Below are 144,179 nucleotides of genomic sequence, written 5' to 3' on the forward strand. Positions count from 1 at the left end.
CTGTTAGGAAGGGAGTTCCAGGATTTTGACCCAGCGACGATGAAGGAACAGCGATATATTTCCAAGTCAGGATGGTGTGTGACGTGGAGGGGAACGTGCAGGTGGTGTTGTTCCCATGTACCTGCTGCCCTTGTCCTTCTAGGTGGTAGAGGTCGCGGGTTTGGGAGGTGCTGTCGAAGAAGCCTTGGCGAGTTGCTGCAGTGCGTCCTGCAGACGGTACACACTGCAGTCACTGTGCGCCAGTAGTGAAGGGAGTGAACGTTTAGGGTGGTGGATGGGGTGCCAATGAAGCGGGCTGCTTTGTCCTGGATGGTGTTGAGCTACTTGAGTGTTGTTGAGGCTGCACTCAACCAGGCAAGTGGAGAGTGTTCCATCACACTCCTGACTTGTGCCTTGTGGATGGTGGAAAGGCTTTGGGGAGTCAGGAGGTGAGTCACTCGCCGCAGAAAACCCAACCTCTAACCTGTTCTTGTAGCCACAGTATTTACGTGGCTGGTCCAGTTAAGTTTGTAGTCAATGTTGATGGTGAGGGATTCGGTGATGTTAGTGCCGTTGAATGTCAAGGGGAGGTGGTTAGACTTTCTCTTGTTGGAGATGGTCATTGCCTGGCACTTGTTTGGCACGAATGTCACTTGCCAGTTATCAGAGGGGTTGTGAGTCGAACTGAACACTGTGCAATCATCAGCGAACATCCCCATTTCTGACCTTATGATGGAGGGAAGGTCATTGATGAAGCAGCTGAAGATGGTTGGGCCTAGGACACTGCCCTGAGGAACTCCTGCAGCAATGTCCTGGGGCTGAGATGGTTGGCCTCCAAAAACCACTACCATCTTCCAGCCACTGGAGAGTTTTGGCCCTGATTCCCATTGACTTCAATTTTACTCGGGCTCCTTGGTGCCACACTCGGTCAAATGCTGCCTTGATGTCAAGGGCAGTCACTCTCACCTCACCTCTGGAATTCAGCTCTTTTGTCCATGTTTGGACCAAGGCTGTAATGAGGTCTGGAGCCGAATGGTCCTGGCCGAACCCAAACTGAGCATCGGTGAGCATGTTATTGGTGAGTAAGTGCCATTTGATAGCACTGTCGACGACAACTTCCATCACTAGCATTAAAAGAAAAAATAAATCTCAGGGGAACCTGGGATACAAGTTACTGATTGATCAATCATTTCCTGGTCTTTGGTGGATTTATATTACATTTGAATCTTTGAATGACAGAAACCCTCTTTTATCTAAGTTTTCAGGTGTATCTCATTCCTGATAACATGTGCAGCTATATACAGCACCTCTGGAATCAGTGCCTTGATAAGGTTTTTAGTCTCACTGTGCCAAAGGTACAATATTAAGCTACTAGTATAAAAAAAGAGATTAAGTTGGAAATAGCCAACAGGCCCATCAGCACCTTTGAAGCGAAGACACAGGTTAATGTTTCAGGTGGAGATCCTTCATCAGATTGTTTCTGACCAAGAGCCTCCAACTGAAGCAATAACCTGTCTTTACATTAATTTCAGATTTCCAACATTTGCAGTTTTTTTTTAAATCCAAAAACTTGCATACACCTATAGCACCTTTCATGTTCTCAGAAAATCCAACATGCTTCGTGGTCAAGAAGTGTAGTCACAGTTGTTATAAAAGGGAAACGCAGCAGCCAATTTGTACAAAGTAAGATCCCACAAACAACAATCTGATAAATGACAAGTTAATCTGTCCTTTTAGTGATGTCGGTCGAGGGATAAATATTGGCCAGGACACCTGGGGAATCTCCCCTGCTCCTCTTTGAAATAATGCCGTGGGATCTTTTCCATCCATTTGACCTGGCAGTTTTAACGTCTCATCCAAAAGACGGCACCTCCAACACTGCAGCACTCCCTCACTACTGCACTGGATGTAGCAGGCTGCTTTATGAGCGAACTTTTCAACTTGGGCAGGGGTGTGAATCAGGCGATACTAGATCAGTCACCCATTATATACCCCAGCCACCTGATTCTTTTCTCAATAGACTTCAAAGTATAGGAAATTTGGGTGGGGGTATATAACAGCCAGCCAAACAGTTACTGCCCATTTTTTAAAAAAAATTCTCGGGATGTGGGAGTCGCTGGTAAGGCCAACATTTATTGCCCAGCCCCAGTTACCCTGGAGAAGGTGGTGTTGGGCCGCCGCCTTCTTGAACAACAGAAGTCCGTGTTAATCCCCCACCAGCGTTGAAAGCTCTGCTCTAGGAGCCCAAACCCTTCAGTGAGGCTTCAACCCACAATCCTCTGACCCAGAGGTAAGAGAGCTACCGCCAGAGCCGAGCGGGCATCGAAGGGTCCACCGCTAGTTGGTAACGGTGAGCCCACCTCAAGGAGAAACTACTTAACTTGGACTATAGTTAAACTGTAAGGCTCATTCAGACAACCTGTTCCACTTCTACCATAGGAAAGACAAGAGGACTGAACGCTAACCGATGCTGTTGTGCATTTTTTGACCAGATATACAGACATTAGCCAGTCTTGCTCCCAAACAATTGGGGGGGGGGGGGGGGGGGTGGTGGGAGGAGGGGGGCAGGCGGTCAGTCTCTCGCTGTGTACAAATTCTGTCGTTGCTGCATCAATTGTCATGAAGTAACAACATTCAGATTCCACTCACGCAGCTTTTGGCTGCTCTGAAATCAAGCCAATGACAAACAGTTGGCCTCTGCTGCCCTCTTGCGGTGCTCAGAGGCAATGGGAAGAGACCAAAACAACTGGAGATGCATGAGTAATGATGGAGAAAAGCAATTATTGGAATTGAAGAATGAAGTATGTGCTGATGAAACCAATTTTCCCCATTACAGTGATTCAAGTAATGGTGCGTGTGAGACCACCTCTCAGGAGGCGATGCTGAGTTCCGACTATAGTTAAACTGTAAGATCCATTTGAAAGAAAACACTGACTAAAACAAAACAAGTGCACCTCCCCCTGCTCCTCCTAAACCTCCAGCACCAAGCTAACTTTTGCAATGCACTGCAATTCCCACGGTCCATTAACATGTCACATCGAAGAGCTATGTTGGCTTATAGCCATAGGTCGTCTGTTGATAAAAACGGTCAATTCCTATTGATTTATGTAGAATTTACAGCACAGAAACAGGCCAACTGGTCTATGCCGGTGTTTATGCGCCATATGAGCCTCCTCCCACTTTATTTCATCTAACCCTATCATCCTATCCTTCTATTCCTTTCTACCTCATGTATTTATCTAGCTTCCCCTTAAATGGATCTATGCTAGTTGCCTCAACTACTCCACGGAGGGAGCAAGTTCCACATTCTCACCACTCTCTGAAATCCATTTTCAATCGGTATTTACAGGGGAATCGCAACCAGATGTAAATAAAGCAGAAAAACGTGTAAGCAGCAAAAGCTGCCAATATCTAGAAGTTTGCCGTCCATCCGTTTACTCATCAGCATCACTCTAAGACGAATGGAAAAGCAATGGGTAATTTCAAAGTACAGGCTTCTGCTAACCTCCCTCACATAGCAACAAAGACAAATGGTACTGGATAGATCTCATATAATCACCGAGCACAGAAGGAGGCCAATCAGCCCATCGTGCCTGTGCCAGCTCTTTGCCCGTAGCCCTGCAAATTTTTCCCCTTCAAGTATTTATCCAATTCTCTTTTGAAAGTTATTATTGAATCTGCTTCCACCATTCTTTCAGGCAGAGCATTCCAGATCATAACAACTTGCTGCTTTAAAAAAACTCATCTCCCCCCTGGATTTTTTGCCAATTATCTTAAAACTGTGACCTCTGGTTACTGATCCACCTACAGTGCAAACAGTTCCACCCTACCTACTCTCTCAAAAGCCCCCATAATTCTGATGATTAGCAATATTATTGATATATAAACTCCCCACCCCCATAATTTTAACCCCTACTCCCCACACAACCCTCACACAAGCAAGCCAAAGTGACGGGCATCAGACTGTTGGACTACGACACTGGGGAGGGGTGGATATCACAGCCAAATCCACGCATATGCACTTTCCAGCAGGTAAGAACAGTCATTGATTGATTCATCCACCCCCCACAAAGCACACAGGGGCTGCAGCCAAATGTAACACGCAACCCGAGATCATCTAACTCGGCAGGGAATCAAAACCAGGGCTTTCAGGCCTGTACAGTTCAGTACCACATCGGGCAGTGCCTCTACTCATTCGGCCACCGGGGGAGCTGTCACTGACAAACTCTTGAGCAAGTCTCAGGCGGGGTGGGGGACTGAATTGGGCCACGTTTGGGTTAACTTGAAGAAGCAGATCTCCATTCTGTAAATTAGCGGCGAGAGATTACATAGTTACCAGCTGCAGCCACGATGCTAATGAAATACAATTAATCAAAGCACAGAAAAGATGCCAGGCGACAAATACAATAATTCTGCACAAATAACTATTTAATGACATAAACAATTAAACCATTTCTTTGCATCAGATCTTTCCTACCCTTGCTGATAGACATTTATATAAAAGTATAGATTAGCAACATTTTTTTTTCTTTTATTCTGCTTGAATTTTCAAAATATCCCTCAGGCCATCTCAAACAAGCTAGGGATTTTAAAGCGTTTACCTCAGAAGGCTGCATTCTGTCCTGGCAGTAGGATGTTACTGATAGTTATTCCCTATATAGGCATTAGTATAAATGATTGAATGCTAGCTTGTTACCTCTGGGATCCTTGTTCAAATCTAAAATGATGGAATGAAAGCTTCTTTTGACTGTGGGAAGGGCCCTGAATGATTCGGAGCAGTTTCAGTCCATTTCACTGCCAGAAGGAGGAAGGTAATGTTTTCAAGCTCCATGCTTCATTGGAGTACACTCCAGGGCACTGGGACATTTTTGCATAAACTTAGTGGGAGGGTTTGAAACAAAATCATAAACACGATACTTCCAGTAAGTTAAATGAGAAACGTATTTCATCAATTGCCTCACTATCCAATCAATGCATAGATATGCCTTTTATTTAGTAGAATTATAGGTAGATCAATAAGATAAAAAGAAAAGAACTTGCTTTTATATGGCACCTTTCACCTCAGGATGTCCCAAAGTGCTTTATAGCCAATTAAGTACTTTTGAAGTGTAGTCACTGGTGTAATGTAGGAAAAGCGCACAATGTCCCACAAACTATAATGTGATAAATGACCAGATAATCTGTTTTAGGTGCCGGTTGAGAGATAACTGTTGGCCAGGACCGAGGAAAACTCCCCTGCTCTCCGAATGGTGCCATGGGATATTTTACTTCCATCTGAGAGAGCAGACAGAGCCTCTCATCGGAAAGGTGGCACCTCCGACAGCGCAGCACTCCCTCAGTATTGCATTGGAGTGTCAGCTTAGATTTTTGAGCTCCAGTCTCTGGAGTGGAGACTATGAACCCACAACCTTCTGCCTCAGAGGCAAGATTACTACCCACTGAGCCACAGTTAACACCTTTACAGGTTCCCTTCAACTACACAATGCATTTTCCAGAATAGGTCCAGATATTTAGTTCTATTTAATTTCTATGCTGAAAAGGGAAGGGAGGATCTTCAGCCGAGCTCAAATCTAGGGAGCTCCAGAGACCAGCAGCATGGTGAAATATGGCTAACTATTACCAACCTGGTTCATCAGTCATCACTCAATCGCATGAACTTGTGAGAGGGGAGAAAACAGTTAAAGATATTAAATTGATGCCCACAAAAAATCCTTTCAAGTATTCTATATCTTTAATTTCTGTTCCAGCCTCCCCTGGGTGGTGGTGGGTGTAACCATTATTTGCTCTAATTAGGTACAGAAGCATGACCATTATTTGAGCCAACTGGGTGCAACCCTGACCTCCATCACCTAGAAGGACAAGGGCAGCAGGTGCAGGGGAACACCACCCCTGCACGTTCCCCTCCAAGTCACACACCATCCCGACTTGGAAATATATCGCCATTCCTTCATCGTCGCTGGGTCAAAATCCTGGAACACCCTTCCTAACAGCACTGTGGGAGAACCTTCACCACACGGACTGCAGCGGTTCAAGAAGGCGGCTCACCACCACCTTCTCAAGGGCAATTAGGGATGGGCAATAAATGCTGGCCCTGCCAGCAACGCCCACATCCCATGAATGAATGTTAAAGAAGCTCCAATTCAGTGCATAGGTGTAATTATTATTTGACATAATTGGGTGCATAAGTGTAACCATTATTTGCCCCATTTTAAATAACAAAATAGAGTTGGAGGTAAAAATAGAGAATGCATAGCGGAGAGTGGAGTGTATGAAATCTAAACCACATAAATCTGCTCATCACTTATTGCATTGAAAGTGATCAATTTTCAGTCATCACTTGCTCTCATGGTGTAAATAAGATTTCCCTCCCCCCCCCCTCCTTCACTAATCTATTCCCATCCTGATGGTGTTATACAAGCAGCAGAACCTTCCAGCACCTCATTAAAGCAGCCTTTGTTCAATTATGAGCTATGACAGTGAGTGTCAGCAGGCCATGTGACTCTTATATTACAGTTGAATCTGATCAAACCCTCACCAGCTATCTACACACCCGCAAGAGCCTGGACAACTTTCTCCCTCCATAACCCAATTGCAGTAAGTCTCCCTTCCTCAGCAGCACAGAGCAGGATCGATCCATTTCACAGCCTTTGAAGTAGATGTGTTACCATCTTCACACCCACTCAACATTCTGGCAACAGATTGATGCACACCAGGAGACCACAAGATGCATTGCTGCAAGTTTTTTTTTACACGTCAATGTTGAACTCGTCAAGTAGGAAAACAAACACGTCCTGATCTCCCTGTCACTCAACACTAGTCAGTCAAGGGAGCTTAATACAGAGGAGTGTAAGGTTTCCCATTTATTTACAATGGCCCTATTTTTACATAGACCACTGGACTGATGGGGTTCAGAGAATCTAACCCCAGCACAGAGCAATCAAGCCCCTTATAAGAGATGCCAACACTAACATTTCAGAGGGGAATTCACCCACCAAAACATGACCTAAAACAAAATTAAAATCAAAGGAGTCAAATTGGCTGAAATCAAAACAAAGTCCATCCAGTTCTGACAAAGGGTCTTCAATGTGAAATGTTAACTCTGTTTCTTTCTCCACTTGTTGAGCTTTTCTAGCATTTTCTGTTTTTATTTCAGATTTCCAGCATCCGCAGTATTTTGCTTCTGAATTCCATGCAGTGCCTGCTGCTCATGGAAGGCATCCAGTGAGACAGCAGGCAGCATGTGATGGTAACCAAGGGTCAGACAGAGGCAAAGCTGCCCTGAGAGTTGACACAAATTGGATGTAGAAAATGAGTGATTTGGGTGTGATTATCAATCATTCACAATTCACAAAGCATCCCATGAGTTTCAGACCATTATTTAAACTGGTAAAGCATCTCTGGGATTACAAACCAAAACAGGTTATTTTAATTGTAACTTTGTTGAAGCCACATTTGGAGTAACAGAGTTTTGGTCAACTTATCTTCAAAAAGACATGGATGCATTAGAAAGAGTGAAGAATGACACGGATGATTCTGGGACATAAAACTCTAAATTATAATAGACTGACTCCACCTAATTTATTTTCAATCAAACAAATTGAGGCAATGTTAGTCATGTTTTTAAAATGATAGGAAGTGAGGAAAAAGATGCAAAGTCTTTTTTTTAAAAATTAACTTGTTATCAGAACAGAAGACTCAAGTTCAAGATAATGCAATCTCATTTAAAGCTAGAGGCCTCTGTGATTGATGTATGGCATGGACTTCCATCAGTTAGTCAGTGAACTCCTTTGTTAAAAAAAAAGTTGGACAATTTCCTGGCAGGAATTTGGATTGAAGGATGGATTTATGCCGAGGTGATTAAATAGCTGTTGAAGACTGTGTGGTGTGTCACTCAGTATAGAGCAAGGATACATGGAGGAAGCTTAGCATTTCGGGCCAATTTGGGGTGAAGGGGTTTGGGACAAAACAGAAGGAAAAACAAATGCCAGAAGGAAAGAACCCAACTATTAACCTACTGCCAGCAATACTCCATGTGCCAGTCAGCACTATCTGCATGATTTGGGGCATATACGATTTGGCCTGGACTTGGCCCAGTATTTCTTAATCCCAGCCACAATGCACTGCATCAAAGTGGCAATAGCATTCATCACACCAGCGATCCTCATAGCCTCTCTCCAAGAGCTCTGGACTGTGGGCCACTTGATGCTGTTGATTCACCCAAACCACATCTCACTCAACAGGCCTCGAGAGGACACTTTCATCCCCATCAGTCGGTGCTGAATTCTAAAAACAAGGTCTCAGAAGTGAAACAGTAATGTAGCAAACAATTTTTTTTTAAAAACTCAAATCCTGCTTTCTTTCAGGGCAAATAAATCCTAAAAAAGACATTTACAGCATTTTTGAGTTCTCACTTTATTGACACCTTTGAGTAACAAAATGCTTTCAGAAACAATCTCAGCACTTCTCATTAATATAATTTACAGTAAAAGACAAAAAACCCCACTTTGAGAAAGTATTGCAGTAAGGGTGCAATTCCATTTGTACCATGATTACACTTACGCACCCAGGTTATAAATGTACAAACCCAAAGATTCATCATTTTTCTCCTAATGCACCATACAAGTGTTGTGCATTCGTCTATGTGCGATTCTATCCTTCATTTGGCACGGTAGTTACAAGCACAGTACAGCAACATACTGCTAGCGAAGCTAAACACAAGCATACGTGGGGAGCATAATTGACTGCAGAGTTAGTGCTGAATCAGAAACAACTTCCCACGTTGGTATTTTAAAAGCATTTATCTATCAATTTTCATTTCATAGCTATACAATGTGAAAGTTGCAGCAAATTGCAACATTATTTTTACAATGTAGCCCATTAAAAGATAGGTCCAGGAGAAACCCATTTAGGAGAAAGAATATGCACATAGGAAAATAGGAACAGGAGTATAGGCCATTCAGCCCTTTGCGTCTGTTCCGCCATTCAATTAGATCATGACTATCTTAACTCCATCTGCCCACCTTGGTTATGTAACACTTAATACCCTTGCTTAACAAAAATTTAGCAATCTCAATTTTGAAATTTTCAATTGACCCCCAGCCTCAGCAGCATTTTATTTTTTTTTGGGGGGGGGGGGGTGGGGGGCGGTTATCCAAAATATAAATAAAAAATACCCCCCTCCCCATCAATGTCACTGCAGTTTGAACCATATGGTACAATAGCACTTCAGTTCAATTCAGAGTATAATGGATGGAGCCAACCATTTGGCACCTGCCATAATGCCCATTGGTGACAAAAGGAAAATCCCCTCACACGTCTCATTATGGAAACCGAGTGCCTTTCAAACACAGCAACGATACTGATCAACTGCTCAAGCCTCACCTTGATTTTTAAATGATGCCATCTACATCCCTTAATGTTACTCCCTTATAAACATGTGACGTGTTGGAGTTTATCTGGTGCAGTACTTTGGTCTCATGGTGGTATATGTATTGCAAAGGAAAGGAATGTGTGTGAATTCTGCCAGCAACACAAATCAGATTGAGAATTCAAGTTACTAGTCAATGATGTACCAAAAGTTTATATTCAGTCTAGATGGTTGAATGATTTAGGCAGAATCCAAACAAATTCCAGCGATAATAATTAACTCAAGCCAGTCAAACAACTCAATCAGAAGTCAATACATAGATGTGTACAAGACTTGGATAACATCAGAGAATTGAAAACACCTGTCTACAACCACAACAGCAGCACATTGGCGATGATACAATGCTCTGAATACAGACACAGGCCTCCCAATCTAATGTATATCAACAGCAAAACCCAGCCTTGACTAGGATTTGAATTCCTCTCTCTTATTGGGCATGTTCCATTGACTCTGGTGAAGATACTAGTTATGGACAAGGACTAGGTTAGACCAGTTGAACTAATTTTGGCAAAGCCAACTGGAAGTGTAGGAATTTGACAATTGGGACATTACATATGCTACTATGTGAGAAGCTTAAATTGGCAGGGCTATTTCTTTATTTCTTGTCCATTGCCGGGGGCGGGGCGGGGAGGAGAAGAGGGAGGGAGGGAGGGAGGAGAAAGGAAAAGAAAACAAACACCTCCCATCAACAACAACTTGTATTTACACAGCGCCTTTAACTACATAAAACACCCCAAGGGGCTTCACAGGAGCGTTATCAAACAAAATTGGACACCGAGTCACAAAGAGATATTAGGACAGGTGACCAAAATTTTGGTCAACAAGGTAGGTTTTAAGGACTGTCTTAAAATGAGAAGTGGAGGCGGAGGGGTTTCGGGAGGGAATTCCAGAGTTTAGGGCCTAGTCATCTGAAGGCACGTACGCCAATGGTAGAGCGATGAAAATTGAGGATGCACAAGAGGCCAGAATTGGAGGAGCGTAGAGATCTCAGAGGGTTGTAGGGCTGGAGGAGGGTACAGAGATAGGGAGGGGTGAGGCCATGGAGGGATTTGAAAACAAGGATCAGATCACAGAGCAATACTGGTCATGGTTGTGAGAAAGCCTGGGTTTCCTGGCTGAAGGAGGGAGCAGCTTAGCGGCAGGTAGCAATGAGGGAGAACTAAGAGCAGGAGGAGATACAAAAATCAAAGTAGCACTGTCAGAAGTATAAAAAGTAACCATCAGATCACTAAAAACTGCAAATCCACCATGACTGCTGTGAAAATATATTATTGATTATATGTCTGCATAAACGTGTTTCTATAACATTGAAGCCATTCTGCCATTTTGGTGTTGGTTGCGTAAAATTTTTGTGGGTGAAATGTGTCTTGGGCAGTAATGCAAAACAGACGACAACGAATCGGCCGCCCCTTTTACACTCCGCCCGATTTCCTTTACCATTAAAGTCAATGGAAAAGAATTTGGATGGGGTGTAAAACTAGCGGTCGATTCGCTACCATCTGTTTTGCTGCACCGCCCGAGACAAATTTCACCCCCTTTATATCAACTGCTAGCAAAGATTAGAACTGCTATTTGAACAGCTTTGGCATTGACATAGTGATGACATTTTCATCACACATCGACTTACATAGTTGCAATTAGCAAAATCACAGGAGAAGCCCCTCTTCAAAAGTCAGCTATATGTGCATTGAAGGGTAGGTGATGATGATTTTGGCTGCTAACAACATGGAAGTCAGAAAAACTAAGAGTACAACTCCCCTACAATGTGTGAACAACTATAATTCACACCTGCACTGCTGGACTTCAAATTTTGCCAGCTGTCAACCAGTTGGCTAACTTACAAATATTGGTGCTGGAAGTTATGTCTGTTAGAGAAAAAGAATGAACTTCACATTTATATAACATCTTTCACATCCTCAGAATATCCCAATGCGTTTCAGTCAATGAAATAATTTTGAAGTGTAAACATCGTTATATAGACTAATACAGCAGCCAATTTTATACACAACAGGTTCCTGTGAACAACGAGATAAATGACCAGTTAATCTGTTTTAGGGATGTTGGTGGAGGGATGATTGTTGCTGAGGACACCAGAGAGAACTCCGCTGCTCTTGAAAAAAAATGCCACAAGATCTTTTATGTCCACCTGAACAGGTAGGTGGGACCTCAGTTTTATGCGTCTTCTGAAAGACGGCACCTCTGACAGTGCCACATTCCCTCAGCACTGCACTGAAGTGTCAGCCTGGATTATGGGCGCAAGTTTCCAGAGTGGGACTTGAACCTACAACCTTTTGACTCAGCTGAGTGTTATCAACTGATGAGAGAGAATATACTTACATCAGAAAATGAGTATAGCCAGCAACAATAAGTGAATGAGAACCGATCATCTGAAACGGTCATTAAAATTGGACTACCAAATAGCTAGAGCCCCAATTTCAATTACATTTGGATAGATCAGTTATGAATCTGAAGGTCGACAATCTCGGATCAACATCCAAGATGGCCGGCCTTTTGCTGAGCAAACATAGGGGTAAGTTGCAGTCTGTTGGTTCTGATGTAGAATAACCAAATTCAAAACCTAATGTTTTAAAGAGAAAAAAAGTCAAAAATGTGGTCTGAATTTCAAAATGTTTGGTTGGTCCATATTTTTAACAATAGTATGTATAAATGGATAAATGCTCTCCAGTGATGATTGCTCTACAAAACCAGACTACATACAGAAACAAGTAGCTTGGTACATACCTGAGGTTATTTAATATTCCTGAGGAATCACACTCACAATCACCTGCAGTTTTATTAGATTAAAAGATCTGCTGTTTCCTTTTAAATTTTATTTTAAAATATATTTTTACTCCCAACAAGAGCTAGTAAAACTTTGGACACGATACAGTATTAATCAGCAAGTATAAAACATGTGGAAGACATATTAAGCAGTACTGGGTGATACATCAATGTACAGTTCACATTACCAAACTGGAGACAATTTCAGAAATGGATCATATACAACACTTGATTGGCTGCTTCATGGAGATAGGAGTAAAAGAGACAAAGCATAGTGTACCCCTGTAGAATTGAAGCCAATAGTCAACATCCCCTCCCTCCCTAATAAATCGTCATCTAATATTCAGCCCGTCAGACCTCGTTATTTACAGCATTAACCAACACATTGAACTTCACAGAAGCACCATGGTGCATTCTAATAGACACACAAGATTAATCCATTGTTCAACAAAGGGAGAGAAGGAAGCAAACGAAAACAGGCGCAAAAATACTAAAAAGAAAAACCCGGTAAGAAAAACACATGACATACGAAAGGATCAGGCTTACCAAGAAAGTGTCACATTAACAAATCATTTCACATATAATGTCCATCATTTTACATTGAAAAGAAAGAGTCAGCCTGAAACAATATGTTGTTTCTACACAAAAAAAAAACCTTGAAATGATTTGTTTTGTTACGTATAACAAACACTGAAAAAGGCTTGAAATCCAGTTGTACATTATACAGGACTGAACTGTGTGTGAATAATTATATGGATAGATTGAGTTATTCCCCACACAATGGATACAGGACCTCAACTGTGCTGCAGCAGGTAGGAGAGGGAGGCAGCCATTACCTCAGGGAACTCCTACACACCTCCTGGTGGCTGGTTATAGTGTAGCTCTGGCTGAGGCCAGGGGCCAACCCTGTCAATTGGAGATGGTGCATGTCATAAGACATCAAATAAAGGGGAGAGTCATTTCACAATTGGAATCCCAATGTCACTAACTGAGAGAACAGAATTGCTTAGTTGCTTAGGTTGCAGATCTGCTGCACTGTGATGCTTAAATTAACCCTTCATGGACCAAGAATCAAATTTACATTTGTGTCTAAAGAAAATGGATACATAAAAAACACAAAAAGCATCACTTGCCTTTTGGTAGAATGTTAATCTACAACTATGCAGCTTACATCGTTCACTGAATACCTGTGGTGACTCGGAGGGGTGAAGGAGGTTAAGAGAGGCAGGGAGAAATTTGCACCTCGATGGCATTCCCTGACCTCAGCTCAGCATGCCTCTTTTTGACTGGCGCTCAAACCAATGGTCGTGATGTATTGCGTTAATTGGGAAGAAGGTTGGCAGCTTTCGCTTCCCAAGTTCCTGGTTTGCCCAATTTAAAATACTTGGTGCACTGATCAAAGCCACATTAGGAGTAAATAATGTTGAATAAGTTGCCCCTCAATGCTGGAAATTTGGGTGGGGTGGAGTGAAGGGAGAGTTGTGTCCTTAGGAGTGTCGGCCAGTGGTAATCGAGGAAAGTTTTAACACAATCTTCAAAAGACAAACAATTGGTTGGATGTCAGATTCTCCCATCTGTTGAGGGGGGAAAAACTAATCTCTGCCACAACTGCTTTCCACTTCTGGTATTTGGAACTCACCAATATTTAAAAGTAGTCAGATGAGAATATATAGGCTCCTTTCACCAAAACTGGAGGAATAAACAGGGAGGCGATAATTGAGTATTTTCAGTAGTCAACAAGATCTATAGCACAGCCACCAGAATATTCCCTCCTGCACTGCAAAGGACAAGCTTAAATGCCAGTCCTGAATAGACAAAGTATTTGAAATCCATATTGCATTTAAAGGCTCCCTCTTAACCTATAACCTACATTGCACCATTTTGACTTTTTTTGCAGCTTGAGGCAATAAACCTCAGTTTCTTGGAAAAAAAAAATCTCAAAACATGTCTGCTAAAGCCTTATAATAAAACCATACATCTTCCACCAATGTGCCACCTCCTATTCTCACACACTGTGACACCAGCAATGTTAATATTCACTCGAACCCCTCAGCTCAGTGAGTCAGGTTTTCAAATAATTGCCCAAACGACATTGCCTGCACTTCCATTGCGATTGTCTAATCTTTGACCTCCAATTTCCTGGAGACCCACTGGTCGGTTAACTTTCACACCTCATAAGTTTTACAGCACCTCAACACTGATGACTATTGCATATGTATTTCTCTTTCTTTTATTAAAAACACAGCTCTAAAGCCAAGCATGAAAACCTGAACTGTAACAAAATGCTACAACACAAAACATCTAAAAATAAATTGGATAATAAAGAAAAACCATCTGTAAATAAACTACTGATTTCCCAATAAATTTTAAAATAGGAACTTTTCTGCATTTCCATGGTTGTAGTAAGATTTTTTTTCCCTCTGTACATGTGTTCTATAGAAAACCATGGATATTAATTCTATACCCTCTAAAACTCTAATGGAGCTGCTCCAATTTTCTCCTCTACAATCCAAGATTGACATACCATTGTGGAGCGCATTTCTGCGTCTCTACAGGAAATGCATATTCCGGAGTTGTATTGCACAACCAGAAGATGCTCATTTGACTAATTAAAAGATCCTGTGTTATTGCTGGTGTAGTGGAGGACTATTGTGCTTAAAACTGTGTTTCTTCTTGTTCCAAGGAATGAGGAGGAATGTGATAAGAGACTGGGAGAGACCCAAGTTTCTGGAGAACTGGATAACGCAAAGGCTTGGGCCGGTGAAAAGATCGCCGATTCTGCACCCGCTTGGCTACCGCAGAGTGCATCTTAGTGTCCTTGCTGATCAATGGCTTCTGCTCCTGCACCTCAGGGTCCTTCGGACTGTTGTCTTCCAGCTCTTCATTCAGCGTCTCAGCGTATTGTATTTTCAAGTCAGGTTTTTCACTGTCATGCTGAGTAGGATGATCTTCTTCATTAAGACCTGCTTCACCGAGAGTGTCAACAGTTGCTTCCAAAACAATTTCAGTAGAGCTCTCTTCTTGTGCAGCCACATGTTCCGAAACAGTGGGCACTTGAGAGTCTACGTTTTCCAGTGAAGAATAGCTCTGCGCCCAGGTCTTCTGGAGATAAGATGGGAAGATCCTCGAGGGTCTCTCGGAACTAGGATCATCTTGGCTTGGTTGGTCATCTTTCCAGGAAAGGTGTTTCTCATCCAAGGTGGAAGGACAAGGCAATGGAGGGGGACTTGGGATTGACTTAGAGTTACCTGCACGACAAAAAAAGCGAATCAGTGTAGAAAAACAAGACGCAACATTTACTCGTTCAAAACCTGAAAATCATACCATTCTGTTCACAAAATTGTCACCTCAATCCCAGACACGAATGGCAAGGCACTCATCAGGAAGTAAGTCAGCAAGAGCAGAAAATGGTCATGTTTGAGAGACTTTCTAGAGTCTAGCCCTTCAAGAATATCTGATAGGACAATGTCGCATTGCTCTATTGGGTCCAGAGCCAACAGTTATTAATGCCTGACTATATTCCATTCATCTTGAGCATTGACAAAGGTTAAATTGACTCAGTACGGGTTTGAATATTCAGAGTGCTCAGGCTATAGTCTGAGGCAAGAGTTTTCAGCCACAGGCTCATAATCCTGAAGTCACTGAAAAACACGTAGGACATTCTCAAGATGGCACTGTGTTTAATGTGGGCGACAGCATCCTGGAATAGAAACTTAGCTCACACTTGGTAAAAATACTGCCATTTTTTCTTCAAATTACATTAAATCGATAGAGACGCCCTGAAGTATTTGGAGTAATATTCTAGTGTGTCCTGGTTAATCAGACAGTAAAGAAATAACTTGACTCTGAGCTCCCAGTTATACATTCACTTTGATCACAAGGGCTTGCAATAGATGCTCATTGACATCAGTCTAAGAAAATCAGAGAGCTGTAAATATCAGCAATTAACCTGAAATCTTACAACTTAAAATATCAAAAATCATATACATCAGTAACAAAACTTTTATAATATGGAACTAAAAGCAGTCCCATAATGTATGATCAATAAGGTTTTAAAAAAATATTCAAGCATCTGTTTATTTTGTTTTCTGAGACCTTTCATTGCATTGCTGCCTTGTGACTGTCTTACCCAAGGTCGGTATTATTCTCCAGCAATGTGCAGGTCAATCCAGGGATAAATAGTAGGAAAGACTCAACAAATAGGAGAGGAAAAAATTGTTCTGTTAAATAGTAAGAACCAAATGATAATAAAAGTGTTAGAGAGAAAACAAAATCAGTTAATAAGAATTTCTGTGATTGAAAACAGGAGTTAACAAACAGGCAATTCAATCTGCGAAGTTCAACAAACAGCATAGAGACGAGAGATAGCGGAGTTAGTGATGTGAGAAAGAAGGGAGATGCAGTTCCCACAAGCCGAAGAATGTGGTTGGATCTCAAAGTCATTTGTAAATAGGTTAAGCTTCCGTACGTCAGTAGTCTGAGTGCTCAAGATAAAATTCAAAGGGGCAAAATAGCTTCCTCGTTCAATTGAACCCTGTGAAGTCCTGGCTTTCCTTCCATCTTGAACCGCTTAAACATGGAGTGTGCATGTGTAATATGAAGAATCAGTGCAAGACAAAGGATCACTTTTCAAGTCAACTTCAATACCCAGTATCAGCATTAGGCACTCCCAGGTCAGGCAATGCAGTCACTAGATGCAGAGTAAAGCTCCCTCCGCTCTGCAATCACCAATCACTCAGGTATCCATTGCCACACCAGTGCATCATTTCCATCCCCTACAGCCACCTCTCTTGCCTCTATAACAGATCAGCAATTGGTTTCAAAATACGAGTATATGCTGCAAATCTGCACGCACTAGGAACTCAGCTGAGTCTACCCAACCTAGCTCCCAAAAAAGGGACTGAAGTGAGTTAGAGAGAACAACCCTTCGCCCATTCAGTCTGAGCTGAATGGGCGAAGGGTTGTTCTCTCTAACTCTGACTCTCTGCACCACATGAAGCAATATCTAGTGATGTGTTAGTCACTTCTCTTTCCCACCCCCTTTCCAAACAAACACACAATTACAGAACTGTGCAAGAATCTGCAAGATGTCCCATGTATTCTGTCAATATCTGATTTATCACTGCCCACGTTCATTTTAAAAATATACTCAAACACAACCAGAACCAGAAACTGTTGACAGAAGATCTGAAGAGAGAGAAAAATCAGAAAATTAGGAGGGAAAAATAGCACACCAACTTAAACAGGATGGAAAATGGAAATGTGGCTGCATTTGAGAACCTGTTCAACAGATTTAGGAGAGATCTTAATAGACCAAATTATGGGACAATTACTAAAAATAATTACTTTAAGATTTGAGTACAATTCGCATACCTATATCAATCTTGGATTAAAATTGCTTCTAAACTGATGTTTTTCTAACCCTGCTACACACTCTTGCTCTCTGAATTAAATCTCTTATCTTAATTCATTTTATATCTATGTCCCTTTATTCTAGACTAGCAATCACTGCAAACAGTCTGTTTCTATCTACTCTGTCCCATCCCTTCATAATTTTAAACAACTGTCAAATCAGCCCCCATATTCTCTGCTCTTATGAAAACAACCCCACTTTTTAAACTGCTTCTTCATATTTGTATTTCCTCATACCAAGCAGCATCTTAGTGAATTTTGTTGTACCCTCTATTGCCTCAACATCCTTCCTATAGTGTGGAGCCCAAAACTGCATAGTACTCTAACTGTGGGCTTAGAGTTATTATATAGATTCCCCATTACATCTCAACTTTTATATTCTATACCTCTTGCCGTAAAACACGGTATTCCATTAGCTGGTTCACACAAGGTGCTGCTTTTAATGTCTTGTGAACCCAAACCCCCAAATCCCTCCACTCTTAAACACTCAGCTTTCCCCCATTCAAAGTATAGTTAATACTTTTAATTTTCTTACCAAAATGTTCCACCTCATAGTTACTGACATTAAATCCCATCTGACACTTTTTTTGCCCATTCCACCATCTTATTAATATCCTCTTGCAGCTTCCTTTGGTCTCCAGATTATTCACTAAGCTTTGTATCTCAGTATCATCTGCAAAGTTGAGTCCTGTTCCCTCTAGTCCAAATCATTGATGTACACAATGAACAGAAGCCGCCTCAGAACAGAAGCCTGAGACTCCACTGCCTACTTCCCATTACTGGAAAGCTGTCCTTAACGCCTTCTCTATTTCCACCTTCTAACCAGATTTTAAATCCAATTTTCTACCTTTCTCTTAATTCCACACCCGCTAATCTTCACCCATGTGGTACCCTTGTCAAGGTTTCCAGAAAGTCCACATACACGATAGCTACTGCATTTCCCCATCCACCATATCTGTCCCCTCCTCAAAGAGGACAATCAAACACAATGTTCCTTTCTGAAATCAGTGTTGGCTGATTCTAATTATCTTCTCTTCACCTAGATATTCAGTAATTTCATCTTGAATGCCATCAAGACAAAACCATTACTCAAACCTGAACATAAGTAAGTTTGAAAATTACATGGTTGACAGGAAACAATTTTTAGGCAGCTTTGAGATCAACAGGCGTTTTTTTTTTGTGAAGCAAAGGGGTAAGGTGGCTAATGTAATTACATTGATGATTCAGGTAGGAAAGACAATGGATGCTCCTCCGAGATGTCTGCTAGCAAAAATGAATCAATCGATCGGCTGCTGAGCTGCAAGGGTGTGAGGCGCCTGAAGTTGTTGGGACTCCTTGGAATCTGTAAACGGGCCCTCTGGGATGGCACTACGGTTTCTTCATTGGATATCCACGGTGGAAGCATTTGGAAAACCGGCTGATCCTCCTCAGTGGAAAAACTCGGGTTATCGATTCCTGCAGGAATTATTTAGTATTGCAAAATAAGAATTAGTTAAAAGAATCTCTCAAGGATTCACAAGCAGACAAGTGCAGCAGAAGGTCCAATCTAATCATTATGGTCAATGACAGATTAAACACTGTAATGGTAGAATCTGTGCAAAGACATAATACGGCTGTAATAAAAGAAGAAGTTAGAGTGCGCCATCTATACACGAACCATCACTAGGAAGTTGGGCTATAGGAAGTAATGGTCGAAATTTAGCATTTTTTTTTAGTTTGCAAGCATGCAATAGGATCTTCAAAATGGCACCTGTTGAAACCCATACTGACTGCACAGTTGTGGAAACGCAATGTGTAGTTGCCCCAAGGTTCAATTTTTGGAAGGCACCAAGGTGGCCCAAGAGTATCAGTATATGACATCGAACAGGTCATGGGAGGCTTTGAAAAAGGAACAGCTTGCACTTTTCACCAGAAAGGACACTGACTTTATTTTCCCTCTTTCCAGAGATGCTGCCTGACCGGCTGAGTGTTTCCAGGATTTTCTGCTTTTTGTTCTATTAGCCAACAGTAAGTGTTGGCAGGCTATTTGGTAATAGGAAGCATCACAGCCAAGCCCAGTCCCGTCCTAAACCAACATCCACCCTTTGGTGAGGGAATCACTCGATAGCAATGAGGACTGGGAACCCAGTTGCTTTCTCCTCCCTTACCAAATGGTGCTGAGGCTAACTGGAGTGCCACTACACTGGCCCCAAGATCAGATAGCTTAGTATAGACTGAAGATTGAATCCAGGACCCTCTTCAGCTCTGTGGGACGCCTTTCATAGATCATTTATAATCCAATATTTTAGTAGCAGCTACCAGGATATTGTAAATTTATGGCACATTGTTGTGTTGATGCAAAGTGGGTGTGCACCAATGGAAAAGTAACTCAAATTTATCAAATGCACTAAAGCCCTAAGGTATAAGACTCTCTCCAGGTGGCTGTTCACACCAGCTGGAGTTCCCAAATCCAACTTTAGAGTCCAAATACAATAAGCAGAGGGAACACCCCAAGAAGCATTCACCACTGAACAGTTCGATAGACGAGTATATTACCAGTTCTTGTATCATCCGATTCTTCAGTTGCAGCAGAAATGAGGAAACTAATTCCTCCATCCGATGTATCATAATGGTCTTCTACATCAGAATCTGGAATAAATGGGTAGGAGACAGCTCTTAAATACAGCAGGCAGTACAGCAACAAATCATATAATCCAGGCAGTATTACTGTCACTCTTTGGCAGATGCCGTGGATTTGAATCCAGATTTACAGGATTAAAAGGGTTCTTCTGATTTCTAAATAAGGTCTTAAGTGAAATAGGGGTTTGTGCAGACTCAACCCAGCTCCTAGAGTCAGTCTGAAAGGCTGAGCAAGAGCAGGAAATGCCAAAGCTCTGATGGAACCTCCCTTTGGAGGTTGGGGGAAGAGGTGTTGAAACATGTTAGAGACTTTCACATCACATGCTGAATACTTGCAAAATGGGTACTCGTAGGATGATTTACTGGAGGACAGAAACTCATCTATTTTGTATTTAAAACAACAATTGTGCAACTTTATTTTGCCTTCAGACAGCTGGAACCTTAGCCGACTCTCCACCTCCTGACCCAGAGGTCTGGTGTCCAATGTAGTGCCCCACTAGCAGCAATATGATAATGACCAGATAATCTGTTTTAGTGATGTTGGATGAGGGATGAATATTGGCCAATACATCGGGGAGAACTCCCCTGCTCTTCGAAATTGTGCTATGGAATCTTTTACATCCACCTGAGGGGGCAGATAGGATCTCTGTTTAATGTCTCACCTGAAAGTCGACATCTCCAAAAGTGCACCACTCCCTCAGTGCTGCACTGGGAGTGTCAGCCTAAATTCTGTGCTCAAATCTCTGGAGTGGGACTTGAATCCATGACCTTCTGACTCAGAGGCCACAGTGCTACCACTGAGCCAAAGCTAACACCTAGGGTGGCCAAGAAATGCATTATAATTGGCTTCTTGGAGGGAAAGGGGAGGGATTAAAAGGAAAAAGAAGGGAAGCCAGTTATCCCTGGGCTATACATGTTCACCTTCTGGAGCCACTGCAGAGCTCTGGGAACAAGCTATCTGTGCTCAGCAAAGGCAGGTGGGGTATTTCATGATGAGAAGGAGGAGAAAAATACCGTTGGAAGAGATGGAATCGCACCCTAATATTATACTGCAGGATCTCCTGGTAAGTTCGGTCAGAGATAAAACTCAACAGCTCTAAATAGTTTTTGGATCAAAAATGTAGCAAAGGACTCCAAGAGTTTAAATAGTGAACATCCAAACCATATTAACCAGGCATATCCCAGATTTGATGCCTCAGTTGGGCCAGCAGTACGGATATTATAATTGGTCTTCTCACCCCCCCCAGCCCTGGGCGGAAGGTGGGGGGGTGAGAAGAGAAGGGAGGGATGGTCAGGTTTCCTTCTCCTGATCACTATTAGCAGTCCCCTGGTGGGATGTTAGGTGAATTCGGAGTGTCTGTCGGCTGAAACCGCTATTCTCAAGGTCAAATGGCCTCCAGCGCTCAATGTATCCAAGCTCACTCATAAGTAGCCACTTGGTCAAGGTTTCAGAGGTGACCAGGCACCTGTGGAACTGTAATCTAAGGAGTCAGCATCAGAGAAGTTGGGAAGGAGGGCAGGGAGAGAAGTGAAAATTAGCAAAGGGAGAAAATGCATTGGAAGAATTACCTTTATCGACATGGAATGCAACACTTTGTGTTGGCAGCCTTCCATTTGGCACCGCATCATTGTGTTTCTGTAACAAAACCAGGAGAGCTAAAACAGGAGTTAAAGGGGCACTAGCTTCGCGATGGAAGTTTTACTCATTTGTTATTGTTCATTTGAAAATGCAACCACAGCAAATCCAACTCAAATCATAACCAAACTCATCATTTGCATGCAAAAAATGATAGATTGCTTTTATCCCCTCCTTAAATAAAACTGTACACACACTTTCATGCAGCACTGTGGAGGGAAGTGTCTTCTTTGGAAAGCTATCTCTATATCAGCGATACACCTGCCACCCCACCAAATATCAGCATTTCTGATCTCCTTTCTCAGCTGGGAGCCATCCCAGTAACACCAGAGATGAGGACAACTTCACTAAGTACCAGGCAATTAACTGGATGGTCATCTGTAAAGTCAGGTGGTCAGTCAAACTCTATACCAGATGAGAGGGAATCAAAGTGGATTTTTCCTGTATTTTCCTCCATGTAAAAGGGATTGCTTTGTAACTTTTCAACTTTAACTAGTTAGGCTGCACTTCAAGTAGAATTCCCTCACCTTTATTACCTTGTGCTTTAAAGTGAGCTTCACCCGACATAAGCAAACATTCTCTAAAGGTTCCTGCACCAAGTATGGCAGAGTGATATTTCACATTACAGTGTTGCTTTGCTGAGGTCAGGTTGTTTGGAACCCTTGGGCAGGATATTCATTCAACTACTCTAAAGCAATTAAGCGAGCACCAAACTCAAGAATTTCCACTTGACAAATCTTTGTTCTCAAATATCACAATTATGCGCATGCAATTGATCGAACCATACATCACAGAAAGAGGCTATTCGGCCCATCGTGCTCATGCCGGCTCTTTGAAAGAGCTATCCAATTAATCCCACTCCCCTGCTCTTCCCCCATAGCCCTGCAAGTTTTTCCTTTTCAAGTATTTATCCAATTCCCTTTTGAAAGTTACTACTGAATCTGCTTCCACTACCCTCTCAGGCAGTGCATTCCAGATCATAACAACCCCCAATCACAAAAATGACCTCCAGTCCCCAAATCAAAGTTTGCCCAATACATTTGCAGGATGATGGTCCCACTTTGAAGGATAATTTACAAACAGTAAAACAGCCATATAAAACAATGATCTATTCTCAATGAAAAATAATGCCGTTTTCAGTTCACCTTTTTAGCTGCTCTCTCTTTCTTCAGGTTTCTGAATTTGGAGTTGTAATTTGCTCCGAGTTTGGTGGATTTGAAAGTTTCCAGTCTCTTTTTCATGGTGCGTTGGAAAATCTCTTTATCTTGTTTCTCGTCTTCGTTGTGCGTCAGTTTATGGCGGCTATAATTAAGCTTGTACTTTAAAAAGAATACATTGGGTCAGTGAATATAGAGCGCAGTAAAAAGATTACACCCCCCCGAGCAGCTCACTCGCCTCCTCTCTTACCTTATGTAAGGGTATCATTGTTGGGCAAGGGTATCAAGGGAAATGGAGCAAAGGCGGGTAAAATGGAGTTGAGATACAGATCAGCCATGATCTAATTAAATGGCAGACCAGGCTTGAGGGGCCGAACATTCCTTTGAATGAATGAAAATGTCCAGAGGGAACAAGTAGACATGGTACATTAAAGAACAAAAGGTAAATTAAATTAGTAAACAGATCGGCTTGCGTCCTACAGTATTATACAGAAAAGGGGGATCCCAGGTTCAAACCCTTGTCTGTACCAAACCAGGCAATATCGGTTGGGGCAACACTACCACTGGTGGACAAAGGAGAATGAATCTTGACTGGGACGCATCTCCTCCATCTCCCCCCACATTCATTCAATCCTCACAGTCCAGGCACCACACCTATCGATGCAGTGCTGGAAATTTGCTGGTGCCAACTTTCCCTCAGCAAGAGTCGACATCTGCAAGGGGGATGGGAAGAAAACTAGGGGACTAGAACAAGGAGCAGACAGTCCAATTTCTGTTCTGCCACCAACAAACCATTTCAAAAACACAGAATGATGGAAATCACATCACAAAACAAGGCCATGCTGCCAAGTTGAGCCGATAGCAACGCAACTTCCTTACTTGGAGCTATTTACTCTAATCCAAGGTCCCTGCCCTTTCCCTAGATCCTCATATTCTTCCTTTATCCAATTCCCAGATTTGGACTTAATAATTTTCCAGCATTACGGTCATATGGAGTTTAGGACGGAGTCTATTTACATAGTTTGAGAGTCCACAGCACAGAAACAGGCCAATCGGCCTAACTGGTCTATGCCAGTGTTATGCTCCACACGAGCCTCTTCCTATCCCTCGTCATCTAACCCTATCAGCATAACCTTTCTCCCTCGTGCTTTTCCAGCTTCACCTTAAATCCATCCATGCTATTTGCCTAAACTAGTCCTTGTTGTTGCGCGTTCCACATTCTTACCAATCTTTGTGTAAAGGAGTTTCTCCTAAATTCATTATTGGATTTAATACCTATTGTGTTATATTTATGACCACTAATTTTGGACTCCCCACAAGTGGAAATATCTTCTCTACGTCCACCTTATCAAACCCTTTCATAATCTTAAAGACCTCTATCAGGTCACCCCTCAGTTTTCTCTTTTCTAGAAAAAAAGAGTCCCAGCCTGTTCAGCCTTTCCTGATAGACATACCCTCTCAGTTCTGTTATCATCCTTGTGATACTCTCTTGCATTTTCTCCAGTGCCTCTATATCCTTTTTATAATAGAGGCCAGAACCATGCAAAGAACTCCAAGTGTGGTCTAACCAAGGTTCTATACAGGTTTAACAAAACTTCTCTGCTTTTCAATTCTATCCCTCTAGAAATGAACCCCAGTGCATGGTTTGCCTTTTTTATGGCCTTATTAACCTGCTTCGCTACTTTTAGTGATTAGTGTATCTGTACTCCGAGATCCCTTTGCTCCTCTACCCCATTTAGACTCTTTTTCCAAGCAGTTTGTGGCCTCATTCTTCCTACCAAAATGCACCACCTCACAGTTATCTACATTGAAATTCATTTACCAATTATATGCCCATTCTGCAAGTTTATTAATGTCTTGTTGCATTTCGATGCATTCAGCCTTTGTATTAACTACATCCCCCCAATTTCATGTCATCCACAAATTTTGAAATTGTACTTCTGATTCCTGAGTCCAAATCGTTAATGCAAGTTGTGAACAACAGTGGTCCCAACACCGATCCCTGGGGAACACCACTTCCCACCTTCTGCCAGTCTGAGTAGCTACCCTTAATCCTACTGTGTTTGTATTTTTTATTCCATCTCTGAACCACCATCATCCCCTGCAGCAAGCTGGCATATATAGACAAATAATACTAATTAAATAATAATTAAAACTGATAGTCCAAAAATTGCTTTTAAATAACCTCAGTGGCAGGGAAGCTTTTAGAAATGATAATCCGGGACAAAATTAGCAGCCACTTGGACAAGTGTGAATTAATAAAGGAAAGCCAGCACGGATTTGTTAAAGGCAAATCGTGTTTAATTAACTTGATTTGAGTTTTTTGATGAGGTAACAGAGAGGGTTGATGAGGGCAATACGGTTGATGTTTTGTATATGGACTTTCAAAAGGCATTTGATAAAGTGCCACATAATAGGCTTGTCAGCAAAATTGAAGCCCATGGAATAAAAGGAGCAGCATAGACACGAAATTGGCTAAGTAACAGGACACAGAGAGTAGTGATGAACGGTTGTTATTCGGACTGGACGAAGGTATACAGTGGTTTCCCCCAGGGGTCAGTACTAGGACCACTGCTTTCTTTGATTATATATTCATGACTTGGACTTGGGTGTACAGGGCACAATTTCAAAATTTGCAGATGACACAAAACCTGGAAGGGTAGTAAACAGTGAGGAGGATAGTGATAGACTTCAAGAGGACATAGACAGGCTGGAGGAATGGGCGGACACATGGCAGATGAAATTTGACGCAGAGAAGTGTGAAGTGATACATTTTGGCAGGAAGAACGTAGAGAGGCAATATAAACTAAATGGTACAATTCTAAAGGGGGTGCAGGAAAAGAGAGACCTAGGGGTATTTGTGCACAAATCTTTGAAGGTGGCAGGACAGGTTGAGAAAGTGGTTTAAAAAAAAACACAAGGTCCTGGGCTTTATAAATAGAGGCAGAGAGAACAAAGGCAAGGAAGTTATGTTGAACCATTATAAAATACAGGTTCGGCCAAAACTGGAGTATTGTGTCCAATTCTGGGCACCGCACTTTAGGAAGGATGTGAAGGCCTTCAAGAGGGTGCAGAAAAGATTTACTAGGATGAGGGACTTCATCCTCATCCTAGTGTCAGGGATGAGGGACTTCAGTTTCATGGATAGACTGGAGAAGCTGGGGTTGTTCTCCTTCGAGCAGAGAAGGTTAAGAGGCGATTTGATAGAAGTGTTCAACATCATGAAGGGTTTCGATAAAGGAAGAGAAACTGTTCCCATTTACGGAAAGGTCGAGAACCAGAGGACACAGATTTAAAGCGATTAGCAAAAGAACCAAAGGAGGCATGAGGAAAAACGGTTTTAGCAGCGAGTAGTTGTGAGCTGGAATGCGGGAATGGGACTAACTGGGTTGCTCTTAAAAGAGCTGGCATGGGCTCGATGGGCCAAATGGTTACAGCATAGAAGAGGTCAATCTAAAATTAATTCTAAAATTACATATCTTGCCTATTTGTACCAAGAAGTAAGCTTTATCTCTCTGGGTTCGTGAAGCCATTTCCTGACCATTGGTTCTGTGGAATACTCCATATCACTGGCTCAAATGCAAATATATGTAAATAGACTGATTAATATTTATTCAGTAGTATGACACAGTACTTTGCCAACCTTTTACTTAGCAGCATATTGAGCAAAGTGTAAGCACCAAACCAACTCGGCATCAGATGCTGACAGCTATCGCTCATGCATTCATCAGACCTTTGCAAATGTTTTAAACCAAATTAGAAAGAAGAAGCACAACTTGGAAATCTGAACCCCAGATGCAATGGGGTAGATATGCAAACAGCCTGAGTGGGCTGCATGACTTTCCTTACCCGTTGCCTGGGTTTGTACAGATGTTGCTGCAACATGTGGTGAGTGACGGTTTCTTCTCGATCCTTTACACTCTTCACTCGGTTCTCAACCGCTTGCATGTCCAGGCACACCTCGCTGGTACTCTCACGCCTGGGAAAGCAAACATACGTTGTCACAACGTGTCAGCCTTGGCTCAGTGGGTAGCACTCTCGCCTCTGAGTCAGAAGGTTGTGGGTTCAAGCCCCACTCCAGAGAATCGAGCACATAATCTAGGCTGACACTTCATTGCAGTACTGAGGGAGTGCTGCACTGTCGGAGGTGCTGTCTTTTGGATGAGACCCCCGTCTGCCCTCTCGGGTGGACACAAAGCATACCAAAAATAGTAGGGCACCAAGGGGCAAATGAGAGAGAAGAACTTAAAACAATTAACATCACTAGAGGAAAAAGTACTGGACAACCTAATGGGGCTAAAAGCCGACAAACCCCCTGGACCTGATGGCCTATATCCGACGGTTCTAAAAGAGGTGGCTGCAGAGATAGTGGTTGCATTGGTTATGATCTTCCAAAATTCTCTAGATTCTGGAACAGTCCCAGAGGATTGGAAGGTAGCAAATGTTACCCTGCTATTCAAGGAGGGAGAGAGAAACCAGGGAACTACAGGCCAGTTAGCCTGACATCGATCGTCAGGATAATGCTGGAATCCATTATTAAGGAAGTGGTAACAGGGCACTTAGAAAATCATAATATGATTAGGCAGAGTCAGCATGGTTTTGTGAAAGGGAAATCGTGTTTAACAAACCTATTAGAGTTTTTTGAGGATGTAACTAACAGGGTAGATAAAGGAGAATCATTGGATGTAGTATATTTGGATTTTCAAAAAGGCATTCGATAAGGTGCCACATAAAAAGGTTACACAAGATAAGGGCTCATGGGGTTGGAGGTAATATATTAGCATGGATTGAGGATTGGTTAAAGGGCAGAAAACAGAGTAGGGATAAATGGGTCATTCTCAGGATGGCAGGCTGTAACTAGTGGGGTGCCGCAAGGATCGGTGCTTGGGCCTCAGCTATTTACAATCTGTATTAATGACATGGATGAAGGAACCAAGTGTAATGTATCCAAGTTTGCTGATAATACAAAGCTAAGTGGGAAAGTAAGCTGCGAGGAGGACACAGAGCCTGCAAAGGGATATAGACAGGTTAAGAGAGAGTGGGGAAGTTGGTGGCAGATGGAGTATAATGTGGGGAAATGTGAGGTTATTCACTTTGGTAGGAAGAATAGAAAAACAGAATATTTTTTAAACGGTGAGAAACTATTAAATGTTGGTGCCCAGAGAGACTTGAGTGCCCTTGTACAAGAAACACAAGTTAGTATGCAGGTACAGCAAGCAATTACAAAGGCAAATGGCATGTTGGCCTTTATTGCAAGGGAGTTGGAGTACAAAGAAAGGAAGTCTTACTACAATTATACAGGGCATTGATGAGACCTCACCTGGAGTACTGCATACAGTTTTGGTCTCCTTATCTTAAGGATTCATATACTTGCCTTAGAGGCGGTGCAACAAAGGTTCACTAAATTAATTCTTGGGATGAGAGGCTTGTCCTATGGAGAGGTTGAGTAGGATGGGCCTATACTCTCTGGGAATTAGATGAGAGGTGATCTCATTGAAGCTTATAAGATTATGAGGGATCTTGACAGGTTAGATGCTGAGAAATTGTTTCCCCTGGCTAGAGAGTCCAGAACTAGGGGACATAGTCTCAGGATAGAGGGTCAGCCATTCAAGTCTGAGATGAGGAGGAATTTCTTCTTGCAGAGGGTTGTGACTCTTTGGAATTCTCTACCCCAGAGGGCTGTGGATGATGAGTCAATGAATATACCCAAGGCTGAGATGGATAGACGTTTGGACTCTAGGGGAATCAAGGGATATAGGGATCGGGCAGGAAAATGGAATTGATGTCGAAGATCAGCCATGATCCGCCTGCTGCGCCATTCAAGGGGCCATATGGCCGACTCCTGCTCCTATTTCTTATGTTCTTATGTTCTTAAATAAGATCCCATAGCACTATTTCCAAGAAGAGCAGGGGATTTCTCCCAGTGGCTTGACCAATATTTATCCATTAACCACCACTAAAATGGGTTATCTAGTATTTATCACATTGCTGTTTGTGGGATCTTGCTATCTTGCTGTGTGCAAATTTACCTGCTGTATTTCCTACATTACACCAGTGACTACACTTCAAAAGTATTTCATTGGCTGTAAAGCTCTTTGGGACATCCTGAGGTCATGAAAGAGGCTTTATAAATTCAAGTCTTTCTTAAATCAATTTGAAAACGGCATTAGAATTTTTCCACCCAAATCAGTTCTCAATCCTAGTATGTTTCGGGTGGTGCAGAGAAATGTGCACTTACAAAGAACAGTTCTCCCTGTGTGACTGATACTCAAACATGTTTGGTCTTTAGGCCGAGGTTCTAGCATGGCTGATACTTACAGCACTGCAGAGACAGATGAATCTATGATAGAGTGACGAGGCCCAGTGAAGTCAACATTAACATCACTGCTCGAGCGAATAAAAGCCAAGGACCCTCGCCGTTCTCCCTACAAAAATGAAAAGCCACAAGAGTCACACAGACTGTCAGAGGAACAGGAATTGTTCAATTAACTTCAACTATAAATGCCTAGAGGGGTGAACTATATATGCACCAGATACCCAATAAAGGTAAAGCAGATGACAAACAAATATTACATTGAGGATATCCTACCTTTGTGCAGCATTAGTTGAAATACCTGCATGTTCTACATCAGCAGTAGCTCAGAGGTAGCATACTTGTCTGAGTCAGAAGGTCGTGGGTTCAAGCCTCACGAGATTTGAGCACCGGCCACGATGGGCCGAATGGCCTCCTTCTGTGCTCTATGATTCTATTATTGATCATTAATGTGACCAGGGCAGACTTTTAGAATGATCATGGTTCTATCACGTGCTTTACTATTGTAAGAACCCCAGACTCACCCACCAGACTGCCTGTTGCAAACATTATACTTAATTGCTCCTGTGTTCTAGGACACAATTATTTGTGTGTTTTTTTTTAGAAACAGCAATAAATTTGCTGGTCACACCCTGTACTTTATCCTGTTCAGTTAAACCCCAATTTATAAATTTATTGTTCAAATAGACCCAACCTCCAGAGAAAAGACTCACTATCTGAGAGGAAAATCAAAACAATTACACAAAGAAAGGTCAAAAGGTATATTCAACTGAACTGGATGACTGGAATTTTCCAATACTTCATTTTATTAGTGTTTTACAAAGGGAGAGATTGGGGGGTGGAGAACTTCATTTCAACAGCACTATCTCGCTGTGCAGGAATATGGTATTGTGCGATTAGGCACTCCAGATTATCAGGAGCGCAGAAGGGGAAAACAGAATAAATTCCATCTGGAAAGAGGGCTCACCAAACCTAAGGTGGGATAAGAAGTTTCAACCTGCATCAGGAAAAGGCAAAAAGTCATAACTGCCATATAAAATTAGCACAAGCGCTGAATCAAAGTCAACAGGAGCAAAATGAAGGGGCATTATTGCCCTGGAAATATGACCAGACTTTCTTTTGTTTTACATGCTCCTTGCATAACTAAAAGACATCAGTGCTTGTGCAGGACATAATTGAGAGTCATACTTATTCACCCTCACCCAGCAAAGTGGCAGGTTTGCCCCTTTTCTTGAGCAGAAAATGGGTAGTGACAATTGCAGTGAACATGAAGGGACATGATATGAGACAGATTGCAAGTTCAGAGACCCTCGCTGTTCAATGCCTTAATATATAGTCTGTTCTGCACACATGCATAGGACAATAACCCATAAACAGTCCAGCTTCATGATAGCAAGTGATAGAATCATAGAACCATCCTGCCTGTGCCGGCTCTTTGAAAGAACTATACAATTAATCTCACTCCCCTGCTCTTTCCCCATAGCCCTGCACATTTTTCCTTTTCAAGTATATATCTCCAATTCCCCTTTGAAAGTTACTATTGAATCTGTTTCCATCACCCTTTCAGACAGTGCATTCCAGATCATAACAACTCACTGCATAAAAAACTCTCATCTCCCCTCTGGTTCTTTTGCAAATTATCTTCAATCTGTGTCCTCTGGTATTTGCCCTCCTGCCAGTGGAAACAGTTTCTCCCTATCTACTCCTTCAAAACCTTTCATAATTTTGAACATCTCTAGTAAATTTCCCCTGAACCTTCTCCACTCGACAAAGAACAATCCCAGCTTCTCCAGTCTCCCTGCATAACTGAAGTCCTGCATCCCTGGTAACATTCCAGTAAATCTCCTCTGCCCCCTCTTCCTTCCTAAAGGGTGGTGCCCAGAATTGGACGCAATACTCCAGCTGGGACCTATCCAGTGATTTCTGAAGATTCAGCATTTTCTAATGATCATGGATCATTTTCTTACACTAACACATTGTCACACATACCAACTGTCAGATACAAGGACCTTCTTCTATTGCATCTAAATAACTAACTGAACCACTGGAGAGATTACCTCAGATACGTAGCTGATGGCATCCTTCAGATTCAGCTCACGGAAAACACTGAGAATCTTATCCCGGCTAATTTGTGCCGATTTCCTCATCATTACTTTACTCAGGTACTTTCTATCAAAGTTAGTCCACCTGAAATAGAACAAACCATGGTGAGCGGGCCGCGATTTATGTAGACTAGCCAAATTGTGAAGACAGGGAAGAATTGCAAAAACATTCAAATCTAAAATGACATCATTGGGTATGGAATTAGAACCTGTGCTATTACAAAAGTGAAGTACGACTGTCGGAGTATTGGATCATGCAGCCATTGTTATTTCAATACTAGCACAGATCTGGCATACAGCCAGTAGAAACAAAACCTGATAGGACATGCAGCACCCCTCCCTAAAACTATAAAAACTGGTAAGTTACACAATAAGGGGAGCACTAATGAATTGTGCTGAACATTTACAGAACACAAAAGAAAGCTGTCGCTAAGTTTACGTACTTGTCTCGAAGATAGTTGTGTCCAATTTGCCCCGAGATGTCCTCTATTGCAGACAGAATGTGATCAAACGCCTTTAAAAAGACAGACACAATTCTTTAAATGCTCTCCATTTGTGAGGAAGTGAAAGTGATCCCACTTGCGACACTTTGGTACAAAATCATTTCTTTTAAGTAGACTACTGCAAGATAAATCTCCACTCAAAGATCTGTGAATCAAGATCCAACACTGATTTTTTTATTTATTACAGACTTCAGTTTCATCAGAACTCCCTAAAAATTAATTATAAATCAACATTGACATCTTTTTATTGATCCATCCATTCCGGTTTGCTTTTGAATATTTGTTTTGTTTGAACAGCAATTGTTATTGGGTCACAAAGTCCACCAACTGAGGGAGCTGCAATAATATAATTGATAGACTTGCCCTCCGGTTTCTAGGAACACAAGTACAGGAGCAGGCCATTCAGCCCCTCGAGCTTGTTCCACCTTTCAATTGGATCATGGCTGATCCATATCTTAACTCCATCTACCCGCCTTGGTTCCATATCCCATAATACCCGTGCCTAACAAAAATCTATCAATCTCAGTTTTGAAATTTTCAATTGACCCCCAGCTTCAATAGCTTTTTGGGGAAAGAGTGTTCCAGATTTATTCAAGGGAATACAAGCCTAGTCTATGCAATTGGTTCTCATAATGTAATCCTTTTAGCCCCAGTATCATTCTGGTGAATCTGCGCTGCACCCCCTCCAAGGCCAATATATCCCTCCTGAGGCGCAGTGCCCAGAACTGAATCCAGTACTCTAAATGTGGTCTCACCAGAGCTCTGTACATCTGTAACATAACTTCCACCCCTTTGATTTCCAGCTCTCTTGAGATAAAGGCCAACATTCCATTAGCCTTTTTAATTATTTTTTATATCTGTCCACTAGCTTTTAGTGATTTCTGTACTTGGACCCCTAAATCTCTCTGCACATCCAGTTCCTAGCTTCTCACCATTTAGAAAATACTCTGATCTATCTTTTAGATCCAAGGTGGATGACCTCTCACTTCCCCACATTAAACTCCATCTGCCACAGTTGTGCCCACTCACTTAATCTATCAATATCCCGTTGCAACTTTCTGCTCCTATCGACACTATTTACTGTGCCACCTAACGTAGTGTCATCAGCAAACTTAGATATACAGCTCTCTATTCCTTCATCCAAGTCATTTATAAATATCATGAAAAGCTGCGGCCCCAGTACCGCACGTCACATTCTGCCAATTTGAGTAACCCTACTCTGTCTCCTACCTCCTAACCAATTCCTTATCCAAGCCAATAAGTTGCCTCCAATTTCATGCGCTTTCATTTTTGTTATCAGTCTGTTACATGGAACCTTGTCGAATGCCTTCTGGAAGTCCATATAAATAACACCCAGAGACACTCCCTTATTTACCACTTTAGTTCCCTTGTACTATTGGCTCGGAAACCGTTTTGAACCACAACCCTGTTCCCTCCTTTTATATTCCCCAAACCTATCTGATGATGTCATTTACATTCTCTAAGAACAATATTAAAAAAGGTCCATATCCTGTCCAAACAGCTCAACATTATTTTGATTCAAAAGAAGTTATTCTTTCTGTGATGTTATGCATAAGCAACCCAATAATGTCACTTGCATAATCACATTGTGCTTGCAAACAAAAAAGGGAAGATGTTTGCCACTTTGACAAGAAATGAATGCCCTTTCAAAGAGAGTTTGCCAGATATGAAGACTATGTTCAATTTAAAATCGGGAGATTTATTTTTTAAATTGGTCTTGATGGAAACACTGAAATTTTTGGGGGTGGGGTTTGCGGGGGGAGGCATTTTAAAATATATTTGGCATGCTGCACGCACTAATTACTCAGGTATGGTAGTGTAGTGGTTATGTTACTGGACTAATAATCCAGAGAATGTTTGTTCGAATCCCACCAGGGGAGTTTGATCATTTGAATTCAGTTTTGAAAATCTGGATATTCAAAAGCTACTCTCAGTAAAACAGTGACCATGAAGATGTCAGATTGCCGTAAACACCAAACTGGATCACTTATGTCTTTTAGGGAAGGAAACCTGTCGTCCTTACCTGGTCTGGCCTATATGTGGCTCCACACGGACACTTAATTGCCCTCTGACATGGTCTAGCAAGCCATTCAATTGCATCACCACCTTCTAGGGATGGCCAATAATGTCAGCCTTGCCAATGATGCCCACATCCCAAGAATAAATGTAAAAGATGATCAAATCTAGGAATCCAACAAGTCAGCACAAGCTGGAGGTGATGTAATGATCCTCATCAACCTTCAACATTAGCAACATGGACAGTGTTTTAAGTCAACCAAAAGTCTGAACTCAAAACATGGCCATCTTAGGCTGCAATTTGTTACTAACATAACTGTCGTCACAGCAGTAGTGACACTGAAGTTATGCCAGTGCTATGCTTCCAAATGGACACAAGTGCACCACTGGAGTACTTCAACACATTTATTGGGTACTGAGAGTCTGGACTTACTCTTCCGTGGAGTTTCTCATTGAGTAAAGGCTCCCTCTGCTCACTCCTCTTTACTTTCAGCCAATTAACCAAAGGTTTGATTGTCAGACCCTGTAAAATAGCACAATCATCTCAGCTTCATCATTGAGCAGAATCCATAACATTTGATATGATTTTAAGAAACTCCACAGATCAGACTCAAACAAGATCAGAAGCCGTTCCTCTCAAAGTTGAATTCCGCACTCGCTGGAGCCAGTTTACATTCAACAGTGTCTATTTTCCATTCACTCACAATATCAGAATTCTCAATGTACCAAATTTTGGCTCTCCATATTGTACAAGGGAGAGTCCTCATCCCTCTCCATACCGTACAGACCCAGGGGATAGTCCTCATCCCTCTCCATACCGTACAGACCCAGAGGAGAGTCTTCATCCCCCTCCATACCGTACAGACCCAGGGGATAGTCTTCATCCCCCTCCATACCGTACAGACCCAGGGGATAGTCTTCATCCCCCTCCATACCGTACAGACCCAGGGGATAGTCTTCATCCCCCTTCATACCGTACAGACCCAGGGGATAACCTTCCATGTGTTATGTTCAATTCTTCTGCGTATGACTGTGCTCTTCCATACAAGCATAGCGAATACAGGGCTTTGGTGGATTGCTCACCTGTGCTGCGGTTACCCATTTTAACAACATTTTTCTTTCTTTATTCTTTTCCAGTGCACAAGACTGCCTAAAGGGAAACTACGTTGGTTGGAGTTTTTGTTTTGAACCTCTTCCTGGTGTTATATCAGATACCAACTAGGACTTGTAGTCAAAATGAAGTACCAAGTGATATGAGCCACACAATTCATGAGCAACACTTGCTATTACAATACCTTGTTAAATGTGTTATGTAAACATTGACCAAAAATAGACTTGCCCATTGAATTTAAAAACCAATAGACCTAACTTGGACAGCATTAACAAAGGGTCAACAAATTAATTATGCAGATTAAACTTGGTTTCAGACCCACTGAAACTCTTGCAATTCAATTGGAGTCTACTTCATTGGAGTGCACTTCATCAAGTACTTTTTGAAGTTATGTGTTTCCTACATTACAACAGTGACAACAGCCAATTTGGGCATAGCCAGAACTCACAAACAATGTGATAACGACCAGCTAATCTGTTTTAACAATGTTAATTGAGAGATAAATATTGGCCAGGACACCAGGAGAACTCCCCTGCTCTTCAAAAGAGAGCCATGGAATCTTTTGCATCCACCTGAGGGCAGAAGTCTCATCCAAAATACAAAATAGCTTTACATCTCCATTTATAGAGAGTTACTGCTGAGGGTTTGTACAGCACACAGTCAATGGTTACCTGGAAGATGACTGTGAAATACACCACAATGATGGTTGTACTGACAAACAGCGGCCTCTCGTGTACGATTTCCGACTCCAGCAACACCACCAGAGCAAAGGCCACAGCTCCACGTAGGCCCCCGTACGACATCACCACCTGATCGATGATTTCCAACTGCACCACACGGTAGTGGTTGAGAATCCAGGTCTGAATTACAACACCTAAAAAAGTTCAAAAAAAGAGTGGGAGTATTTTAGTTCAAGCTCGAATCTACCCTCATTTAAAAATTTAAGTCAACGACAGGGCATAACTGTACAAACCAATGAATTCCATGTACCATGTTACATCTGGCAGGATTGTTTTACAGGTGTTAAAGGGTTAATTAAAGGATCAATGTTTTGAAAGCAATGCAACTTTGTTTTTTTTTGCTTTATGTTAATTTTTTTCATCTCCTTACTAAGGCAGCAGGGTTTTCTGAAATCCGATTCCATAGGTCCCAAGAGCTGTGATAACACACTCAACTTCTCCATGAGAGTCTAGACTGAGACCTTCTGGGTTATTCAGTCTCCAAGAGAGGCTCTTTAGCCTGGCTTGTAGCCAGCCTAGAAGGTACCAGTAGTGGCCAATCAGCAACAGGGATCCAGAGCTATTTTGCTCTTCCTGGCCCGACTGCTTTCTTGTGTCAGACTGCGATCCAGCATCTAGCCAAAGTTCCTCACAAAGAAATCTTGAGCAAAATCATTTCAGAAATATGCCGTGGTCTGAATATTCCGTGTTAAATAAACACATTATTGAACTCCTAACAAATGTAATACAAGTGTACGTGGCCGTGACTAGCACGTCATTAAAACTGATTTTAAGTCACATGTAAGGAAACCAGAATTTATCCAATGTGTTTCAAATAACAAAGTTTGTTGCACCAGGAAAAATATCAAAAAGTTCACTAACTAAAGCAACTCCCTTGACTTAACCACTGTTGAACACATTAAGCCAACAAGCACAATAATGAGACACTCTGCTGAGCCACACAACTTACACAATCCACAGCAAACTTAGAGCCACCACAAATAAAACAATAAAAACATTGTCCCAGTGGTATCATGGGCACCACATCTCAGGAAGGATATATTGGCCTTGGAGGGGGTGCAGTGCAGATTCACCAGAATCATACCAGGGGCTAAAAGGATTAAATTATGAGGACAGGTTGCATAGACTAGGCTTGCATTCCCTTGAATATAGATTAAGCGGTGTCTAATTGAGGTGTTTAAGATGATTAATGGAGATGATCGTTTCTCTCCATCTATGAGGGGCACAGATAGGATGGATACTAAGGAGCTTTTTCCCTTCGTTGAGGGTTCTATAACAAGGGGGCATAGATTCAAGGTAAAAGGCGGGAGGTTTAGAGGGGATTTGAGAAAGAACGTTTTCACCCAGAGGGTGGTTGGAGTCTGGAACTCACTGCCTGAAAGGGTTGTGGAGGCAGGAACCCTCACAACATTCAAGAAGCATTTGGATGAGCACTTGAAATGCCATAGCATACAAGGCTACGGACCAAATGCTGGAACATGGGATTAGATTAGACAGGGCTTGATGGCCGGCGCGGACACGATGGGCCGAAGGGCCTCTATCCGTGCTGTATAACTCTATAACTCTATACCCTATTTCCTCTGATGAGTGTCCAGAACAAAGAGGGGAGGGGGGGGGAAACATAACCTTAAAATTAGAGCTAGTCCGTTCAGGGGTGATGTCAGGGAAGCACTTCTTCACACAAAGGATAGTGGAAATCTGGAACTCTGCCCCAGAAAGTTATGGATGCTGGGGGTCAATTGAAAATTTCAAAACGGATGGCTAGATTTTGTAAGGTATGGGTTATGGAACCAAGGCAGGTAAATGGAGTTAAGATCAGCCATGGTCTAATTGAATGGCAGAACAGGCTCGAGGGGCCTATTCCTGTTGCTAGGTATCTATCATTGAATTGTATTGCATGAGCGGCAGTGAACCATACAGGCTCAGTATTGGCCGATTTAATCTTTAGCCACTGCAAAAAGTTAGCTCATCTTAGTTAAGACGGTGTTATTGGCCTTGGTACTCCTGGATGGAAGTAAGCCTTTGGCTTAGTGGTAGCATTGCTGACTCCGAGTCGGAAGGGGAAGAGATCGAGCCCCACTCTCGACGGCTCCGGCAAGTGGAGACTGGAATATAGTTGTTAAATACTGGGTTGACATCCAGTGGGGTACCCATGTCCGGGCGCAGTGACCACAGGCTCAAGGGTAGTATTCCCGCCTCAGAATCAGAAGGGTTGGGTTCAGGCCCCACTCCAGACAGCCCCAGCGAGCGGAGACCGGAGCAGCAGCTCTGAATACTGGGTTGATGTCCAGCGGGAAGGGGACTGATGTCCAACGGATATGGATGCAGGTGACTCCACCAAACGTAAAGGGTAGGTCAGGCTCTTTAGCCTTAGTTGCAGCCCACCTAGGAGAGCGTACTCCAAATGTAAAAACCGTGAGGAAGGCAACGGGAAACCACCTCAGCTACTCTTCCCCAGTAAGTGGCTCAAGAAGCTCATGTGTGAGACTTGAGTTAGGACCTGCCCTGGGAATGAATGGACTCCTGGAATAGGATGGGTTTTTAAAAAAAGAAAATAGGGTTTCTGCTCACTATCCACTGACTCCTGCTGGAAACTAAACATATATTGATGTTGGGTAAAGACAGGATCGAGCTCACTGTGATCTCCCCTATGTCTCTACTATTCACCCTTAGCCTGTTTTATCTCCACCAATTTAACAACTCAATCCATACCTACCCCTATAATCTTCAATCTCCTTCCTAACTAGTCAATAATGTACAGAATCAGCTCCTTCAAAAAGAACAAAAGCAAAATACTACAGCTGATGGAAATCTGAAATAAAAAACAGAAAATGCTAGAAACACGCAGATCAGGCAGCATCTGTAGAGAAAGAAAGAGTTAATATTTCAGGTCGATGACCCTTCATCAGAACTGGAAGATGTTAACGATTTAACAGTTTTTAAGCCAAGTAAAAGAACAAAAGGGAGAGGTTCACCTTAACAGAGATGAAAGGTCATCGACCTGAAATGTTAGCAGGTTAAGGCAGCATTTGTGGAGGAAGAAACAGTTGAGTGTTTCCTTCAGAAAATGAGCTGGGTAAACATTTCCTTTGGTAGGATTCTACTCCACAAGCAAGAGGAAAAGTTGGGACCATTTCTTTGGGATGCTTAAATTTTAAGAAAAAGTAGGGGCTATCTTATTTAAATCGAAACTGCTTTCTTCATATCTTTAACCAATTTCTACCGATGCTTGGGTGACATTTGATGAAGCATCAGCCTCTTGACCGTCAAGTACCTACCAATGACTCTGAAGACGGAGATAAAGACCAGCGTGAGAAGGATGAAGGCTGTGTTCCATTTCCATATCTTCGGGTTTACTGCAGAGATTCCCAAAAACATGAAGATAATGGTCTCCGCTCCACTTGCCAGCATTTTCATTGCGTACCTGACCGTGATGATAGACTGCTCACAGAGGTTGGCCTTCACATACTTCTGACAGCAAATGCCACAAAATGTGATACTGGTAGAAAAGAACCAAGAATGTTTAAGGATAGGCGACTTGAGGCAAAAAAAAAACTCAACAACATTGCCCTCAATGAATCGCGTAAGAATATTGGTCACTTCGCCCCCCCCCCCCCCCACTTTGCTTCCCTATCTGGCCTTCCTGAGCAACACTTCCCTTGCTGTTGCGACCCAAGAGGGTAATCTTGAATTTCCACTAGCAGAGCAGCTGAGCCAGTCCAAGTAGTCTGCTCGCAGGCCTTCTGCCATTGCTGGGGGTTTGCCAGTCCCTGCAAGCCTTGGAAGGAGGATAGGTTCCCACCTGCAGGGAGGAACTTGGCTCCTTGCCCAGCTACTCCCAATAGTAATAGTGCGAGACTGAACTGACTTGCCGAAACAAACTTGCTTCCTACCACTCCGCGGTACTGAACATTGGTGCTCCAACGTGCCACACCTGCTGACGAAAGAACAGAGACCTGTGGCTAATTCAGGCATCCTCATTGAGCATTCCTCTCCAGTACCGCAAAAGAAGATTGAGCATGGCCCAGGAGCCCTCAATTTTTCAGCACAAAACGGAAGAATGCCCTATTTTTCTCCAGAATTAATCCACTAGCAGCCATATTCTCAGAAATCACACACACATTTCAAGTCTGCATATTCCCATAATTTTGTTAGCGTGTTCTTGAATTAGAGCAGGGGTGGGATGGGGTGGGGGGAGAAAGGGTGTTAATTGACCGATCTTCACAGGTGAATGTACTTTGGCAGGGGGCAACAGAGCCAAACCCGATCCTGTCTCACCCATCATCCACACCACTTACATTTCCAGCAAGGATCACTGGCTAGCAATCAATCAGTCACTGCAAACTCTCTCAGTAGCTCTGGGGCACCCGGGCCAATTCTAGCAACCTTACTGCAACCCTGGTTGAGATCGGCGAGCTCAGCATAAAGTACGAATTGAACTTGGCAAAAATTCTACCCTCAGCTTCACTGACTTAGCCATCAGGAGAGCCCCTCTTTCCCCTTTCTGTTGAGTCTCCCCAAGCCATGCATCATCCACAGCTGAGGAAGTAGAAGGACGCCCCTCTGCTGCCAACTACAGGTAGTCATGATGTGGAGATGCCGGTGATGGACTGGGGTTGACAATTGTAAACAATTTTACAACACCAAGTTATAGTCCAGCAATTTTATTTTAAATTCACAAGCTTTCGAAGGAGGAAGCCTCCGAAAGCTTGTGAATTTAAAATAAAATTGCTGGACTATAACTTGGTGTTGTAAAATTGTTTACAACTACAGGTAGGTGAGAGAATAGCAGTCAACATTGAACAGCACAAAAACTTACGCTAAAATAGCAGAAAGGGAAAGCATCTCTGCAGTGAGGTAGGACAGGTATGAAATGACAAAGACAAATCCAGGTTCGATTACTCGGACATGCTTGGTGAATCTGGTTACCAGGGACAGCACGAATGCAAAGGCGATGCCAACGGCAGTTCCACCCAGACTTACAACAAAGAAAGACACTAGAAAAAAAGAAACAGACGATCCCATTTAAAACTTCAGTCTGGTGTCAAAGATGTCAAGCTGCAGTACAGGTGAATAAGGACATTGATCTATCGAGATATTAAAAGTATTGCTATCCAGTATTGTAAGAGTGTCAGCCATGGCTCAGTGATAACACTATGGTCTCCGAGTCAGAAGGTTGTGGGTTCAAGCCCCACTCCAGAGACTTGAACACATAATCCAGGCTGACACCCCCAGTGTAGTACTGAGGGAGTGCTGCACCAGAGTTGCCAACATTTATTGCCCATCCTCAGTTTAACACAACGGAGTGGCTTGCTAGACCACTTCACAGGGCAGTTAAGAGTCCACATTAGTGTGGGACAGGAGTTACATGTAGACCGGACCAGGTAAGGACAACAGCTTTCCTTTCCTAAAAGGACATTAACAGAACCGGTTGGGTAGTACTGCAGTAGTTACCCTTGTGCTGGGTAGTGCTTTCATACCTATGCCTTTGAAATAGTCCAGGCCATTAATGTTCTCTGCTCCAACTTGAACAAATGAGGCAAAGACATTGTACAGCACCTAAAAAAGGAGAAAAAACGCATCAACATACTTTAAAGAACTTTCCTTTTCCGATATGAAAAGGTCCCTGGATTCCATTAGAGCTTTTCATGACATCTTAAATACTGAACGAGAAAGACTCTTTCCTGCATGCAGGTACCATGCATACATCGAATGCAAAAAATACATCCTTCATGGGCCATCTTTTAAGGTACAATTAGCACCAGCTGACACTTTGGACTGATCGCAATAGAAAGTCTCTTAGTTTGGTGGGGGAAAGAGAGAGGAAAAAGGGGCAACAAATCAAATGTGTATAAAAGCAAAGTTACCAGAGAGGAAGAGAGATTTGAGTGGGGGGGGGGGGGGGGTGCAGTGGAACTGAACCCCATGCAGTGCCCCTCCACTAACTGATACTGGATATTGGGTACATTCACTGGCAATAAGGACAGATAGAAATACCTACTGTGGATGCTGCACAACAATTGGAGCGTCCAAGACTGAGATTGATAGATTTTTGATAGGTGAGGGTTTCAAGGGAAACGGAGGAAAGGCACAGATCAAGCATGATCTAATTGAATGGCAGAGCAGGCTCGAGGGGCTGAATGGCCTCCTCCTGTTCCTAATGTTCTTACTCAAATGCTGGGTATATTTAGTCAACACTGCTGGATTCGCCTGACTACCAAGGCATGCATCATGGGTTCTGGTTTCTCGCACCTGACCATTTTGCATGACTCTTCTACGCCAGGTCACAAGGCAGAACATTCTACCTATCCGTTCATCACCAACACGGGACCAATTCGCGGGTCGCCAGCTTGATGCCCAAGGGATCCATCATTAGTTTTATTTTTAAATTTTAAAATGTTTCCGTGCACTTTCAAAACGAAAAATTTAAAAACCATGACTCTGACAGCACCCACCCCACCAGTCCTTTATTAGATATGTGCGCAGCTGTCTGTTCTGCACAAGTCCCAGTCTAGCACTGGACCATGTAATCCAGGCTGACACTTCAGTGCACTACTGAGGGAGTGCTGCATTGTCAGAGGTGCTGTCTTTTATAATCTGAGGTCCCTTCTGCCCGTTCCTCTGGCTCAGGTGGACATAATAGACCCCACGGCACTCTCAAAAAGAGTAAATGTTTCTCCATCTAGCCTGGCTGACAGTCTTTCTCAATCAATGTCATCTTGTTACGGTTTGTGGGACCTTGCTGTGCTACCACATTTGCCTACACAACATGGGCTGCACTTCAAAAAGTGACTGAGCATTTGGAAGCACTTGTAGCATATCCAGACACTAGGATATAGAAATGCATGTCTTCTTTCCAATTCTGAACATTTTTAAAGGTCGGACAGATGAAAGCAGGCGTATCCAAAAGTGTAAAACATGAAAAATTGTACCTAGCATTTGTAATTTTCCAATACATATGAATAATAAGGAAAGCTGCTGACATGGTGTCATAACAACAACTAGTTGTACCAGTGTTGTGTCTATAGCTATCACTAGGGGGCACCAAGCCTTTGGAGTTCAGACAACCAGGTTTGACTTGTACAGATGTTCCCAGATTTCAGCTCTGACAAAGGGTCAATGGCCAAATTGTTAGCTTGTCTCTTCGCAAGTTCCGACAGACCCGGAGTGCATTTCCAGCACATGGAGTCTCTTCCCTCTTTCCCGACCCCCCCCCCCCATTTTCACTTGATTTCCTGCAAAACATTTTCAGTTTAAGAAAAACAGACATTGCAGTGAAATAGTCTCATTGTGATGAGGCCATTTGCAATGGGAAGCAGCCATCACATTGCAATAATTAGGTGGAGTCAGGAACAAAAACGGTGCAAGTTTCTACCAAGCTCTTTGCCTCTCACAATCTCCCTTTGACGGGTCATCTGGAATTTCTGCTTTAGGAAGGAAAGCACAGAATTTGGATTTATATAGCACCTTTCACAGATGTCCCAAATTGCTTTACGGCCAATGAAGTACTTTTTTTTTTAAGTGTATTCAGTGTTGAAATGTAGGAAACGCAGCAGCTAATTTGCACACAGCAAGGTCCTACAAACATGTAATGAGATAATGACTAGATAATTTTTTTAATATAAAATGTTGGTTGTGGGATAAATATTGACAGGACACCAGGGAGAACTTCACTGCTCTTCTTCAAATAGTATCATGGGATCTTTTACGTCCAGCTGAGGGGGCAGACGGGGCCTCTGTTTAACGTCTCATCCGAAACATGGCATCTCTGAGCTGTGCGGCACTCCCTCAGTGCTGCACTGAACCCACGACCTTCTGACTCAGAGGCAAGAGTCCTACCATGTAATCAAGGTCGATACCTCCTAAGCAGAAGCTATACATTCACAGTCAACCAGTACTCAAGCCTCCTTACATCAAAGACAGCAGGAATCGTGGGAGCATCTATCCACTGCTTACGGCAGGTATGATTCACATTGGGTCTGCGGTAGCACCCTCGCCTTGTAGTCAGAAGGTCGTGGGTTCAAGTCCCACTTCAGAGGCTTCAGCACATAATCCAGGCTGACACTCCAGTGCAGTACTGTGGGAGTGCTGCATTGTCTGAGGAGACGTCTTTCAGAGGAGATGTTAAAACAGAGGCCTTATCTGACCTCTCAGATGGATATTGGAGATCCCGTGGAACTATTTAAAGAAGAACAGGGGCGTTTTCCCACTGTCCTGGAAACTATTTATCCCTCAACCAACATCACAAACAGATTATCTGGTCGTTTATCTCATTGTTGTTTGTGGAATCTCGCTGTGTGCAAATTGGCTGCCATGTTTCCTACATTACAACAGTGACTCCACTTCAAAACTATTTCCTTGTGAAGCACTTTGGGACAACCCGAGATCGTGAAAGAGGCTATATAAATGCAAGTTCTTTCTTTCTTTGATGTCTGCACCGGGTTGGAGAGCCCTGAAATCCCATTGTCAGTAGCAGAGGCCTCACTGTATAAAGAGTCACTTCAGGTTGTTATTGTTTCAATCAATGACAAGAACAAAAACTCTTGGTGCCCCTCCCCTTGCTGTTCTCTCTGGTACTTGTACTATTCCAATGTCAATTCCTTTCCCCTGTGGTGAGCTATATTACAGCAATATCTTTTAGTAATAAAAGGAACTTTATTGGTGCATTGTCACGACATCTATTAGATTGAACTATACTGTTCTTCCAGCAATATCAAGTGTATAATGAAGGATGTTCTACATAGATATCCTTTGTATTGTAAATTATATTGATGCATTATATTCTACCCAATTAATTTGAATCTTTTAGTTTAACTATTAAATCCACCGAATACTATGGGTTCCATTGGGCTACGGTAACACTGTTCAACGTATATCCATTGATGGGTCACTTCAGTTTGTATATCTGAACTGGATGCACTGCACTGCGTAATTACGGTACAAGAATCAAGAACTCATTTGTTGGCCAGCACATCTCTATGGATCTGCTTTTTAGAAGAATTACGGCTCTTCAGTTACCATGGTAACAGAATGAGTTCCAGATTCCGGAGATAAATCGCTAATTTCATTCTATCTCGCGTGTCTTGTGCTGCTCTGCAGGCTCCCCAAAGATAGTGAGCCTGTTTATTTTTAGTTTCCCGAGTCCTGAATTTTGTCAGCAGGATAAATTAGCCTGCCTGCAGCATCCAGAGAATGGTGGCGTGCATAAAGCACTTTTTAAAAGTGAACTCTGTGCCCGTACTGCAAAGACTTGTAAGGATTGTCCTGGAGTCTCCAGGGATTAAAAAGGATTAATCTCCCGGCCACTGCTGCGAGCAACCCGCGAGAAAAATCCTAGGGGAAACGAACAAAAATTGTGTTGTTTCTCCCCCCCAATTTTCTTTGAACAGTTTTGTTTCTTAGTTATAAAACATTGACGATGGGAAAAAGGCTCTTTAGCTGACAGTCGTCATCCAATCGGGTGACGAAGACTTTGCTCACTATCCAATGGGTGTGGGAAGGCGCCACATCGCGAGGATTGATGTGTCGAGCGACCAATGGCGGAGGTGGGGTGGTTGGAGGATGGCGGTCATGTGGTGAAACCTCCAGGAATACGTCCAGAGTTGGCTATCCTAATGGCTCGTCACTGAAGGTTACAAAAGATAGTCAACCATTTCTTCATCTTTTTCTGAGTACGTTCAGTGAGATTCATACATACGAGTAATTTAAGACATGACACGTGGCAAGTGTAACATGCTTCAGGGGGGACAGGTGACTTTGGACCTATGGTTCCCAAAGCTCACCACCACTGGGGGATCTTCCTCACCTCATGTCTGGGTCTGTTGTAGACTAATTGATGGAGATTGTCACAATTAGTCAACAACTCCATTATCCTTGTATCATGCAACTACCAGGATGGTAGAAGGTGAACTAGATGGACCTTGGTTTTTCATCTAGCAATTCTTATGTTCCGTGTTAGTTTCAACATTTTAGAGACAAGCTGTTTGTCCATTTCTACAAGTTGAATCCTTGAAGCAGATTACTCGAGAGTTTCAGTAGTGTTGATGAATGGTTTAAATGAAGCAGTCAGCTGATCATTTTGCTTCACACAGATGTTAACACCTGCTGTGTATTTCCAGAATTTTCTTTTTTTTTTAAATTTCCCTGTTCTATTTAAGGCTTTCAAATGTCCCAGTTAGTTAAACTATATGTTTCGTATTGGTGCAACACCACAGACACTGAGAATACATTCCAACAACTGCCAGTTTTTCAGCTTACAGGCAGGAGTGAGACACATTTTAGAGTGGAGGTCTCACAACCAGTGCTGCTCACTTACTGGAGTATAACTTCCGTTGGTGGCAACTTTTTAAACTTAAAACAGTGGCTTGCTGTACAGCCCTAAATATTTCTAATGATCTTTTAAAAAAAGAGCTGATCAGATTAACTCTGACAGCCGTAAGCTTAATTTTTCATACATTTTGAAGATACACTTGCCCCGTCTCAATTTATGGTCAGTGGCAATTATTTATCTAATTGGGGCCCATCAGCCCCTTTGTGTCACCAATTTTGTCACTTTATCATGGTTTACATAAGATTTCATACCATGAAATTCATTTCTGCACAATACTGCTACTATAAAATAATTGGAGATTGACATTCGGAAATATCAAGAGTTATGACAATATTAGAAGTCAATGTTCCAACAATTTATCCTCCAGCCTTGCAAAATTAAAGTTTACTTTCCTACAAGGTTGAAATTTATGCTGCACTGAAGTCATGTGACAACTTTTTAAACTTCTTATAAAACTGGGGTTCTGTGCTAATCCCTAACATTGGCGTAAATGTCACGACGGTGAGTTTTGTTGTTGGGCAGATGGTCAATGCACTATCTTTTCATCAGTGGAAACTGGCTCGAAGGTGGTTATGTGTGACATGAGTTGTGGAATAGATTTCTTTCAGAAGAGATTGACTTCTTTCTAAAAGAAAACATTTTGGGACACAGTATATGAGTAATTTGAGACACACCATGTGGTAAGTGTAGCATGTTCAGGAGGAATAGATGTTTGTGGACCTATGTTTCCCAAAGCTCTCCACCACTGGGGGTTTTCCTCACTATATGTCTGGGTCTGTTATAGACTAATTGATTGCCATGATTAGTCAACAACTCCATTATCATTGTATCAGGTGACTACTGGGATGGTAGAAGGTGAACTAGGTCGACCTTGGTCTTTTATCGTCTAGTAATTCCTATGTTATGAATTGTGTTAAGATTGCCCTGAAAACAAAACTCTGCACAATTTAACACAACCCAGTATTAATCTCACTTAGAGGTCACGGGGTGGTCATTGCTCCAGAGGGATCGCCCCCAAAGTTAGGTTTAACTGGGACAGTAGCAGGAACCTTGACTCAGCATCTGGTTGTAGCAACATCACCCGAGGAGTACTTGCTGCAGACAGCAAACAAAAGTAGAGTGTTCTATACCACAGCAGCAACACTTCAGTTTGATGGGAAAAGCACATCCAAAATTAATGGAAGAAATACATCTTCCTGTGAAATGTCCCCCAAAAAGGTTCACAAATTACGATCCGATTGTAGCTCTTATGTTACTAGATTAGTAACCCAGTGGCCTGGCCTAATAATTTAGAGAACACAAGTTCAACTCCCACCATGGTAGTTTGAATTCAGTTTTTTTTTTAAAATCTGGAAATAAGAAGCTGTCGGATTGTCATGAAACCCCAACTGGTTCACCGATGTCCTTTAGGGAAGGACACCTGCCGTCCTTACCCAGTCTGGGCCCATGTGACTCCAGTCCCACATCAACGTGGTTGACTTTTAACTGCCCTCTGAAGTGGCCTAGCAAGACAACTAGGGATGGGCAATAAATGCCGGCCTTGCCAGTGATGTCCACATTTCAAAAATGAAAGAAAAAGCAGTTTGTGGAAAAATTTTTGATTTTGGTATTACCAAAAATATTTGGGGCAACAGCCTGATTGAAAAAGAAGTCAGTGCAAATCTGAACTTTTCCTTTCATTACCGCATCAAAGAAAAAGAATATCCAAGGTGTGAAAATGCTCCTTGAACTTACCACGGTGACTGCATCGTTAAGCAGAGATTCTCCGAACACAATGATGAACAACATTTCATTCACGTGGACCTCTTCAAAGACGGCCAACACAGCCACAGGGTCAACTGCAGCGATCAGACTTCCAAACAGGAGGAACTCCAGGAGGCCAGCTTCGAGATTTCCTGCGGAGCAAGTTGAAACCACAAGAAATTAGGGTAACAACAACTTGCATTTATATAGCGCCTTTAATGTAGTAAAACACCCCAAGGCTCTTCACAGGAACCATGGCAAACACCCGACATTAAGATTCACAAAGGAGTGATCAGTACTCAAGTACTACTGTGGCCATTGTTTCCCCAATCTAAAACATGAAAAGCAGACAGAGGCAGTGTCCAGACTGGGAGTGACCATTCCTCCTGTACCTCTTTTGTTTAATCCCTACCCATCAGGGAAAGCAGGTAACCAGCTTCCTTAGCATCTGCCAGAGCTTGTTGGAGCAGAAGTGGCAAACGAGGACGAAGAGCATAACAATTTAAAATGAACTGGTTTCATTTCACTTTACAGTGCTCGCAGAGCTGCTTCTGTTTGCAAATACATTCCGCTTGTGCCGCTTATCGCACAACAAACTAAACAAATTTGAACTTGCTGCCAATTTAAACATGATCACAATCGCACCTCACCTGTAATCACCTTCTGCACATTACACAAACGTTCATTAATGTGTGCCCAGCCTGAGCCACACAAAGATTTAGAGAAAAAACAAAGAAAAATTATAACTTTCTGGATTTAAGTGGTGTCAGCCGTGGCTCAGTGGTAGCACTCTCACCCGAGTCAGAAGGTTGTAGGTTCAATCCCCACTCCAGAGACTGGAGCATAAAATCTAGGCTGACACCCCAGTGCAGTACCGAGGGAGCGCTGCACTCTCAGAGGTGCTGTCAAACCAGGTCCCCATCTGCCCTCTCAGCTGGATGTAAACGATTCCTTAGCATTATTCGAAGAGCAGGGAATTTCTCCCCTGTGCCCTGGCCAATATTTATCCCTCAACCAACACCACTAAAACAGATTATCTGGTCATTATCATATGGCTGTCTGTGGGACCTTGCTGTGTGCAAATTGGCTGCCGCATTTCCTACAACAGGGATTGTGCTTCAAAAATATTTAATTGGCTGTAAAGCTCTTTGGGGCGACCTGAGGTCATGGAAGGCACTATATAAATGCAAGTTATTCCCTCTCTTTCTTCTAAGTCACTCGTACAACCTGTCTACACAAACAGCCTTCAACACTGTTTACAGGGTAATCATTTGTAGCATACTGGTATAGAATTTCCAAATTATTTTTCTTCTGTAAATAAAAGTTAGGGATCAGACTTGGAGAGACAGCAGACATTAGAATGATCACATTCCTGAAGTAATTCTAATCTATTCATGGGGATAGCGAACATTCCAGCAATTTGCCGAAGATCTCCGGTTCAGGATCAAATTTCAGCCATTAAAAAAAAGTTCACTCGAACCTCTGCCTCTTGTCACAAGTACAAAAACAAAACTGCAAATAAGTGTTCACAAATATGCAAAATCGCAACCTTTTTGAATGGATAGAAGCTTTTCATAAAAAAGTGTTTGACTTATTAAAAAAGCAAATAAAAGATTCCAGAGACAGGTGGAGAATATAATCTAGCTTTGTGTTTCAGACAACCTTTCTAACAACCACCTGCATTTATATAGTGCCTTTAACTTAGTAAAACGTTATAAGGTGCTGCACAGGAGCGTAATCAAACAAAACTTGGCACTAAGCCATACGAGGAGATATCAGGACAGGTGACCAAAAGCTTGGCCCAAGAGGTAAGTTTCAAGGAACGTCTTAAAAGGAGAGAATATAAACAAAAATTGACTGTCATGGTTTCGATCTTCAGAAGCCTGAGCATTCAATCCCTGCTGTCCACTAAATCTCCTTGCACTATAGCCCAGGCAAGTTACTTCGATAGTTAGAAGGAAATGTAAGTATTCTAGACCCCTTCAAAGCTATCGATAAATATCTACTGGAAATGGCATTGTAGTCCTGGGATAAATATAGGCAGATGATCAAATGCTCCATGGGACAGGTTGGTTCATGTGCGACTGGCATGTTGTCTATGGAGGGCTGCAGGCTAGGGTTGGATAATGGAGAGGTTGAGGGACAAATATTCGAGGTTTTGTTTGATTACATTCGGATGTAGGAATAAGAGTAGGCCATTCAGCCCCTTGAGATTATCCACCATTCAATTAGATAGTGTCTGATCTGCACCTCAACCCCATTCACCCACCTTCATTCCATATCCCTTGATACCCTTACCCAAAGATCTAGCAGGCTCAAGCTTGAAAATTTACCATGTGTGTGAAGTGCTTCCTGATTTCACTCCTAAATGGCTGAATTCTAATTTTAAGATTGTGCCCCTTTGTTCTGGATTCCCCCGTCAGAGGAAACAGTTTCTCAAATGGATGGTCAGGTGGATGTGCCACTTACTGCATTCCGCCCAGTTGTCAACACCCTCACTGGTACTCAACACTGGATACAGGTTTGTGAGTACCACACGCACAGGGGATTCCTGCACTGCCTGTCTGCTCCTCCTATGGAATCCCTTCATCATTTTAAACACCTCAATCAGATCACTCCTCAACCTTCTAAACTCAAGGGAACTTATGCAACCTGCCCTCATTATTTAACCCTTTAAGGTCCGGTATCATTCTGGTGAATCTTACTTTTTCAGATTGGAGCGTTCATGGGGGAAAAGAAACACCTCCCCGGAGGAGCTTAAACAGTTGGATGGAGAGTCCACAATTAGCACAGGCACCAAGAAAGCACAAGGTGGGGCGGGGGGGGGGTTAAAAAAAAAAAAGGTCTGAAGCGTACCACACGCAGGCAACCACAACCGACACCAGCAACGAATGGCCGTGGTTAAATATCGGCACATTCAAGTTCACTGCACTCCAGCGAGTCACTGTGACAAAGTGTAGCTCTGTGCAGCATGGGAAATTGAAATCCACCGATTTAATAAAAGAAGCAGGAGACTCACCTACAAAAGTTCCATCAACTCCCTGCTTGATGCAAAGCAAGGTCGATCAGGCTTTGGGCTGCATTGCAGTTGGTACTTGTGACAGTAACGGCTGTTGGTATATGATCTGTGGAAAGGAGGGCTGATGTTTCCCCTCCCCATTCCATACCTCACACTGCCCTTTTTCAGATGCCCTGCTGTTGCCTTCTACCAGTAATCAGGTAGAACAGTACTGGGGCATTCTTTGTGTGGGCTTGCATCAGTGATTCCCCACACAGAGCTCCAGAAGTCAGCAATAATACTGTAGCAAGGTGCAAAGTACAGGTTAAATGCTTATCTTCAAGAGGAGGAGAACCACAGTACTCCTACACATGTTATTCCTACACATCTCCCTACAGCCAGTTAGAGCGCATCATTGACAGAACCCTGTTGGTATATATTGCCTGGGGAAAGACACCAACAAGATAGAAAATGTAGACATGGCCCTTGGACTTCAGATAGCAGCAACGGCTACTTGTATTTTACTTGCTTCTGTTGGGTAAGATAAAAATACTGCTTGAATCTGTGCCCTTACCCATGATACCGGTCAGGAAGACACCATAGAGGGAGAGCCCGGTCGTTGCTGCATTCCAAACAGTTCCAATGACGGCGAACATTAGAATCGTTCCAAGGTTCCCGAAGAAGTGCCGGTTGGGCATGAAGTATCCGGCATCCAGTACGATTGGTGGCAGGAGGTAGAAGAAAAAGACATTCGGTGTTAAGGAGAAGGAGGCGGTGTGATCAGCTGCCCAAACGATTCCTCCCAGGATCAGGCCCAGCACGATTAGCAGGGCACTTTCTGGTACCACGCTGGTGACTTTGTGGGACAGATGGAAAACTAAGGTTGGGGGGGGGGGGGGGGGGGAAAGAAAATAAAAAGAGTAAATCAATAACCAGGATTACATGAGAATTTTCTGTGTGGATTACCTGATCAAAAATGTGTGTGTGAAATGATTTAAATCAAATGGATCACCCCACTCAGCAATACAAGGGCCAGAGTTTCCCACTCCTGCACTCATCATCAGCAGCCCCCCCACTCCCGACCCCACCATTTATTTTAATGGGCAGCAAGTTCCCAAGCCAGCAAGCACAGAAGCAGAAAACCCCAGCCATGATATATCCTATTACCAAGTATCCACATACACACAGACTTAAATTATAAAAACTTTTGAGATGTTAAAAATAAAGTAAATTTACAGTGTTAGCACTTGCAGGAACGCCAGATCCAGTTACTATAACCCGCTGAAAAAAATGTAAAGAATACATTGTATTAACATCTTTTAGAACACAAGGTTAGGACTTGACCTGACTTATAGCACTGCAGCCACACATTACTATGCAGCTGTCTTTATATCTGTAATAATGATACAAGTATTTACACAACTGTAGAATACATACATATCAAAACTGCACACTTTTTTTAAAAAAAAGCATTAATATCATTTATATTTCTACACTGATGCTAAAATTACTCAACTCAGTTTAACAAACAGTCCAACTGGTCTCAGTCCCATTATTAAATCCCAGAGCACAAAGGCCACTCAACCTCTGAAACCCACTCCATGATTATCATTGCAGGTATCCAGGTACAATCTAAAGCTCCCCCTCCCCCACACCACCTCCTTGTAGCTGTAATGAACTCAGAACACAAGATGCACACACCTACAGTATATTTTTAGTCAGGTTTGTAATTTGTGAACCCCCAAGGCATTTGCTTAAATAAACCAGCAGGAACACTCGGTCTCTGGAATTCCCACCCTAAACCTCTCTGCCTCTCTGCCTCTCTCTCCTCCTTTAAGACACTCCTTAAAACCTACCTCTTTGACCAAGCTTTTGGTCACCTTTCCTAATATCTCCTTATGTGGCTCAGTGTTACATTATGTCTGATAACTCTCCTGTGAAGTGCCTTGGGACATATTACTACATTAAAGGCGCTATATAAATGCAAGTTGTTGTTGTCTGGCTAGTGCAACCAGCAGAATTGTACTTTTAGAGTAAGAGTCTTACTCCATCCTTTAGAACAGATTGCACAGAAAAACAGAGTGGTAAGACATCCCAAGTCTCCATGACTCACTGTCTCCAAGGTGACATTGGGCTCAATTTTGGAATCCAAGTGCGGGTGCCGAAAATCGGGGAAATCCTGATCAGGTTCAGAACCCGGCTCCAACCCAGAGACTTCGGGGTTCCCCACTGACTCATCTGGATGCGTGCGTGTCTGCCGAATGCAAAAGTCCCACCAGCAATTAAAGATGATAGTTAAGACACTTTAGATACTTGAAGTACTTGATTTTGTGCACATTGAGGCAGGGGTTTGTTTTTCAAACATTCTCAGCGTGTTTCCCGTGCTGTGGGAAACGCGCCATGTTGCAAGAGACGTGTTTCAGCCGGCAGTCAGTTGGACATTCAAATGCTTGTTTGACAGATGGGGACATCACCGGGGTCTCTCAGTCGTCTGCACACAAGTGCATAAGGCAGGTCACCGACGGCTTATTTTGCAGGGCCTCGCACTACATCGACTTCCCCATGGACGACCTCAGCCAGACGGAGAGGGCAGTGGGATTCCACTCTGTGGCTGGCTTCCCACAGGTGCAGGGTGTAACCGATTGCACCTCTATAGCAATCAGAGCACCTCCCCACGAGCCAGGACTGTTCATCAACAGAAAGGGATATCACTCCATCAACTCTCAACTCATGTGACCACCGCAAAAGACTCCTTCACGTGTGCGCCAGATTCCCTGGTAGCTGCCTCGAATCCTTCATTCTGAGGGAGTTCAACATCCTGTCCCTCTTCCTTGCACTGAACACCCTTAAGGGCTGGCTCCTCAGGGACAAGGGATATCCCCTGCACACATGGCTCATGATCCCTCTGAGGAACCCCATCAGCGAGCAATAGCATCAACAAAAAGACAGCCACATCGCCACCAGGTCTACAATTGAGCATGCTATAGGGCTGCTCAAGACACAATTTAGGTGCCTTGATCGTTCTGGGGGAGCGCTTCAATACGCACCAGAATGGGATGCATTAGTCATGTGTTGTGCCCTGCATAACAGAGAGGGGTGCCGCTTGAGGAGGCCCCATCCACATTGAGGAGGAGGAGGAGGAGGAGGAGGAGGAGCCCATGGGCAGAGCTGCGGCTCACCTGGCTGCTCGTGAGGCCAGGGAGTCACTGATATGTGAACGGTTCCCCTAACATCAGAAAGTGTGAACAATCCAGTCCTCACACCACCTGGAAAGAGCAGTGCACACACAAGCACACCACCCCCCACCCCACCCACCCACCCACCCACACGGCACAAAACATTCTGCAACGACACATACACCCACTGTAAAGTGACCCACTGGGTGGCATCAAGTGTCACTGTTCATGGTGAAGCTCATTAAAGGGACCTATCGCAAAGCCAGTCAAGAATGGGCAAGACGTGGCAGTAGTGGTGACAATCATAATATTTAATGTGACTTTAATGAAAAACAAATAAATGAAAAACATGAGTCTGCCAAACACCCTTCCACACACCCTTCGTACTCACAAAACCTTCGCCTTTCTCTTCCGACTACTTCTACGTGGTGCAACCCTTGTGGCTGCAGCAGAGGTAGTGGCAGGTTGCTCATGTTCATGCTCTGACTGCTTAGATGCTTTCAGCCTACGCCCTCTGGGTTTTGGAGCCAGTGAGGGCCCTGCCAAAGACCGCCCCACCTGCACCTGTGCAGGGGCAGACTCGGCCACCTGGAGAGGAGGCAGCATTGCGGGTACTGGTTGAGAGGAGGGCAATGGGTGAGTCATGGGAGTGCTTTGAGTGGCGTCCCCACTTCCATGTCCCCTTTCTCCATCATCCCTCCCCTGGGCCAGGCCCACATCACTCCTACCACCCTGCTGGAGAACAGTTTGGAGGACATGTGTGATGTGTTGGAAGGCCAGTTCCAAAGTATCTGTCAGCCTGTTTAAGGCGGCAGAATGTTGATCACCCTGAGTCCGAAGGGCCGTTGTCAGGGCCCTGAATGATCTCATTTGTGAGCTGTGCTTGAAGCTCCATGGAGGCTAGCCTTCTCTCCATCGCAGACATTCCTGCACTTACCCACGACACTATCTCAGAGATGCCCCCACGTCCCTGCGACACTATCTCAGAGATGCCCCCACGTCCCTGCGACACTATCTCAGAGATTCCCTCCTGTACCTGTGCCGCCATTCCACTCTTTCAGGAGTTGGACTCCTCCATCCTCTGCGCTATTGTGGAGAGTGCGCGTGGCACCTGTTCCAGCACCTCGCAAATGTGCTGCTGTCCCTCAATCATTCTCCTTTTAAAGGATGGCCCCCAGGGTTCAGCATCTGTGTTCAGCTGAGCAGAGCCTGGAGAGGAGTGCTCCCACCGACACGGAATCTCCACAGCTGCCCCTGCCACCAGTGTCTGCTCACTAGTGTGTGGTGAATCACCAGGTGCCAACCCAACTAACTGACTACTAGGACCCACCGAGGTGTGAGTATCTGCGCTGGTGGATGACTCGCTCAGATGTGACGGTGCACCCTCAGAGACCGGCAGGTCCTCTGAGGAATCGCCCTCTCCCATCACTGCAGTCGCTGAAGGGCCTGTAAGAGAACAGAAGGCAATATTAAGCATCATCACAGATGTGTCATGTTACGATGAGCATACGGAGGTGTTCAACATGCCAATCATTGTTAACATCAATTCATGTTGTGTGTGATGAATGTTAAAGTTGTGTCACCAGACGTTTGTGGGGTGCCAGTCTCGGCACAGTACCGATGGACAGGCACTCGAGGGTGCGTCTGATCTGCAGGGCCTCCTCCTCTGCATCTGTGAGAACCACTGTTTGTTGTGGCCCTGCTCCAGTCCTCGCCCTCTCCCGTGCATTTTGCGCTCTCTTGTCTTAGAAGGGGAAAGAGAGCAGACGTGTGAGAGAGTGATGGTGAAGTGGCCAACCAATGAATGCTTTGGTTTGGGTGAGGCTGACCATGAAAGAGAGGCATCAGAGGGTGAGTATGAGACAGAGACGTCACATTGGATGAGGATTGGGGTGAGTGGCAGTGATGGGGTGACTAATGGGGAGGTGAGGAAGTGCTCAGGAAGTGCAGGTAAGTTGAGGATGAGCCTTAAGTGTGTGTGAGGAGTGATGTGATAGAATAGTGTTGGCAGTGCAGAATGAGTAGGGGGGGGGGGGGGGGGGGGGGGGGGAGGGGGTGGAAACGGTGATGTGGAAGACGGAATGTAGGAGAATCAGTAAGTGTACTCACTTTTGCTGACCTGGTTAGGTCATTGAAATGCTTCCAGCACTGGATCCAGGTACGGGAGATGTTGCTGCTGCTGGTGACCTCCTCTGCCACCTCGAGCCTGGCTTTCTTGGTGGCAGAGGCAGGGCACTCCCTTCCGTTCACGAGGTAAAACACTTCCCTCCTCCTCCTCACCCCATCCAGTAGCTGCTGCAGCGAGGAGTCGCTGAACCTTGGAGCAACCTTCCCCCTGTGCTGCTCCATTGTGATTTCCGGGTCTTTGCCCCAGCAAAAGCATTTGGAGCAATGACCCTCCAGCTGACAGCCGGTGATGTGGGCGCGCAGTCCACCCGCTGCGCAGCTTTCCGGCAGCAAATCCGGAAGCCACGTTAAGTGGCACTAATTCAATTGCGATCGCGTGGGAAACGGACATATTTTATTGGTCGGGTCACCCACGTGCCCATTCACCACCACCCCCCTCCTGCCCCGCTGCCATCCCACCTCCACTCTAAAATCGGGGCCATTGTATTCTTGTGCTTGTCTAGAGAGACAAACACCAAGCTGCTGAAAAAATTCCTGCGCCCTTCCAACTTGCAGTGTGATCCAAGGATGTAACGTAGCAATGGAATTTGGTCTACACTTACTTTTCCTACATTACAACAGTGACTACGCTCCAAAGCACTTAACTGGTGTAAAGCATTTTGGGAAGTCCTGTGGTCGTGAAAGGTGCTACGTAAATGCAAGTTGGTTCTTTCTTTACACACCAGACATTTTCAGTGTCTAGAGCACATGGGCTAATCCCTAACCCTAAGCTGTCTCAAGATGGGTTATTGTGGGTGCAACCTTTGACCCTTATGGCTATTGTATTCTTTCATGTATATTAGGTACAAGCAAAATTGCCCTCATGCTGTGCCACCTGGGGTTCTGAAGGACCCCTTAACACTCACCAGCTTTATTTTGTCAGCTGTTATGCCCAATGGATGTCACATAATATAATAAGGTGGGATGCTGCCCAAACTGCCCCCTCCTCTTTCCTTCTCTCCCCCCACCACCACCACCAAGTTAACTTCTTCAGAAAAATCCATCCGTGCAGATATCAAATTAGGATTTGTGAATATATAACTTTGGACTCCACATCACAGAAGATTTTTTGTTAAATATTACTGGATAAAACAGTTAATCATAGCTGGCTTACAAAATTTTATGGAACACAGATTTAAAAAAAGTCAATGAACATGTGGTTTTTTATGCTCTGCAATGTATTTTTGGCATCAATATCAGTATTCCAAGTTACATGCAGTTGATATTTTTACATAAATGATAGGATACAAGTTATAAAATGAAATAATTTACCAGATTCCAAGGACTCTGCTGACAGCTCTTCATCTGATGGAAAAGTACAGGCATGCTTTCCTCTGCTGCACAACATACGGCATGCTCGCTGTCAGAATCATCTTTGACAAATTCATTTGAGTTTTTTGAGGATGTAATTAGCAGGGTAGATAAAAGGAGAACCATTGGATGTAGTATATTTGGATTTTCAAAAGGCATTCAATAAAGGTGCCATACGAAAGGTTGTTACACAAGATAAGGGCTCATGGGGTTGGGGGTAATATATTAGCATAGAGGATTGGTCAAGGGACAGAAAACAGAGAGTAGGGATAAACGGGTCATTTTCAGGTTGGCAGGCTGTAACCAGTGGGGTGCCGCAAGGATCGGTGCTTGGGCCTCAGCTATTTACAATCTATATTAATGACATGGATGAATGGACCAAGTGCAATGTATCCAAGTTTGCTGACAATACAAAGCTAAGTGGGAAAGCAAGCTGTGAAGGGACACAAAGTCTGCAAAGGGATATCGACAGGTTAAGTGAGTGGGCAAGAAGGTGGCAGATGGAGTATAATGTGGGGAAATGTGAGGTTATTCACTTTGGTAGGAAGAATAGAAAAAAGAATATTCTTTAAATGTTGAGAAACTATTGAATGTTGGTGTTCAGAGAGAGACTTGGGTGTCCTCATACAAGAAACAAAAAGTTAGCATGCAGATACAACAAGCAATAAGGAAGGCAAATGGCATGTTGGCCTTTATTGCATGTTGGAGTACAAGAGTAAGGAAGTCTTGCTATAATTGTACAGGGCTTTGGTGAGACCTCACCTGGAGTACTGTGCACAGTTTTGGTCTCCTTATAGGAAGGATATAGTTGCCTTAGAGGGGTTACAATGAAGGTTCACTAGATTGATTCCTGGGATGAGGGGGTTGTCCTATGAGGAGAGGTTGAGTAGAATGGGCCTATACTCTTTGGAGTTTAGAAAAATGAGAGGTGATCTCATTGAAACACAAGATTATGAAAGGGCTTGACAGGTCAGATACTGAGGGGTTGATTCCCCTGGCTGGAGAATCTAGAACTAGAGGGTATAGTCTCAGGATAAGGGGTCAGCCATTTAAGACTGCGATGTGGTGGAATTTCTTCACTCAGAGGGTTGTGAATCTTTGGAATTTTCTATCCCAGAGGGCTGTGGATGCTGAGTCATTGAGTATATTCAAGGCGGAGATCGATAGATTTTTGGACTCCAGGGGAAATCAAGGGATATGGGGATCGGGCAGGAAAGTGGAGTTGAGGTTGAAGATCAGCCATGATCTTGTTGAATGGTGGAGCAGGCTCGAGGGGCCGTATGGCCTACTCATGCTCCTATTTCTTATGCACTTGTGTTCTGTGTTATAGGCCACATTTCACCCTATACTGCCTGTTTCTAAGTCAACTCAAGATCTTTGCAGCCCAACTTTCCTTCCCCTCCCAAAAAGGGAGGATCACTAATTGGTCAATAAATTTGACGAGCAGGAGTGCGAGCCCTAGATGGGTGCGCAGGACGCACCACAAGCTCAAGATGAATTTAGTGCTACTCACCATCCTCCTGACTGCAGGCCATAGCAAACGGAACAGTGATTCCAACAGATGGAGATATAGAACTTCAGCTGCTTGCCTCTCGGCAGCCCAGTTACAGTAGACATCTGGGTATACAAATGCTTGCTCTTACACCTGGCTTCCTAATGCCTTCCAGCAGCAACCAACTTTAGAGTCTCTCCATCAGCTGTCGAATGGACATATGGAGCATGGCCACCTCCATTGCTCAAGAGTCTGATGGACAGTTCCAGTGCCCAGAATCCGCTCAGGCTGGGAAAAAGCCCATCAGCAATTGCTGCAATTCACTGGGTTCAGCAGCACATTCAAGGTGCGGTGGCAATGTGGACATTGGAGTCTACAATATGCTCGGTATCAAAATTGAGGGAGTGGTTATGTTGGTATTGAACAATTTGTTACTTCCTACAACAAACTCAATTCAGAGCTTTTAGCTTAGGTTACATGATCTGTCACCATGTTTCCTACCAACTTGGTGGGATCGAGTATCCCGTACTATTTCTGGCATATAAACAGCAGTGTACGGTAACCCCAAACCCTTTGTTCACAAGGTCAGGTTTCAGTCAATAGGAAGGATGGGCATTGCCTGTGAAAGCTGAAATTTGCAGTGAGCTTTAATGAAAACAACTTGCATTTATATAGCGCCTTTAACGTAGTAAAATGTCCCAAGGCGCTTCACAGAAGCGTTATCAGACAAAATTTGACACCAAGCCACATAAGGAGATATTAGGACAGGTGACCAAAAGCTTGGTCAAAGAGGAAGGTTTTAAGGAGTGTCTTAAAAAGGAGAGAGGTGGAAAAGTTTAAGGAGGAAATTCCAGAGCTTAGGGCCTAGGGTTCCTGAAGGCACGGCCGCCAATGGTGGAGCAATTATAATCTGGGATGCGCAAGAGGCCAGAATTGGAGGAGCGCAGAGATTGGAGGGTCGTAGAGCTGGAAGAGGTTACAGAGATAGGATGGGATGAGGTCATGGAGGGATTTGAAAACAAGGATGAGCATTTTAAAACTGAAGTGTTGCCAGACCAGGAGCTAATGTAGGTCATTGAGCACAGGGATGATGCGTGAACGGGAAGTGGTACAAGTTAGGATATGGGCAGCAGAGTTTTGGATGAGCTCAAGTGTACGGAAGGTGCAAGATGGGAGGCCAGCCAGGAGAGCATTGAAATAGTTGAGTCCAGAGGTAACAAAAGGCATGGATGAGGGTTTCAGCAGATGAGCTGAGACAGAGGCAGAGACAGGCAATGTTAGAGGTAGAAGTAGGCGGTTTTGGTGATGGAGCAGATATGGGGGTGGAAGCTCATCTCAGGGTCAAATAGGACACCACGGTAGCGAACGATCTGGTTCAGCCTCAGACAGTGGCCAGGGAGAAAAACAGTCAGTGTCTAGGGAACAGAGTTTGTGGTGGGGGCCGAAGACAATGGCTTCGGTCTTCCTAATATTTAATTGGAGGAAAATTTCTGCTCGTCCAACACTGGATGTCAGACAAGAAGTGTGACAAATCAGAGGCAGTGGAGGAGTCAGGAGAGGTGGCGGTGAGGTAGAACCGGGTGTCGTTAGCTTACATGTGAAACCTGACAATGTGTTTTCAGATGATGTCGCTAAGGGGCAGCACGTAGATGAGAAATAGGAGGGGGCCAAGGATAGATCCTTGGGGAACTCCAGAGGTAATAGTATGGGAGTGGGAAGAGAGGCCATTGCAGGTGATTCTCTGGCTATGACTGGATAGATAAGCAAAGTATTGGAAAGAAGTGTGAATTTCAACAACGAGGAGATGCAGTTCCATGGAATCCATCAAGCCTCCTGTATCTCCCTCATATGGCAGTTCTTTATGTTTACGCCTAGACAGTGAAAGAGTGTTGGGCTATTCAGGGCATTCCTAGTCTCTGCTCAGTTGTAGCATTGCATCAGGCACTGCAAGCTGCACAATTCAAAAATGGTTTCACACAAAAACTGCAATGCATCTCATTATATGACTTTACAACAGCTACATTAAGAATGATGAATTACATTTGAGCCAACTGGGTGCGAGACAATTGTGGAATCCCAACAGCAGGGCTCATCAATACAAACTTAAGCAGGGTCAATTTGCCTCCTATGAATGCACACACCTTCTCTCCAAGGAACGCAGCCCACTCATCCAAACCCAGAGAACTGAACAGTCTTGCTTCTAGTCAACCTATGCCCAATACTACATTACATGATGGACTACATCAGTGGAAGCAGCCTCTTCAGGAGGGCAGCGCACCTGCAAAGAATGACAAAGCACTAAACTAATCCAATACACAGTACAGCGAGTCATTGGTGGTCAGATTTGGAAATATTTGTTTTACATTTAAGCTGGGTTTCCCACTTGCAGAATACTTCATTTGGGAGTAGGTGGGTGGGGGCGGGGGGGGGGGGGGGGGGCGGGGTTAGAGGGAGGAAAGTGAGAAAGAGAAGGATGAACGAACTTGTGGACACGAGGTGAGGGATATCGGTACGAAAAACCAAAAATGTTCCCCACTTTCTTCGCATAGTCAGCATCAAGTACTCTGCGGTTAGGTATTGGCACAATTTAGATGGAGTATAACCATCCCTATACTCTCCCTACAGGTCAGCCATGGCTCAGTGGGTAACACTCTCGTCTGAGTCAGAAGGTCGTGGGTTCAAGCCCCCCATCCAGAGACTTGACCACATAATCCAGGCCAACACTCCCAGTGTAGTACTGAGGGAGGTGCCATCTTTTGGGCGAGATGTTAAACCGAGGCTCTGTCTGACCTCAGGTGGACATAAATGATCCCACAGCACTGTTGGAAGAGCAAGGGAGTTCTCCTGATATCTTGGCCATCATTTATCCCTCAACCGACACCTAAAGCAGATTATCGTGTCATTTATCTCCGGATGTTTGTGGGATCTTGCCGTGTGCAAGTTCGCTGCCATGTTTCCTACATTACAGCAGCGACTATACTTCAAAAACAGTACTTCATTGGCCTTTTAGCACTTTGGGACACCCTGAGGTAGTGAAAGGCGCTATGGAAAAGCAAGTTTTTTGTGTTATACTGGATGAAAATGGGTGCACGCCACAGAATGGATGAGATTCCCAGCTGACCATTTTCAAATCAATGGTCCAGCGCTGAACTAATTGCAGGGGCAGAGTTCAAAAAAGTGAGATTTGACCTCAATCATTCAATGTTTGGCGAACATTAAATAGGACTGGAAATCTTACAGCAAAGTTACATTTAATGCTGTTTGTTGTTCTTTTCACGTAGCTCTAGCAGTGGTTCAATGGGCTTCCTTTCCAACAGCCAAGTTCAAATGAACATTTGATGCTTGTAGGCCGAGCCTCTCATTTTTGTACATTCTACCACATGCCATTGGTCATTCACTCGTGATATTTACAGGACATGACATTTCACCACAAAACTGCAAGTTATTGCTCAAAGCCTGGAGAGGCATCGTATATAGTTAAACAATCACTGTGGGAACACGGTCATGCACAAAGAGAGAACACTTTCATCACAGGACTGCACTGCATGAGTCATCTGGTCATGATTTTAAAATGGGTTCAGTAGTCTTCACTGTCCTTCGATTTCCAAGTTTAGTGACCTGAACACAGAGTTTCAGTCAGGCTGTGCAGGATATCCACCATTCAACATCACGAGTGTTTAACAACTGCACACCCAGAAACACACACATTTCTTGTGCGTCTTTCACTGAATTGGAAACCTACATGTGCAAAAACTAAATGCTATTTTACAGCGTCAAGGATTGAGTGTTCTCATCTCACTAAATTTTAGAAGTTATCATATGAGCAGATATTGCCTCCAATTAAATATTGGGAAGCCATTATCTGCGGCCCCCGCCACAAACTCTGTTCGCTCGCGACCGATTCCATCTCCCTCTCTGGCCACTGCCTCACAATGAACCAGACTTATTGCAACCTCAGCATCCTATTTGACCCGGAGCCAAGCTTCCCTATTGCCGCTCCATCACAAACACCGCCTACTTCCACCTCCATAATATCGTCAGTCTCCGCCCCTGCTTCAGCTCATCTGCTGCTGAAACCCTCATCCATGTTTTGTTACCTCCAGACTTGACTATTCCAATCCTCTTCTGGCTGGCCTCCATAAACTTAAGTATTTTAACTCGCACCAAGTCCCGTTCACCCTTCACCCCTGTGCTCACTGACCTACATTGGTTCCTGATCTACCAATGCCTCAAATTTTAAATTGTAAACAATTTTACAACACCAAGTTATAGTCCAACAATTTTATTTGAAATTCACAAGCTTTCAGAGGCTTCCTCCTTCCTCAGGTGAATGTTGTGGAAATGAAATCCTCGAACCCTTCGCATTTATAAATCACAGAACAATACTTGGTGATTACAGATTGCCTTGGCAACGGGTAGTTGGAAAGACTATCACAGTGTGCAGACAGAGAGGTGTTACCTACAAGTCCACCGAATATACAAACCACCAAAAAAAGGCAGAAACATAGAAAAGACAGCAGTATGAACCATACTCCTGTGACTCGGCCAACGTTGTCTACCTCATACGTTGCAGAAAAGGATGCCCCAGAGCATGGTACATTGGCGAGACCATGCAGACGCTGCGACAACGGATGAACGGACACCGCGCAACAATCGCCAGACAGGAGGGTTCCCTCCCAGTCGGGGAACACTTCAGCAGTCAAGGACATTCAGCCACTGACCTTCGGGTAAGCGTACTCCAAGGCGGCCTTCGAGACACACGACAACGCAAAATCGTCGAGCAGATATTGATAGCCAAGTTCCGCACCCATGAGGGCGGCCTCAACCGGGATCTTGGGTTCATGTCACGCTACACGTAACCCCACCAGCGAACAAATGTTATCTGTTTTTAATATAACGGGTCATTTGCTGTCTTTTCTATGTTTCTGCCTCTCTCTTTTTTTTTTGGTGGTTTGTATATTCGGTGGACTTGTAGGTAACACCTCTCTGTCTGCACACTGTGATTGCCTTGGCAATGGGCAGTTGGAAAGACTATCTGTAATCACCAGGTATTGTTCTGAGATTTATAAATGCGAAGGGTTCGAGGATTTCATTTCCACAACATTCACCTGAGGAAGGAGGAAGCCTCCAAAAGCTTGTGAATTTCAAATAAAATTGTTGGACTATAACTTGGTGTTGTAAAATTGTTTACAATTGTCAACCCCAGTCCATCACCAGCATCTCCACATCAAATTTTAAAATTCTCATCCTCACATTCAAATTCCTCCACGGCCTCACCCCTCCCTATATCTAACCTCCTCCAGCCCTACACCCCTCCGAAAAATCTATGCTCCTCCAACTCTGGCCTCTTGTGCATCCTCCCCACTTCCTTCACCCCAACATTGGCAGCCTTCAGCTCCCTCGGTCTTAAGCACTTTATGGAGCATTCCCTCCCTAAACCGCTCCACCTCCTTGTTAAAACCTACCTCTTCCTGTCCTAATGTTTCCTTCTTTGGCTCGGTATCAATTTTTGTCTGATTACACTCGTGAAGCGCCTGGAGATGTTTTTCTACGTTAAAGGCACTATATGAATGCAAATTATTATGCAACACAAGGAAGTCATCTGTAAGGGCGAGCACAGAGGTAGTGTTAAAATAAAGCCACTAGAAAGTTCACTTTTACAATGTTCTGAATGATGTTGTGTTGAAGGTATTAAACCCCCTAATCAGCAGTAGCAGCACAAATAGCAAAGCTCACTCTGCTCATCAGGAGGTTGTTATTGGTGTCATAAAAGCACATGCTCAGGGAGGCACAGGTAGCTGTACATTCTGAAAGTGATAGTTCAGAAGCTGGAAAGATGCCAACAGTTTATGCAATCTATTTTCTCCTGTAGAAGTCACCGCTGACATTGCCAGTATATTTAGCACAGAAAATCTCTTTGGCACTATGTATTTAAAAAAAAACAATATTGGGAAACTGAGGAGAAGGAACAGAAAGAACAAACTTGCATTTAAGCAGTGCCTTTCACAACCTCAGGACGTCCCAAAGCACTTCACGGCCAATGATGTACTTTTGAACGATAGTCGCTGTTGTAATGGAGGAAACGTGGCAGCCAATTTGTGAACAGCAAGGTCCCACAAACAGCAATGTGATAATGACCAGATAATTTTTTTTTAATATAAAAAGTGATATTGGTTGAGGGATAAATATTGGCCAGGACATCGGGGAGAACTCCCCTGCTCTGCTTCGAATAGTGCAGCGGGATCTTTTACGTCCACCTGAAAGGATAGACGGCACCGCAGTCTAACATCCCGTCTGAAAGACGGCACCTCAGACAACGCAGCACTCCCTCAGTATTGCACTGGAGTGTCAGCCTAGATTTTGTGCTCAAGTCTTTGGATTGGAGCTTGAACCCACAACCTTGTGGCACAGAGGAGAGTGCGCTACCCACTTGAGCCATGGCTGACACTCACATAATTGTAACATCACCATGATTGAGAAGAGGAGAGAAGATGACGAGGGAAATATTAGGTGGTTCTGAGGCAACACTAAGTTTTGATTTTAAAATCCTGTGCAGGAAAGCGGAGATAGAGAAATGCCAGGAATTTTAGAGTCAACATCCTGAAGAGAAATGAGTTAGATATAAAAACGTGCGACCTTTTGAAACTGGTTGGGACAAAAACAAGGACAAGAAGGAACAATGATCCTTGAAAATAAACTAAAAAGGTGCACAGGGAAGGATGCAAATCTAAGTTTTATCAGATCCAAGGAGGAAAGTGCAGGTGTAAAAGACAAAGGAAGGAACAAAGAGTAAAGTCAAGCGAAGTTCAATGATTGAGCTAATCATAGATAAGATAAGTGATTGCGCAGAAAAACTGAAATCATTCAATGAAGATCTTCAAAAGTTGTAGTGTGGGTGTTTGGGGAATACCTAGAAGTACAAATGCTGGGAATCCTCGTGAAGATCTAGCAACTGCCGAGTGCAAAAATTAGAAAAACATCTCAGGACATGGCAGCCCCTTCCCCTTCCCCCCCACACAGGCATTTCAACCACAGGAGAGACCAAGTCAGCACAAGGCAAGTCAGAATCTGAGGGTTCAAATTCCACTGCATGGTCTAATGGATAAGGCATCTGATGTTATCAGAAGATTGCAGGTTCAAGTCCTGCCACGGTCATTTTACACATGGGTGAAAACACATCCTACATGGACCGGAACTTTAGATTTTTTTCTATGTTGGAAATTGAGTTTGAAAATGCCAGGAAGAGAAGAAAGCAGCTCTCAAGAGCACCGAAAGCCTTGAATAAAGCGCCATAAGGGCAGCAAGGAACGGAGAATGTCGAGGTAGGAGAGTTACTCAATCTCAATCTCCAAAGTGATGAAGCAGGTTCACCCTCGACACCGGCATCTCCACCAAGGCGAGGATCATCATGAACTCCTTGGTGGACAATATTTTTGAGCGTATCACGGGTGAGGCTTCCCGCCTGGCCCATTACAACAAGCTCCACACCATCAGCTCCCGGGGGATCCAGGCCGTCGTATGCCTGCTGCTGCCCGGAGAGCTGGCCAAGCACGCCGTGTCAGAAGAGCCAAAGGCTGTGACCAAGTACACCAGCTCCAAGTAAAACTCCACAATGCACTAAAAAAAACTGGCAGTGTCAAAATACAAAGCAATTTGCCACCAACGCATTAACCAATAATCTACAAATATGCACCTCCCCTCCACCCCCCGAATAAAGTGATCAAGTACGTACCACAAATAGTCCCCTAGTGGGCAATATACAAGTAACAAAGTAATTGTAAGGACTATTTTCTTTCAGGCTTCATTATTAAAATGTTTTGCTTACTCTTGTTTTTTTAGTTAACATTTAATGAGTGTTAAAACTAGGAAGATGTGAGTTGGGCTTTGATCGTGTCATAACTTTTGACTTTGGCACTAATGTATTTAAGGATGGTTACATGTTCCGTTAGGAGGTAGGCAACGATCTATACGTAGCTACGGATCTGGATCAGAGGACGGCATAATAACACTCGATATGTACAGCCTGGAACTCTGATGTTATCGCTTTGCTTTACATTATAACTCAATGTTTAATGTGGCGTTACTTTCCACTAAATTATGTTGCGTATTTGAATATCTGTGGCCCAAGAGGCTGGATGGTGTGCCACGGCAGGAAGAGCAAAAATTTCCTCCAACTAAATATTGGAAAGACCAAAGCCATTATCTTCGCTCCCTAGTCACCAACTCCATCCCTCTAACTGAGCACTGTCTGAAGCTGAACCAGGCTTTCGCAACCTTGGCAACGTATTTGACCCTGAGCGGAGCTCCCAGCCCCATATCGTCTCCATCTTCAAGGCCACCTACTTCCACCTCCATAACATCATCCATCTCCGTCCTTACCTCAGCTCATCTGCTGCTTAAACCATATCTTTGTTATCTTCAGTCTCGGCTATTCCTACGCTCTCCTGGCTGGCCGCCCACCTTGCACCATCTGTAAACTTGAGCTCATCCAAAACTCGGCTGCCCGTATCCTAATGTGCACCACGTCCCCTTTATCCATCACCCCTGTGCTCGCTGACCCCCACTGGCTCGTGGGCCCAGAAACACCTCAATTTTAAAATTCCCATCCTGGTTTTCAAATCCCTCCATGGCCTCACCCCTCGCTATCTGTGTAACCTCCTCCAGCCTTACAACCCTCGGATCTCTGCACTCCTCCAATACTGGCCTCTTGTGCATCATCGATATTCATCACTCGACCATCGGCGGCCGTGCCTTCAGCTGCCCAGGCCCCAAGCTCTGGCATTCCCTCCCTAAATCCCTCCGCCTCTCTCTCCTCCTTTCAGCCACTCCTTAAAACCTACCTCTGACTAAGCTATCGGTCACGTGTCCGAGTATGTGGCTCGGTGTCAAATTTTATTTGTTAACGCTCCCGTGAAGCATTTTACTATGTTTTATTCTGTTAAAAGTGCTAAATAAATGCAAGTTATTGTTCTTGGATTCAACACAAGCCCCATAGATAAAGGGACGTTATGCTAAACAGACAGCAAGACCCAAAAAGACTCCTTGAATGGCACAGAGGCTACACTTAAAACTAACACTGGTGCATAACAGTATTCCACTTCGCTCCAGAGTCGGGTTGGGCCCAGACTCCAGATATGTACGATAAGTGCAACTATGGCCCAAGGCAGACTTCAGAGTCCAGATTTACAGCAGTTTTATCCAGACTTTTGGACAAGTCTTTAAATAAAACCAAACGGTGGCAGTGGAATTTTCCCGACATACCAATTTAATTTCTGAACAGCGCTCCTACAGTCACTCAACATGATCTTTGGAGCTTGTTATCTGTAATCACAATGATGCTGATAATGCCTTGGGTGAAGACCAAGATGTGCGTGCGTGTATTATGCAAAACTTCCTTGTTGGGGGGAAATCAGCGCTCCATCTGGATTTTCAAAATGGTAAAAATTAAAATTGGAAACAAACTGCCTTGATAAAAGAACTTGCACTTATATAGTGCCTTTCATAATCTCAAAGTCCCAAAGTGGTTTACAGCAATTAAGTACCTTTGAAATGTAGGAATCACAGCAACCAGTTTGCACACAGGTAGATCCCATAAACAGCAATGTGATAATGGCCAAATAATCTTCTTTTAAAACTGATGTCAGTTGAGGGATTAATATTGATGACGACACCGGGGTGTGTGTGGGGGGGGTGGGGGGGGTGGAGAACTCCCCAACTCTTTGAAATAGTGCCATGGGATCTTTTACGTTCACCCAAGGCGGCAGACGGGGCCTCGCCTTAACATTTCATCTGAAAGATGGCACCTCTGATAGCGCTGCACTCCTCACAGTACTGCACTCGAGTGTCAGCCTGGATTATGCGCTAAAGTCTCTGGAGTGGGACTTGAACCCACAACCTTCTGACTCAACCTGCTACCCACTGAGCCATGGCTGACACCAAAATAAAAACAACAGGAGCATTTGAAAATGTAAAATTTCTCCTTGGTCTTCTGGGACTTGAAGTTCAAATTAAAAAGGAGTATTATGGCACTCCTGTTCTGCAAGGTGAAGGAACCTGAGGGGCCCCTTTCATAATAGAATTAATTTGATTAAATTACTTATTGATGCATCAACACGTGTGAAAAAAAGTACCATCACAATTTATGGGGTGGGAGAGGGGTGATCAATGAGCCTGTTGATAGTTAATTGAAGCCGTCTACCAAAATGTGCTACCCAACCACAAAATACCACGGCTTGAGATTTCAGATGAGCAATGGTCACTGCTCCATTTGTCTTGCTTTTGGCTCATGCTCACTGGGTACCATTTTTAAAGAGAGGATAACTGGCATAAGCACTTCGATTGACAAGCTTTATGGCGAGGAGAGAGGTTCTTCTCCATCTCAGCATTTGCAGGAGTGCCATTAAGACAGAATGAACTTTAATAAAGCATATTAAAAAAAAAGTTAAGCAGCTCTCTTCACAATGTCTCTTAGAGATTGAGCAGTTTTTGTAAAGTCCATCACAGGTCTCAATAGTCACTAAAGCCGTACCCTCCAAGAATCAGAACCCACCTTGCAATATTACAAGACCCAGTATAGTGCTGTGCAATTATTAATAGGATTTACAAATAAATGTTAAAGCAGACACACCAAGGTGGGGCGGTATTTGTCGGCTTGGTTCCTGGTCACAGATTACAGAGAAACAGAGTTTCAGCCCAATGAGGAAGGAGGCATTGCTGGACTTGGTTCTGAGGAATGAGGCGGGCCAAGTGGAGCAAGTGTCAGTGGGGGAGCATTTAGGGAGCAGTGATCATAGTATCATAAGGTTTAGAATAGCTATGGAAAAGGACACGGGCCACTCTAAAGTAAAAATACTCATTGGATGGGGGGCCAATTTCAATGGGATGAGAACAGATCTGGCCCGGGTAAATTAGAATCAAAGATTGGCAGGCAAAACTGTAAGGGGGGCCTTTAAAGAGGAGATGGTTCGGGTACAGTCAAGGCACATTCCCACGAGGCAGAATGATAGAGCAACTAAAGCCAGAGCTCCCTGGATAACAAAAGAGACAGTGAGTAAGATGAAACAGAAAAAAAAGGGGCGTATGGCTGATGTCAGGTTAATAACACAAGTGGGAACCAGGCAGAATATAGAACGCTCAGAGGGGAGGTGAAAAAGGAAATAAGGGGGGCAAAGAGAAAGTACGAGAAAGACTGGCGGCTAACATAAAAGGGAATCCAAAAGTCTTCTGCAGGCAAAAATAATAGTAAACAGGTAGTAAGGAGAGGTGGGGCTGATTAGGGACCATGAAGGAGATCTACTCGTGGAGGCAGAGGGGATGGCCGAGGTACTAAATGAGTACTTTGGCAGCATCTTCTTCCTTGGTAAAGACATATGCAGAGTCTCAGTAAAGGAAGATATAGTTGAGATACTGGATGGCTAAAAATTGATAAAGAGGAGGTACGAGAAAGGCTAGCTGTACTTAAAGTTGATAAGTCACCCGGTCCGGATGGGATGCATCCTCGGTTGATGAGGGAAGGGTGGAAATTGTGGAGGTACTGGCCATAATCTTCCAAACATCCTTAGATATGGGAGTGGTGTCAGAGGACTGGAGAATTACAAATGTTACACCCTTGTTCAAAAAAGGGTGTAAGGATAAACCCAGCAACTACAGGCCAGTCAGTTTAACCTCTGGTGGGGAAACTTAGAAACGATAATCCGGGACAGAATTAACAGTCACTTGGACGAGTGTGGATTGATTAGGGAAAGTCAGCACGGATTTGTTAAAGGCAAATAGCGTTTAACTAACCTGATAGAGTTTTTTGATGAGGTAGCAAAGAGGGTAGATAAGGGTAAATCAAAAGAATGAGGAGAATCCACACACTGACGGGAAGAAGCAGTTTATTGCTTCAGCCAGTAAATTAGGATATGTGGCAAAGACAAAGAAAGCCAAGGCAACCAGGTCAGATGTGGTGTATATGGACTTTCAAAAGGTGTTTGATATAAAATGCTGCATGGTAGGCTTGTCATCAAGATTGCGGCCTGTGGAATAAAGGAAGCAGTAGCAACATGGATACAGAATTGGCTAAGTGACAGGAAGCAGAGAGCGGGGGTGAACGGCTGTTTTTCGGACTGGAGGGAGGTGTACAGTGGTGTTCCCCAGGGGTCGGTGCTGGGACCACTGCTTTTCTTGATATATATTAATGACTTGGACTTGGGTGTACAGGGCACAATTTCCAAATTTTCAGATGACACGAAACGTGGAAGTGTAGTGAACAGTGAGGTGGATAGTGATAGACTTCAAGAGGATATAGACAGGCTGGTGGCATGGGCAGGCACGTGGCAGATGAAATTTAATGCAGAAAAATGCGAAGTGATACATTTCAGTAGGAAGAACGAGGAGAGGCAATATAAACTAGAGGACAATTCTAAAAGGGGTACAGGAACAGAGAGATCTGGGGGTATATATGCATAAATCGTTGAAAGCAGCAGGGCAGGTTGAGAAAGCAGTTAAAATAAAAACATACAGGATCCTGGGCTTTATAAATAGGTAGCCATGATGTGGAGATGCCGGTGATGGACTGGGGTTGACAATTGTAAACAATTTTACAACACCAAGTTATAGTCCAACAAATTTATTTTAAATTCCACAAGCTTTCGGAGGCTTCCTCCTTCCTCAGGTGAACAGTGTTCCACAGCGTTCACCTGAGGAAGGAGGAAGCCTCCGAAAGCTTGTGGAATTTAAAATAAATTTGTTGGACTATAACTTGGTGTTGTAAAATTGTTTACAATTTATAAATAGGGGCGTAGAGTACAAAAGCAAGGACGTTAAGATGAACCTTTATAAAACACTAGTTCAGCCACAACTTGGGTATTGTGTCCAGTTCTGGGTGCAGCACTTTAGGAAAGATGTGAAGGCCTTAGAGAGGGTGCAGAAGAGATTTACTAGAATGATTCCAGGGATGATGGACTTTAGTTACGTTGTTAGACAGGAGAAGCTGAGGTTGTTCTCCTTGGAACAGAGAAGGTTGCGAGGAGATTTGATAGCTGTATTTAAATCATAAAAGGGTCTAGACAAAGTAGATAGAGAGAAACTATTCCCATTGGCAGAAGGAAGGGTCAAGAACCAGAGGACATAGATTTAAGATGATTGGCAAAAGAACCAAAGATGATGTAAGGAAAAACTTTTTTTTTTCAAAATAAAAATACAGCAAGTGCTTAGAATCTGGAATGCACTGCCCAAGGGGGTGGTGGAAGCAGATTCAATCATGGCCTGCAAAAGAGAACTGGATAAGTACTTGAAAAGAAAATATTTGCTGGGCTACAGGGATAGGGTGGGGGAGTGGGACTAGCTGGATTGCTCTTGCATAGAGCCGGCGTGGGCTCAATGGGCCGAATGGCCTCCTTCCGTGCTGTAACCTCTCTATGATTCGGAATGCCTAGATCGTCGGCTACAAGAGTGTTTGAGCACATCAAAAGCACGAGGAGAATCCACACACTGATGGGAAAAAGCGGTTTATTGCTTCAACCAGTAAATTAGGATATTTGGCAAAGACAAAGAAAGCCAAGGCAACCAAGTCAGATTTTCCAGACTGTCCAAGAATAGGCCCAGTTTTAGGCTTCAGCTGTCTACTCCAACTACACTGGCATGGATTAAGAATACTATTAGCATACCCTCACAACTCCCTGCCTTTAATCAGGATACCACCGAGGTGGCATGCATGGCTTCCAAGATAGCAAAATAAGTCAGTTAATTTGCCAGTTCTACAGAAAGTCATGCTGCTATCAAAGTGCTGACCCAAATCCCACCCTTTCAAAACATTGCATGTAGGAGGTGTCATTATTAGATGAGCAGGGAGAATAAACTCATTGACTTAAAGTCAAATCCATGATTTTATTTTTGCAGAACTTCTGTAGTCTTCAAATTGTGTGTTGTCCGCTTTGGAACTGGAACACTTTGCATTTAAGGCACCCATTACCCTCATTAAGCACTACTAGACGCTGATGACCTCCCCCTCCGCACAAGGAATAAAAAGGAAATGAACTTGCATTTCTATCGCATCTTTCAAATCCACAGGAGATTCCAAAGTGCTTCACGGCCAAAGGATTAGTTTTGAAATGTAGTCACTTATGTAGGGACACGCAGCCAGTCTGCACATTGCAAGGTCTTACAAACAGCAAATGAGAGAAAAATCACCAGAAAATCTGTTTTCTTGTTGGTGTTGATTACATAGAATGTACAGCACAGAAACAGGCCATTCAGCCTAACAGGTCTATGTGGGTGTTTATGCTCCACACGAACCTCCTCCCACCCTTCTTCATCTAACCCGATCAGCATATCCTTCTATTCCTTACTCACTCATATGTTTATCGAGCTTCCCTTTAAATGCATCAATGCTATTTGCCTCAACTACTCCTTGTGGTAGCAAGTTCCACATTCTAACCACTCTCTGGATAAAGAAGTTTCTCCTGAATTCCTTATTGGATTTGTGTCTATCTCACATTTATGGCTCCGAGTTTTGGTCTCCCCCACAAGCGGAAACATCTCTACATCTACCCCATCAAACACTTTCATAATTTTAAAGACCTCTATCAGGTCACCCCCTCAGCCTTCTCTTTTCTAGAGAAAAGAGCCCTTGCCTGCTCAGCCCTTCCTGATAAGTATAACCTCTCAATTCTGGTATCATCCTTAGGGAGGAATGTTGGCCAGGACAACGGGAGAAATCCTCTGCTCTTCTTCAATTAGTGCCATGGGATCTTTTATTTTTTTTATTCTTTCATGGGATGTGGGCGTCACTGGCGAGGCCAGCATTTATTGCCCATCCCTAATTGCCCTTGAGAAGGTGGTGGTGAGCCGCCTTCTTGAACCGCTGCAGTCCGTGTGGGGAAGGTTCTCCCACATTGCTGTTAAGTCGGGAGTTCCAGGATTTTGACCCAGCGACGATATATTTCCAAGTCGGGATGGTGTGTGACTTGGAGGGGAACGTGCAGGTGGTGTTGTTCCCATGTGCCTGCTGCCCTTGTCCTTCTAGGTGATAGAGGTTGCGGGTTTGGGAGGTGCTGTCGTAGAAGCCTTGGCGAGTTGCTGCAGTGCATCCTGTCGATGGTACACACTGCAGCCACGGTGCACCGGTGAAGGGGGTGAATGTTTAGGGTGGTGGATGGGGTGCCAAAGAAGGGGGCTGCTTTGTCTTGGATGGTGTCGAGCATTTTGAGTGTTGTTGGAGCTGCACTCATCCAGGCAAGTCGAGAGCTTTCCATCACACTCCTGACCTGTGCCTTGTAGATGGTGGAAAGGCTATGGGGCATCAGGAGGTGAGTCACTCGCCGCAGAATACCCAGCCTCTGACCTGCTCTTGTAGCCACAGTATTTATGTGGCTGGTCCAGTTATGTTTCTGGTCAATGGTGACACCCAGGATGTTGACTGTGGGGGATCCGGTGATGGTAATACCATTGAACGTCAAGGGGAGGTGGTTAGACTCTCTTGTTGGAGATGGTCATTGCCTGGCGCAAATATTACTTGCCACTTATCAGCCCAAGACTGGATGTTGTCCAGGTCTTGCTGCATGCAGGTTCGGACTGCTTCATTATCTGAGGGGTAGCGAATGGAACTGAACACTCTGCAATCATCGGCGAACAGCCCCATTTCCAACCTTATGGTGGAGGGAAGGTCATTGATGAAGCAGCTGAAGATGGTTAGGCCTAGGATACTACCCTGACGAACTCCTGCAGCAATGTCCTGGGGCTGAGATGATTGGCCTCCAACAACCACTACCATCTTCCTTTGTGATCGGTATGACTCCAGCCACTGGAGAGTTATCCCAGATTCCCATTGACTTCAATTTTACTAGGGCTCCTTGGTGCCACACTCGGTCAAATGCTGCCTTGATGTCAAGGGCAGTCACTCTCAACTCACCTCTGGAATTCAGCTCTTTTGTCCACGTTTGGACCAAGGCTGTAATGAGGTCTGGAGCAGAGTGTTCCTGGTGGAACCCAAACTGAGCATCGGTGAGCAGGTTATTGGTAAGTGCCGCTTGATAGCACTGTCGACGACACCTTCCATCACTTTGCTGATGATTGAGAGCAGGCTAATGTGGCGGTAATTGGTCGGATTGGCTTTGTCCTGCTTTTTGTGAACTTGAGCAAGCAGATTGGGCCTCAATTTAAATTTTTATTCTTAAATAGCCGTTCTTAGCAAAGATAGACTACTGTGACCTCAAAGTTAGCGCAAGAAAATAAACAAGATCAAGCCATTCAACCCTTTGAGCAAAAACAAACACAGGAACACAAACCCAAATAAAGATGTTGATAAGCACAGCATTGAGCTGGCAACCATGGCTCAGTGGCAGCATGAATGAATGAATGACCATATAAGTCTGTTTTGGACGCTGTTATGTGAGGGAGTTATGTTGGCCAAGACATTTGGAAGAACTCTTTGCTCTTCTCGGTGTCAGCCTTGGCTCAGTGGTAACACTGAGTCAGAAAGTTGTGGGTTCAAGTCCAACTTCAGAGCCTTGAGCACATAATCCAGGCTGACACACTCAGTGCAATACTGAGGGAGTGCTGCACTGTCAGAGGTGCCGTCTTTCGGATGAGATGTTAAACCGAAGCCCCATCTGCCCTCTCAGGTGTGCTTAAAAGATCCTATGGCACTATTTCAAAGAAGAGCTGGGGAGTTCTCTCTGGTGTCCTGGCCAATATTAACCCCTCAACCTACATCATCAGAACAGATTATCTGGTCATTATCACATTGTTGTTTGTGGGACCTTGCTGTGTGCAAATTGGCTGCTGCGTTTCCTACATTACAACAATGACTACACTTCAAAAGTACTTTGTTGGCTGTAACATGCTTTGGGACGTCCCGAGGCTGTTTCCTCCTTGAGAATGCAGATGGATGACTATCCGGTTAAGAACAGCACTGAAGACAAGGATAAGTACAGAGTTCGACGGTCAGATACTCTATTGATCACTGCTTCCAGTCCCATCATTTGTAGAACGCAGCTAGAGTTGATGAATGTTGACAAGCAGACAGTAATGTTAACCTGGTATCCTAGTCACAAAAGAAAGCTTGACGTTTGTGTGGCTTTTCATCAAAATATTTAAGGAATTGAACAAACTATAAAAATGGTGCAAAATCGTATATGAACCATTAGAGTGTGTGAACGTTGGGCTGAAATGGCTTTTTCTTGACCATCATCTGACTATAAAGAACAGAAACACATTTAACAGATACTCGAGGACTTCTGAATTGGATTTCCCTGACCGAGAATAACGAAACCATTGATCTCTCTGTATTATCTGTTCTTGACTAAAATCAGTACCAAGTTATAGCTGGTTGGTACTGTAGATTTACATCATCAATAGGAGCTGGATTGAGACTATACCAACTCACTTCAGTTAAACCTCGATCATCAAGACAAGCGGGCAGAAAGACTCAGTCAGGGCTGGATTAAAACCTAGGAGCTAATCACTGTGCTCCCCATTCCCTACACCCACACCAGGTATGGCTGAATGGGTTGGAAAATGTTTGGAGAAACATTGCAAGAAATGAGGAAATTCCTTTTATGAAGCCAGAACAGGCAGTTCTGGTGGGACTGAGTTACTGACTGTATTCCTTTAATAGAATGATTTAAGAGATAATAATTGCTGAACTCACCAACCATTCATCAACATTTAACTGGACCATACAGATTGCCGAAATAGTAAATTTACAAAAGTATTATTTCTGCACGCGTCTTTTGCAGAAGTATTATTTCTCAAAGGGCCAAGACTTGATGCACGTCCAGTTTACCACAACCTACAAAAAAAAAAGTTCTTAACTTTCAAAAAACCTATTAAAACTCATTAGGATTACTAATCTTGAGGAAATGAGTCAACCTCAAGGCATATTATTCAAAACACAATTATAATTCATCCCAACTTGATAGCGTCAGGTCAATGAATGGCAATTCTATTTGCAGTAACATTACAGCAGCTCTTTACAGAGACCCACCTCCAGGCAACAATCACTATCTGCTGATAAGAGGTTGAGATTAAGCAAGCCTTCACACTAATAGCAGGTCCTAAGCTTTTTATAAACAGTGCTGAAATAGACCAGCCTTTTAAAATGCCATAACACAGCATTGCAACAAAATTTCCAGTTCCTGAACCTGGAGCTATTGGATTGCCAGGGTGCAGGGAACACGGGGCAATCCAGTGGGAGGAGCGCACACCTGTAAGGGAACACACATGATCTCCTGGCATGCGTTGCGCCAGGTTACCCAATTGCTTCAGGCACGGGAACGGGAAGATTTGCCCCATCTTTAAGTAATATTAGGAGAAATGAAGAACAGCGTATGTTGACGCACAAAGGCTTATACACGGGGTGTGAAAATGCTAGCTATATGTTTCTGCCAAACACAAAGAGAGCAGCAAGTGTTTTTTTTCCCCCCAGTGTGGACAATACTTACAATTTTAGTAAATTTTGCTCTGTTCAGTGTTGCTAGTACCTCAATGTGTATGTGCGTAGTTTGAGACATGACAAGTGGTAGGTGTAACCTGCTTGGAAGGAACAGGTGACTTTAGACCTATGGTTCCCATGTTTCTATGCATTAGCCTTGTATTAATGTGTACAATTCACCGGAGGAGGACTAGAGAGTCAGAGGCTCTCTGTAGAGATTTAGTTAGAACAAGTACAGCTGAGGAAACCGCCCCCCAACCACCCTTCCCTCCCCATCCCCCTCAGCACCCCCTTCCCAATACTTGAAGAGGCTCCCAACACTCACCATCAAGGATCACACATTAATAGTGGCCACTTGGACAAATTCAGGTTGACTTGTTGCCCTTGGAACCTGAGCTAATTAAGGAGAAAATTGGCCAGAGAGAGAGATAACCAAGGCAGCAACAGGTCATAAATAGAAGAACATTTTTTCATACGAAGGACCTTGAACAAACTTTCAACAGGCCTCATAGATTTATCACAAATAGATTGTGTCCTCAGGGACCGCTCCTGGGAAAAAATTAAACTTCATGAAAAACAGCCCGACAGAGACGCAAAAAGCTTTGTGATCGGCAGCCCATCCACCACCTTAAACATTCACTCCCTCCACCACTGTGACTGCCTTGTGTACTATTTACAGGATGTACTGCAGCAACTCACCAAGACTTCAACAGCACCTTGCAAACCTGCGATCTCCACCACCTAGAAGGACAAGGGCAGCAGGCACATGGGAACACCACCACTCCAAGTCACACATCATCCCGACTTGGACATATATCGCCGTTCCTTTATCGTCGCTGGGTCAAACTTCGAACTCCCTATCCAACAGAAATGTGGGAGCACCTTCACCACACAGACTGCTCACCACCACCTTCTCAAAGGCAATTAGGGATAGGCAATAAATGCCAGCAACGCCAACACCCAGAGAAATTTTTTTTTTTTTAAATCCCAGTGAAACGGAGCAATTTACCCATATGCGCTCTTCAAAGCTTCTGTTGGTACATCGCTCTTGGGCACTATTTGTGTGAAAATAAGGACGACATTATGGTGGCTTAATGACACAGCGCTGCCACCATGTGGTAGGTCAGGGGTTCACACCCACAAATTTCTCAATTTGAACCTCCCCAGCCCACCCACCCAACCCCCACATCAACAGAAGCTGCCCGCCAAACACTGTCACCAGGAGTTTGGGCGAGGAAAAAGACCAGTCAACTTGGCTGCTCTACACACCTACCAGGTAGCTCAAAAGCAACGTTGGCAGAATCCTGGGAGCAGATCATTTGTGCACTCAGTGTCAGTAATAACAACATGTGGCTGGTAAGGGCAGGAGAAAGAAAGACATTTCAAAGAGAAAGGGGCACTATTTCTAATTCCTATTTCAAAATTGTACGTCAAAGTTTCTTCCCCCCCCCCCCCCTTTAAACAGAAAGCAGCCTCAAAAAGCCCAAGAAATTTTCCACCTACCTTTTGGAAAAAATGACTGATGAATCTTCACATTATGCTTGGGGTGGTGGGGGGAGGAACAAGAGAAAACCGCATGATGTATGTTTTTACCGGACAAGACAAACGGAAACAGTGGACTTGAGATGGAGATGTTACAAGAGAAATTAGGAAATTATCCATAGCCCAGCCAAACAGAATATAGAGGCATAGAGTACAAAAGCAAGGAAGTTATGCTAAATCTTTATAAAACACTGGTTAGGCGTCAGCTGGAGTATTGTGCTCAATTCTGGGCACCACACTTTAGGAAGGATGTCAAGGCCTTGGAGAGAGTGCAGTAGAGATTAACTAGAATGGTATCAGGGTTGAGGGACTTCAGTTATGTGGAGACACTGGAGAAGCTGGACTCATTCTCCTTAGAACAGAGAAGAATTTGATAGAGGTGTTCAAAATCTTGACCTGAAAGCAATCAAGGAGAAAATGTTTCGAGTGGCAGAAGGGTCAGTAACCAGAGGACACAGATTTAAGGAATGCACTGTCTGAAAAGGTGATGGAAGCAGATTCAATAGTAACATCCAAAAAGGGAATTGGATAAATACTTGAAGGGAAAAAAAAAGTACAGGGCTATGGGGAAAGAGCAGGGGAATAGGGCTAATTGGATAGCTCTTTCAAAGAGCTGGCACAGGTACGATGGGCCAAATGGCCTTCTCCTGTGCTGTACCTACTATGATCTCAGTGCTTTAGAAGTGTGGCTAGTTAGTGAAATCGTTCAATTAGTCCCATCACCGGTTATTCTTTTATAGTCATGGCTTGGAACAACTTAACTAACCTGGAGCCGCATATGAGCTTTGGGTGGGGGGGGGCATTCTCTTACATTCCACTCCTCCATCTTTAATTAGTTTTATTAAAATAATTGCTTTGCTTCTTAAGGCTAATGTGTACTGATGAACTGATGAACTGATGAACCTGAAGTGGCACTGGTGAGAATAGCGAGATTTCATTCAGGTACGTGAGAAAACCTAGTGCAATGGAGTAAAATCTTTAACTGAATGCTACAAAAATGGTGCAAATGCAAATGGTGTTTGATTTCTGTAGACAGTGACAAAATGCCAATTTGATGGGTTGTTAGGAATGACAAGAGTTAACTTCCTCAAATACCAGACCACAATCACTAGATCAGACGCAAATCTGACCAACAATTAACCTCAAAGAAAACTCAGCAACTTTTACATCATTGGCTGCCGTATTTTATTATATTACAATAATGACTACACTTTAAAAAGTACTTCATTGGCCGTGAATCACTTCGGAATGTCCTGAGGTCGTGAACGGCACTATACAAATACAGGTTCTTTCTTCACTACATTGTGCGAATGAGTTATAAATTTGGGAAACTTTAAATCCAGAAGAAATGAATCAACGAATTTGATAAAAGGACAGAACGTTGTGGATCTATTCCTCTCCATCTTGGTTTGGGGGGGGCAGGGGGGGCAGGGGCTGGAGGAAGAGGGAGGAACAGATTCAACAGAGACTGACACAGAAGAGTAGACTACACTACACTACATTCTCTGACTAATTTCTATGAATTACTGTTCTCAGGCAGATACTTATGAAAGTGTACTAATCTTAGGAGACTTCTGCAATCCCACATGCTAAACAGCATTAGCTTTATGAACACGAGGATAGGAGGCACTAGCACAGTCTATATCATTACTGCAGAATAGAGATCAGAATGATAACAGCTTGGCACTAATTGTGACCAGAGAAATATAAAAAGTTGTATGCTAGTGTTCAATATGTTTTACTGTATTTGTTGCACATATTAAGCTTACATTTTGTCTTCATGCAAATATATTGTATATGGTAGAATAACCATAGCCTCTCGTGGCTATTATAATTCCTCTACATACTGGTTAAAGCAAGACAACTAAAAATAAATAAAACTAGGTTACACGCCAGCTCAGTCCTTGGTCTGGATGCCCAGTATTAAGCGGTGTTGCTCTGCAGAAATTCAATGACAGATATTAAATGGTTTTTCATCATCAGGGTGTGAAAACCTCCCATACTTCGCACATTTTTTCAATTTAAAATGACAAGTTTACTAGCGAAATTCTAGATGGGACACTTCGTCTCAAGGCTTTTGCTTGTAAAATACTATTTGGCAGGCAAAAGATTACAACCAAGCAGGTCAGGCAAACAATGACACACAGACAATGAGAGCTACGTTGGACCAGTAACAGAGTTTGATGGATTGAAGCAATCTTTCAGAGGTGTTACGACATTGTTGGTAAAATGTCCAGAGGCCGGATCTCTTGTCTGATTTCATCTACGCCAGCAGCTGAACTCGTATTGCCCCTTGGTTGGGAGATGGGTAAGGAGGAGAAGGAGGAGGAAAAGTTAAGCTGGAGTGCCCCAGAGTAATCACTCAGCGACAGGTCCTGTGTGACGTGTAGGTGTATCTGGTCATTGGCCAAGGACAGGGTACGGTAGTGTAGTGGTTATGTTTACTGGACCAGTAATCCAAAGAACTCTAGTTCAAATCTCACCATGGCAGTTTGAGAATTTGAATTCAGTTTAAAAATAAATATGGAAATTAAAAGCTAGTACCAGTAAAAATGAACAATTGTAAAAATCTAACTGGTTCACTAATGTCCTTTGGGGAAGGAAACCTGCTGTCCTTACCCAGTCTGGTCTATGTAACTGCAGACGCACACCAATGTGGTTGAAACTCAACTGCCCTTTGAAGTAGGCCTAGCAAGCCACTCAGTTTTATACTGCCTTCTCAGTGCAACTATGATTAGCAATAAATGCTGTATCCTCCCCGTCTAACTGAAGGCTTGATTTAATACAGCAAAATAATCCCTCAATAAGTTCTGTGCTGCCTCAGTGTCAGGATTACATGCCCACCCAAAATGAAGCTTGGCCATTAATGTTTGCAAATAGTTTTTTAAACCCACATCAGAGACTCTTTGTTACAGACTGAAAAACAAGTTAAATTGAACCACTGAAGTTGTTGAACTTAACAGGATATATTCATAGCAACCACAAAAACAGGAAGAGGCCATTCATCCACTCAGACCTACTCCACCATCCAATTAGATCATGGCTTATCTGTGCCTCAACTCCATTTACCTGCCTTTGCTCCATATCCCGATACCCTTACCCAACAAAAATTCTATCGCTCTGTCTTGAAAGTGTCAACTGACCCCCAGCATCTACAGCCTTTTGGGGAGAATTCCAGATTCCCTCCTGAACAACCTAACTAATAACATTATGTCCCCTTGCTCTGGACTCTCCCACCAGAGGAAACAGTGTTCTCTGTATCTATCCTATTAAATCATTTTAAAGACCTCAATTAGGTCATCCCTCAATCTTCTATACTCAATATTTCTGTATTCTAAAGCAGCACTGTTTGCCTTGCTAGGGGCCCATGGAGGTCTGGTTTGGGCCCTCGACATATCACCAGACAATGATACTAAAGACTGGTGTCCGGATGTAATAGGAAAATAGCTGACAAATTAACCAGGGATCAGCTATTACCATCACATGGGTTCCTTTCACCGGATCCGCTCGGGAACCCTGACTGGCTCGGGACCCCGTGTGATAGTACAGTCCCAACACCGCCCCCTGATATTCTGAAACCACCTGACAATAGTATTAGCAATACACCTCTGACTGACAGTCAAAATAAAACATCCAGAAAGCTCAGTAAAATGACTAAACCAAACAAAATGTGCTTCCCTTTCGCCTTCCTACACAACAAACAGCTCGTTTGAATACAAAGCTCTCAATCAATCCCCACAATGAGAACATAAACTTATCTTTTTATGACTCTTTTGCAACACAAGCAAAGTGTCATCGTCAGACCACATTACGGACTTCACAAGAACTAACTGGTAATGTTAGATTCTTCAGAGGGATGTGGAAATCATCAATTCCCCAACTGCAGTACTGGTCGTAAAAAAAAACAATGCAAATCCAATGGCTACAGAAAGCTTTTAGCCGATTTAAGTTCCATTTGTAAAAAAGTGTTCATTATATGCAAGATCACAGTGTCTCACAGGGTGGATAGTGAACAGATACCAAATGGCAGGTAAAAGGAGAAAATCTCCGAAAGCTTGTGAATTTAAAATAAAATTGCTGGACTATAACTTGGTGTTGTAAAATTGTTTACAACAGGTAAATGGACCGGAGGGACACAAGATTGGAGGAGGAGATCAGAGGCAAGGGAGGTTGAAGCTGAGGAGAGATTTGAAGGTTAAGATAAGAATCTTAAAGTCAATTGTCCAAGATATGGGAAGCCAGTAAAACACAGCAAGAACAGGGATTAGAACATAAGAAATAGGAGCAGGAGTAGGCCAATTAGCCCCTCGAGCCTGCTCCGCCATTCAATAAGATCATGGCTGATCTGATCCTAACCTCAAATCTAAATTCATGTCCAATTTCCTGCCCGCTTCCCGTAACCCCTAATTCCCTTTACTTCGAAGAAACTGTCTATTTCGGTTTTAAATTTATTTAATGATGTAGCTTCCACAGCTTCCTGGGGCAGCAAATTCCACAGACCTACTACCCTCTGAGTGAAGAAGTTTCTCCTCATCTCAGTTTTGAAAGAGCAGCCCCTTATTCTAAGATTATGCCCCCTCGTTCTAGTTTCACCCATCCTTGGGAACATCGTTACCGCATCCACCCGATCAAGCCCCTTCACAATCTTATATGTTTCAATAAGATCGCCTCTCATTCTTCTGAACTCCAATGAGTAGAGTCCCAATCTACTCAACCTCTCCTCATATGTCCGCCCCCTCATCCCCGGGATTAACCGAGTGAACCTTCTTTGCATTGCCTCGAGAGGATTGATAGAGACGTCAGCCTGTGTGGGCAAGGTCATGGGCTGTGGCCTTCTGAATAACATTAATAAAGAGCACTCTGATTTATTGGTCTGCCACGGGTGAAGATATAGAATCTGGTCTGCTATCAGAGAGATAGCTGACCTCAGTCAGGAAAGTTAGGCCACAGCTGGAGTACTGTGTGCAGTTCTGGTCGCCACACTACAGGAAGGATGTGATCGCTTTGGAGAGGGTGCAGAGGAGATTCACCAGGATGTTACCAGGGCTGGAGCGCTTCAGCTATGAAGAGAGACTGGGAAGATTGGGTTTGTTTTCCTTGGAGCAGAGGAGGCTGAGGGGGGACATGATTGAGGTGTACAAAATTATGAGGGGCACAGATAGGATGGATACTAAGGAGCTTTTTCCCTTCGTTGAGGGTTCTATAACAAGGGGGCATAGATTCAAGGTAAAAGGCGGGAGGTTTAGAGGGGATTTGAGAAAGAACTTTTTCACCCAGAGGGTGGTTGGAGTCTGGAACTCACTGCCTGAAAGGGTTGTGGAGGCAGGAACCCTCACAACATTCAAGAAGCATTTGGATGAGCACTTGAAATGCCATAGCATACAAGGCTACGGACCAAATGCTGGAATATGGAATTAGAGTAGACAGGGCTGATGGCCGGCGCGGACACGATGGGCCGAAGGGCCTCTATCCGTGCTGTATGACTCTATGACTCTAAAGTTGTAGGCTGCTACAAATAGGCACGAGGTTGGTGGAGGAGGGAAAGAGCCAGATAACCTTATTCCTGATCACTATCCAGCAACATCTTCTGAATGGATGGGTGAATGTTGGGGAAACAAACAGGATTGGGTTCTGCTGTGATGCCCCAGTGTTAAATAGTCTACCAACACTCACAAATGAATGATACTGGAGGGCACCTAAACACACCTACCCTTATCCCAGTAAGCAGCCAAAGAAAGAAAATTAAACCAATTCTTGACATTGACCAGGAAGAATATTATTCTCGCACGTCCTTGAGCAGAGGGTATTGCTTACTTCACACTGCATTTTATAAAGTGAGTGATTAACTAACTCTCCTGTTTGTCCAGTTTATAAAAAGGCACACGTTCCAGGGTTCTAATGTCTACTTTTTAATTACTATTACATACCAGTACTTTTCCACTGAATGGCCTACATGAATTCACTGTTCTTAGGAAAGAGTTATAAAGCTATTACCCTTAATTGTGTGGAGCTAAATTTTGTGTTTTTTTTAAAAAAAACATTATCCAGCCTAAAAACAATGTACAAGTAATTTTGTACCCACTTCCTATCAATTTTCACACCCCACCCCCAATATCCCTCCTTTTTTGGAAAGGTCAATTCATGCCGGAATCAAATTCCAGAGTTAGTGTTGGCAGGTTACACACCACACGCACAGAGCCCGGGATGATTTTCCTGTATCTAAAGGAAAAGGACTTGCATTTATATAGTGCCTTTTATGACCTCAAGACATCCCAAAACACTTCACAGCCAATGAAGTACTTTTTGACGTGTAGACACTGTTATAGGAAACAAAGCAGCCAATTTTGCACACAGCAATGAGAATGACCAGATAATCTGTTTTTATGGTGTTAGTTGAAGGGATAAATATTGGCCAGGACATCGGGGGAAACTCTCCTGCTCTTCTTCGAATATTGCCATGGGGTCTTTTATGCCCACCTGAAGGGGCAGATGAGTCCTTGGTTTAACATCTCATTCACTAGTCTACAAACAGACGCTAACAGTAAGAACACCTACCTCCCAACCCCATCAAACTTGGCCTTTTCAGACTGGCAATCAACTTCCAACCTTTCAGTCTGCAAAGGAGTCAGCCATGGCTCAGTGGTAGCACACTTGCCTGAGTCAGAAGGTTGTGGGTTCAAGTCCCACTCCAGAGACTTGATAATCCAAGCTGACAGTGCAGTACTGAGGGAGTGCTGCACTGTCAGAGGTGCCATCTTTCAAATGAGACATTAAACAGAGGCCCCTTCTGCCCTTAGGTGGTAATAAAAGATCTCATTTTCTGTTGTCAATGGAGACGCGACAGGCGCCAGCAGCTCACCCAAAAATTATTAATTGGGCTCAAGGCCCAATTTCGGGCAGGCCTCAGGCCTTCTGGTTTGGGAGGGAGCTTGCTCCATGCAATGAGCATATTTCAGGCCCAAAAACGAGGCTACAAGGAACTTCCACCCCGTAGTCTTTGATTAGAGCATCAAGTCACCAGCCTAGAAAACATATTGAAACGAGTGCACTAACAGTTTGCCAACCAGTTTTCCCAAATGCTACCTTCCTTCCCTCCCTGATTACAACTCCATCATCATTGTATCATGTGACTACTAGGATGGTAGAAGGCAAACTTGATGGACCGCGGTCTTTTTCTGTCCAGAAATTCCGATGTTTCTCCCCCAAAAAACACCAGTTATACCAGAGAAGCATACTGAAGGCAAGATTTATACTTCAAGGCAATGTTCCTCTACTGGTGCTTTTGGGTATATGAGGCATAAATAGAATAGTCACAACACCATGACTCAGAACTTCAATTGGCAAAAGCATGATTAGACTTGTTTGTGCCCATTTCTTATAAGTAATTCAGGAAACATGTGGAGAAAATGTTTTTCTCCATGGACGCTGCCTGACTTGCTGAGCTTCTCCAGCATTTCTGGTTTTATTTCAGATTTCCAGCAGCCGCAGTATTTTGCTTTAGTTAGAAGCAGATTGTTTCCAATAGTTGAGAGGTCTAGAATGAGGGGCCATTGATACAAGATTAAATGTAAGAGATATCCTGGGTGTCACCACTGACCAGAAACTAAACTGGACCAGCCACATAAATACTGTGGCTGCAAGAGCAGGTCAGAGGCGAGTGACTCATCTCCTGACCCCCCAAAGCCTTTCCACCATCTACAAGGCACAAGTCAGGAATGTGATGGAATACTCTCCACTTGCCTGGATGAGTGCAGCTCCAACAACAGTCAAGAAGCTCGATGCCATCCAGGACAAAGCAGCCTGCTTGATTGGCACCCCATCCACCACCTTAAACATTCACTCCTTCCACCACCAGCACACAGTGGTTGCAATGTGTGGCATCCACAGGATGCACTGCAGCAACTCGCCAAGGCTTCTTCGAAAGCACCTCCCAAACCCATGACCTCTACCACCTAGAAGGACAAGGGCAGCAGGCACTTGGCAACACCACCTGCACGTTCCCCTCCAAGTCACACACCATCCCGACTTGGAAATATATCGCCATTCCTTCATCGTGGCTGGGTCAAAATCCTGGAACTCCCTACCTAACAGCATTGTGGGAGAACCGTCACGACACGGACTGCAGCAGCTCACCACCACTTTCTCAAGGGCAATTAGGGATGGGCAATAAATGCTGGCCTCGCCAGCAACACCCACATCCCATGAACAAATTAAAATAAAGAGGGCAAGAGACTGTGGAATTCATTTTCAGGTTTAGTGGTTGAGGCAGAAACTGGGTCAACATTCGAGATCAGGCTGAGTAGATGGTTGCAGGAAAATGGGATGAAAGGATATGGGAACAGGGTGGGTAAATGTTTCTGTGTTGTAACTTCTATGTATCTATTTCTCTGCATGTAATTAATTGTCTGAGAGACAGACTTGCTCCAGAGACTCCAGCGTAAATTCTAGGCTGACATTCCCAGCACAATACTGAGGGAGCACTGCACTGTCGGAACTCCAGTCTTTCAGATGAGATGTTAAACAGAGGCCCTGTTGGACATAACATGGCACTATTCGAACAGATTATCTGGTCATTATCACGTTGCTGTTTGTGGTACCTTGCTGTGTGCAAATTGGCTGCCGCGTTTCCTACATTACAATAGTGACTTCACTTCAAAAGTACTTCATTGGCTGTAAAGAGCTTTGGGATATTCTGAGGTCATGAAAGCAGTTATATAAATGCAAGTTAGTTCTTTCTTTTTATGGTGTGTACCCATTTTTAAATTTTTTGTTGACAAGTTTATGGTCACTTCTTGGGAGCTAAAAACATCATGCACTGGTCAAAAGAACATACCATTGACCCCCTGCTCTACAGCAAACGCTACAGCGACTGATGGCGGCCAAACAGGGATAATGGGAATTCTCAACGTTTGTTTTTTGCTTTCTCCCCACTCCCAAAACAATTGATCTGACACTTCCCATTTGGCGTCTATTCTTCTGGAATCTACAACATCCCTTTTCCAGATGGAAAATGAAAATTTGATGAATTTTATTGAAAACTATTTACAATTACAAAACTAAATCGCCAAATGGTGGAGAAAAGTGTAAACTGTTACATTACTAAAACCTCAAAAGATGCATTTTGAACATTCCCGTTCAAAGTAAAAATGCCCAGCCCCACTGAAATTCTAGTCCTGCCAAATAATTACTGGGGGATGGGGAGGGTGGAATTTATTTCAAATTGCCTCAAAGTAAATGGGGGGATTTGAATTCTCTCTTATTGACCAATGTATCATTCCAGTTAATGCGGTGGGCAGCAAATCGAGAATTTCCACACTTGTTTCAAACGTGAACATTCACAGCTCTCCACCCCACCCATGCATCAACAAGTGGTGCATATCTAGAGTGAGAGCTCAAGTTGATTTTGAATTGTTCCATTTAAAGTGGTGCCACATTCTGGTTAATTTAACAATCTTCATGGGGGTGATTTCAAGCCCCAAGAACGGGCGGGTGGGAGTTAAAAATAGGGGTTTTTTTTGGGGTCGCAACCGCAAAATTTTCGGACTTTGCATTCCCAGAGGGAAGCCTGGACTTTTACCCACAGACGTTAAATCCGAAAGCTGGGTTCTGGTCACGACCCAAAAAAACAACTATTTTCAACTCCCACCCGCCCCCAACCCACCCATTCTTTGGGTTTAAAATCACACCCCGTACTGCACAATCTATTTGATTACAAAGCAGATTTATTTAGGGTGGGGTGGGGTGGGGTGGTAAAAAGAGGGAGAGAACGTACACCATTTTGGGTTTTCAACTGACCAACCAGCCCATCACTCTCATAATAGCGACCTCAACAGCCACTCTCCCACTTCCAATTCACACTCACTCTACCCCCCCACCTCCAGACCTAGTTCAACTGAATAGGGTTCAGGGTAGGAAGGGGTACAAAGACACCCTCTTCTCCAATCCTCCCACTTCATGCTGGCACACTTCTTCCCCATTCCATTCAAACTGACACTCTTCCCGTATCCCCAATCAACTCCACTCCCCTTCCAACCCAATTCAGGCTGGCCACCTCCTGCCTCAGTTCATACTGTTCATTTTCATCCACCCATTCCACCCCCCCCCCCCCCCCCCATAGCTTCTCCCCTCTCCTCCAAATCCCCAAAGCACTGCCGCTACTACATTGTAGCTGGTGTACAATGGGCAAGAATTCTTGTTCACTTGACACAGCATCTAGAATCCAGGGGCGACAGCACTTGGGCACGAGCAGCACTGACGGGAGAGGGAGTTGGCCCAAACTGAATTTGTTGGCAAATGTGGAGATGCAAAACCATGGGTTTACAAGTGCCAGAGTGTCAAATATGCAAGCATAGTCTGAAACGTTACCTATCGCCTGTCTTTCAATGTTAATATTATAACCACACTGTGCGATACTTCACCATATAGAATCATATAGCACAGAAGGCTGCCATTTGGCCCATCGTGCCTGCTCTTTGAAAGAGCTATCCAATCACTCACCCCGCTCTTTCCCCATTGCCCAAATTTTTTCCTTCTCAGTTATTTATCCAATTCCCTTCTGAAAGTTACTATTGAATCAGCTTCCACCGCCCTTTCAGGTACTACTTTGCAGATCATAACTCGATTATAGCTCACAGAGCACCATGAGCAGGGGTCAGCATTCCTAATTTTTTGGAACAGCATGATCATTTTTTTGGTTATGAACAAGCCACAAGCAAAAAAGGAAAAAATATGATTTTGCACCAGAGCTTCAGAATTTTGCTCCGACAGAATCCAGAGTCTCAAAGTGTGTCCACCCCATTAAGAAAAGGTACGTAGGCCGCACGAGATAACGGATCCATTTAAATTTTTTTTTCAAAAATTGAAAAAAAACTTGGGAAAAGTAAAGTAGCTGATTGAATGGAAAGGGATGACAAACAAATCGCCTGCTGCCCTTGTCCTTCTAGGTGGTGGAGGTCATGGGTTTGTGTGGTGTTGCCAGGACATCAGACTTGGTTGTGGCAGCCTCCAACAACACTGTTCAGTATCTAGGCTCACACATGGAACCATCCCCCAGCAAAGAGAGCCTGTGATTTCAGAAGGGGAGAAAAAAAGGCAGTAAATTGGAACAAGGGGGCTTGTTGCAAGACACTTCATGTTAACGGTGACCTTACTGCAATACAAAGACACTACACTCCATCATTCAAGTGAAAGCTTGACATCGCGTTAGTTCGAGTCACACGTATGGAAATCAATATTTTCAACTATATCAGTCTGCTCTGAACGGCTCCACATTTCTTGCTGAAACTATAAATCCAGCATATCTTGAAATATTGTACAATGGTTAATAAGTAAGGATACACACTACCAGAAAAAGGGAGAACACCCCCACTTATTTGTGCTGCTTTGATGTGCATGAAAGTATTCGTTTTTTGCCCAATATTCTCCCTCCAAGCTGCACAATACAAAAACTTTCACTCTCCTTGTTTATGTAATCATCTGAACCCATTTGATAAGTTATCAATAACATGCCTGGTATCTACTACTCTACATGCATTATAGCTCTATGAACTGTGCACAGATATCAGGGCTTTATCGACTGAAATTAGCCTTCCTGTACTATAGGTCATTAAATCCAAGAGGTACAATGCAGGAAGTGTTTAAACTCAAATTATATATAAAAGGAAGGACTTGGCTTTTGTAAAGCATCTCATCAGAAAGCACAAAGCACCCACTTACAATGAATTGTTTTGAAGTACAGTGACTTATACAGGCAAACAGGGCGGTCAATTATATTTTGCTATTTATGCTGCGCTTAATATTTTTAATTTGTCACAAGGGAAATGCAATGTATTTTAGCCAGTTTCCTACTCTGAAACAACATTGCACATTAGCTCGATTAGATATCTTTTCCATGAAAAGTTACAAGATGGAGGAGTGCGGAGACTACAAAGAGAAAAGGATACAGTTCCTAAACCTGGTACACCCCAATCACCTTTCACTCTTTGGAATGAGTCAACTTAAACATATTGAGGCCACAAGAAAGCATTAAAAAGATCACCACAACTTACAAAACTAGCATAACTAAGCAGCGTCTTCTTTTTGTAAAACTATAGTACTTGAGATTTGGACACCTTCCATTTTATTCTGTAGCCATTTCAAATCAGAAATTGCAATACCTGTACCTTGATTTTTATCTAAAACATTCTTTGTGCTGCATTAAAATGCTACAGACAGAACTAAGGCCTCCCACACCCAATGGATCAAAGCAAAGTTGAGAGTGGTCGTAGACAATCAAGCAAATCACAGAAGGTGGAAGCTCCCCAAACACCCCCATCCTCAACTGTAGTGGGGCCCACCACGTGACTGCCAAAGGCAAGGCTGAAGCAATTGCAAGCACGTTCAACCATACTGCTGAGTATCTCATCCTATTCTGCCTTCTTCAGGAGATCCCCACTAAATTAGATGTCAAGGTCCATCCAATTTGGCTCACTTCTTACACAGCGAGTTATGATCTGGAATAAGCTGCCTGAAAGTGTGGCGGAAGCAGATTCAATCATGGCTTTCAAAAAGGGAATTGGATAAATACTTGAAGGGAAAAAGCGGGGAAGTGGGACTAGCTGGATTGCTCTTACAAAAGAGCCAGCACAGGCTCGAATGGCCTCCTTCTGTGCTGTAACCATTCTATGATTCCACATGTGGCTGAGTGTACTGGATACAGAGAAGGCTATGTGCCTCAACAAGGAACTAGCTGTAGTGCTGAAGATCTGGGTCAATATCCTGGAACTACCTACTAAACACCATTGTTGCAGCATCACCACCACCACCACCACCACGAGGACTGCAGCAGTTCAAGACCAGCCATCTCCACTTTCTCACGGCAACAAGGGATGGGCAAAAGACGCTGCCTTGCCAGTATCACCCACATGCAGAGAACAAATAAACGTGAGAAAAGAAAATTATGCATTGTACATAATTAATCAACCCCCGAAATCTATAGGCTCAAGTGCCAAGCATTTTGCCAGTCATCTCAAAAATAGAGACTGTCCAATTAAATGCCACATTGTTGATACAATCCAGGACCTTGGCTTTGGCCTTGGTGCAAGTCATTTTGTGCAGTAACCTCTTCCCCACCCCCCCCCCCCCCCTTCCATCTACAAGAATTGACAGCCAGAAAAAAAATGCCACTATTAACCTGGATAAGTAAACAACTGAAGCTAACCAAATATTTACCTACACGATGACAAATCAAACATTTTTCTATTTGTACAATCTGAAAATTGGTTGAGATTAAGTTAAGTTTTGCTTTGAGTTATAGTTTTAATGCTGGGAGCATTACTTTATAACAGACTATAGTACGATCAATAAAATTGAGTGACAGTGATTCTAAATGTATAGTGTAAGCTTCCAACAACTAAAGATTAAATAACGTTTGACACAATTCATTAAATCAACAGCATGGCTTCCAAAGATTTAGACCTGATAAAACAGGGGATATTCGAAGGTTGGATTCGCATAGTCCAGGGGGGCTTGTCCACATCATAGTAGGTACAGCACAGGAGGAGGCCATTCGGCCCATTGTGCCTGTGAAGGATCTTTGAAAGAGCGATCCAATTAGTCCCATTCCTGTGCTCTTTCCCCAATAAATGGTCATGATGGTCTATGAATCCATTCTATGTTTTGCAATACATGTTGTCAGCAATGCCTCGATTTTAAAATTCTCATACTTGTTTTCAAATCCCTCCATGGCTTCGCCCTTCCTTATCTCTGTAACCTCCTCCAGCCCTACAACCCTCTGGGATCCCTGCGCTCCTCCAATTCTGGCCTCTTGTGCATCCCTGATTTTCTTGATTTTTATTTCATAAAATTTAAGGATACACACAGTTCAATGTAAATATCACAATTACATTTCAAAATACAACAGATCATACACACAATGATCCCATTATCACAATTCAAAACAGTACATCTCATAATACATACTGTACAATACAAGGGTGGAATGGCCTTACAGGGTGGCCTTTCCTCATACAGCCTTTGCGTAGGCTGCACCTCGCATCAGTGCATCCTGCAGCACGTACTCCTGGACCTTGCAGTGTGCCAGTCGGCAACACTCTGTCGTGGACAGCTCATTCAGCTGGAAGACCAGCAGGTTTCGAGTTTGCGAGTCTTCCAGCCGCAGGAGATATCTGTCTCGGTGTGCGTCCCGGGGGACAGCGCAAAGAGCACAGAGTCCTGTGTTACTGAGCTGTTGGGGATGAACCGGGACAGATACAAACGTCTCCATACCACCTGCACAAAAGGGGCAGTCTACCAGGAGATGGACGACGATCTAGTCCCTGCTGCAGCCTCAAGGGCAGCTCGCAGTAGCATTGAGATGCAATGCATGCAGGAAAGACCACAGTGGAAGGGCCCTTCTCACCACCATCCAAGCTACATCCTGGTGCCTGTTGGTCAGTTCTGGCGACGAGACATTCCACCATATAGCTTCAACCGTCTGGTCGGGGAACTGCCCGATCAGATCCACCAGAGCGTTTCGTGCCAACCACTGTCTGATGGCAGTATGTCTTATGGTCCAAAGAGTTCCTCTTCAGGAACTCCTCCACCTGGGACAGGTGATGGGGCACAGCCCAGCTGGACGGGACGCTCTGCGTCTGCTCAGCCGGACCCAACCTTTTCAGTGTGGACAGGTAGAAACTCTGCACGTAGTGACACTTGGTGTTTGCGTACCAGGGCTCTACACACATCCTGAGGCAGCCACATACAATGGTGGCCATTAGGATCAGGACCAGGACATCATTGGAGATGCCCTTCCCCTCCCTTTGTCTGGGGGCTTATAGATGGTGTCCCTCCGGACGCAGTTTGTGATCGACAGGAAGGACTGGGAGGCCATGCTGTCTGTGGGCTTCGCGTCATACAGCCTAGCATAAAAGGACTTGCTGATCTTCAGTATGTCAGCCTGCAAGACGTCACCAAGCTGTCTTCCTCCCTCACAGAGGGGGTCTCTGCAACTTCTGGAAGAAGCAGCACGAGCACTACTCATCCTGCTCCACAGAGCGGACTCTGGACCAGAAGATGATCTTTGAGGCCTTGGAGGTGACAAGCGAGGCTTGCTGGCCCTTCACCTCTCGGAGTTCCTCCCTGACATCGTCCCCCATCAACTGCAGCTGGAGCAGATCCTGCATGCTTTTCTGGAGCTGAGACAATTTCCTCTGTCTCTTTCTGTCATCTTCTGAACACCTTTGAGGATGAAGAACCTCTTGATGTTGGCCTTGATCGCTTCCCACCAGTGCATCGTGGAGTCAAAGTGGGGTTTCATGGTCCTCCATCCTGTGCAATCCCTCCTTAGTGCCTCGATGTTTTCCAGGGTCAACAGTCTCATGTTCAGCTTCCATATCCCCCTGCCCACCTTCTGGTCCTCCTGCGATTGACAGTCAGCCAGTAGGAGGCAGTGGTCAGAGAAGAACACCAGCTGGACGTCATTCGATCTGACCTTGAGCCACAAGGAAATGAATAGAAGTCTATCCTGGAACGGACGGACCCATCTGGTCTGTACCAGGTGTATCTCCACAGTGTTCCATCTACAGGGTTGCTTTGCATCTTTTACTGCTTCGATCAGGAGTTTGGAATTGTTGCCCAGTGTTCTGTCGGCCCGGCTGAATCGTTCAGCCTCAAGCGGTGATGCAGTTGAAGTCTCCAGCGAGAACAACCGGCCTGAAAGTCACCAGCAGCTTCGAGAGATGCTGGAAGACCTCCAGCTGCTCGCTCGAGGGTCGAGGCATACACATTGAAAATCAGCAATACGCATCGCTCCACCATTGCCAGCTGTGCCTTCAGCCGCCTGAGCCCTAAGCTCTAGAATTCCCTCCCGAAACCACTCCACCTCCTTTAATTCACTCCTTAAGACCTTCCTCTTTGATTAAGTTATTGGTCACTTGTCCTAATATCTCTTTGCGGTTCAGTGTTCAAATTTTGTTTGAGAATGCTCTTGGGAAGCGCCTTGGGACATTTTTACTACATTAAGGCGCTATATAAATGCAAGTTGTTGTTGTGATTGGCATAGAAAGTACAAACCATTAGCATATGGCCAAGGAAGATAGGTAATGAACAATACATGAGTAGTTTTAAGCAGAAATGTTTCTTTTGTTGAGTACATACCTCCAAACCTACCCAATACCTGGTGCAAGAGTATTTGAACAAGCATTGGCTGAACATACTCTCTGGAATCTCCATCACTGGCATTTTTTAGTTTGGGAAACAAAACCTTGTCCTCACAGAAACAAAAAAGTCAAAGATGAGGAAAAAGCATACATCTCACTGAAGCTTGTGTCCCCCAAATTTCTCAATATTGCATCCAGCTGCAGTATGAACATTAAGTCTTTTGGGGTAGAGTTTCTACTTGGGCGCAATCAGTAATTGTGCCCAAAAATTGCGCTGGTTGGGTTACAGTTTCTGCTAAAATGCATTTGCATAATCCAGAACTAGCTGCGCCTCTAGCCAAACTGTTCCAGTACAGCTACAACACTGGCATCTACTCGACAATGTGGAAAATTGCCCAGGTATGTCCTATCCACAAAAAGCAGGACAAATCCAATCCGGACAATTATCACCCCATCGGTCTACTCTCAATCATCAGCAAAGTGATGGAAGGTGTCGTCGACAGTGCTATCAAGCCGCACTTTCTCACCAATAACCTGCTCACTGATGCTCAGTTTGGGTTCCGCCAGGACCACTCGGCTCCAGACCTCATTACAGCCTTGGTCCAAACATGGACAAAAGAGCTGAATTCCAGAGGTGAGGTGAGAGTGACTGCCCTCGACATCAAGGCAGCATTTGGCCGAGTGTGGCACCAAGGAGCCCCAGTAAAATTGAAGTCATTGGGAATCAGGGGGAAAACTCTCCAGTGGCTGGAGTCATACCTAGCATCAAAGGAAGATGGTAGTGGTTGTTGGAGGCCAATCATCTCAGCTCCAGGACATTGCTGCAGGAGTTCGTCAGGGCAGTGTCCTTGGCCCAACCATCTTCAGCTGCTTCATCAATGACCTTCCCTCCATCATAAGGAAATAAATGGGGATGCTCGCTGATGATTGCACAGGGTTCAGTTCAATTCGCAACCCCTCAAATAATGAAGCAGTCCGAGCCCGCATGCAGCAAGACCTGGACAACATCCAGGCTTGGGCTGATAAGTGGCAAGTAACATTTGCGCCAGACAAGTGCCAGGCAATGACCATCTCCAACAAGAGAGAGTCTAACCACCTCCCCTTGACATTCAACAGCATTACCATTGCCGAATCCCCCACCATCAATATCCTGGGGGTCACCATTGACCAGAAACATAACTGGACCAGCCATATAAATACTGTGGCTACAAGAGCAGGTCAGAGGCTGGGTATTCTGCGGCGAGTGACTCACCTCCTAACTCCCCAAAGCCTTTCCACCAACTACAAGGCACAAGTCAGGAATGTGATGGAATACTCTCCACTTGCCTGGATGAGTGCAGCTCCAACAACACTCAAGAAGCTCGACACCATCCAGGACAAAGCAGCCCACTTGATTGGCACCCCATTCACCACCCTAAACATTCACTCCCTTCACCACCGGTGCACTGTGGCTGCAGTGTGTCCCATCCACAGGATGCACTGCAGCAACTCGCCAAGGCTTCTTCGACAGCACCTCCCAAACCCACGACCTCTACCACCTAGAAGGACAAGAGCAGCAGGCACATGGGAACAACACCGCCTGCACATTCCCCTCCAAGTCACACACAATCCCGACTTGGAAATATATCGCCGTTCCTTCATCGTCGCTGGGTCAAAATCCTGGAACTCCCTTCCTAACAGCACTGTGGGAGAACCTTCACCACACGGACTGCAGTGGTTCAAGAAGGCGGCTCACCACCACCTTCTCAAGGGCAATTAGGGATGGGCAATAAAATGCTGGCCTCACCAACGACGCCCACATCCCATGAATGAATAAAAAATGGAAAATCTTCCATGAACCAGCGCAATCTTTTTTTTTCTTTGCAATAAAAAAATATTAATTGATGTATTTGAGAGATAACCTGGTCCAGTTTTATTAATACAGCTGAAAATGGGTTCATCACAAAAAATAAGCATTTTTAATAAGGGTGTCCTGTCCTCCACCTGTCAGTAACCAGATTTTTAAAAATCACTGAAAATGAGTAAAAAAATTATACTGAACCATTTACTACTTTCTTAATAAATTAAATATTTAATGTAAAAATATTTAATACATGCCTACTAGTGCCTGTGCGCCCAAGAAAACTAGCTTAATCTGAAGACCCTCCTCGAATGACCACAATCGGCGGAAACTCACCATCCCAGTTATTTCAATCTGGGGGCGTGGCCAGTTTTGTGGGCGGAGCAGAGTTCAGCACAATTATTTTTAGAGCAGCGCAAACTCAAATCACGCAGGACATAATTTACATCCAGCGTAAATGGAAATTCCGCAATCTTTTGCGCTGGCTCGCCTGGATTGCAGAATCTAGCAGAAACACTACCCCTTTGTCTCTATTGTCCCATCCAGATTATTGGGTGACATTTACCTCAGATACCATTTAATATATTGTTATAGCCTTCAGGGAAGGTACTTAGGAAGATTAGGCCATTCAGTCCCTCAAGCCTGTTCCACCATTCAATTAGATCATGACTGATCTATATCATAACTATCTATTCACCTTGGCTCCCTAACCTTTGCCTAATAAAAATCTACTAATTTCAGTTTTGAAATTTCAAATTTTCCATTACCCATAATGTGAAGTGCTTCGTGACATCACCCCTGAATGCCTTTGCTCTAATTTTAAGGTTATATCCTTTTGTTCCGGACTCCCCCACCAGAGGAAACGCTATCCACCCAATTAATGCCTTTAATCATCTAAAACACCTCAATTATATCACCCCTTAATCTTCTATACTCAGGGAAATACAGGGATAGTCTATGCAACCTGTCCTCAAAATTTAACCCTCAGTTAAGTTGCTCCCCTTAACTGCCTCCTTTCTAATATAGAGATCTTGATCTCCATAAATCTTCTCAAATCTCATTCACGTCACACCTGAACTCCATATCACTGAGGCCATTGTGGGTTGATAACATTGGAGGTGGGGAAAAGAGAGAAAGTAAGTGTTGGTTTTAAGAACCTAGTGATAAACAGTATTCTAGAGAGTGGGAGCTTGGTTTTGGCCATTTCTCACATGCTGTGGGCACTCACCTTACAAACATACATAAAAAATTAATACTTAGGGGCATTGGAATTAGAGTAGAGTAGATTATAGCTAGCCAGGATACAAAGCTTGCACGGCAAACACAATGTGTGGCCCGGGGTTGGGGGGGGGGGTGGTGGGTGCGAATGGTATCCTCCTGTGCTGCAAATTCTAAAATTATAGTTTCATAGTATGATACAGCACAGAAGGTGGCCATTCGGCCCATCATGCCTGCTCTTGGAAACACTATCCTGTTAGTCCCACACCCCTGCTCTTTCCCCATAGCCCCGCAAATTTTTTCCCCCTTCAATTATTTATCCAATTCCCTTTTGAAAAAGGGACTAAATCTTCTTCCACCGTCCTTTCAGGCAGTGCATTCCAGATCATAACACTTCCATAAAAAAATGTTCCCTCAAATCACCTCTGGTTCTTTTGCCAATCACCTTAAATCTATGTCCATTGGTTACTGACCCTTCTGCCACTGGAAACAGTTTCTCCTTATTTACTCTATCAAAACCCTTGATTTTGAACACCTCTATCAAATCTCCCCTTAACCTTCTCTGTTCTAAGAGGAACAACCTCAGCTTCTCCAGTCTCTCCACTGAAGTCCCTCATCCCTGGTGCCATGCTGGTAAATCTCTACTGCACCCTCTCCAAGACCTTGACATCCTTCTTAAAAAGTGTGGTGCCCAGAATTGAACACATTACTCCAGCAGAAGCCTAGCCAGTGTTTTATAAAAGGTTTAGCATAACGTCCTTGCTTTTGTACTCTATGCCTCTATTAATAAAGCCCAGGATCCCATATTTTTTTAAAAAGCCTTCTTAACTTGTCCTGCCACCCCCAGGTCTCTCTGTTCCTGGACCCTCTAAAATTGTACCATTTAGTTTATATTGCCTCTCCTCATTCTTCCTGTCAAAATGCATCAATTCACACGTCTCTGCATTAAATTTCATCTGCCTTATGTCTGCCCGTTTCACCAGTCCGTCTATGTCCTTCTGAAGTCCGTTACTATCCTCCACATTGTTTACTTCATTCCTGAGTTTCATGTCATCTGTAAACTTTGAAATTACACTCTGTATATCCAAGTCCAAGTCATTAATTTATATCAAAAGGAGCAGTGGTCCTAATACTGACCCATGCGGGACACCACTGTATATTTCCCTCCAGTCCGAAAAACAACCATTCACCACTACTCTCTGCTTTCTGTCCCTTTACCAATTTCGTATCCACACTGCCACTGTCCCTTTAATCCCATGGGCTTTAATTTTGCTAGTATGTCTGTTATGTAGTACTTTTTCAAATGCCTTTTGAAAGTCCATGTACATAACATCAACCCTCTCTGTTATAGCAAAGAATTCCATCAAGTTAATCAAACATGATTTACCTATCACAAACCTATGCTGACTTTCATTTATCAGCCCATTCTTTCCCAAGTGACAACTAATTTTGTCCCGGATTATTGTCTCAAAGATTCCCCACCACCGACGTTAGGCTGACTGGCCTGTAATTGCCAGGTTTATCTTTACACCATTTTTTGAACTTGGGGGGGGGGGCGGGGGTAACATTTGCAATCCTTTAGTCCTGTGACACCATCCCCATATCCAAAGAGGATTGGAAGATTGTGACCAGACCCTCTGCAATTTCCACCCTTACTTCCCTCAGTAACCTAGGATGCATCCCATCTGGACTGGGGGACTTTTCTACTTTGAGTATTTGCCAATCTTTTAAGTACCTCCTCCTTATCTATTTTTATCCTATGCAATGTCGTTACTACCTCCTCCTTTACTACTACAATGGCAGCATCCTCTTCTCCAGCCAAGACTAGTGCAAAGTATTCATTTAGTACCTAATTCGCCATCTCTTGAAATTTTTATGATTCAGTTTGTCCTGTCGCTCTTCTCTGCACGCTTCCGTTTATGGTGACAAGAATTACACATACTCCAAATGTGGCATAATTACTCTAATTGCTAAGTATCCCGGCATTCTGCTACTGGTTTCTGGCACCTGGATCTCCCCTGCTAGCTGCAACCCAAAAGGGAAATAAATAAATAAAAGTAACACAGTCGTCTTGGTGCCAAGCCTCGGAGAATCACAGCTGGTTTATTCTTCAGGTTGCAGCCAATGGCTGGAGACCTGTACATCAGGAACTAGCCACGCAGGCACAGATCTTTGATCGTATGAAAACAACTTGGCTATCAGTAGCCAACGTGACAAGTTGACATTTGGTTTCAATATCCAGGTCATTAATGTAGATTAAAGTCAACAAGTGTTCAAAGTTCAGCCCCTGTAGGAAACCCTTTAATTCCTTCCCATTTCCTCGCCCCGACCCAAGAACGCTCCAGTCTTATTTTAAATAAACTTCTTATCCAGTCCCATGTTCTGTCATAGGTTCCATTTACTGACTGCTAAGAGATAAAATAAAATCCTTCTGTATAGAATAACCTGTGTAGATCAAATCTAAATCAAATATATAAGTGTTGGGGGGGGGGGGTGCAGGGCAGGGCAGGGAAGTAAACAATTTAGAGTGAAAAATGTTAATTAGTTCTTTTGTCTGGCAATCAAACTTAAATCAATAATCAAGTATATTAATCGACTAATAAACAATTCATTTTATTATGCTCTTATTGATTGTTTACCAAAGCAAACTCAATGAAACAATTACAAATATTGAATGCCAAGGAATTTACAATTGTGAATGCCTAATTATCAAGCCTTTCTTTAACATATCACCAAGTATTAGTATTATTGACACTCCCACTTTCATTGTTGTGGACATGTAAAGCATTCAGCTGCAATTACCCTAAGCAATGCTGACTAGGGAGGTGAAAACCTGAGCTGCACTACTTTCTTAATGCTCTTAAGAAAGGAAGAAATAATTTGTATTTCCCTAAATTCCACCAGTGACTACATTTCAAAACTACTTACTTAAATGGCAGTAAAGCACTTAAGGATGTCCTGAGGTCATGAAAGGCATTATATAAATACAAGTTCTTTGGTTGCTTCTTTCTTGCATTTATACGGCATCTTTCATAACCACGTCCCAAAGCACCTTACAGCCAATGGAGTACTTTTGAAGTGTAGTCACTGTTGTAGTGTATGAAACACTGCAGCCAATTTGCACACAGCAAGGTCCCACAAAGAGTAATGAGATAATGAGCAGGTAATCTGTTTTAGTGAGGGATAAATATTGGCCAGGACACCGGGAGAACTCCACTACTCTTCTTCGAATAGTGCCATGGGATCTTTTAAGTCCACCTGAGGGGGCTGACGGGGCTTCAGTTTAATGTTTGATCCAAAAGACGGCACCTCCGACAGCGCAGCACTCCCTCAGTACTGCACTGGGAGCGTCAGACTAGATTATGTGCTCAAGTCTCTGGAGTGGAATTTGAACCCACAACCTTCTGACCCTGAGACGAGAGTGCTACCGCTGAGCCAGGGCTGACACCAGATTGCTGGTGAATGACATTCAGCTGGGTAGTTTGCATGCGTGATTGGAACCAAACTCAATTACAATGCTCTCAATAGTCTTGCCAGCACTCACTGCCTACACTTGGACATGAAGAATGGCTTCTTGCACAAGGTACCAGAAGGCAGTGAACACCCAGAAAACTCTACTGTGCAAAAGTCAGTGCTTTCCAGAGGGGAGAGATGAAAGAAAGTAAGGAACCCAAAATTGCATTGTCATCAAGTGTTCATTTACCATTTATGACGTTAGTCCAATAATTCTGTCCGAGCTCGATGCCTTTCACCTTCAGCCAAGCACATTGCAGAGGACATCAATTGTATTATACCATGTTTGTGACATGAAATAAACAAACTTGTCTGAAACAAAATACAATGTCTACTTGGTGTCAGCACACAAGACACTTGCATAGTACATCTTGGCTTTCTTCTGAAGTTCGTACAAACAAAACATTTTGGATCAGTGAGGTTCCCTCCCCTTATGTATCGAGTGTAGCCTGTTGCCAGAGACTGACAACCTAAACATTTGATGCTCCCTTTTCTACAACTCCAGGAATTTTTTTTATATTTGAAAAATCAAAGGAATGGAAAACATGCAGGTTTAGAAGGCACTGTGTACCTGGTTAGAGAAGAAATTGCCCCAGATGGCTCATTTAGTAAAGTCAGTATGTAACGGAGCCATAGGCAAGGTTCAAGTTCCACTCAGTGCTGATCTCAGCAGCATACTTACTGCCATCTTAGCTAAGATCAGTACTGCAAATCAGCCTCAGCACCACTTTTGGAGGGGCTTGAGGAAGAGAAGACAATAGTTCTTTCCCCAATTATGCATGTGTGGGTATCAAGGGAGGCAAAGTCCATTCATCATTTGGCCTCACAGATGAAGGCAGTGGCTTGACAAACTGACAGACTGAAACCAGCACTTGTGGAACCAACTCCAGAATATCTTCAAGGAATGAGATGAGAAAATTAATGTGGGGGGGGAGGGGGGAATGGAAAGAGGTGCAAGAGGGAAATTATTGCAGCCAATGCAAATTCTTACCTAGAAACTTAGAACATAACTGCAATCCAGCCTTTAAAAATACTGGTTTGTCATTATTCAATAAACTATCACTCTCCCTGAAAAACAATTTGCAAAACCTTCTCCCCCATGTCTGTTTCCAAGAATTGAGCCAAAACAAATTCCCACTGATGACACTATGCACGTACCCACGGTGTACAATATGGAAAGTTCCAGATCTGCATTGGGTGAGATGAATTTGCCAGGTTGGTTACAGGGTCACTAAAACTGGCCTCATTTATTCCTAGAAGTTTGGTCAGGCCATGGTTTTCAATTTTGATTGGGACCCAGTGACTCCTGCCAGCAAATGTTCCAAGTATGACAAGGATTTGGTCACGGCTGCAATGCCCTCTTCCTTCTTTCTCCCCACCCTCAATGGGACAAACAGTCTGCTGAAACTCACTGTCAAGGCTCGTGGATGAAGGACAACCAGATGGTGGTGAGTGCCCATGGAATCAAACCCCAGCTTTCGGGAAGAGATAAATGAATAAAATTGACGGGAGAATGCGCCAAAGACATGACCATTGCTTTTATGCAATACCACATTAATAGTGGTGCACCACTCCACTCTCCCCGTAACAAAACATTTACCAAGCATTTCTTCGTGAGCAATTGTCCCTTCATCCTGTCTGGTAGTGCTGGAAGCAAGAGCGAGCTGCCAATTGTTAGATACCAACACTCATCTAAGCATACTAAAAGAAGCTAGGGAAGAGATACTAGAGGCACTAATATACATTTATAAAAATTGATGCCAGAGGACTGGCGGACAGCTGATGTGATTCCTACATTTTAAAAGAGGGAGATAGAACAAGTCCAGGGAACTATAGACCAATTAGCTTAACATTGGTGGCAGGCAAGATAATGGAATCCTTACTCAAAGACTTAATAGAAAAACATCTAGAAACCAAAAATAATAAAGAATAGTCAACACAGATTTGAAAAGGGAAGGTCATGCTTGACCAACCTTATTGAATTCTTTGAAGTAACAGAAAGAGTAGACAAAAGTAATGCAGTAGATGTAAAATACTGAATTTCCAAAAGGCCTTCGATAAGATACTCCATAGTAGACTCATGACTAAGGTCAGAGCAAGTAAAGTCAGGGGACAAGTGGCAGAATAGATAGCAAGCAGGCTACAAAACAGAAAACAGAGTAGGGGTTAAAAGGTAGTTATTCAGGCTGGCAAAAAGGTGGGAAGTGGTGCTGGGACCATTGCTGTTCACCGTTTACGTAAACTATTTGTACTCTGGAATCGGAAGCACAATTTCAAAATTTGCAGTTGACATTAAATTTGCCGGGGTGGGTATAGTTAATACTGTGACAAAATACAAGACGACGTTAATAAACTTGCAAAATGAGCATGTAAATGGCAAATGAATTTCAATATAAAGTGTGAAGTGGTGCATTTTGGTATGGGGAATATGGGGGGGTTCATCAAATACACCTCGGAAAATGGGGTCAAGGAGCAAAAGGGATCAAGTGGTACACATTCACAAATTAAAAATAACAAGACCATAAAAAGTGCAAAGCACTGGGATTCATTTCTAGAGGAAGAGAGTTGAAAAGCAGGGATGTTATGTTAAACTTGTATAGAACCTTCATTAGACCACACTTTGGGTTCCATGCACAGTTCCAGATTACCAAAAAAAAAGGGCACTGGAGAGGGTGCAAAATGGATTTACAAGGATGATACCACAACTAAGAGGTTAGAACTTTTAGGAAAAATTGAACAGGCTGGGGCTCTTTTCTCCAGAAAAAAAAGACTGAGGGCTGACCTAATAGAGGTCTTTAACATTATGAACAGGTTTGATAGGATCGACGTAGAGTAGACGTTTCCACTTGCAAGTTGGGGTTTGAGGGGGGGAGGGAGTCCAAAGCTAGGGGCTATAAATACTGATAAATCCAATAAGCAATTCAGGAGAAAGTTCCTTAACCAGAGAGTGGTTAGAATGTGGAACTCACTACCACATGGAGTAGTTGAGGTGAATAATATAGATGCATTTAAGGGGAAGCTAGACAAGTACATGAGGGAGTAAGGAATAAAAGGATATGCTGATAGGGTGAGATGAAGTAGGGCAGGAAGAGGCTCGTGTGAAGGATAAACACTAGAATAGACCAGTCGGATCAAATAGCCTGTTTCTGTGCTGTAAATTCTATATAACGTGACAATTTGAATGCAAAACTAAATAATTCAGGTATTTTTTACCCTCAAGTAGAAAATCAATTAAAATACTCCAATTTTAAAATTAGGTACAGTGCAATATGATGAAATCACTGCCCAGCAACTCCTACCAAAGCTCAGCTGGTAAAGGACAGTGATTTGTTGATCCCACAGACCAGGAAGGGTTTGGGTTCAATCCCTGTTCTTCACTGAATCAGGTGATCAAGATGGGGAGACAATCCCAACAATTTGCCCCAGCATCGGAAATTAGGGGGTAAAAGTCAACCAGCATTTCTGGACTTGACCCATCATATCCCTGGGCCATCCTTCCCACTGGAATTCACAGTAAACACCATTTAGTCCCATTGGTCTCATTCTCTTCGTCGCCAAATGTATATCACATCTGTACATACTTTCTTATCGATTTAATCATTTGTTTAGAAACAAATCCTCCCAAATCAAACTTCAAACCTTGCAACTTCCAAGAAAGCCACAAGTTCCAGATTGCAACATTCAGACTTCTAATAAGGCAGAAAGCACAGGATATGTTTAATGCAATGACATTTACCACGATAGAGCAACCAACAAACATCTCTCCACAAAATGGACAGCATGTTACTGTTCCAAACTGCCCTTCATTACTAGACTGGTTATAATCAGACTGTCCACTTAATATCACAAGTAGTTTTGTTGGAAGTGCTCACTAGGGGTGTGTGTGGCGAAGGTTGGAAGAGAGATTGTGACAGGGTCAGGCTCAGAAGATAGGCCAACCCACAGTTGAAAAGCCTGCGCACACCCACAGTCAAGACTCAACAAATGACAACTTGGGCAAGATGTGCGACCAGTCTGAGTCCATGGGACTCCTACTCCAGCAAGGGTATCAACTTCTTCAGGGAGGTTTGGGGGGGGGGGAGGGAGAACATTAGCAGCTCAGCAAGGTGAGAAAGCTGTTAAGCACACTTCGGTCAGATTATTTATCTGGTTATCTTAAAGCATAAATGAAAAAAAAACATTTTTTTAAAAATGACTGACCTGATACATTGCTGCACATGATACAGAGAAACAGACACCTAGGATTATGTAACTAACAATATCAATTTCAAACGAAGCTCTCCCGTTATTGTGCCAATGTTCATTTTTAAAAGCAATTTATCCATGCTGCTTTTCTAGGGCACACAATCCAAAATTAGTTTGCATGAACAAGAGAACAACCCCCAAGGAAGAGGCTAGAGAGAGCCCCAATAAAACATCTGAACCCCAATCGCTCACCAATTTTAGCTAAACTGGCCACCAAGATCCAGACTGCTATAATATAGGGGTCCTGCACATGATGCCAATTGAAGGTAACGATATCGTGCTTGGACAGGTTCCTTCCATCGCTGGGGATGGTCGACTTGATTTCTGCTGGGCTAGACCGGAGCTCTCCAGGGACCGTGCTGATGGCCCCTTCTCCCGGGCAGCAGAGCAGCAAACCCAGGGTTAGCAGCACAAGGAACCAAAGGCTGCACCTGGCCGCACACTCGCTCGTATCCCTCCCCATGTTCTCCCGGTCTCCGCGATCAGACCGAGTGAGACTGGTTCGACTGCTCAGCCAAACCCGCAGCCGCTCTATTTATAAAGCCGGCCAATTAAAAGGAGGTGGGGCCAGTGTCTCACCTCGGACAGAATTACAGTACCTGAACCTTTAATTACACCAAGGCTTCGCCCCTCTGCCCAGGTAGCTCATTGAAACCCTTCTACTGAGTGAGCGACTAATGTCACTTCCAATCTTCTAGCGAGCACTGCCCTCCCCTCCGTTCAAGGTGGGTTGTATCATTTTATTTAAAGAAAGACCTTATTTTGAGCTAAATTCTCTCAGATCTATTCGAGAGGTTATTCGTGTTCTTTACTTTCTGGCGGAAGGACTGATCAGATCCGAGACAAATCATTGGCTACAATCCGGTTAGCGCTCTGTCCTTAAATGAAAGATCCGAGATCCTGGTTAAAAAACCCCCAGAGAAAACCCAGCGTGTGACACACCGCCAGCTTTCACTCGCGGACAAGTAGCAAGCACCATCCCTGGGCTGTCCTTTCACTGGAATTCACTGTAAATCCCATGTCGTCTAATTCTCCTGGTCCCTCAACATACATCACCTCCACGCATACTTTACTCTCAATTGAAATCATTTTCGTTAAAACAAACCCTCCCAAATAAAACTTCAAAAAAAAACGTGACTTCCCCCAGAAAGCCACAAGTTCCAGATCTCAACATTCGGACTTCGAACAACGTGTGCGGCTGCTTTACAAGACAGAAAGCACAGGACATGTTCAATACACAGCGACATTTACCACGATAGAGCAACTAACAGCCAACACTTCTCCAAACATTGACAGCATGTTACTGTCCCAAACTGCCCTTCATGACTGGATTGGTTATATCAGACTGTCCATTTAATAGCACAGGTACACACACCAGACACACTGTTATTCTTTCCCAGGTTGAAAGTAAGTTCGGGGTTTCATTAAAATTAAAGTTACAAAGGTCACCTTTAATTAGAAAATGAATAGCCGGTGTGATGCAATTTTGTTTCTAAGCTGCATGCAGTGGAGATGGGGCTTCTGGTTAGATGTAGCAAGTACATTGCGAGACCGTTCAAGATATTAGTCAGTGATAAAAAGATTTATTGGCCACTTGTACTGAAATAGTAAATGCGGTTGGGCACCCAGCCGTCACAAAAGTGAGAAAATGTGTTTTTTTAATACCGCTCATTTATGGAGTTCACTGAGCATTAGAATACATGTGACCTTACTAAATATATATAAGTCATCCATTAGAAAATAAAAATCTTTGTTAGGAAGGGGTAACGTTGTGAGCTTCTCTCAATGAGGGCGTGCCCTTGGAGGTTGTGGTGTCCCCCAGTGTGGAACTAAGTTCACAGGTCTGTTGGGAGTTTCAATATTCGACCATTACAGAATAAACTGGTATTTATATAGTACCTTTCAGGGCGTCCCAAAGCTCTTTACAGCCAATGAAGTGTAGTCAGTTTAATGTAGGAAACACGGCAGCCAATTTGCACACAGCAACATCACACAAACAATGAGATAAGTGATTAGTTAAATCGGTTTGTGATGTGAGGGCTAAATATAGGCCAGGACACCAGGGAGAATGCCCCTGCTCTTCAAAATAGTGTCCTGGGATCTTTTACGTCCACCCGAGGGCATGGTGAATATATTTGTGCAGTAGCACATACAAAGTGGTCTGTGCATGGAAATGTTCCAACTTCTGAACTGAGAAGTAGAGATCATGTGCATTCTCCAGCAAGCAATTTAGAACCAGAGGTTTACAGCTCATAAGGGGGCCATTCAGCCCATTGTCTGTGTTGGCTCTTTACTAGAGCACTCCAAAACTAATCCTACTGCCCTGCACTCTCCTTATAACCACATATCTTTCTCAGCTTTAAATATTGTACCCAATTTTATCTCAAAAGATGCAATGGCCTCTGCCTCACCCACTTCCTGTGGCAAAACATTCCATGTTGCAGTAATCCACCATTTAACAAACTTTCTCCTCACCTGAGGATTTTAAATTGACATTTTACCATGATCAGAGTTAATGGTTGATCTAAACTTTAGCCTAGTAAGAGAGAATGAAAGCTACAGATTTTATTTTGTAGGAGACATAGTCTGCTTACATAAACTGTCATGGTATTCACAACAAGGTGTTGGACGCAACCCAAAATACTTCAGTCTGGTCTTACAAGGCTTCGGATGCCCACAAAGAATATCAGTTCTAGTTGTGCCAGAAGGTAATAATACTCCAGGCCAGTTATATTAGTGGACTACCAAAATATTTCCAAATTTTCACCTCAGAACACATCATTCAACAAAGGGCACACTTACATGTTAATGTGTAATTCATTATAGGGTTTGCAATCAGGATTGTTAATCATTTAAAAACGAAACATTTCAGCAGAGCTAGCATAATTGGCCTGAAGTAGAGATTACATTTCTCATTAACAATGCCAACATCACCTTGCATTTAAGTAGCAAAAAATCCCAAGGAGTTTCATGGATAGGCAAGATGATAAATGGTCAAAGAGCCAGGAAGTGGCGATTACAAGAGCTAACTTGGTTGAAGAGATGGGTTCTGAGGAGATTTTTTTGTAAAAAAGGAAGAGGAAGAGAAAGAGGGGTGGTGAGGTTTATGACTATCTGAACCACCAATGTTGCTGGGGGTGGGAAGGAAAATTATACAAAAAGGAACAAAAAGTCAGGAAGAACTGAGCATTGGGAGCAAAGGTAATAGGGAGACATGGGGCTAAAGAAGGTTGTAAGGCCATTCATTGATTAAAAAATTAGGAGAATTTTAAATGGCATTAGGGGAAGCCAATGCAAGTGAACAAGGATGGAGTGATGGGCAAGTTGGATAGGATACATGCAGCAGAGATTTTGGACAAGTTGGAATATACGAAGAGTGGAAGATGGAAGAGCAGCAAGTACAGCATTAGAGTCACACAGTCTGGAAGTGACAAACTTGTGTATATAAAAGGTTTCAGCAGCAGAGGGGCTGAACTACATATGGAGGTGGAAGTAATCAGTCTTAGTGATAGAGAGGATATGGGGTCTGAAACTCTTCTCAAACAGGAAGCTTAAGACCTGGATCAGCCTCAAACAGTGGTCAGTGAGGGTAATGAAATCAGTGGCAAGGGAGTTGAGTTTGTTGCACGGACTGAGAGGATTGTCTTTGGAAGACCAAAGCCGAACTGGAGGGACTCGTCCAACATTCAATGTCAGATAAGCAGTATGACAGCACAGGTAGTCAAGGAGTCGCCAGGGCTCCAAGAGGTAGAGCCAGCCATCCATCCATTGGTGGATATGTGGAAAATGACCTAGTGTCCAAAAAAGTGAGGTCATCAAGGAGCAACATGGGAATAAGGAAGAGGAAGGAACCATGGATAAAACACTAGAGGTGATGTAGAGGAAGAGAAAGGCCATTGCTGGAAATGCTCTGGTTAATTCCAAAAATGCAAAATGGAATCATGCGAGGACAATCCCATGCAGCTAGATAGTGGAGCAGGACGGCATGCTAATTATGTCAAATAGTGTAAAAAAGGACGAGGCTGCATCATGGTCACAGTGACAGAGGTCATTCAGGACTTTGGTTAGAGCCATTTTGGTATTGAGAAGAACAGAAGCCAGACTGGAGGCACCGCATGAGAGAGATGGGCACAGAGCTGGAGCACAGTGATATGTTCAAGAGCCTTATCGAGAAAAGGAGGGTTGCAGATGGGTGATAATTGGCAAAGACAGAAGGGTTGAGGGAAGGGGAAACTGAGCCATCAATTTCATCTTGCATGGGCTCCAGGAAGCAGGAGGTGGGTCTCATGGACAAGAGGAGCCCGAAGCAGGGAGGAGTGGAAAGAAACTGCAACGGGTTGGGGGTTCAAGGTTGGAGTGGGTGGAGGGAACTGAGGCCCAAGGGGAAGGGGTGCATGTAGCTATATGGATGGTCTCAGTCTTGGCGATCAAGTATGAACTCCTTGCTCTTGATGTTTGAGGTGAGAATGGAAGGATTTGGCCGGTGGGGGAGGGGGGGGGAAGGTGGTGGTGGTGGTGGTGAAGGTGTTTAAAAAGGTGGCTGATCATAGAAAAATAAACCTATGGCTATCCCTGCCATCCAGAATGTATTACACTTATTGCATTTACTAGTCATGTTATTCAGTCCCCTCTCTCATGTATTATAAATTGGAGTCAGCAGCTCGATGTGCATTATGTGTCACATTCACAATCCCAAGAACCCTGGTCCTTGTTCTACATCCCGCACAGCCAGGGCTAGTAATGAAATGAATGACAACTGCAGGCGGAGGAGACATGGGGCATGGTTTTAACATAGCAGTGGGGCGTTGCATGGGAAACGCGGAAAAAATTTTTGCTAGTCAGTTTGAGTGAGCGCAACTGAATCGAAGGGTCTTACTTCCAGGTTTCATCTCTCCAAGCTACGCAGCGGGCGTACTGCGCACCCGCATATCGTGCTGTGAACTCAATATTTAAAGGGCCCGTGTAAAAATGGATTTTGAAGGAGAAAGGAGGAGCATCAAAAATGCAGCATAAAGCCAAGGCAGCACCCCCTTTCAGTGTCCCTTCCCTGGAGTTGCTACTGGTTGGTGTCAGAAGCAGGAAGGACGTCCTCTACCCAAGCGTACAGGAGGAAGCACCCTGCTTCTGCCACCAAGGTGGTGTGGCTGGAGATAGCAGAGGAGCTCAGCAGCAGGAGCATAGTGCCTAGGTCATGGATGCAATGCAGGAAACGGTTTAATGACCTAACCATCCTGTGAAGAGAAACCTCGTCTACCCCTCTCACTCTGAATTGCCAAGCCTACTCTATCACATCACTCCTCACACCCACTTAAGTTTCAGCATCAACTTACTTTCACTTTGTGCACTTCCTCACCTTCCCATTTGTGAACCCACCACTCCCACTCACCCCAATCCTGACAACGAGATGCATGTATCTGATACTCACTCTCTGATGCATCTGTTTCATCGGCAGCCTCACCCAGAGCAATGGATCCATCAGGTGAAGACATCACCTTCACACTCTCAGGTCTTTCCTTGTAGGAGGAGAGCGCAAAATGCAAGGGAGAGGAGCAAGAGCAGAGGGGGCCAACGCAAATAGTCCCATTGACAGATGTGGAGGAGCAACAGTGAACATCAGTCATATGTTGCATGCCTGTCCATCGGAAATGGAGACACTGGCAACCCGCAGATGGCTGGTGGCAGAGTTTTAACATCCTTCAAATACATGATGAACTGATGTTATCAATGATTGAACTGTTCCACACCTCAATATAACCATTGGACAGATTGTCACTTAACCATTATTAAGTATTCATTGGAGATGTTGTCCAGGGCCTTCACAGATTGATGAAGAGGCAGCCCCTATGGAAGAGGGCAATTCCTCAGAGGAGCTGAATTCCTCTGAGGATGCACAGTCATAAGACATCCAGCCATACACCGGCACTTCAATGGGTCCTGTTAGACATGTAGTTGGGTTGTCATCTGGTGATTCAACACTCAAGTGAGTACGAGCAGACACTGGTGGCAAGGGCAGCTGTGGAGTGTTCATGTTGGGGGGGCGGTGGGAAGGATGCACTCCTCTCCAAGCTTTGCTCAGCTGGACACAGATGCTGAACCCTGGGGGCCATCATTGAGATTGAGATTGAGAATGGTAATAGTACAGCTGCACCTTTTGTGAGGTAATGGAGAATGTATCAGGCACACTATCCACAATACTGCAGAGGACGAAGGAGTCCAATTCCATCACCAGTGGATTGGTGGCGTAGCTAAGTGTGAGAACGTCCGCGATGGAGATTGGCAGCCTCTATCGAGCTTCAAGCACGGCTCTCAAATGAGTCCACGCAGGCCATGACAATGGCCGTGCAGACTCTGGATACCAATATGTCAGCCACCTTAAACAAGCAGAGAGATACTTCAGCCGTGGCCTTAGAACACTGCACATCTGCTCACCAGCAGAATGGTGGCAGTGATGTTGCGCGGCCTGGGAAAGGGATGATGGAGAAAGGGGACATGAAAGTGGGGATGCCACAAAAAGCACTCCCATGTCTCTCCCGTTGCCTTCCCCCCCCCCCCCCCCCCCCTCCAAGCCAATACCCGCAATGATGCCTCCTCTCCCGATGGCAGAGTCTGCCCTGCACAGGTACAGGTGAAGCAGTCTTTGACAGGGTCCTCACAGGCTGCAAAACCCAGAAGTAATAGGCAGAGAGCATCTCAGCAGTCAGCGCAAGAATCTGAACAACCTGCCACTAACTCTGCTGAAGCCACAGGGGATGCACAATGTAGAAGCGCTAGGAAGAGGAATGCTAAGGTTTTGTAATTCACCAAGCGCATTTGACGGTAGGTCATGTTAATTTATATATTTTTTTGTTTATGCCACATTAAATGTTATAATTCTCACCACCATGCCTTGCCCATTCTGGAGTCCCTTTTGTGAAAGCGCTCTCATGTGCTTCATGAATGCCAAGACATGCCACCCATTCCAGGCGGCCTGAGTCGTTCACTATTTTTAATTTGCAGATCTCATTACGAGGACTTGTTGGAGATGAGGGAATCCCTGGCATCGATGTGATGGGTGCCCATCTTCATCTTCCTCCTCCTCCTCAATGTTGCTGGCAGAGGAGGTTCCTTCATGAATGTATTAGAACTTCTCCAGCTTTAACCCACCCTGCTGAGCTATGTAGTGCAGGACGCAACACACAACTATTATTCTGCACACCCTCGCTGGTGAATACTGAAGGGCTCCCTCATCTTCAGCATTCCTATGGCTTGTTTAATGACAGACCTGGTGGTCATGTGGCTATCGTTGTATCACTGGTGTCTTGGTGGGGTTTCTCATAGGCATCATGAGCCACGTCTGCAGGGGTGTATCTCGTCTCCAAGGAACTAGCCCTTAAGTGTGTCTTGTGTGTGGAAGAGGTCCGGGATGTTGGACTCAAAACGAAGGAACATGGCAGCTGCCCGGGAATCTGGCACACACTTGTAGAAACCTCTTCTGGTGGTCGCACACTAGCTGCGCATCGATGGAGTCGGTTGATGAACAGTCCTGGCTCACGTGGAGGTCCTTGGATTGCTCCCTGCACCCGTGGGAAGGAAGCCAGCCAGAGAGAGTGGAAACCCATTGCCCTCTCAGTCTGGCTGATGTCATTGAGGGGGAGGTTCACTTAGGCTTGCTTGCCAGAGCATCCGACATCAGTCGCCTATCATATATACTTGGAGAGGTCACCGGTGGCGTCCTGAAAGGATCCGGAGGCAAAGAAATCGAGAGTAGTGGCGACGTTAACTCTGATGGGAAACGCCTGGCCACCGGGCCCGGTCGGAAGCAGCACTGCATGGAGGAGCCTGCAGATGTCTGCGACCACCTGGCGACAATCTGAGCGTCGGTAGGCACTGCTCCTCAGAGGTCCAGGAAGCTCAGCCTCTGCCTGTAGACCCTCTCACGTGGGTAGTGTCTCCTGCGACCTCAGTCCCTCCGCTGGTCCCCTCTCTGCTCTTCTCCAGGTCCTTGTGACACACCTCTGTCTCGAGTACCTGCAACCCCCAGAACTGCACGCCGTTTCTGCCGCGGACGATGCTGCGCCTCAAAGAAATCTCGGTCTAAACACAAAGAACTCCCAGTCAAAGGTTCGTCTGAAAGAACCTGATTGACACATCTCAATAAAAGGTGAGGTATTGCAGCCAGGCAATCACTGGTTTTAAAGGGCCAAATAAACTTCAGCTGCAAATCGCCTCCATTTCAAAGGCATGATTCAGAAGCCACAGGAGACACGTTCAGGAGCAGTTAAATTCAATTCTGTTCCAGAATCCACAAAAACAATCACCTCAAGTGTTTCAACTATCTAAATTGTCCCTTTAAATAAATATTGGCCCGACGACTTGAAGTCCCGACGACTTGAAGTGCCGGCAGGACTTCCGGGTGTCTGTTGCGCGCGCACCCTAAAACACCTGGGTCAAACCCAGAAGTGGGCGCGATGGAGCTGGGATGCAGTCCCGCTCCTAAAATGTACCATTTTCACTGCCCACCTGTTCTTGGGGGTTAAAATTACCCCCATGGCCTCACATGCAGGGATACCCAAACTGCGTAGGGGGCGAGGCTGGTATTTGAAATACTGCACAGGACAAACTGCAGCAGGAGTTTGGAACAGAATTGCTTCACTTTTACATGATGTATATAATTCAAAGTATCTACAAGTTATATTATCGATTATTACAGTTGATCATTAACAATATTCCGTTAATAAGAGTTTTATTATTTGCCTGATAAATAACCATCTGGAGTACACACATGCCAGGAAAATTACAGTTGAGAGAGTGGGCGAATTTCTTGTGATATATTTACCGGCTAAAAGCTTGGAGCAGGAATATCTACACACATCACAACATCGAAGCTCTGAATACTGATTGCCACTGTATCAGGTGAGTATGCCTTTCATTCTCATTAGAAAATATAAGCACAAGAACCAATCTCTGATCAAAGGTCCATTTAAGAGAACGAGGCTGACAATAACTTGTGTCATAAGATCTAGGACAATTGCAGATGGTAACACGGTTAGCAATGAGCAAAAAAGAGAAACAATTTAGGATACAGGAAACAATCTTGCCCAATTCTCAGCTTACCTCCCCATCCCACCCATCCAATTTGCAAAATCTAACTACATCAAATGACTTGGCAGGTAACTACACCATGTATGCAACATGGCACCATAGAAACTGGAAAAACTCCTAATGTTCAACCATTGGTTTATGCTGAATTAGTGAATCTCAAGTCACAGCAGCAGCTAATGGGCTATTTTTAAAAAAAAGCCAAATTACCCACAGACTAGGGAAAGAGGGATACTTAGAGAAGTGTTCATACTCCAGATCTTTATGTAGTAATCCCAGGCAGAAAGTGCACATCTAGACAGGATTGAGATCTGAAATTCTCTTTCTGGTCATATGATCAGAACACTTACTGTGTAGGATCACACAAGATAGGTCACTTAGTGAGGTATAGGCACTCACCCATTATCCACTCAGATGCAGCCACGATGAGGAACTTGTGTGACTGGGGAACTGTCGATGCGAAGGGAATCCTTTCAAAATTGCAACACTCACTATTTTGTGATGTGTTTATCTTAACTTTTGTTCAAAAAAACTAAGAAACCCAAGTTGCAGATGTCCAGTCCTGAAAATATTTATTTGTATATTTTTAACATTAAAACGGTCAGTAAGGTAAAGATGAAGTAGTGATTGGTTGACACCAAGCATGGATTTAAAAATCTGATGCTTGTAAAGGGAACGAAAAAGACTGAAGGAGGTAAGGTGTTGTATAGTTTGTGGTGCTGGGAAAGGGACAAATGATAGGAGCCTTCATTCCTACATTGGAAAACATATAAAGGAGGAAGAACATGTCAATCAGCATGTTTGGAATGAGAGTATGTTCAGGGGAGCACAAACCAGGGGGAAGAGGGAGAGCAAAAAACTGGATCTGCTTTTGGAGGTGTAGCTGACAACTCCTGACTCCCGAGCATCATGTTGTGCAGTGTGCACCAGAATATAAATCTTACTGATCCACCCAAATAAATCATAACTGGTCTTATCTTTTTACAGATGCCAACTCAGTGTATTTGCAGCATTTTGTTTTTATTGCAGACTTCCAGTTATTTCAAAAAAAACTGTCTGCAGAGTATAAAAGTCAAGTGATTTAAAGCACTGTAGTATATTGCAAAATCAATTTGCTTTTAAACCAGGTCATAAAAATTCCATTTGATAGCAAGGACATTAGGTTTGTCTGTAAATGAAGTATTTCAACATGGCAGCCAAAATAGAACATAACATATTATGCAACTGAAGAGGAACATACATTAAACTGAGATACCAATGCTCTCCTGGCCAGCTGCCCACGTTCTACCCTTTAAACTTGAGCTCATCCAAAGCTCTGCTGCCCATATCCTAACTCGCATCAAGTCCCATTCACCCATCACCCCAGTGCTCGTTGACCTATATTGGCTCCCGGTTCAGCAATGCCTCAAATTTAAAACACTCATCCTGTTGTTCAAATCCCTCCATGGCCTCTCCCCTCCCCCAGCCCTACAACCGTCCGAGATCTCTGCGCTTCTCCAATTCGGATTTCTTGCACGTCCGATTTCCTTTGCCCAATCGTTGGCGACCAGCCATCTAGGCCCCAAGCTCTGGAATTCCCTCCCTAAACTAAAATCCTCTCTCCTCCTTTGAGGTGCCCCTTAAACCCTACCCCTTCATCCAAGCTTTTGGTCACCTCTCCTAATATTTCCTTATGTGGCTTGGTGTCAAATTTTGTCCGATAACGCTCCTGTGACATTTTACTACATTAAAAAGGCATTATATAAATGCAATGTGTTGTTGTTGTTCTGGTTTGCAAGCCTTAGGTCTGCATGGCAATAGCCACCATGAGAGAGCTTGATAGTGGATAGAGTGAAATTAAATCCAGTGTTCAGATTACTGCAAGTGTGGTAATTATTAGCCCACTGGGTGTTCACCTCAGGACAGACCTTAGAAAACCTATGGCTCCTGGATTATAGGGACAATGTCCACATACGGGAATCACCGTTAGAAAGAATACGTTTCTATAAAACCCTGAAATTACAACACTACAGAAAAGGAGGCTGGCAAGGGAGAAGGGAGTGCGAGCTCAGGATAATCCTCCCCATCCCCTCAGGTCATGGTGGAAATCAGTTTAGGATTGAGCCCCAGCCCACCCCCTGGGGGAAAGGGAACCTGCTGTGGTCTTAAAACAGAGAACAGAAAAGTTACCACTCTCACATGCCACCTATACAAGAGCACAGGGTTGTGGAACATGGACATAGGAAGAGAAGTTTGGAGACTGAATTTTTGAGGTCAGCCAATTTTCAGCTGAACTATAAATGAAACTGACTCCAGTTAAGATTACATTTTCATCCGCATTGACCAAATTATACCAGGAGGATGAAAACCATATTCTCCCTTTTTTGCTGTATTTAATTGTTCTCAATAGAACAGAGAGCGAATGAAGGTGATGAAATGGAGCACAGCAAGTTATTGACTTGACTACCCAAGAGAACCAACAGCATGTCAAACACAAAACTAAACAGTAGAATTAAAGCAAGAAAGAAGTTGCATTTATATAGCACCTTTCACTACCTCAGAATATCCCAAAGTACTTCACAGCCAACGAAGTACTTTTTGAAGCGGCTGTTGTAACTTAGGGAAACACAGAAGCCAATTTGCACACAGCAAGGTCCCACAAACAGCAATGAGATAAATGATCAGATAATCTGTTTTAGTGGTGTTGGTTGAGGGATACACGTTGGCCAGAACACTGGGAAGAATTCCCCTGCTGTTCTTCAAATAGTGCCATGGGATCTTTGAACACTCATTTGAGGAGGCAGACAGGGCCTCAGTTGAACCTTGCATTTGGAAGGCTGCACAGCACTCCCACAATGTTAATTTTAGTGATTTGTATCAATTGGGTTTAATTGTATTCAGGTGGTGGGCATCAATTAGAGACTCTCTTGTATCCTTTTTACAGGAGAACTTAGCTATGGTGTGGTGTTTGCACAAGAGGAAACGCTGAATAAAGGCTTGGAAGCAACTAAAGACCAGGCTCTAGTATTATTTCCTTCACCACGTGGCTTTCTAATTTTAACACTCAGTACTGCATTAGATTATGCGCTCAAGTCTCTGGAGCTGGGCTTGAACTCAATCTTCTGACTCACATTAGAGCTTGCTACCCACTGAGCCAAGGCTGCTACCCAGGAAGAAAAAACAACAACCTACCAGCAAAAGCTAAAACAATGGGTTTTAATTAATGCTAACCAGATTTCACTTGGTTAGCATTAATTAATCCAGAAGTGAAGAGACAAGAGTGGGAGAACTAGGAAAAGTGTTTCATTTCCCAGTGCTACCACCACCCAATTGACAGGGAACCAAGAAACGACAATTTTAATAGGAACAGATCAGCTGAGCCCTCCAAGTAAAGAAAAAATGAAATTTTGTTCACCATCCCAACCAGAAGTACATCGAGAGTCACCAAGGACCCAAATACAGCAACCTCTAACACACATAGGAGTTAGGGCTATGTTCAAGGAAGTAGTTAGGGCTATGTTCAAGGAAGTAGTTCGGGCTATGTTCAAGGAAGTAGTTCGGGCTATGTTCAAGGAAGTAGTTCAATATACAGTTGTAATATAGCCCTACCCTACAGTGATGCACTGTCCAATGTTATTTACACAAACCAGCTCCATCTAAAAAGCAATCATAAAATGACTTAATATTCTGAAGTGGTACAATAAACTTTAAAGACCAAAGAAAAATTACTTTTACATCCAAGAAAATCTATTTTTACAAACAGTGCTCATTTATTTTCTTTGCCACATAATATTTTACAGCACCATGAATGTAAACAATATTTGTACTAAGTGTACTCTAAAACCCAATTAAAAAGATACCTCAGTTTAGCCAATGATATTACTTTAAGTTATCGGTGCATGGAATATCATTTAACTTTTCCCCATTCCCCCCTCTAGCGTTTATACATTGGCGGAGCTGGATTTGGGAACCTTGCACTGGGATACTACGGATAATGGGGTCCACCAGAGGTTTACATTCAAAATCTGGGCATGGTAGGATTTCCCCACTACTCTTAACATTATAGATTGCATATCAACTGAAAGATCTGATTGTAAAAACTTTTAATTACTTAACAGGAATCACTTGATCACTTAATCTTATCTTGCATTTCAAAACTACATGCGAAGCCTTAGCATTTGACTCAATACAATGAGCTAGATAACAAATGTCAGAAGACCAGTTTCGTAATAAAGCCACTGCAAGTTATCTGGTAAGCTTCAAGACTAACTTTCGATCTTAAGGCACAGACTAGCATTTAATCACATATGATCACGTCGAATAAACTTGATATAATTATAAAGCATTGTTCATTTGGGGTCAAAAGAAAAATTATTTAAGAGCACATTACAGGTTTCAGATAACACTCTTCTAGTGCAATAGGTGTATTAAAAAAGGTCAATTAACTGCTTGTGAAAGAATGACAAAAGCTAATGCAGATATTGAAGCTAGGTCAGTAGTTGGGGCCCTACAATTTGCCTCAGTATCCCTGGGCTAGTGTGGGGAATAACTCCCACTGCTGGTGTGTCTGCGTGGCCCTCAAATAGCCTGCCCTAACTACTATTTTTATAGCATCTTTAACATCAAAAGAAGTTCAACACCATCCAGGACAAAGCAGTCTGCTTGATCAGCACCCCATCCATTAGCCTAAACATCCACTCCCTCCACCACAGGCACACCGTAGCTGCTGTGTGTACTGTCTACAGGATGCACTGCAGCAACTTGCCAAGGATTCTTTGGCAGCACCTCCCAAGCCTGCAGTCTCCATCCCTGGAGTGCTGAGCTTCAAGTACTGGAGTGAGGTTTGAACTCTCAATGTTCTGATCCAGAGGCACAAGTGCTCCTAATTGTATACGCAGGCACATGAAGAAAATTAGAAAATTTACAGCACTATTGAAAAGGAGGCAGCCAAAATCTGAGATAGTTCCAGGTCCACCAAGAATAGAATTTCTGAGGCAGTAACATGGCAAGTGGAAAACTCTACAACACATGGTGTTGTGCCTAGACTTCCAAAAGGCATTTAACAACATTTCAAACAAACAGCTCTTAATTAAGCTCAAAGCAGTGGTGATTCAGAGTAAATTTTGGGGGTGGATATGAAAATGGCTGAAGGATAGAAAGCAAAAGGCACTTTTAGAGGAGTTACACAAGGGTAGTGTTGGCAGAAGTGAAAGTACTGTTTACAGGATTCAGAAATTCAAACTGCTCAAATTTGATATCACAAAACTAGAAGGGGCAGTAGATGGAGAGGAGGCAGGTCAGAAACTGAGTCGGGCAAAATAAATGGCAGGTGAAAATTATTGTGGACAAGTGGAAAGTACGACAAACAGGAAGGAAAAAAAACAGGCAACATACTTCATCAATGGTGCTGAAATACCTGAAGATGAAGTTGAAAGAAAACAGCAATTTACATTTATACAGCGCTTTTAACGTACTAAAATGTCCCAAGGCATTTCACAGCAGCGTAATCAGACAAAATTTGACACCGAGCCACATTAGGAGATATTAGGACAGGTGAAAAAAAGCTTGGTCAAAGAGGTAGGTTTTATGGCGAGCCTTAAAGGAGGAGAGAAATACACAGGTGGAGGGGTTTAGGGAGGAATTCCAGAGCTTAGGACCTAGACGGCTGAAGGCATAGCCGCCAAAGGTGGAGCAAAGTAAGTCAGGGATACAAAAGGCCAGAATTGGAGGAATGCAGAGATCCCGGAGGGTTGTAGGGCTGGAGGAGTTTACAGAGATAGGGGAGGGGAGAGGCCATGGAGGGATTTGAACACGAGGATGAGAATTTTAAATTCGAGGTGTTGCTGGACTGTGAGCCAACATCAGTCAGCAAGCACAGGGGTGATGGGTGAACGGGATGGTGCGAGTTAGGGTAGGGCAAAGTTTTGGATGAGTTGAAATTTATGGAGGGTGGAAGATGGGAGTCCTGAAGGGTCTTGGAAGACTCGAACCTCAACACATCCAAACAGTACCAAGTAGCAAAAATCAACAAAGCTAATAGAATGCACAGTTAAACAAAGTAAAAGTCAGAGGGTTGTGGTCAGTGTCCGGTGCTGGTCATCAGAACTCAAGGGAGACATTTAAAGTGCTGGAAGCAGAACAGAGAAGAACTACATGGCTGATCCCTGGAGTCAGGGGTTTGAGTCATGAGGAAAGACAGGAGAAACTTGGGCTTTCCAGCCTTGAGAAATGATCTTAGAGATAGTGGACAGAATGGAAAAAAAAATCCAGACAATTATTTCAAACTAAATTTTGAACAGGGGACAGAAGTAAAAAGACAAATTGTCAGGTTCTTCAGTGATTAATACATAGAATAAACTTTTATTTTAAGTGTTGGATACAAAATCCTGGAATTATTTAAGAAATAACAGCTCTGCAACAGGGGAAGCAGAAAGGCAATATCCAGTCATTCTTGATGGATGAAAGAAGATAGGCCAAATGGCCTTCCTAACCTGTAATCATTTTGTGATTCTTAGATATTGGTCATTGATTGAGCATTATATTTTCCATTGATTGACTATTTGATTTTAGAATGAAGAATCTAAGTGTTGATTGAAATAAGAACAATGAATAATTTTAATTATACAATAACTGGCAAGGGATGCAGATAGCACACATTCTATGGCAATATGGCACAAGACTAAATCAAATATAGAAACAATCACTTGCTTGTTAAAATTTGAATCTCAAGCCTTGAATTTCATTATTGCTATTTGAATACTGGGCTTCCTAATCACTCTCTGGTATATTATTAAAGTAAATTATTAAACATTTGTCAGGAAGTCGAACTACAAAACAATGCTGTGGAAACCAGATTTAAAAAAACAAAACAACCTTACTCTCAGTGACTCAGCTTATAAATACAGCACTCAGCAAGATCACAAACGTCCCTATATTTGATTCCCAGTCTGTGCTCATGAATTCCTTTCAACCAAGGCAACAGCTAAGGCACGAGAATTATTTTCAGCACTCGTAGGCTACAAAGACAGACTGGATCCCCACTCCTGATTCCTATCCAGAATCTACTACTGGAAAGAGCCAGTGTGTGCGATGGAAAGGTAATACTTAGCTATGACACTCTCCGTGGTCAAACAGTCATTGACAACTCAGTCTTGGACCACTCCAAGAACGCCCACTTGGATGAAGATCGGAAATGGTCAGTACCCATGGATCTGTAACTCAACATGAATCTTTGCAGAAATTTGAGGGGGTGAGGGTGGGGGTGTTTGGGTGAAGGAGATATTACACTTAGTATGTATGGCTCACAAAGGGGAGTATTAAGGAACCACTGGTGTATTATTCCTGACTGGTGATAATAAAATCAATGTTTCAAAACTTCCATAATCAATCTCCAAATACTTCAAGCACATGGCTTGCAGGAGCTTTCTTAAAAAAAAGTCAGTGAAATTTTAATCTGGTTTGGTACATTCTTCCAATTTCCTACAATGAAACTAGGCATTTAAAAAGAAATCTGCAAATTTCAGCGCTTGTGACTGTTAATTACCATCACTCACACAAGTTAAGCACTTGGATCATCAGTAGTTCTATTCCTAGTTGTCCAAATCATTGTTTAATGTAGGTTTCAGATTTGGGCGAGTCCAAAATCTGCTCCATTAATTCAATGTTGCATATGAACTTAAAAGTAAAGGAATAGCCACCTCTGGACTATCAGAGAACTGGTTGTATTGGACTCCCCATCAGCATACTAGATCACCAATGTCTCAAACACATATTTTGCACTAGACTACCAAAGGTCTCAAATTCATCCCTCTCTCCCAGCTACTCCACCAGGAAAAGGATCAAATACATCAAACCTAGCATCAATCACAAAATCCCCCTCCATATAATTTTAAAAGTTTTAGATCACATTTTTTTCTTGGTACAATGGACTTTCCTTTCAGCCTTCTTGCAGCCACAACTATCATTCATAAGCACCTTCATTGCAAAAAAAATCCCAATGCAATTCACAGAGACATAATCCAACAAAAAGAGAAATGGATGCCATAGGAGTTTTTTTTTAAAAAAAAGGGTGATCAAAGGCTTAATCAAAGAAATGGGGGGAAATCTTAAAAAGGGAGGAGAGGGAGGTGAAGAGCTGAAGGAGGGAGTTCTGGACTGTAGGGCTTAAGTGGCTAAAGATATGGCCGCCAATGGTGGGGCAAAAAGTGGGGGGTGGATACTGAAGTGGCTAGATTTAGAGGGATAGCGAATTCAAGGGGGTGGGTGTTGTAGGGCTGGAGAAGGTTAGAAAAATGGAGATGGGCAAGGTCATGAAGGGGTCTAAACACAAGTATGAGAATTGTAAATTTGAGGTGTTGAGGGACCAGGAACCCATGTAGATCAGCAAGGACAGGGGTAAAGTATTAGCGGGATTGGTGCTGGAAAGGATATGTGCAGAGTTTTAGGTGAGCTGAAGTTTACTGAGGGTGGAGGATAGGAGGTAGGCCAGAAGAGCATTAGAATAAAGCCTGGACGTGATAAAAGCATAGCTGAGGGTTACAGCAGCTGTTGGGCTCAGGTAGGGCAGGGACAGGCGATGTTACAGAAGTAGAAGTAAGCCTCTGTGATGGAGAGAATGTGGAATCAGAAACTGAGCACGGAATTGAATAAGACACCAAGGTTGACAGTAGCCAAGGGGGGTTGGAATTGGTGGCAAGGTACAGAGTTTGTGGCAGAGGCCAAAGACGATGGCTTAGATCTTCCTAATGTTAAGGGCTCATCCAAGACTCTATCAGTCCAGCAGTCCAACAACAGTGGGAATTGTGGGGTTGAGTGAGGTGGAGAAGAGGTAGAGCTGGGTATTGTCAGCATATACGTCACAGCTGACTCCATGTCTGCAGAAGATGTCGCTAAGGGGCAGCATGTGGATAAAAGGAGGTGGCCAAGGATAAATCCTTGGAAGACTCCAGGAGGTAGCAGTTTTTTTTTCTTTTAATTCATTCATGGGATGTGGGAGTCATGGCAAGGCCAGCATTTATTGCCCATCCCTAATTGCCCTTAAGGTAGTGATGAGCCGCCTTATTGAACCGCTGCAGTCCGTGTGGTGAAGGTTCTCCCACAGTGGTGTTAGGTAAGGATTGCCAGGATTTTGACCCAGCAACGATGAAGGAATGGCGATATATTTCCAAGTCGGGTTGGTGTGTGACTTGGAGGGGAACGTGCAGGTGGTATTGTTCCCATGTGCCTGCTGCACTTGTCCTTCTGGGTGGTAGAGGTTGCGGGTTTGGGAAGTGCTGTTGAAGAAGCCTTGGTGAGTTGCTGCAGTGCATCCTGTGGATGGTACACACTGCAGCCACGGTGCGCCGGTGAAGGGAGTGAATGTTTAGGGTGGTGGATGGGGTGCCAATCAAGCGGGCTGCTTTGTCCTGGATGGTGTCGAGCTTCTGGAGTGTTGTTGGAGCTGCACTCATCCAGGCAAGTGGAGAGTATTCCATCACACTCCTGACTTGTGCTTTGTAGATGGTGGAAAGGCTTTGGAGAGTCAGGAGGTAAATCACTCGATGCAGAATACCCAGCCTCTGACCTGCTCTTGTAGCCACAGTATTTATATGGCTGGTCCAGTTAAGTTTCTGGTCAATGGTGACTCCCAAGATGTTGATGGTGGGGGAATTCGGCAATGGTAATGCCGCTGAACGTCAAGGGAAGTGGTTAGACTCTTTCTCGTTGGAGATGGTCATTGCCTGGCACAAATGTTACTTGCCACTTATCAGCCCAAGCCTGGATGTTGTCCAGGTCTTACTGCATGCGGGCACGGACTGCTTCATTATCAGAGGGGTTGTGAGTGGAACTGATCACTGTGCAATCAGCGAACATCCCCATTCCTGACCTTATGATGGAGGGAAGGTCATTGATGAAGCAGCTGAAGATGGTTGGGCCTACGACACTGCCCTGAGGAACTCCTGCAGAAATGTGTGGGAAGAGAACCCATTGCAAGAGATACTGTGGCTGTGATTGGATAGACAAGAGTGGAACCAAGCAATGGCAGCCCCAACAAGCTGAACAACGGAGAGCCATTGGAGGTCGACCATGTCAAAAGAAATGTCAATGAGATATAATGTACCATGGTCACAGTCACAAGGAAGGTTCTTTATGGTTTAGGTTAGGGCCGTTTAGTGCTAAGCGAACCAGGTCCAACCAGATTGGGCAATGGATGGCTAAATCAGTTGTGCACCAGATATGCTTATGTCTGCATCCTTTGGACTTCAGACAGCAAGTGGGGCCATACCAGGAGGAACAACTGGGATGAAAGACAGTTCTGCTGAAGGAGACCCACAGGTTGTCCTGCAGCTGACCATGCACAGTATTGCAGAAAAAAAAATACCTCAAGGGAAATGTTACCCGATTTAGCCAGTGCCCTAGACTGGAGCCCAGCACGAGACAGCATCTTCAGGATAAGTGAAAAAAAACCAATTACTTTCAAAGGAAACTGGGTCATATCCTGAAGTACAAAATAAAGTACATTCCAAAATGACAGAATAAAATGAATCCAGCAGCAGCCCATCAGCATGCCAAAAGATTGTACCAGAAATTCTTTCCTGCTCGTCCAAGAACAAACAAACTTGTTTTTATAGAGCACCTTTCATGACCTCAGGACATCCCAAAGCCCTTTACAATCCAATGAAGTACTTTTGGAGTGTCGTCACTGTTGTCATGTAGGAAACGCGGCAACCAATTTGCACACAGCAAGGTCCCACAAACAGCAATGAGAAAAATGACCAGATAATCTGTTTTTAGGTGTTGGCTGAGGGATAAATATTGGCCAGGACACCGGGAAAATCCTATGAAATAGTGCCATGGGATCTTTTAAGTCCAGTTGAGGGGGCAGATGGGGCTTTCGTTTAACGTCTCATCTGAAGACGGTACCAGAGTGCAGCACTCACTCAGTACTGCACTGGGAGTGTCAGCCTAGATTATGTTCTGGAGCAAATATCAAAATTATACAGAAACAAAATGTATTTGGAAACTTATTAGAATTTCCAAGAACGAAAGTTGAAATGAATCTCGATTTAGATTTTACACAGGCAACAGTCAGGAATCCCCAGGTCAATGCTTAATTAGCTGAGCTCAGTTGCAGAGCTAAAATTAGACTGAAGTCATAAGCTTGGAAAAGGGGGGAAGTGGGGATTCCCATTCCTGAATGCTATTCAGTGATCCTTGCCACAAGTGCATGTGCAACCCAGGATCAGGCTTAGATGTGATGCTCCCTGCTAATGGATAACCTGCACCATTCCCATCAAAGCTGTCCATTAATAAAGACCTGTGGTCAATGTATCAGAGGGCAACTGGTATGCCAGGAAGGAGAGGGGGACAGGAAATAATCAGAAAAAAATAATTGGCAAAAAAAAGTCAGTTTCTTTAGCTTCGGAATTATGGTGTGTAGTTAGCATTTCTTTCCAGAAAAAGAATCTGACTAGCATGTTGTACTAGGATCATTCATCTCAATAATTAATTGATGTTACATGCAAATCCTGTGTGCAGCCAATGATCCCTCCAGGTCTATGGGAGGTAGTTAGTGTCCTATGCTGTTCGCAGTGTTAATGCAGAAGCCTTTGTAGCAGGCGGGTTAAAAACCCATCCCAGTAATTTGAAAAAGAACCAATAAAATGCAGTTTAAGAGAATTGGGGAATTAACAAGCCATGAACCACAAGGCATGTTCTCTAGTAAAGAGGAGTCACCACATTTTATTGTGTTTGAAAACTCAAAAACATTACAAGTAGCATCAGCAATTAATGACCTTAAAAATGACACCATAAAAGTTCAATAGGATCATCAAACCTGGCTCATCGAGTTCTACCAGGTCTTCAACCTGTGCAGCAAGCAGTGTCAAAAAAAAATGGTTCAATAAACTGCACCTAGTGTTGGTCAGCAGCACCTTTGGGTCAAATTTAATCTAAATTAACATTTTGCTCACCTAAAAATATTTTTCAACTTCAACCAAACAAAAAAAAAAAATCCATTCTGAAGAATAAAATGCATGTTTGGTATATCTGGAAAACTAGTTCACAGAGCTGGGAAGAACTGCAGCCAGTGAGCCAGCTACAGAAAGAACCCAATCACTCACTTGTTAAATCAAAAAAAGCCATCCCCACGACCACCACCACCACCACCTCCCACAGCCCCCCATTTAGATTTACAGGGTATCTCCAGCCCAGGCTAATTGATTATTGGAGTTTTCAGCCATAGCAAAAAAATTCAGTTGAAATCTGCCAAATATTTCTATTTAAGAAAGCGAGCGCACTTGCATCAGATTACCAATTACAACTGCAAACTGTCACATATCAAGCATATAATCCATTTTGGATTTTCCCTTTTAAAACTGTCCAATTCCTCATTCTTACAGGTAATCTGTCATCTTACGTGTATGGATGGAATTCTAGAGATCTTGTCTTAACTGTATAGCTTTGTAGCCAAACAAAATAGTCTTCCCACCCAACCCCCAATTCTCACTGTTCTACTGCGTTACTCTCATCAGTTCTTACAAGGAAAGAACATCAAGCTTCATTTAAACAGTGCCTTTCACATCCTCAGGATGTCCAAAAGTGCTTCAGAGGCGATGAATTACTTTTGAAGTGCAGTTGGTGTTACATAGGTTAATACAGCAGTAAATTTTGCACACAAAATTCCACAAATAGCAAATGACCCGTTAACTTATTTTTGGTGATGTTGGTTGAGGAATAAATGTTGATCACAACATCCAGAGAACGCCCCTGCTCTTCTTCAAACAGTGCCATGGGATCTTTTATGTCCACCTGAAAGGTCTCATCCGAAAGACGGCACCTGACAGTGCAGCATTCCCTCAGTACTGCACTGGAGTTGTACATGTACGCTGACGACACCGAGCTCTACCTCACCACCACCTCTCAATCCAGCCACCGACCCTGAATTGTCATGCTGCTTGTCCATTGGATGAGCAGAAATTTCCTCCAATATAATATTGGGAAGACCGAAGCCATTCTCTTCTGTTTGAGGTTGAACCAGACCGTTCACAACCTTGGCGTCCTATTTGACCCTGAGATGAGTTTCCAACCCAATATCCGCTCCATCATGAAGACCACCTACTTCCACCTCCACAACATCGCCCATCTCAGCCCCTGCCTCAACTCATTTGCTGCTGAAACACTCATCCATTTGTTACCTCTAGACTTGACTATTCCAATGCTCTCCTGGCTGGCCTCCCATCTTCCATCCTCAATATACTTGAGCTCATCCAAAACTCTGCTGCCTGTATCCTAACTTGCACCAAGTCCTGTTCACCCATCACCCGTGTGCTCACTGACCTACATTGGCTCCCGGTCTAGCAACGCCTCTATTTTAAAATTCTCATCCTGGTTTTCAAATCCCTCCATGGCATCACCCCTCCCCATCTGTAACTAGCCCTACAATAGAGTCATAGAGAGTCATAGAGTTATACAGAACGGATAGAGGCCCTTCGGCCCATCGTGTCCGCGCCGGCCATCAGCCCTGTCTACTCTAATCCCATATTCCAGCATTTGGTCCGTAACCTCCGAGATCCCTGCGCTCCTCCAATTCTGGCCTCTTGCGCATCCCCGATTTTCATCACTCCACCATTGGCGGCCATGCCGTCAGCTGTCTAGACCCTAACCTCTGGAATTCCCTCCTTAAACCTCTCTCTTTCTCCTCCTTTAAGACACTCCTTAAAACCTACCTCTAACCAAGCTGTTGGGTCACCTGTCCTAACATCACCTTATGGTTTGGTGTCAAATTTTGTTTGGTAGCACTCCTGTGAAGCACCTTGGGACATTTTATTATGTTGAAAGTGCTATATAAATGCAAGTTGTTGTTGGAGTTTCAGCCTAGATTTTGTGCTCAAGTCCCCTCTCCAATTCCCTCAACCTTCTGACTCAAGAGGGAAGAGTGCTACCATCTGATCCAAGCCAACAATACTAAATAATCTCTAGCACTGTCTTTTCAACACTTAAAACTTTTTAAATAAAAGTCACACTTCACATGATCGCCTTTAACAGGATATCGTGAGGTTTTTGGAAGGTATCCAGGAAATGCATTCGAAATCCTTAAGATTTCTTTTCAGGACTTCAACATTTAGACACAGTAATAGACCATTTAGGAACAGTGTAGAGATTTCCCCAGTAGAGGGCACGTCAAGTGTTGATAATTCAGTTTAACAGTAAACAGGTTTTTTTTAGGGTCAGCCGGGGATTCTCGTGAAAACCCAATATCACGTTTTGCGAGACCCCAAACCAAGCTACTGGGAAATCATCACAGGAAGACGTTCTATACAAACAAAACTGCAAATCCGGGTCAGTCAGCACCTGTGAAGAGAAAAGACAGGTTAACGTTTCCGGTGTAACCCTTCATCAGAACTCCAACAAAGCAGCATTTAAGTATGACAGATTAAAAGGGAGAGTGCAGAGAAAAAACTTCAGCCACAGAGAGCAAGTTAAACGGGTTGAATGACCTGCAAGCTGGAGCAAGTCTTTAGCTCAGTGGTAGCATTCCTGCCTCTGAACCCCATTCCAGACATTCCAGATGAGTGGAGACCAGAGCTCCGGGACAACATCTAACAGGATTCTCGCATCTGGTTTGTGTGGGTGCCTGCCCCCCCACAAATCATAGGGGATGTGGGAGCCCATAAAACCCTCCTGCTGTATATGACTGACCACCCAATCGTCTGGTATAAAGATGGTTACGGCCATGGAAGGTGTGCTCACGTCGCGGCCTGTCAGACCGTTAATCAGCCTACAAATCCTTCCATTACTTCACATTATTCTCCACACTGTTCCTGAAGCTTGCATTGATCCTGGTTGGAACCGTGCAAGAGGCCAAAAATGGAGAGAATGGGAGGGAGTTGAAGTGGAGTCTCCAATGCAACTGAAACCCTTAGATTTAAGGGAGAGTGACAGGTTGGTCAAGAGTAACACTTGCCAACAGAATGGAGGCATTGGTGAAGCAAGCACCTAATGGGCATTTGGTCTTCAAATGCAGAGGTAAAATAAAATGAATACATTAGATTGGAGGAAGTACACAAATTGTTATCTCACAAAAGGGATATTTGGGGCTGTGTGCAAAGAGGTGAAGGAGCAATTTGCTGCAGTTATATGGGAAGAGGGCAAGGGAAGGGTAACTGGAAGTTGGGTGCTGGAAGAGTGAAGGGATTCCTGAAGGAATGTTCCCTCCTGAAAGTGGAGAGAGAGAGAGACACACACACACAGACACACAGGGTGGGGAAGAGAAGATGCATTTAGGGGTGGGATCAGGCTGTAGGTGGCAGAAAATTATCTGACAAGTGCTCCTAGTCCTCACCTCCCACCCCACCAGCCCCCTGCAATCACAATGATTGTTTTGCTCCTCTGTCCTTTCACCATTTCAGCACTTGTATTTTTTTGTTCTTTATGTACTCCATTCCCCCAACAAATTTCACTATCATCTTAAAGAGTTTAAAATTAAGCAGTTTGTGGGTGGTCATTCAACCTATCAGCATTACTGGTGATTGAACTATCCAATGTTTTTCTCTCTCCCACCCCCAGCCAGAGTGCTTATTTATCTTCAGTTTTAGTTTTCAATTCAAACTAGACAAAAAAAAGGTTATGCCTAAACTACAAACTTGTTTTTTATTCTCTTTTTAGATGCTGACTGACCTGTTGTGTATTTTCCAATGTGTGTGTTTTTCTTGCAGGAAGTATTTGTTCAATTTGGAAGATGTCCTCTCTTTCTCTCTCTTCCCCCCCCCCCCCCCGCCGCCCCCCGCCCCCATAGGGACGCAGCCAGTTTACCAAAATCCAGAGCTTAAGGCATAGGTTGGCAGAACTGAGGGTTAGGAAGAAGGTGGAGGAAGCAACGGTATAGATTAAAGACTCAACTGGACTCAAGTGCATGTCACTGGTTAAGAACAATTATTTTTAAGCAGGATAATTGGACAAGTGCTTAGTGAAAATAACATACCAGATGTATTTGAAACAAGCAGGATAAAGGGAGACACAATTAGTGCAAAATAAATGAGTCGCTGTTTCGGTTAAGGAAATACATGACAGGAACCTATGAATTACAAAAAGTAGACTAGCATTGTGCAGGCTGTGACTCTGATCGCAGTATTAAAGAGTCACTGCCTGTCTCAAGTGTTGCGTTCTTTCCCTTTTACATTTAATTTTTCTTGCTTGTTTTCTTCATCAATCTCTGCCCCATCCCAGGTTGGCACAGAGTCCATTTCATACCATTAGAGACAACTCCTAGCCATACTGAAGAGTGAGGAGTGAAAGCACTCTACAAGCTACATGGTGACTATAGGGAATGATTTGATATGTGCACACAGTACTCTAATGGTTATGTTACTGGACTCTGGACCACTAGTCCTGGACTAATAATCCAGTAGAATGAGAGTTCAAATCCCACTATGGCAGCTTGAGAACTTGAATTCAGTTTTAAGATCTGGAACTAAAAAGCTGGTACCAGTAAAAGTGACCATGAAGCAGATTGATTGTCGTAAGAATCTAACTGGTTCAATGTCCTTTAGGGAAAGAAACTTGCCATCCTTACCCGGTCTGGCCTACATAGGACTCCAGTCCCACACCGTGGTTGACTCTAAACTGCCCTCTGAGGTGGCTTAGCAAGTCACCTAGTTGTATCAAACAGAAGTCCCACCACCACCACCTCCGGGCAACCTAGCGGTGGGCAAATGCCAGTTTTGCCAGTGACATCCACATCCCAAGGGGCAATGGGAGAAAGAATATCCATGCAGTAGGTGGCTTTTCTCTTCTGTCTCCTCCTCCCCACCCCCAAAAAAAAATTAAATCACCAACTTTATTTAAAAGTATAAAAAGGTACAGAGTTTGTACCATAATGATATTTCATCCAAATGATGCCATAACATTTACACTCCTATGTTTTAATAAACAGGACAAGGTTAGCCAAACACACTCTCCCATCAGGATTCTCTGCCCTGATGTCATTGACTCCCACTTGAGTACAATTCCAGGAGGTATCAGGAGTCCTCCAGGACTTCAACCAAATCAACACTGGCAGAGTAATTGATAATGGGACACCTCACATCAGAGTCCAATCTTGACCTCTCCTGATGTCTCCCTGCCCAGAACCACTAAGGGCAATTGCAGTGCTCTCATCTTTGTTCACTCAAGCCTGATAGAACAAATACATTGCCACCATTACCATACCCTTTCACTAAATGTAAAGAAAGCTTGGGATGTTAATTATCTAAACGGATCATGAAGACAGTTCAGAAGCACCTACAGCCTTCCAATTAGTACTGCACCCAAATGGCCATTCTTCCTGGATAAACAAAGGCAGCAAGTATGGCCAGGCTATATGACCATGCCCACATCACAGCTGCACACCCCCTCCACCTCCCACCACCACAGATGCTCTTTCAAGTAATGGTCGCTGGGTACCAATCAGAGGGATTCTGGCTCATTTTGCTTTTCCCCTACTGAATCTCTCAGTTCAGAGACCAATTGTACATCCTGGTTGAGATGAGCTAAGTCAAGAGACCAAGGATCTACTGGGTCTGCATGGCTCAGTACCACACCAGGTGGTGAATTTACCCAAAGAGCAATCATGGAGCCATTACTGTTGCCTTAAGGTTCTGCACTGTGTGTTTTTTTGTTCACATCACATTATATTCCTGCAATTAGATCATTTGGCTTGAACCAAAAAGTGGTAATGTACAGTGTGGATAAGACACTTATTTTAATGTTATATAATGTTTATTTCTTTGTAAAATATCACACCCACTACAGTGTTGCCATTAGCGCATCACTGCCACAGAACCCACACACTTGCTTTCATGAACCATTGTGCACACTTTCCAAAAATTACTATGCACATATCTGGGGCTTTTCAAGTCAATCATGTTCAGTTTTTGCAAAGCAGACCAAAAAAAAAAATGGAGATCACAGCTGAGTAAAGACATGCTTCTGCAATGATTCCCTTGATCAATATCATTCAAAATGTATTGTCTCAAAAAGTCTTGCAACAGTAATCAACCTTCTCTGGGATCTACAAAGGAGCTCTTCAGATAACCTTCCAAGTTATGCGCCAGACATGAATCTACCACAAAGAGGTCATTACTTTACATTAAAAATACCCAGTTTAAATCCATTCCATCCCTACCAACTAGTCACAATCTTACATCTAAAGATTTGCATGTAGGGAAGAGGTAGCAGGCACTATTACATATATATAAAAATTCATTAGAAAAGGGAATAGGGCGGACAGCTAATGTGATTCCTATATTTAAAAAGGGAGATAGAACAAGTCCCGGGAACTATAGACCAGTTAGCTTAACGTTAATGGTAGGAAAGATAATGGAATCCTTAATCAAAGATGTAATAGAAAAATAATCTAGAAACCAAAAATATAATAAAGAATAGTCAGCACGGGTTTCATAAGGGAAGGTCATGCTTGACCAACCTTACTGAATTCTTTGAAGTAACAGAAAGGGTAGACAAGAGTAATGCGGTGGATGTAATATATTTGGATTTTCAAAATGCTTTCGATAAAGTACCACATAGTAGACTCATGACTAAGGTCAGAGCATGTGGAGTCAGGGGACAAGTAGCAGAATGGAAAGCAAGCTGGCAACAAAACAGAAAACAGAGAATAAAGGTTAAAAGGTAGTTACTCAGACTGGCAAAAGGTGGAAAGTGGTGTTCACAAGGATTGGTGCTGGGACCACTGTTGTTCACCATTTACATAAATGATTTGGACTTGGGGGTCAGGGGTACAATTCCAAAATTTGCAGATGACACCAAATTGGGGGGTATAGTAAATACCAAGGACTGTGACAAAATACAGGAAGACATTAATAAACTTGAAGAATGGGTGCGAAATTGGCAAATGAATTTCAATATAGACGTGTGAGGCATTTTGGTAGGAAGAATAAGGAGTCCACATACTCCTTGGAAAATAAAAGTCTAAATTGGTAGTGTAACATTGGGATATGGGGGTACAGATATACAAATCACTAGGTTAATAAGGCCATAAAAAAAGGAAACCAAGTACTGTCTAGCAGGATAGAATTGAAAAGCAGGAAAGTATGTTAAACTTGTATAGATCCTTGGTTAGACCACACTTGGAGGACTGTGAACAGTTCGGGTCTCCATATTATAAAAAAAGGATATAGAGGCATTGGAGAAGGTGCAAAAAAGATTTACTAGGATGATATCAGAGCTGAGGGGTTATACATATCAGGAAAGATTTAACAGGCTGGGTTTCTTTTTTCTGGAAAAGAGAAGGCTGAGGGGTGACCTGAAAGAGGTCTTTAAGATTATAAAAGGGCTTGATATGATAGACATAGGGAAGATGTTGCCACTTGCAGTGGGGTCCAAAGCTAGGGGCCATAAATATACAATAAGTCACTAATAAATCCAATAGGGAATTAAGGAGAAACTTGTTACCCAGAGACTGGTTAGAACGTGGAACTCGCTATTACAAGGAGTAGTTGAGGCTACTAGCATAGATGCATAAACACGTGAGGGAGAAAGGAATAGAAGAATATGTTGATGGGGTTAGATGAATGGTGGCAGGAGGCTCATGTCGCACATAAATACCAGCATGAACCTGTTGGGCCAAATGGCCTGTTTCTATGCTGTATATGTAATTATATAGCATTTTTCACGACCTCAGGACATCCCAAAGCGCTTTACAGTCAATGAAGTACTTTTGACGTGCAGTCACTGTTATAATGTAGGAAATGCAGCAACTGATGTGCACAAAGCAAGGTCTCACAAACAGCAACCACATCATCTGTTTTATTGACATTGGATGAGGGATCAATTTTGATCAGGACACCAGGGAGAACTCCCCAGCTTTTCTTCCAGTAGTGCGATGAGATCTTTTACATCCATCAGAGAGGGTAAATGGGGCCTCAATTCAAAGTCTCATCTAAAAAGACAGCCTCCAACAGTGCAGCATTCCCTCTGTACTGGCACTAGAGTGTCAGCCTAGATTTTTGTTCTCAGTCTCCTGAAATGAAACAGCGAAAACCTGGTGTAACGGGCCGGTTGCCTTTATTCAGGGTTCTGTCAGAATTACAAGAGATTTGGGACAACCCTCATGAAATATCAGGACCAGTGGCTGCAAATAAGCCCAGACTATAGAGCAGCTACCCTCCTAGTTGAAGAAAAGCAGCATGGGGAAGCGGAAGGCTAAAAGCAGAGATACTGCATTTTTTTAAATGGACTTCAAAGGTTTGCCAAATTTTCATGGTTTCCAGTAGTTGAGGGGTCTAGAACGAAGGGCCCTAGATACAACATTAAACGGTAGAGATTTAGAACGCAAAGCAGCAGAAACCTCTTTACACAGAGTTGTCAGGCTGTAGAATTCACGTCCAGGGTTAGTGGTTGAGGCAGAAACAATGCCAACATTCAACATTAGATTGGGTCGGTGGATGAAGGAAAAGGGGATGAAGGGGTCTGGGAACTGGGCGGGTAAATGGGATTAGAATTATCTGCTTGCCTGGAGTATAAATGCCGACACGGGCTGCTTGGGCCACATGGCCTGTTCCCATGTTGTAACGTCTATGTATTTCAGTAAGTTGAGGTAAATTGCTCAAGTACAGCATAAAGCTTTACTCTAACTTGTCTATGCTACACCTGACCCGGGAGTGCTCATTGCACAAATACTTGACATCTGAAATCGGAAGAAGTGTTCCATTCCCCAGTTCTGACGTCCTACGCTTTGTTAAGCACAAAACTTTAACCAACAAGGTTATGATATTTGGTACAAAGTGTCAGACTTAGTCATGAACCTTGCATTAGATTCAATATTTCCCATCTGTGCTATAGAAAACCCAAAGAACAAACCACAGGTCTTTGCAGAGAAACAGAAGAAAGTAAAACCCAAAGTTAGTTCATTACAAGGATCCAAAGAATATTTTGCACATCAAACTGAACTCTTGCTAGTACAAAATAGATGCAAGGAATCTTACAACACCAGGTTGTAAGATTTGAAAATCACAAGCTTTCGGAGGCTTTCTCCTTGTGATTTTCAAATAAAACTGTTGGACTATAACCTGGTGTTGTAAGATTCCTTGCATTTGTCCACCCCAGTCCATCACCGGCATCTCCACATCAGTACAAAATAGAAGCAAAGGAAGTCAGACTCCACGCAAGCATAGAATGAGGCCATCAACAAACCAGGAGGTATAGGTGGGATTGCTGTAAAAGATGATTTAGAATTTCAGTTTGAAGAGAACATGTATGGGTAATAGGTAGGTCAGTTTTATCACCATCACTGCCAACTTTTTGCTGGGTGTTAAAAGATTATGCATTTCCACCAGGTTATCTATGCATCCCAGCTGGCGATAACCCCTCTACTTTCCTTAGGTAGATGGGAAAGTCAGCACAAGAATAAAATGGGGGAAATCTGCCAGTTTTAAATAATTACTGTTTTGTTAAAAGTTGGTATTCAACTCTCAAAAGATGGGAGCAAACAAAAACAAGCCATTGGAAAATGAGACCAGGAAACCGATCGATCGATTGTCACAGAAAATCATTTAATGTAGCAACCCCCAAACTTCAAATAGCAGAAACGCCTTTTTTAAAATATATATTTGATCTATGTGTTCCTGACTAATTAAAAAGGAAGTGTCCTTGGAGTACTCAGGGTAACAAAATTAAACCAAATGATTTAGTTCCAAATATTCACATTGATCAGATCACCTCTTGAAACATCAGAGGCTTCAGTTTCTCCGATGGTGGATCACAAAGCGGCTCCAATGGAGATGGAGAGCAAATTGGTCACAGCACTGTTGAAGAATGCACACTATTGTATGGATATATACAGGTGTTTAAAATATCCTCATTGGAGAACGCACCCACTAGTGCAAAGGACGAATTCACTGCATGGCACGCTGCTGAGCCATGCACAACAGTCATGTCCCAGGACTGATGTCCAATCTACACAGAGTTTGCCAATCTCAGCTCAAGGGCAGTAGGTACGAGAATTCGCCTCAGCACCCAAGGGTTGGGGAGGGAGAGGGCAAGAAGGAAATTCAAGCAAAGTGAGAGTTCTCGACTGAGACACCCGTTACAGTTGCAAACTACCATGTCTTAAACAAAAGGCAAATGTCCTTTTAAAAAAGTCAGACTTACCACCCCATCCTACCTGCACAAATGGGATGTGGAAGAGTCAGCAGAATGCTGGAGAGATTGTGTTGGGACACTCCTGTGATGCATTTTTTGGTCATATCCAAAGATCAATCCCAAAGATCTGAAGGTTGTGTGTGGAATCCAAAGGAAGAACCAAATCACATAAATGAACCATAGACTAATGCATCATTAAGACATTCCCAGTTTTCAAGTGACAATTTTAAATCCATGACCCCTGGTCACTGACTCCCAAGATGAAATAATATTCCCCTCTACCTTCAAAACCCTTCATAATTTTAAAAAACCCTCTATTAAATCTAGTCGGCATCAGATTTGTTGTGCCATATTAAATGAAATGTGTGCTTTAAATAGCATTTTTAATTTGTTCAATGATTCCCTGGTTGGATTGCAGTCCAATGCTTTCTACTGGCATATTCAATTCTGGGCTTTCCCCCTGTGCCACCCACACACACACACACACACACACACAAACAGCACTGAAGGAGAAATTTGGATTCCGTTCTCTGAACAGTCCAAAGGTTGACGATTATAAGATTCATCCCACCATAAAATTGAAATTTTGAAAACCACAAAGCAATCTGGCAAAAATTTATTAGCAAGTCAAGAAACTGCAAACACGCATCGCACTCATTTTTAATTTCATATAGTACGATTTAATTTCCGGGTAGTCAGACTACAAAAGAGTCTCGGAGGTGGTAACAACCATCATTACACTTTTACTGGAAATCTTGGAGACAACAGTATACACCAGACTGATTCATTGCCACAGAAGACAATTAAATTCATTCTGAGGGATGAAAGAAATGGCTATTAAAATCAATGCACTGATTCATTGATTTGAGTCCTTTCATGTTATAACAAGTTGAACATGCAAATTGATGTTCCCAAAAAACAATTACCTGACTCATTGCTCATCTACTGTACAATCAACATTGGTCTGTGAAAACATGACAAAACATCAGTACCTCTATTGGAATGAATTTACTGGGCCAAACAATTACCAGCTATCCAGCAGAAGTTAAGAAGTAAAGCCTACATCTTTTACACAGGATTTGGAACCGTGTTCCTTATTCAGTTGCATCAGTTCAGCTCAGTTGGTAGAGGTTTTGCCTGAAGTCAGACAGTTGTGGGTTCAATCCCCACTGGATCTCCAGGACTGGAGGACACAATCTAGGTTGACACTTCAGTGCAGTAGAGGAAGTGCTGCATTTTCAGAGGTGCCAATCTTCAAAGGAGATGCTAACTTTACATTACAATAGTGACTGCACTTCAAAAGTATTTCATTGGCTATAAAGCACTTTGGGATGTCCTGAGGTCGTGAAAGGTGCTATATAAATGTAAGTTCTTTCTTAACTCAGATATGGAAGAGATTCCGATGGTGCTATTTGAAGAGGCAAGTTCCCCTATCCAACATGCCTCAAAACATGAAAATGGCTGTTTTATTTCACAGCAAAACATTCCAAACCGAAAAATAAAGTTTGATCAAGTAAGCACCGACATCAGAATAGTCCCAGAGGCTGACAATAAAAGGAAGACACTATTTTAATTTACGATTTAAATGTCACTAGTGCTGTGAGGAAGTCTTACATCCTGCCCATCAAATGTTAAAAATAAAGGACTTTAATAAGCCCCCACCACCATATATGGTGACCTCCCTACCCCATCACTAACACTAGCTGTAAGCATTACACATTTCACAAGATACTTATGGATGACAAAGGCCATTCAGTTGCTGCATCTTATGGTTTCTTAAATGATTCCATGGTTTTTACCACCTCCACTCTGCCTGGAATCCATTCTAAGTGTTAATCACTCACTGTGAACAACCACCTCCTGACATCCTAAAGCCATCCTTTACTGGTTTGAACACATGTCCTCTTGTCCTCCTCCCAAGTATTTTGAAGTAATATTCCAGATGAATTTTCTCTATACCGTTTACTATCTTGCATCCCGAGACATGATCACCTCTCAGACCCTCCTTCGAGCTGAAAAACCCAAGTTGCTCCAATCTTTCCTCATAGCACAATCCCCTGACACTAGTTCCAGCACTTGAATGTCTCAGGAACAGGAGTAGGCCATTCAGCCCCTTGGTCTCCTGGAACACTACTCTTGGACATGTTGAGTATACTAAAATTCCTAGGTCTTTTTCAACTTCATCATTAACTATTTCAATACCATTCATGAAGTACACGTTAATCATTTCTCCTTCCCATGTGCCATATCTTATATTTATCTGCATTAAATTCCATCTGCCATTGTTTGGGCCATTCTGTAATTTCTAAGATGCCTCCTTCAATTCCACTCCCCCCAACTGTTTGGCATCTTCTGCAAATTTAACCAATTTGCATTGAGTTTGTGAATTCAGGCAATTGATGTAAATCAGAAACAGCACTGGTCCTAATATTGAGCCTAGGGGCACCCCACTTAGTACAAACCCCCGATACCGATGTTACCCTTTGAACCAATGCTCTTTTCCTTTCCTTCTGTCAATTTTTTAATCCATACCCAAGTATTGCTCTGAATCCACACAGCTTTGAGCTTAATTAGTAACCTTTTGTGTAGAACTTTATCAAATGCCTTTTTGAAGTTTAAGCACTCATCAGTGTTGGATTTAGATGACTTCCTCGAAAGAAATCTAGGAGGTTGGTCAGGCAGGTTCATCCCAAATTAATCAGAAGTAACTCCTAGATATCAATGCTTTGCAGTTTTTATTAAAAAATCATTTTTTGCCAGATTTGGGGAGGGGAGGAATTAACAAGAAATAAAAAGTCCTTTTGATAACACAGCTTTAGGGAAGAAAGGAAGAACCCTTCATACATTGAAGAGTAGTATACAAGTGCTCTTGGACAAAGGATGGAGAGGAAATCCAGGATTCTTACTCCCAGCACTATCCAGTGACCCCATACTAGTCAGCGTGATGAGGAGGGGAGAGGACAGGTCCTCTCCCCACAACAGGGAGTCTGTCCCTGTCTCAAAAGGGTTTCTTGCTCTCACCTACCCCACAAATAGGATTCCTCACTCACCTCTCCCCCTCTTTACCCCCCATAACCCTCAAAACAAGGTTTCATCCCCTTTTCCTTACCCTTCAGTGTCTCTGGCCCTCGGCATTGCTAAATCAAATTCAAGAGTTTATCAAAAACAGATATATACGCAAACACTCATTTATTTGCCACCTGTATCCTTTGTTTCTATTATTTATTTTGCTCTGTCCTTTCTTCCTCCTCTGTTTTAACCAAGGCCTATGTTCCCTCCCCGCCACATGTTGTGCTAGTAAGGCACGAGCGCTGCTGAATTAAGTAAGATTCAGAGGTTTCTGCAGCCAACAACACAGATAAACTGGTGCTTCATCTCTGCTGTTTGTGAGATCTCGCAGTATGATAATGGGCTGCTGCACTTGACCGAAGTACTTTGGGTTGTCTGGAGGACAATATAAGTGAAAATTCTTTCAATGAGTTAAAATGATTTCTTTTTAAATACTTGAGCAAATAAGGATTTTTTTTGTCTATATTGCTAGACACAAGACTTTAGATGTATAGATAGATAGAAACCTTGAAAAGTGAACTTGTATTTATATAGCATCTTTCAGATCTTCACGACATCCCAAAGCTCTTTACATCCAATTAATTACTTTTAAGTGTAGGCACTATTATATAGGCAAACATGGCAGCCAATTTGCACACAACAATGTCCCACAAACAGCAATGAGATACACGACCAGTTAATTTGTTTGCGATGATAATTGAGGAATAAATATTGTCCAGGACACCAGGGAGAACTCCCCTGCTCTTCTTCAAATAGTGCTTTGGGATCTTGTACATCCACCTGAAGACACCTTGGTTTAATGTCTCATCTGAAAGATGGAGCGTCAGTCCTAGATTATACGCTCAAGTTCCTTGACCCACGACTGACTCAGAAGCGAAGGTGCTATCACTGAGTCAAGGCCGACACTTGAACTAACACATCACCTGAGACACCGTTAATCTGCAATCATGTAAAATTCATGGCAGTTTCCAGCTTCGTTTTCTCCGTTTAGGACATCAGAATCCAGAGATCCTATAACATCCTTCTAACTTGCTTCTGGGTATCTAATTGCACTATTGTGAATTAGACAGTTTATTAAAGAATGTATGGTACAGTGACATGATCAGAAGTTTGCAACCTCTCTTCATACTAGTGCTCCACTGACATTTAAATAAAGCACTTGTTTTAGGCATGAGTTAATACTGTAAATACAGCTGCCAGGATAGCTTGTTGGGTAATGCAATGCCTTAAATATTACCAACTCATGCAGACTCAGACAGACAGTCTATCGAACGCACCAAAGCTCACTCGAAGAATGACCACTTGGGTAGCAGAAGACAATCAGAACCTGCAAAACCGTTCTCCTGCGTGAATTTGTACCTTGGCTTGGCAGGGGGTGGGGGGGGGGGGGGGAAAGAGAAAAGAGGAGGAGGAAAATTTCTCCATACCACCACCTCTGCCCCCCTCCCCTTTCCAGTTTACTTGATCTCGTCCTCACCAATCTACCAGTCACAAATGCATCTGTCCATGGCAGTATTGGTAGGAGTGACCACCGCACAGTCCTCGTGGAGATGAAGTCCTGTCTTCGCACTGAGGACACCATCCAACGTGTTGTGTGGCACAAACACTGTGCTAAATGGGATAGATTCAGAACAGATCGAGCAGCTCAAAACTGGGCATCCATAAGGCGCTGTGGGCCATCAGCAGCAGCAGAATTGTATTCCAGCACAATCTGTAACCTCATGGCCCGGCATATTCCTCACTCCACCATTACCAACAAACCAGGGGATCAACCCTGGTTCAATGAGGAGTGTAGAAGAACATGCCAGGAGCAACACCAGGCGTACCGAAAAATGGAGGTGCCAACCTGGTGAAGCTACAACTCAGGACTACATGCATGCTAAACAGCGGAAGCAACATGCTATAGACACAGCTAAGCGATTCCACAACCAACGGATCAGATCAAAGCTCTGCAGTCCTGCCACATCCAGTCATGAATGGTGGTGGACAATTAAACAACTAACGGGAGGAGGAGGAGGAGGCTCTGTAAACATCCCCATCCTCAACGATAGCGGAGTCCAGCACGTGAGTGCAAAAGACAAGGCTGAAGCGTTTGCAACCATCTTCAGCCAGAAGTGCCGAGTGGATGATCCATCCCGGCCGCCTCCCGATATCCCCACCATCACAGAAGCCAGTCTTCAGCCAATTCGATTCACTCCACGTGATATCAAGAAACAGCTGAGTGCACTGGATACAGCAAAGGCTATGGGCCCCGACAACATCCCGGCTGTAGTGCTGGAGAATTGTGCTCCAGAACTAGCTGCGCCTCTAGCCAAACTGTTCCAGTACAGCTACAACACTGGCATCTACCCGACAATGTGGAAAATTGCCCAGGTGTGTCCTGTCCACAAAAAGCAGGACAAATCCAATCCAGACAATTACCGCCCCATCAGTCTACTCTCAATCATCAGCAAAGTGATGGAAGGTGTCGTCGACAGTGCTATCAAGCGGCACTTACTCACCAATAAACTGCTCACCGATGCTCAGTTTGGGTTCCGCCAGGACCACTCGGCTCCAGACCTCATTACAGCCTTGGTCCAAACATGGACAAAAGAGCTGAATTCCAGAGGTGAGGTGAGAGTGACTGCCCTTGACATCAAGGCAGCATTTGACCGAGTGTGGCACCAAGGAGCCCTAGTAAAATTGAAGTCAATGGGAATTGGGGGGAAAACGTTCGAGTGGTTGGAGTCATACCTAGCAAAAGGAAGATGGTAGTGGTTGTTGGAGGCCAATCATCTCAGCCCCAGGACATCGCTGCAGAAGTTCCTCAGGGCAGTGTCGTAGGCCCAACCATCTTAAGCTGCTTCATCAATGACCTTCCCTCCATCATAAGGTCAGAAATGGGGATGTTCGCTGATTATTGCACAGGGTTCAGTTCCATTCGCAACACCTCAGATAATGAAGCAGTCTGAGCCCACATGCAGCAAGACCTGGACAACATCCAAGCTTGGGCTCATAAGTGGCAAGTAACATTCGTGCCAGACAAGTGCCAGGCAATGACCAGCTCCAACAAGAGAGTGTCTAACCACCTCCCCTTGACATTCAACAGCATTACCATCGCCAAATCCCCCTCCATCAACATCCTGGGGGTCACCATTGACCAGAAACTTAACTGGACCAGCCATATAAATACTGTGGCTACAAGAGCAGGTGAGAGGCTGGGTATTCTGCAGCAAGTGACTCACCTCCTGACTCCCCAAAGCCTTTCCACCATCTACAAGGCACAAGTCAGGAGTGTGATGGAATACTCTCCACTTGCCCGGAGGAGTGAAGCTCGACACCATCCAGGACAAAGCAGCCCGCTTGATTGGCACCCCATCCACCACCCTAAACATTCACTCCCTTCACCACCGGCGCACAGTGGCTGCAGTGTGTACCATCCACAGGATGCACTGCCGCAACTCGCCAAGGCTTCTTCGACAGCACCTCCCAAACCCGCGACCTCTACCACCTAGAAGGACAAGAGCAGCAGGTACATGGGAACAACACCACCTGCACATTCCCCAAGTCACACACCTTCCCGACTTGGAAATGTATCGCCGTTCCTTCATCGTCGCTGGGTCAAAATCCTGGAACTCCCTTCCTAACAGCACTGTGGAAGAACCTTCACCACACGGACTGCAGTGGTTCAAGAAGGCGGCTCACCACCACCTTCTCGAGGGCAATTAGGGACGGGCAATAAATGGCGGCCGTGCCAGCGTTGCCCACATCCCATGAACGAATTTTTTTTTAAATGTGCTCCTCTCCAAAAGGGCCGACACATGCTGGGATACAATTCCACAGACACCAACTGCCCTCTGGTACCGCACTCCAGTGTCTATTCTTTGCTATCAGCACCAGCCTATTCTACCATGATGTGCAACGCAGCCCAGCCCAATCCTGGCCTCACCCAATGATCCCCATGCATTTTCCAACATGAACCATTAAACAGGCCATCTGGAGCAGGAGCCCTGGTT

At 43.6% G+C, this 144,179-nt stretch overlaps 2 protein-coding genes across 2 annotated transcripts in view; both read right to left on the minus strand.

Annotated features, from left to right (window-relative positions):
• Positions 1–15,345: 15,345 nt before the first annotated feature.
• Positions 15,346–106,466, minus strand: slc9a3.1 (solute carrier family 9 member A3, tandem duplicate 1). The gene is made up of 17 exons (XM_068000530.1): positions 106,135–106,466; positions 51,463–51,765; positions 47,882–48,042; positions 41,298–41,376; positions 40,637–40,814; positions 39,096–39,316; positions 35,749–35,951; positions 34,400–34,489; positions 31,870–31,940; positions 31,382–31,511; positions 29,330–29,436; positions 26,861–26,990; positions 23,000–23,173; positions 21,788–21,854; positions 20,135–20,227; positions 18,814–19,054; positions 15,346–15,435 (listed from the first exon to the last, which is right to left on the minus strand). The coding sequence occupies exons 1-17, from the start codon at positions 106,403–106,405 to the stop codon at positions 15,432–15,434; spliced, it is 2,523 nt and encodes an 840-aa protein (XP_067856631.1). The 5' UTR covers positions 106,406–106,466; the 3' UTR covers positions 15,346–15,431.
• Positions 106,467–128,928: 22,462 nt separating this feature from the next.
• Positions 128,929–144,179, minus strand: part of LOC137335259 (sodium/hydrogen exchanger 3-like) — a 20,746-nt gene continuing 5,495 nt past the window's right edge. The window contains exon 2 of the mRNA XM_068000542.1: positions 128,929–129,330. Coding sequence (XP_067856643.1) covers positions 129,320–129,330 — 11 coding nt within the window. The 3' untranslated portion in view covers positions 128,929–129,319. The remainder of the gene's footprint in view (positions 129,331–144,179) is intronic.

This window comes from Heptranchias perlo, chromosome 2, assembly GCF_035084215.1.
Source record: "Heptranchias perlo isolate sHepPer1 chromosome 2, sHepPer1.hap1, whole genome shotgun sequence".
Taxonomy (NCBI): domain Eukaryota; kingdom Metazoa; phylum Chordata; class Chondrichthyes; order Hexanchiformes; family Hexanchidae; genus Heptranchias; species Heptranchias perlo.

Excerpts from the sequence above, each read along its gene's own strand:
- slc9a3.1 (XM_068000530.1), bottom strand. The coding sequence starts at position 106,405 with ATGGGGAGGGATACGAGCGAGTGTGCGGCCAGGTGCAGCCTTTGGTTC. Across the intron at positions 35,952-39,095 it reads CTCCGTCTTCAGAGTCATTG|GTGTTGTAATTCAGACCTGG; the intron begins GTAGGTACTTGA and ends GAACTTTTTTAG. Across the intron at positions 26,991-29,329 it reads TCATCTGTCTCTGCAGTGCT|GCGTGAGAGTACCAGCGAGG; the intron begins GTAAGTATCAGC and ends TTGCTTTCCCAG.